The following is a 104,112-nucleotide window of genomic DNA, read 5'->3' as shown; positions in this document are numbered from 1 at the left end:
TGGCACCAGGTGCCTTCAATATCGAACCTTTTCACAATATTCTAATTTTCTGAGATACTGATTTTGGGGTTTTCCTTAGTTGTCAGTTATAATCATCAAAATTAAAATAAATAAACATTTGAAATATATCAGTCTGTGTGTAATGAATGAATATAATATACAAGTTTCACTTTTTGAATGGAATTAGTGAAATAAATCAACTTTTTGATGATATTCTAATTATATGACCAGCACCTGTATATTAATATATATTAATGATTTAGTTTAAATTTACAATTACACAAGTACTTCTCTTTACTTAGTGTATGAGGCTGATGATCCTGGTGGAAGGGAGAGACAGAGAGATATTAGGGAAAATTAAGAAAAGGAAAAGGGAAGTGAGGGTACCCTTCAAGATAAAGCCTTTATTTATTTAGGGCAAAAATAGGGAATCAAATTTCTACATTTTATTTGGGTGCATATATGGCCTGGATGGGTGTAGGATTTCCCGGCCTGAAATTGTGTCCCAGTCCGGCCCGGTATGTCACTCTATATATGAAGTATATTGTCACGATGGAATCTGACTTTAACAGTAAAACATAAATACAGGATAAAAAAACCCCCAGCAAAAAACTAAAGTAATATGCAACATGTTAATTGTAATTAATAAATAAAAAAAAACAATAGAATACGTTTAAAATGCATGTGACAAATTGCTTGATCTGACATTTATGAAATGAGAAAGCATTTCAACGTGTAGGTTAAAATCTGCCATCATTATATAGTTGACCCTTTCTAAAAAATATTCTAATTTGAACTAGTCTTGGGCTAGTGATTGAAACCAGCATACAAAACCACACCAATAGCAAATGCAAAACAGCAGGGGGCACAACACGCATAAACTACCATGTCAATTGTAACTTGCTATGTATTTTTGATAGTAAAAATATTTATTTTTATATGAATTACAGGTGAAAGTTTATGATCTCTGTTCTAAAAATGTTGCCTGGTTATGTCTTTCCTTGGCTGTTTGAACAAATTAATTTCCTCTAGGGAAAAAGTTTTATTCAAATTTGTTAACAGCCCTACAGTGTTAAAATGGAAACAACAAATTCAACAGACAGTGGCTGTGGAGTGTGGAGTAACCTGCAATACTGGTGAAAGACACAAAACTGTTTGCGTGAGGGTCTAAAAATATACAGGAAATGCCGGTGAGACTTTTTTTGAGATGAGAGAAGAGACTCTTTGGTGGAGACAGTGGTTTTCATTCACCCAGGGCTAGGGCCGCTTCCTGTTAGGTAAAAGTTGACAGCAGAAGCAATCAAAACAGAAAGGCTAAAAACTGCTGCACATCACTTACAGGCCAAGCAACAGGAAGGAACGGCATCCACAGAAATATAGTTTCAGGGAATGTTATGGAAATGAGCTGGACAAGCACTCTGTTGTTCTTGGCCACACATTTGTCCTCTGCAGGTAAAATTTCTCTTGCTCTTTACATATTTGTTGCACAGGGTGTCATATATCTAGAACATTCAAGCGCAGAGTTTTGATGGTTTACTATATGGGTCTCAGTGGTTGTGAAATATGTACTGGTCATTGTCTGGAGTAAGTGTTTAGAAATTGAATATTAGATCTTTTTTATAAAGTTTTGTGTGTGTGCGCGCATTTTCTCCTGTAAAGAAAGATTGGGGTCAAACACCTCTTCATGCGGCCATTTTAGTTTCCATGTACAACCACCAAGACTTGTAGCATGACATCTAACAAGTTTTAAGCAACTCTTGTGTTTGCAACATAATGTCTAAAAAGATGAAGGCTTTCCAGTAGTGCTATGATGGTTTGTAACTGTCGTCTTCATGTTTAAATGCTGTTTCCTGACATAAAAAAAACTGGATCCAACAAAAGCAACTCAAAACACTACACTCTCTTTTTGCGAAACTTTTGAAATTGAAATATCAGTTACGGCGGCTTTTCAAAAGTCTACAACATCAACGATCGCTTAGAAACACCAAGTATAGGATGCTTATTATTTCCCATATTTAATTTTAAATAAATAATAATTAGCAATTAACTATAATAATAATTAAAATATTTTCATTCGTTATTTATTGTTGTTATTATTATTATATGTGTAGTTTTTATTTTAAAAGTTATACTAAAACAAATACAGCAACAAAACATGCACAAGCCAATTATGTATAATTAGGCAATTTGAATAATTATTTTTAAATATGGAATGAAAGTTTTATAAAAGGAGTAAAAAAATCAGAAATCTGCTTACAAGTTTGAGGCAACGGAGAGAAAATAGATAACATAGACGCCATAACCCTTCACATAAAAGTTTTGAATGTACATCCGTTTTAGCCCAAATTCATATCCACATCTACTAGATATTTCTGTCATTTGGAAAGAGCTGCAAAACCAATGAATCTGTTGTATATAATAATCCTCTCTTAACAGTCAGTTCAGCCTAATTTATTAAACTATTGCTAATTTTCTTAATTCATCATAAATAGGGTCTTATAATTATAAAGCCTAGAATCTTTTTCACTACCGATTTTAAATTTGAAATCTATCATTGTGTCTGTCATTCTTTAATATGAAAATGAAGCAACTAAAACACAGCTTATGATGAGGAATGCATTAACTGTATAAAGATTTTATTTGATATGTCGAGACCTATTACTTTATATTGATTATTACTAAGTCCTTGTTTCTGCATGCAATGAACTTGCAGAAAAATTATAGTTTGTGCCACTAAGGCATGTGAAATGTGTGTGGTCAGTTTGCTAACCTTCGTCCACCGGCCCCCATAAAAACCTATTTGATCTGCAGTGATGCAACAGGGTCTTCACTGTTTTGTGCTCGTTCTTGCACTTAACTACCCATGCAGAAAAACCACCAAACTAGATTACACACACACATTTACACAGAGATCACAGCGAGACAGGTAGAGGAGCTTGGGCCCCTGTTGCCTCTAACAGGAAGGCATGAGTGCAGGTTTTTTTCATAAAGGACTGTTTTGTGAACCACTCAATGATCTTAATGAAGAAATAAATGACGGAGGAGAGTGAGGAATTAGACTCTTAAATATGCAAGAATTGTCTAAAATATTACTGGACCATATTTCAGTAGGCTACCATACAAGCAGTTTGAGATCACAGTACATGCACATAATACGATGTTGACAATATATAGCCTAATATATAGTGCATGTTTTAGTTACTTTCTTTTAATGCATTTATCTAATCATTATCTACGCATCCGAAACATCATTTATATATTTCAAAAGTATAGTGGCGTGGTGGGTTCACTAGACCAATGTTTATTTGTTATAGGAGAGTCCTGCTTGCATTACACAGTTATTCATTTTTATTTGTCCTAATGATACGATTATTAGTGCAGGTATGTCTTAACATCTTTAAGAATTGATTACAGTTAAAAGTAATTGATTAAAGTTAAACGTCAAGTTTGATATTGAAGTTTATCCATAAAACCTTGCTAAATGAATAGATTGCAATGCAATATACGTAAATGCGTATACGTTTTTTTCCCCGAAGGTTTAAGAGGGATAACAATGAATGCAAGATATATTGCGTGTGTACATTTCAATAATTAAATTGTATCTCCAGCTGTGTCTGTTTAGTTGAATTTTTGCTCTTTGCCCTATTTGTCTTGTGTAGTTAAGGCAAACCGGTGCAGTTAAATTTCCATATACACATTTAAGTTATTTCAAACCACACCATGTTTTATTAGAAAAGGTATTTATACTTGTTTTGTGCCCAGTCAAGACATTTAGACAAACATTTATTTTGGCTTGTTTATAAGAGAATATGGCATATTGAGGCGTATTATCTGATTAAATGTTCCCTAACATGTGTGCGCTGTTAAGACACCATTAGACATTCAGCTTTGATCGATTCCTCTAATAATTTCAAGAAGTTTTAACTGGTCTCAGTCGTTTGTCTGTAAAGTTGTAAAGCCAGTTTGCGTTCTATTCATCCAATCTGATAATCGATGAGTTTAAGTGTTAGACATTTTCTAGCAGATCATTTATCTGCCGCTATTGGGATGCCCCGAATTAAACCCGCATTTAAATATGTTTTGCAAGAATTAACATGAGAGAAAGTCTTTGTATATTAATCAGTGACTCCAGAACCATATGAAAGCCTTGGGATAGGGAAATGATTAATTGCCTCAAAATTAAATTAACCTCTTAATGTAATCTAAATATATACAATTTTCTCTCTGTATCATCTGGCGGTTTAGGCTCTGGTGCTTCTCATAAATTGACTGTTTTTCTCATTTTCCCATTATTTTATTCTTTCTTTTTCTAACATTACAAAACCAACTATGCGGGGAAAGGAGACAAACATTTCAAAACATCGATAAAAAAGAAGAGCCACCAAAGTCTAAGCGCTATGTTTTAGTTGTGTACTTGCTTTGTGAAAGTCTTTTAACATAGTTTGTTCTATTCACAGAGGCCTCTATGAGCGACCCAACAAATTGCTATATTTTAGATGTTTTTCTCCTGCTGTATTCTATCATTTTTACTGCTCTCTACTTCCGAGAGAAGGTAAGTTGAGCTCTAAAATGCACTGTTTGTTCCAAGTGAAGAAATGTACCTCACGGTTAACCACTATCCTGTGTTCTGTCTTGTATGGCTTAGTTTACAAAGGAAGAGCCTGTTCCTCCAGAGTCTGAAACCCCGGCCCGTAACCCCAATGAGCCTGTCTATACAGTGAGTTGTCATTAATACGTATCTCCCAGATAGAAGTTCATGTTCAAACGTCAAATATTTTGTATTGTTTTGTTTGGACGGGTGTTGCTATGTTTGTGATGTGCATTGTTGCTATGAAATTCTGAAAATAAAAATGTATTAACATTAAGTTACCCTTTACCTTTCTATAATCAAAAACGTTTAAACAATAAGTGTTACTTTCGCTATCTGTTGAGTTTCATCTCAAGCAACATAAATGGTCTTTTTGGCACACCTAAATCAGTCAGCTAGCCTATTTTAAAGAACGTATGCATTTTTAATATGTAAAGACACAATTAAGTGATAAATAATAGCAGTGTTAATGTTTTGTCGAGTTATTTTGATCCTAACTGAAAAGAATTGGCCGTTTGCTATGGTAGCAATCAGGAGAATGTGATATCTGTTCGCAAGAGTCTTTTTTCCGCCAACTGAAAACATGAGCCTAACTAACTTATCTAAAATTTGTGGTTAATGAAATGGTTGGGGGGGCGGGGAGTAAACATAAATACTTAAATGTAAAAACAAATATATGCAGTAGGCCTACATTTAGGCCCCCTGCCTTTAAAAAAAAGAAGATCCTTTGAAGAATATGTGTAACCAAACAGCCCCCATTGTGTTTCATCAACGGTTTGGTTGCCCACATTTTTCCAAAATATCTTCTCTCTCTTTTTTTTTGTTCAGCAAAAGAAAGAAATTCATACAGATTTGGGACAACATGAGGATGAGTAAATGATGACAGAATTTTCATTTTTGGGTGAACCTTTAAGGTTTTTCTTTTGCCCGCGCTTTCATTACACGCGCGTGCACACACACACACACGCTAAACATTAACTTTAAGAGTAGGAGATGGCCAGAGTTTCTGAAAGTATGGTTTAACCCTATATTCAAATATCTACTTAAATTACAACATAATCATATTTATTAGGAATGACCCGAATAATGACTTTATACAAAATGTGCGTATTTCTTAGGACTTGGATCTGCCTCAGATGAGTTCCGATTATCAGCAACTGGATAGACCGGTGAGATTATTTTATGTCTTTATATATTTTAAGCATATTTAAATTAGCCGCATGGAAAATATAGCATGTTGTAGCCTACACAAACTTTACTTCGTGTAATGATCTCCAACCCTGTTTGTAATCTATAGTGCATTATATAAACGTGAAATTACCGTTTTTAAAGAAAAAAAAAAGTTGTTTTTAGATGCCTAACTACATCTACCCAATATCAACATATTTCAGATTAGAAGACGAGAGCCAGAGACACATTATCAGGTAAGAACCACTTATTCGTCAGAAAGGATGTGGATCAGATCTGAAAACAGATAAAATTAACCAGATAAAAAATTTCTTACACATGGTTAATGCGACAGCTTTCATCCCCGCTGCCCTCCTGTGGTTGTTTATAGTTTCGCACTTACATTTTTGATCGTCCCTCAATGGTGGTTGATGTATTTTCTAGGAATTGAGAGGACCGAGAAATGATGAATACCAGGAAATAAGACCTAAAGGAAACAAAGTAAGTACAAGCCCCACGAATATCAGAAAAGAGTATGGGTTGTGTATTAAGAGTATTATTGGTGTGAGCCTCATCCAATAATGAGGCATATCATCCTAACTACGCTCAGTTGGCAAATAGGCATAAGTATTAATTTTCCATTTCTACTTTCTGCAGCCTCGCAAAGCCAAGAAAAAATCTGACGAGGTAATGTACCAATTCATTTTAAACACTTGGTTTGATATATACTGCAATGACATATATATATATATATATATATATATATATATATATATATATATATATATATATATATATATATATATATATATATATATATCTGTACCAAATTTATACACACTAGCATATTTTTAGCTAGTTTCTCTTCCCTATTGTACTCTCTCTGTTTACTTAAGTGTCTGTTGTCAGTGTTCTAGGTAATCACAACATTGCATTGCTTGGTAGGTTTTTTAACTGACTGCTGTTTTATGAAACGCTAAAATTCATCAGTTCATGTTCTTGGTTTATTCCTTTAAAGGCTCGACCAGGGAGAAAAAGGGAAGCAGCCGAGGCTGTGGAGATGGAAACTTTTCCCACATCACCCAATTAATAGACACAAACTTTTATATCAGGAGCAACTTTTATATCTTCCAACTGACAGATCAATTCTGTATTGTGGATGCATTTTTGTGTCTTGCTTATCCCGTTCAAAAGTTTGGGGTCAGTAAGATTTTAATTTTTTAAAGAAATTAATACTATAATCAGCATGAATGCATTATGTACTCATGGCGTAATGGTAAGAGAGTCAGACTGATAACCCAAAGGTTGTGGTTTTGATTCTCAATACTGGCAGGAAATGACTGAGGTGCCCTTGAGCAAAGCACCTAACCCCCAAATTAAAAATGACTGCCCACTGCTCCGGGTGTGTGTCCATCCTTTGCAGTGGGTGGATGGGTTAAATAACTAACTTGGATGGGTTAAATGCAGAGGACAAAGTCAGAGTATTGGTTACATACTTGGCCTTCACATGTCACTTTCACTTTCAAATTGATTAAAAAGTGACAGTAAAAGACATTTATAATGTTACAAAGGATAAATTTTTCAACACCACAACTGTTTTCATCATTAAGTTTTCTGTGCACCAAATCAGAATATTAGTATGATTTCTGAAGGATCATGTGACACTGAAGACAAGTACCCAGTACTTCAGCTTTTCCCACACAGGAATAAATTACATTTTAAAAGATTATTAAAATAGAAAAGAGTCATTTTAAAATTAAAGTTTCAGAATATTACTTTTATATTAGATTTAATGCATTTTTAATCAAATAATTAAACAAGCTTTAAGACTTTTCAAAAACTTTTTTTAATAATCGTTACGACCCCAACATTTTGAACATTAGTGTGTGTTTGATGTATGCATGTATGTATGTATGTGTGTATATATATATTAAAGATGCAATTTTTGGTTGCAATAGACAAGAGGCTCTTGTATGTTAAAGGGAAAGTTCACCCAAAAATGAAAATTTCCACATGGCTCTTCCAAGCATTATAAGTGCATACATCCATTTTAAAAGTAATCCACACGGCTCTGGGGGGTTAAAGGGATAGTTCACCCAAAAATTAAAATTCTGTCATAATTTACTCACCCTCATGATGTTCCAAATCTGTATACATTTCTTTGTTCTGCTGAACACAAAGGAAGATATTTGGAAGAATGTTTGTAACAAAGCAGATAGAGCAACCAATAACTACCATAGTAGGGGGAAAAAAATACTGTGGTAGGCAATGGTTGCTCTATCTTCTTGGTTACAAACATTCTTCCAAATATCTTCCTTTGTGTTCAGCAGAAGAAAGAAACTCTTACAAGTTTGGAACATCATGAGGGAGAGTAAATGACAGAATTTTCATTTTTGGGTGAACTATCCCTTTAATAAACGATTTCTGACGCGAATCGATGGGTTTTTGTAAGAAAAATATCCATATTTAACACGTTATAAACCAAGTAAAATATCTAGCTTCCGACAGACCACTTTCTGTATTCAACCTGCAAAAAAAAAAAAAAAAAACTGACGTGACGGTGACATCGGACATAGCGTAAGCATTTTGAACTGCGAGAGGCATTACACTTTTTGCGTTGAATACGAAAGCCGGTCTGCCGGAAGCTAGGCATTTTAATTGATGAAGTTTTAAATATGGATATTTTTCTTACACAAACCCATCCATTAGCTTCAGAAGGCCTTTATTAACCCCCCGGAGCCATATGGATTACTTTTATAATGGATGGATGCACTTTTTTGGGCTTCAAATTTTAGGCTGCCATTATAATGCTTGGATTAGCCAGGACATTTTTTTTTATATACTCCAATTGTATTCATCTGAAAGAAGAATGTCATATACACTTAGGATGGAGGATTATTGAGTAAGGGTTTGAGTAAATTATGGGATCATTTTCATTTTTGGGTGAACTCTCTCATGCAAGGCGGGAACAGATCATTTTAGACAAATTTTACAAAGCAATTTAAGAGCTAGACCTCTGTCTGGAGCGGTAGGAGACAGTGCTGTTCTGCATATTTTGCATGTGTAAAATAGTCCATTTGACTGATTACTGTAAAACTTAAGGCTAAAAATGAAATAAAATTGATATTAACTTTGAAAGTTCATCATGATGATTTAAAATATGCCAAATATTAAAAAGACCCAAGACATGTTAGAATATTAAAACACTTGGAAAATGGTTTAATGATGTTTACAACAAAAGAGACCTGTACAGTTACAGTAAAAGATTATCTTTATATATATATAAAAAACAAACAAAATACAGCAGACAAATGCATCAAATCTACCATGTATCCTGATTCACATACTTATATTCTACACAATCATTCAGTTCTAAGCTACAGTGATGTAGCCATTTAGCGTTCAGTCTTGGGTGTATGTTCGCTTGATAGCAGGCCACGAGTGGCACTAGAGTCTGTAGTGATACTCAGAACCCAACCAATCATCACTATTACAACAGTGAGTTACAGCGTTCTGAAGGGAGGTATAGAAGTACAATCTACAGTATGAGACAGGATGAAAAATGGAACATTCCTTGAGCTTTAGCCGTAGGAAATATGGAAATGAGAGTATAGAGAGATTTCTTTTGAAATCAATGACTAAAGTATTATGTACAGTCTTTTTTTTTTTTACTTAACCTTTTTTCTGTCTTTTTGTTTTAAAAACAATGATAAGTTGGGCAGTGAAACTGATATCACATACACAGACACATCCAAAAACATACAAAAATACTATTTCTTTAACCTACAGTAAGACAGTTTTGCAGTTAAATTCCATGCTGTGACAGAAAAAGAGCAACAGATCCAACGAACAAGAAAATTAAAAACGACAAACTTTTTTTCCCCATAAGCATCTCAGAAAAATACCAAAATATACATCTAAGCTTTGGAATTACTGAGGTTAGGACTACTGTCAGAGCTGGGTTCTGTTTCTTAATACACAAGCTGAAGGGTTTGGGAAGGAAGAGGAAAAATAACAGAGCAATCTTTGGTATCTGCATTTGTAAAACATTTCATATTTGGATATTTTTGCTTTGGGATAGAGCTTATAGTTGCTTTCGACCCTCCACTTGCAATAAAACGATCAAAAATCCATCTGAAAAGGACCGTGTCACACAGACGCCGCCCTTGCAGGATGGAGGACAACGATGCATAGTTGCACAGCTGATCAAACCAATTGAAATCATGGTAGTGGAAACAGCAAAGCTAGATAAAGACATCGACAGAACAGCAAAACCACGGGACAACGGCACCTAAAAGACGACTATGGAGAGACGTTGCATGTTTTCTGTAGACAATCATAGAAACAGTTTTGCCTTGCTGCAGCCACAGAGTGGAACTCCAGAGGACAGTTTATCCTGAGCAGGTTGCAGTGAGCCCAGGACATCCTTCAGCGCATATATTAAAAAAACATCACCCAGCCCATGAGGGGTTACTTTAAGTCCTTCCCAGAAGCCGGCAGAGCTGTTTTTCTTCCTCTTTCTACTAAACCCCGCCCACTCAGCCACATGCATAACCGATGATCTCAAACCCCGAGCTAATGGTTGAGGCAGGGCACTAGGAGAGAGAGAATTTAGTCAATACAATCACTTTGAAAGTCTTTGGTTACCACTGAGAAGGTGAGGAACAAGTAGACCGCAAACCCAGAAAGAACAGCGTACACCCTGCAAAAATGTTCACAATAGTTGTTGGAGGGGTTCATAAGACGACGATTGTCAAATCATAAAAAAAGCTTTGGTATAAAATGAATAAGGAGCTATAAATGAGAACTTACATTTCTATAAAAGTAAAATATAAATAAGTGGGATGGGCTTCCTATATGCATGAGCTTGTGCAGCCTTCTGGGTATCATCCGGTTCCCCACTCCAAACTTTAAACAGACATCTGCAGGCTTCTGTTGTAGGACAGATCTTTTTTTTATTATTATTTATTTCATCTTTTGAAGTAGATTAAAGCAAGTTTTTACTCAGTTTCGAGTTATAAATGAGGTATACAACAGCTCCTTTACTCAAACCAGCTCTCGCTCGGCTCTCTGGTGCATGACCTCTTCTGCAACTATCCTATTTTGTCACTAGACTGAGGGTCTACAGTGGCAAACCCTGCTACAATCAAGAAACTATCCAAATCACAAGTCAGAGCATCCACACACGCCAAAATCAAGTGCCAAAAACAAGATCCGCAACAACTTCAAATTTACAGAGCTGTTGCTAGGTTCAACATCCTTGGATAAATCACATCTGAAACATCTCATGTGCACACAGGTTCAAAAGGATATCATTTACAGCCAAGTGGTCAATTGCATCAAATGATGTGTGATGCTTCCTTATATCCAATGAAGAAAAACAAATCCTATATTTCCAACAAACGGGTCTCACTTTTGAGATGACATCAGACAGAACCTCTCTAAAGTATGATCTTTCAAAGTAATGCACCACTAGCGCCCCCTACTTATCAGCTGGAGTTGAGTTATTAGTAAAGCTTTTAACAGGTATCCAACCACCTTGAATTATACCTACATAATAGGTAGCAACACTTCCAAAATATCACAAAACACAAATAAAACTCACAGCGTTATTTTCATGGTTGATATGCACCATGTGAGTTTTGACATTGGTGCATGCTCTGTTGCATCATCTTTCACACATGCACGCACACACACACACACAAATTCACAACCAAACAAAATCCTCTCACATCAACATATTACAATTTGCTACAATGTGTCAAACTCTGAAAAATAATAGTAAGGCATAAATGATAAACGCAAGTTTGTCAAACTAAGAAAGCCAGTGACGTTGCTCCCTCACGATATACAAAAAAGGCATAAAGTAATTAAATTCAAATGATTGTTAAAGATTGTTAAAAAGCAACATGGCAAATGAAAACCATAAAAAAGCAAAAACAACAACCAAAAAAAAAACTAAAAAAAATTAAGAGTAGCTTGGTGCTATCAAGTCTGTTACATCAACTAAAAGCTGGGGGCTTTCCTTTAGAGCACCATCACAAGCCCCTCCCATTCAAACAAACATGTCAATGTGGGTGGGGCACATATCAGCCACTCCCACATCACAAGGGTGTGGTTGCGATTTTTGGTCTTGACTTTTTTTTTAGAATAGCTATAATATAAATGAAGTAATTTTTTGTTATTTTTTTTTCCTTTTAGTGAATAAGCATGACAAAAACACTACATTCAAACTAGATATTAGTTCAAATATAAAATATGAGCATCTTACATAAGTGAATATATATAGAATTTAGAAAAGAAGTTCTCTAATCTTGAGTCATTCCTCAGATAAATATATCAGTAACTCCCCACAGTCCCGGCGACCACCGGGTAATGACACTAATGCGCAAAACAACACATAAATCTACACATCCAGAGAGGCTACGTTGAAATTTCCGGACAGAACCAGCGGAATGAGCAGCAACAAGACCCAGCCGCAAAGACAAAGGCTTTTTTTTTTACTTTGGCAAGTAGGATAACAAAATATTCATTACAAGTTAACCTGGACAAACCCTTTAAGTAGTAGTACTTGAAATAGCAGTAGTAGACTTGTGACATTATTATTACAGATTTATACTTGTGTAGTTTTGTTTTACACGTTGGTCATTTAAAAATGGACTGTTAGAAACAGCTTTTGTACATTCTGGAGTTGACTACTGGTGTCTTTTGCCTAAAGTGAACCTTTCATGTAAGTGCTGCTGAGGTATTTAAAATCATATTACAATAAAGCAACTAGGGTTGCCAAAAAAAACAAAAACAAAAAAAAGAGTCAAAAAAGAAAATGACAGAAAGGCCTTAACAAATGACGAAATGGACAATAAGGGGAGAGGTAATGAAATACAGAATGAAAAACAGAATGCCTGTATCTATAGGTCATTTAAGAAAACAAATCGAAGTCTAGACAATGTACCAATGCAACACTTCAAAAATCTTGTCCCATGGAGTAATTTCAGGGCCTTTTTTTACACTTCCACAGGTTTTTCTGGATTTTAAATTAAGATCTTGGTGGACTTCTGATATTTCTATTGCTATTCATTCGTTGAAACACAGCATCGGTGTTGAGCCCCAAGAGATCACATCCAAAACAAAGCCTCACCAAGTAGGTAAATGAATGAAACAAAGGACACAGACTCCCAAAATCTCAACAGCACTTAAACACAAGGCCCTTAAGATTCTCTTTGGATCGTTAAATGCTTCAATATCGAGAGCTAAAGCAAGTTAGCGCTGCGCTAGAGAGGCTATATTTCTTCATAAAGCCGAACACGATTTGTTGGTCAAGTTCGAGTTGAAAGAATGGGGTTTAAAAGAAGTGTAATAGATGGATAAGTTTGTCAGTAGTGAAAGTGTGGTCAGCATTGCACTGGCCCACACAGGCACAGCAGCTAGTGAGAAATCGACTTTGGTTCAAGCTTTACATCATGGCTGCATTACATTGGTAGGGAAAAACAAAAAAAAAGACCATCCAGCTAAACCCCCTAATTATGTTCTTGCCCCTTTATAACGGATATTTCAGGCCCGCTACTGTCCTACATGGCTGTGGCTGCCAACCCTGTGCCTGGAATACCCCCAACACCGCACATTTTTGATGTCTCTCTTATTTGACACACCCATCTGAGTCTTTACTAACAAGCTGATGAGTTGAATCAGGCGTGTTCGATTAGGGAGGCTTCTAAAATGTGCAGTGCTTAGTGTACTCCAGAACCAGTGTTGGGAACCACTGCTCTATGGCAAGTGGTTTTCAATCCTGGTCCTGGGGACCCACTGCTCTTCACATCTTGTACGTCTTTCTTGTCTGACACGATCAGTTGAGTTCATCTGAACTAGCTCATTGGGTGAGAGCTTCATGATGAACTCAATTGATTGTGTCAGATAAGAAAGACATACAAAATGTGCAGAGTTGCGGTTCACAGGACCAGGTTTGAAAACCACAGCTCTATGGTATTACCAGCACATTGGGACTGATGGATGAGAAGTCTCTGTGAATTTTAGAGACAGCCCTGAATTCAGATTACAGAGGACTGAATCTGGCACCTTGTAACTACAAAAAAGGGAAATATTCAAAAAGCCTTTCAGGTAAGAATTACCTCCAACACACGCATTACTTCCAACACACGCACGTTTATCATTTTCAATTATCTGAACAGAATGGGAAGACTCCCCCATTTTTCTCACTCAAAGTCCTCATGAATGACTAGCAGAAGGGACAATCCCAAACCTCAAACTGGTACTTTGCTGTAGTATCACGGTCCTACTCTCGCCTCGAATGGGATCTATTTGGTTAGTTGCACTGACACTTACGAAATTGAGGAGGGACAGCCATCTCAAAAAAAAAAGAAAAAAAAAAAAGAACTGTTTTCGTCTTTGGAAAAGATCAAAATATTGCATTATATTTCCTGTGGTCTACCGAGAGCCTTTGCTCATAAATATTTAGGCTTAAACTACGCTACAGTAGCAATATACAGCAACAGGTATAACAAAGATTTTTGGTATATCTTGAAATAGAGGCAATACAAAGACCTCCGAAATAAAGACCTCTTAAAGCGTGACAGAAGTTCTGCTAAAAACAGAGCAGACTGCAGTTCTCAAATCCAGTTTTTTGGTACAGATACTGTGCACAAGTAGAAAATCAAAGACCCTAGAAAAACAAAACAAAAAACTTGAATATCATCCACCTCAACTTTATCTCGCTTGACCTACACCTTCACAATCAGGTGGTGATGCCAAAAGTACATCCCATGTTAGGAAGACCTTGAGGAGGTTTACCTTACGTGGTTACACAGCCCTGACACTAACGCGAGAGTGTGAGCTCTCAGTTACTGAAGCCTCAAAAGTAGACGGTACTGCTCAGTCACTGTTGCCCACGCTGAACAACTCCTCCTTGACGAATCATCTCATAATTCGTTAAAGCTTTTAGTATTAAGTGAGCCCATGACAGGGTCAGGATTCAGATCCCGACTAGTCTTCTGCTACTGAGTAAACTACGAAATTATACGAAAACAATATTTGAAAGCGTTTCACTAGAAAGAAAGGCCAGTCGAACGATTCCTTAAAGCAATGAAACCGCATCACAGCCGCTTATTACTCCATTTAAAGCCTTGTAACCACAAGTTAGTAAGATTTAGGACATAAAGCTAACCCACTGTTTGACAAAAAAATAAATGTGCATCTAAAAGGAGACGTCCCAGGAGGACAGGAACATCTGTAAAGCAGGATCTCCAGAGAGAAAGAGAAGAGATCATAGACTGAAGAATATAAGGTGTCCTTTTTCTACCGTAAAGAAGAGGTGGTTACTGTCAGCAGTAAGAAGGTGTCATTCAACACAGAGTAAACAAAGTTTTTTGGTTAAAAGCATTTCAGAAGTACCTCTGAAGAAGAGGTATAATGTGAAAGTGGGAGAAAGAGTGAGTTCGCTGAAACGAATATGCTTTTGCATCGCACAGAGACTTGGAACAATGTCAAGGGAGGTTTCTGCTCTCCTGATGCAAGCTCTGTGGTGACGCCAACATTCGCTTATAGTTGATTTGGTTGAAGTCAAACCGTCAATGAGGTCCAAACATCGTAGATTAATGTGTAAAAGATGTGTGTAAAGTTAGAACATACAAACTTAAACATTAAAACAACGTTAAAACAATATTAAATCCTTTCTAGTGGGTTTGTTTTTGGTGGTAGCAAGAGATTAAAGAAAGGGGTCTAGAAGAGGAGAGGAGTGGGTTAAGCTTTCACTGGGCCTTAGAGGCCGTGGTGATGGTGGAGGCGGGCATAGTTGCCGTGGTAACAGCGCTCTGGTGGGCATCGGCGGTGATGTGCAGGTTGAGGGCTCCAGCAGCACCCGCAGCCCCTCCTGCAGACACTAGGCTGACCGGGTTACTGGCAAGCAGTGACAAGTTCTGAGGGTTCAGGAAGAGCGGTGCCGTCACGAGGTTAGGGGTACTGCCAGCGTTGGTGTTGGCAAACAGAAAGTTCCCGCTCCCGTCCAGAGATGTAATAGGCAGAGTGCCACTAGATGCCAGAGCTAAAGAGGAAGACAATGAACAACATTATTTAAACTCCAGGTGTTCAAAACATCAAAACAGAGCAATGGCCAATACAAACTAAATAAATTACTAGAACAGATGCAGCGATATAGGAATTTTGACTGATAAGATCAGGGTTTCTGCAGGTTTCACCAAGTCAAATTTAAGACTTTTTAAGACCATTATGAATTAAGTTTAAGACCTATATCACCCAACAAAAAACTTACAAAGGAAATGCAGAATCACAAAATTACTTGCAAAGCAAATTAATTTATTCAAATTGAACAAAGTATTAGTAAACTTGCACTTCCTCATAGCTCCTCATTGCACTTCCTCATAGCTAAATCTCAGGATTTCACTATATATATATATATATATAAATAATATAAATAATATTTTTGTGTTCATTTCCAGTTGTTTTTCATTTAGTTGTTTTTTTCATAGGACGCCACATTTACCATATTAGATGCACAAGTGTCACACATGATAATAAAACAAACAAAATGCATGAATCTTGTTTGGTATTACAAAAAAAAGGCTGGTCCAGTGGTGTGCTATCTAGCTATAATAACATTATCGCTTAGGGTGGGAAATATGACCAAAATCTTACAAGTAAGCAATTGCTTAATATAAGTAAAAAGTTCTCAAGTAAACGGTCATTAATAAAATAACTTATTTACCAATTACAATAGGACAAATAAATACAACCTAAAGATACGGATACAAACAGTGCTTTAAGTTGAAGTACCGTTTTTTCCCTGTTGTTGTTGTTTGTTTAACATTAACACACAGACAGGAGCGGGTATAAGCTGCATTAGTATGCTTTCACTTGAAGAACTACAGTAATGTGCAGATCCAATACTGACACACGTCCTGAACTTTTTTTACTCAAGAGTCAAGACATAACCACCAATAAGAACATAGGGATATTAATGTGTGTATGATCTTTCAAGAGTAAGCCTAGAAATAGACACAATCGGTACAGTCTCGCGAGCTGACAGGCGGCAAACGCGTGCACAGAATCCACAGCCATTCTGACATCGGTCTGTGTGTCTACCGAATTGAGTTTGTGGTTTACATCTCTTTTATTAACTCTTTTTAGTGCTATCGGACGTATCATACTTTTATTTGGCCATAATAAAAGATTGCGTGAACTGGAAGAACTGGAGAACTGTCATCTGAAGAATAAAATCCGTTTGATGCGTATACAATCCGAAAGAGACTCGCGCCAATAACATGAAAGCTGATTGGCTGCAATATAAGATGCATGCTGGTCTCATTTGTAGTTGTAATACAGCGAACTATAGTTGGGCTAGCGAAAGAAAGAACTACAACAGCCTGGAATAAACACACACACACTATAGCGCTGCGTGATCATTTCAATGAGCAATAGAGGTAGCGTTACATGGACGTATGAAAATTAAGACCTGTTTAAAATGATTTAAGACCTAGAACTCAATACTTCAGCGAATTTAAGACTTTTTAAGGCCTAAAATTTAGATTTTGAAATTTAAGACTTTTTAAGACCCCGCGGGAACCCTGTAAGATGGTTCACATCTCTTCACATTTTTTGCATGTTCATTTATTAGATATTTTACCTAATTTGTGTATGTTTAACTACAGACGATGTCATGTCTGGGTTGGGACAGGGTGCATTAAACACTAATAACTTTGACGCATTCTTTTTTCCATAATTAAAAATCACACCAAATGAACGTGTTAAATCAACAGCCCACAAGAAAGTCTTATTTTTCCAACAAAACGTCATACCAAATGCACCTAGGCAGTTTGAATTGTATGCAAATACATTGTTTACAATATTTGCCTTGCAAATAATTATGCAAATAAGTAATTTACAGTGTTTTAATTTTATGCAAATATGTTGCATGCAGAAATCTTTTGAGGGTGTAGAGTGACACCAATGCCACTAAAAACATGCTTGTTTTACAAACAGATAACTTGTGCTGCCATTCAAAAGTTTGGGGTCAGTACATTTTGGTTTTTTTAAAGAAATTAATTCTTCTATTCAGCAAGGATGCATTAAATTGAAAAAAGCAAAAAGTAGTTTAGAATGTTACAAAAGATTTCCATTTTAACAAAATGCTGTTCTTATGAACTTTCTAATAATCAAAGACCTTAAACATTCATCTAAGACATATTCATCTTGTTGTTGATGCCAAGATGAACAAGCGCATGCAAAGCCATAATGTAAATACAAGTGTACTTGCCGCTCCACACACCTTGGATTGTGGCCAAGGTGCTGTTGCTCATCAGTGCTGGACTCAAAGCGCTTCCGAGACCACCTGGTGCCAAACTAAGAAGAGCCCCGCTTCACAGGAAACACCAGAAAAAAGATGGAATTAACATTGAACACAAAGATGTCCCATTTCAAACTTGTCAAAGAAATAAAAATACACTTACCCAGGAGTGAACTGTGAGGATGCCATGAGCCCAGGATTGAGACCAGCGGCTGCAGCCATGGCGGCGATGCTGGCGCTGGTGGGCAGCTGGGCAGCTCCTTGCAGAGCAGCCGAGAGGCTGGGTGACGCCACCATCACCTGCCCAGTGCCTAGAGTGTGCGCCAGGGAGGAAGGGGCCTGACTCACTGCCGTCACCATCTCCTGAGCTGATGCCTGCTCTGCCGAGGACATATGCACTGCTCCGGGGGAAGGGCTGAGCGAAGGAGAGGATGCCGCGGTGGTGATCACAGGTGCAGTGGAGATGACTGATGCAGTGTTAGTGGTGGCCGAGCCAATAGTTGTGCCTACAGGAAGAAAAGGACCTTTTAAAGATTATAAGGTGAACAATTGGAAAGTTTCAGGCATTTTTCAATCATTTCAGTCTTTCTTACCAGTGAAACCGACGTTGGCGACACTAGTGCTGGTGAGAGACATGACTGGGTTTACAGTCATCGTAGTCGGTGTGTTACTGGTCACAAGACTGGCTGTACTCTGTGCATGAAACAGGGGATATAAGGAAGAGGTTTAGCACAATCTTAAGCAGTCAGACTTGAATGAAGGGCCCCAGTTTGCCATGTCACGTACCAGAGGTGTGTGAGGAAAGATTGCTTTGATAGGGGTGCTGGCGATGCTGCCACTGCTGGGTGGGTTGATCCTCTTCTCTTTCTGTCTGCGGTTACAGAACCATACTCGGATCACCTCTTTCTCCATGTTGAGCTGGTCTGCGATCATGGTGATCTCCTCAGAGGTAGGTTTTTGGTTCTGCTTGAAAAGGGCAAATGCACAAGAAACGCCCTTACGGCAAAAACAATTCACAAAACAAGCCAGCAGTCCACAGTTTGAGGAGGTAACAATTCAGCAGGAAAATTTGAGGTTGGCACACTATCTGTTTAAACAACAGTACATACATACATACATAGGGTTGGGTACCGAAACCCCTTTATGACCGGTATGTACCAGACCGAATCAGAACGCAGATTTCGGTGCCTCATTTCGGTGCCACTTAAAATCAAACGTGCTTTCGCGCTTTGGCCGGCGCTGAGCCAGAGACAGACACGCTCAGCGCTCGTCACATATCACAACTATTCAGTGTTTTCATCCACATCATGTTTATTTTAGGTTTCAGACATTTAAATGCTCATAAGTACTAGCAAAAAATACACAATGATGTCTATGGAAGCGGCAAAAACAATCCTTTCAGACAGTTAAGATAACTTGACTAAGTGTTTTATTCACATCAGATACACATTATATAGTGACTATACAGTTTACTCTATTCTTCTCCCAGTTCAGCACGTCACTTACTTTCATGTATTTCGTGAGATGAAGATACATGTATGTGATGTAAATCCGACAGATCCGATTCTCTGAGGCGCAAACTAACGTGGCGCCGCCCATCGCGCAGTATAGATCAACTAACACACATTTACTCACACACATATTTGAAAATCAGAATATCAGATAGTTCATGACATAGTTAGAAAGTTTGTGAATATTTTGATTAAAAAAGAAAAAGCGAAATAAACCCGATACAGCTGAGTGAGCTGTCATACAGCGCTATTGTAGCAGCTGTGTGTCATGTGAGAAGCATGACGCGTCTCCATGGAAACAATAAGGTGATGCGCTCTAAAATATTTAGCCAGATAATATGGTCATATTTCTGCAAAATAAAGCTAAAGCTTGAAGCTGGTTTGTAGCATACCAAGAATACAGACTACTGCTGTTATTACTGTATTTAGAGTTAAATTAGGGTAGTTGTAGTTGGGTTAGGTGGCTTTAGTTTTACTGTGAATTTGTTATGTAAATTGTGTTTTGTATTTATTTATATTTAAGTATACTTTAAACTTGTAATAAATTGTTCAATTTAAATAATAATAAAAAAAAATCAATAAAAAGCCATTCTTTAATCTCATCTACCTCGTTTTGTGGCTCTTTTTTTAAAGTATCGGTTCAGGCACCGTTTAGGCACCGGTACCGTTTTAAAAGTATCGGTTTGGCACCGGTATCGGAAAAAACCCAAACGATACCCAACCCTATACATACATACTACATAAATCATATCTTACAGTTAAAGAAGAGGCTTTTTAATTTACACAGTTATATTACACTGAATTATTACTATTATTATTATTATAAAATGGTAGTAATGATTATTTAAGTTTCTTATTACACTATTATTATTATTATTAAAGGTTAATGTGGTCAAGTTAAACCCTTGAGTCTTTATTGTCAATGAAACTCTAAGGATGATTTTGTGCCATTAAAACAAATCACTGTCTCTGAATAAGCTCTGATGTGAGATGTCGCTCACCTCCAGAAAGCTCTTTTCTAAGGCCACTCTGATGTTGGTCTCGATGCTGGTCCTCTTCTTACGGCGGCGGTTCAGACCCTCCATGCCCAGCCCAGGCGAGCCAAGAGAGCTGGGACTGGACAGGGCCTGGTCAGATGTCTGGTTCTCTGCACAAACAGCGCGCACAAAAGCACAAAGAGACTGATATAAGCACCTGTGGCAAACAGCAATGCAGACGTGTCTCAGAGCATCAGCTGTACTACTTAGCAACCCTATTGAGGTAAAAGATTTGCTTTATATAACAAACCACCGACGCATTCAGAAAAGAGAGCCGAGTACCCTGAGAGGAGCTCTAAAACTAAAGAGCGGCAGGAATCTTCATATCCTTTCTAACATTCTTCATGGTATGTCAAGGTATTTTGAGAAAGGAGGGTAAAGGAGAGAAAGGCCTCAGAGCAGAGAAAACGCATACCTGCATCATTGAGCCATTTTTCAAGCAGAGGCTTCAGTTTGCACATGTTTTTAAAGCTCAGGTTCAAGGCCTCAAAGCGAGAAATGGTGGTTTGGCTGAAGTCATTTCCATAAAGTTTTCCCATGGCAAGGCCAACATCCCCCTGGTACATGCAACACAACAAAATAAAACTATGTTTAAACTGTGAAAATGTCAGGCAGAATTTACTCGAGTCACCTAATGAGTCCCAGTTGAAGGAGGAATATCTTTAAATAATTTAAAGCCAGTCACACATTCTACAATGACCTGAATGATTAAACAGCAGAGACGGTGGGACCAGTGAAACCTGGTTTACCTGCGTGAAGCCCAGTTTGATGCGTCTCTGTTTGAAGGTCTTGGCAAACTGCTCGAGCTCCTCCAGGTCGCTGGGCTCCTCCAGGCTGGGTGTGTCGATGTGCTTTGGTGTCGTCTGGCTGTGAACGAGGGATTGGATGGGGGTCGCTGCTATCGTGCGTGTGGGAGTCGCAGGCTGTGAAGTATAATGATACATTTATAGAGATGGACAAGGATGGTTGGACATTGCCAGCTGAATTATAAGGAAACAATCATGAAAACGGTAATTGTCTAACTGAACTTTTTCTGCCAGGCCCCCTTTTAGTGGAAATAAAATATTTTTTTAAAGCAAGGATGCCTTAAATTATCCAAAAGGGACACTAAAGACATTAATAAAAGATTTCCAATTCAAATAAATGCTGTTCTTTTCTTTAAACTTTCTATTCACCAAGAAATCCTGAAAAATGTTTTTAACACTGATAATAATTTAAAACAAATTCTTAAACACCAAATAAGTACTGAAATCAGAATGAATTCGGAAGGATTTTATTTTCAAAGACCACCATTAAAATAGAATAAATAGGACTGTGAACTCTCTCTGGTTGGACTGAATAAAAGTGGACCCAGTGGGTAAATGGGATATCCCTAACCTGTGTGGCAAGTGTGATGCTTGGCTGGGTCTGCAGGAGGTTGGCTTGGCTTTGAGGTAGTTGAGTTAGAAGGTTCTGGGCTTGCAAGAGACCTGTTTAGAGCAAGAGGAAGGACAAAACAATCAGACAGACTGATCATACTGAGGGACGAAAAGGTCCGAGGATGTTGAGATGACACAGGACTCACTCTGCTGGCCCTGTGGCGTCTGCGAGATGATAAACTGTGTGGGCTGCAGCTGTGTTGCGATGGGGTGGCCCGGCTGGACCAGCACAAACTGCTGCAGGTTGAGGTTCTGCTGCTGTTGCAGCTGCTGTAACTGCTACATTATTTCACACAAACACACACAGTAAGAAGAATGTTAGTATGCGTCACTATTTCCAGAGTGCACCAGTGCAGCCATGACTGCTATGACAACCTCATCATTAACAATTAATTTGATAGTAAAGACGTTTTAAATTTAGTTTGAAAAATAAATTGCTGTTGCCATGACAACCAGCAAAGTAAATCATTTAAGCATATAATGTATTCTTTTATCGCTTGTAAATTCCTCGTCTTTGCACATTTAAAAGTGTTTAAAATTTTGATGTGTTATTTTATTTTGGGTACTTTGAATCTCCAAGAACTTCAGATGAAGCTTTCTTTTGTGTAAATAGCTGAAGAGCTGGAGGACATGGATTTTGTTACTGCAAATTATAAACTCTTATAAAAAGCCAAATCTTTAAAATTTCATTTGTTGTAAATGCCTAAATATTAATGTTAATTAAAAATACACTTCACTTTAAAACTTGAGACATCCCCAGGACAGGTGAAAATACTGCCAGGGCAAATCCTTATTGTTGAGCTCTGTGAATTACAGTTAGTTTGAATTATGTATTAGTAATTAAATGTAATGTAATTAAATTAATTGGTAATTACATTTCAAAAGCGTTTTCAATAATGTCTGCAATCAATTTGTTTTGCCTTTACTCAAATGCCATTTATTTAAATGAAAACATCATATGGTAAGAATGGGCTTCTACATTGAAAAGAACAGCACTAGAAAGCACTAAGCCCTAAGCAAAAACACTTAATAGAACACTGGATAATTTACGTCAAACTTCAAAAATAAGATGTTCATTATATTTTCAAATACAACAAGCCCATTTTAGGAGCGACTAAAAATGGGTCTCTCTTACAGGTGTGATCTGGATGGGTTGAGAGAGGGTGATGGGGGTGGCAGCGGAGGCAGAGATGCTGGCTCCTGTAGTGCTACTCTGCTGGCCGGCTGAATGCTGCACCGCTGCTGCCAGGAGCTGAGCCTGAGCCTGCTGCAGCAATAACTGCTGCTGCGCTGGAGTCAATGTCAACTGGACAAAAAGGACACAGACAAGAAACGAACACAGGAATTAATTTAATCTCTAATGACCACATTTTTCACTAGGCCCACATTCAATTCTGCAGATTTCCATAGTATTCTCAAGGTGGAAATTAATCCATTATTCACAAAGCTTTACCCCAACTTCAGCATATTTATTTTACTAAAAGGCATAAGCAGTCATTTAAGGCAGACATGGCAGTTGCATGTGCTTTCAGTTGCCATTGTTGAAATGCGACATTTACAGTTAACCATAATTAATAAGTAAAATGTTTAATCTAATTACATGATGTGCCGATTAATTCACATCAATTGTGGCTGAGAAACTACCTCCCTAAAAGATCATATAAAGTCATTACTGTGTTGGATGAGAAAAGCACTCAATGGACATTACAAAAACTAGCTTTAGTTATTATTACACATTAGTTTTAAGGCTACAAAAAAATTTTTTTTCAGAAGCTGCATTTGAAGTGCCATTTATATACATTTACACAGACTGTTTAATGAAGCTCAGAGGTGGCAGGAATATGAATGAAAAATTAAATACTCTAAATATGAATCTTCAACCGCCAGTAGTTGGTGGCAAGTCAGTGTCTTTCCTGATTCAGGAACAAAACAAGTGTCCGTCTTTATGAATGTGTCACTGAATCACTGGCTCACTCAATTTGTTAAACACTACAGATTCATTCAGTAATCATCCCAATTAATAATATATTTATTCTTTATATTCAATACACAATTATTAAAGTGTCTGATAATATGGGGGTCACATAGATAAAGTCTTTTATTATTTGGCTGATCATGTGATCTTAACATATCCGATATGTGATATATATTTTACACTATAAACTAGTAAATTTCAACCTAAAGGTGATTGTTCATGATACAAAAATGGCCTTTACCATTTAAAAAAAGAAAAGAAATGTCTGGGACAGCACACCCTGCTGTCTGGAGGTCAAAACAGATTCAGACTAGGGGGACAAAACACTGGGTGGGGCCAGTTTGTGGCCCATAATAAAATATTCTTGACGGTGGTGTTCTATGGCTAGAATCAAAGCGATAGTGTAATAGTCGGGTTCCAGAAGTAAAAATCATTTTCACCACAGAGGAATAGATTTTTAACGATAACTTATGAACCTTTAAAGACAGACCTACTGTGAGCTACGAGGTTAATCGATGGCATATGCTTTTGTTGAAGACGTCAGCCCACATCATTTCAACTTATTTTTTAAATAATTTTTAACAGCAGAATCCTTGGTGACAAACTACATTACCCATGATTTTAACAAAGAATCAGAAATTTAAATACTTTCAAAATGAACAGACATTTTAAAATCCCTATAGAAAAAATGTGTGGGAAAAATACTTTCGGAACCAAGGCCGCTGAAAAAAAGCGGATGGGGCATTGTTGCGCTCCATCGTGCAATGTGGGTCATGCTTTTTTTCTGGTTTAAAATGTTCCAGTTTGGTAGTAGAAGCAAATAAGGGCTAACAAAGAATGTTTTTTTTTCTTTGCTCAATCTATGTGGAAGTAGGGTCAGAGAATGCACATTTAGATGAAGACCATCCCAAAATTCCTTTGCAAAAATTAAATATGTTTTGTTCGATGCTCATGAATGGTGATTTAAATATACCGCAGCCTTCTGAGACTTCAAGCGGAGAGCAGAGCGGGTATGCTAATTAACGAAACGGTTATGCAGTACATGTAAATTCTGCATAGATTTGCATATTCTCAACCATCTGTTTCCGAGCAACTGCAGAGAAACTAATTAGCATATGGGGCCCAATAATTTCCCCTGAAACCAGGAGATAAAACATAGTGCTTTTAATTTTTAATCTTCAGAGTTGTGACAAATCTCACACATTATACTCAAATAGACAAAACAACACGTGACATCAGGTGGAAAGCCTCGGCAGTCACTCAGAGACATGATAATCACACATGCAGGTCAAGACAGTGGCAGTTTAGTGACTCAGACACGGGAGAACTATGTCCCTGGGGACATCTTTAAATTCCTATAGCTCTTTCATCCATGACACAGACCACAAATGTGTGTGTGAGCTCAGAGAAAAAGATACCTGTTGGAGCAAGGCCTGTGCGTGTGCGTTGGTGATTGCGCTTGTTGTTTGCACAGTCTGCCTCTGAAAGTCCAGTCCATTTGTTTGGGCACCTGGAAGAAGAAAAGCAGTCAATGCCACAATAGATCAGAGACGCACAAAAAGGTCTTTTCAGCCAAGTTATTCAGCTCCATGGCCTTTCTTATTTCAAAATTTTGACAGTGATATATATTAAGAGACATTGTCCTGATTGCTCTACCTCGGACAAAGCCGCACAAGCGACCCTTTAGAACTTGAGCCGTGAACTGATAGTCTTTCACTCACTTATGAAAATCTAAAAGAAAGCGGTGTTGGAAGAATCAGGCCAAATGATCGGAGCAATCTACAGGGGAAAATACATAAAAGCCACAACATGCAAGCCAGACATCTCCAAAGAGCCAACGGTTCCTTGGGTAACTCACCAGTGTTTTCGTCCCCGCTCTCCATTGCACATTTACTTGTTTCCGATGGATTACTCATTCTAGAATCTACAACAGACAGAGGAAGACCGGACTTTCAGTTTCTCTTCAAAGACCAATCATTCAGTGACTTTCGAAAGTGAGACAGCATCATTTAAACAATTAATTGATTCCCATTATTTCAAACCATTTGACCCAAAAAATTAAGGTGAACACTTAAAGCCACTTAAAAAAATTCCTAGGGTTGAGTAGTGGACATGTTTGGTTTAGTTTGTTAATTAGACCATTTGGATTTACAAACCAAACACGTCCACTACTCAACCCTAGATCGTAGAGCATCACTACACGAGCGAACAGACCTTAAAAAAAATAAATAAAAATATGTTGCTGACTGCAAACATCACTCACCAGCTGCTGCACTTGCCTTCTCAAGCGTCTCTACAAGCATCACAACAAACTTAGCACCCCTTTCGCAGACAACCCTCAAAAGCAAAGAAGTCTATGTTTAACTAAACGGTTTGGAGTGGTAAAACAACACGCGTGCAGAGCACAGCTAAGCTTCACCGAAACTGTGGCTGCCTTTCTCTCAGTCTCACCGGCTTGCTTGATTTGCTCTCTCTCTCACTCTCCCTGTGCCATGATTGTCATAACAACTAGAGTGTGAAGAAGTTCGTTTTCATTCTGGAACTAAACAGAAGCGGAGCGGCTGCCAACGCCGTAATAACGCATAATCAGTATGCGGCTGATTAAAGCCATATGCAAATCTCCCTCACTTCATTAGGCAAGCAACACTTTGAAGTCCTGCAAGCAATTCATTTTGCACGGCGCTCTGAGAGCTTTCTCCCTAATTTAAATGTTCATAAATATTTATCATCTCATTAGCATATTAATTGGATCGCTTTGGAGGGGAAAAAAAGAGGAATGGAGGGAAAAAAAATCCAGTGTCAATGCACAAGCCCAATTACCTACGGAGTGCTGGTTAAATTAGGTGAAACAGGTGAGCTTTCTGTCAATGCGATCAAAGCGCACAAACCGGCGAGGTCTGTATCTGGACATAAAGACAGCAGGTTGCGTTTAGAAGCGTTTCTTACACATTCTAAGCACCAGAGGTTGAGGATGGAGCTGTTCGGGAAGTAAATTGCTTGCCATTCTCCACCAACCTATTCACACAGCCCCCTGTGGACCAAACACTTCACGGATCAAATTCCGTGACTTCTGTAGCTGTATTGTCTGGAAAAGTACATGAAGTCTGCTTTGCATATCCAGATTAACTATGCACCTCATTAACTGATATTTCCAGAGTTCAGCCTAATTACTACAGAGATTTACATATTAGAACAAAGATCTGACAGAGTAAGCATAAAGAAATCAGCCCATCCAAAAGGAACTTTTGCAGACACTTAAAATACTTTTTCAGAGTGCTAAAATGTACTCAAACAAAAGGAGGACAACCAGACTAGCATAATCCAACAAAACAGATAGTTTCATGTTATATTTGTTAATTTTCCTTTAGAAGACAACTTCTTATCCAAAGGCACACTTGCATGAAAACCATGCAACAATTTAGTTGAAAGGCAAAACTAACCTGGAGAGCAATATTCAAATGAGAAGAAAAATTATGCAAATATTAGACTTTTTAAACAGGCATTTTATGAAAAAGATGACTGAATTCAGCACAGAGGATAAGCTAATTTTCCATATAAACAAGCATGAATAAATAATTAATATTCAAATTATATATTGAAAAACATTGCACTTTAGTGTTTCATCAGTTTCTCTCTAAAAACTCAAGACACTTGATAATATGAAGACTATTCACAGACAACTATTTTCACCATTTAACAGGACAAAAAACCATGAAGTTAATCGAATTCTACGCAAATAAATACAAAGATGACTGTTGCAAAAAAAAAAAAACTCACTTGACATTAGGTCTATAATCATTTTAATTAACAGACTGTTAGCCTGCAGTGTTTCAGGATGTTCACATTATCAGAGCATGAAAAAAAACACAAGAATAAAATAGACAGATGTTCAAAATGAGATGCAAAATGCCATGAAGTTTCACTAGTACGTTTGAAAAGTGTCAGTTACTACTAAAATAAAAGTAAGAATTTATGCGGGTAATTTACACTATAGCCATGAGCTGTGGACACAGGAAACAAACAAGTTACAACATGTCTTTGCTTCTCTAGGCCCTACATATAGAGTGAAACTGTTATCAGTTTAAAAGCAGGATCTGTTACACCTGACTTAATGACATGTCCAAAAACAGACGATTATATGCAAATTTAAATTGCAAGACAAATCTCCATGTATTAGAGAATTCATGTTAAAAGAGAATTAAGGCTGATGTAAAAGATTTCAAAGCAGCGAATTCAACAAAACATGAAACCATGCGGTAAATTACAAAAGCAAATGCATTTGTTTCTCTTAAGTTTCTCTTGTTGTTAGACACCAGGGTGATGTAAGTTTTAAAATTATTCAACAGTTAGCTCTGGTCCAACTTGATTTTTAGCCTTAAATGCAAGATACTCTGCGTTAATTAACGGCCCAACTGTATAAAAGCATTATTACAGGGTGGGTTTATGTCCAAAATCTTAAACTCGGATATGCACCATCCAGTGTTGTTATTTTTAACTAAAACTATTAAAAATAATTGAAATAAAGCCAAAATAAAATATTAAATAAAAAAAAATTGATGAAAAAAAGCAGAAGGAATAACATTCCTAAAACTGAAATAAAACTAAAATGAAGGCTAAATATGAAAACACTAATAAAGATAATTAAAAGTACATAAAATGACTTAAAATATAAAAATAAGTTAATTCAGATATTTAAAAATAATAATAGGATACCAATAATAACATAATGGTGTTATTTTAATCATGGCAGCCAGTAATTAGGTTATCACTACACCAAAATGTTATAAAAGGAAAACAAAATCTTTCTGAGTTCATAATTCTCAATATCACCACAAAACAAATGACCAACTTCGATTGATAACTATTACACATATATCCAATAAGTGATATTTAGTTGACCTTTTATATCATCTGCAAATGTAAACTAGCATCTATTGCCCAGCTTTAAACTGCTAAATTTAGACTATGATATTACAAAGAATTTCTGTAAAGCGGTTCTGTAATGTATTGTAAAAAGTGCTATACAAACAAAACTGACTTGACACTCCCAACTGTGCATTAATTTTGAAAATCAGGTCGACTGCAATTACAATCAAATCTACATCAAATCACAGATATTTAGAACTCATGAATGATTATTGTAAGCAATTTGTCAACTAAAGCACTAAAGACTATTATAAACAGTTTTTTTCTCTTCTGTTCACGGACGATGAAATACAGTAAATAAATACAAATGAGCCTAATAAACTAAATACACAAGCATACAGCTGCAGGAACAATAGTGGAGAAGCTGGGCTCTATATGAGGATTACCTATTAGACTAGCAAATACAGCTGGCATAATGCCTGCATACATCTCTCGGAGCAGCCCGACTGATACATTGTTACAGACACGCTGGCTGTGCTACAAACTATCAATTTGTCACAACTGTACTGGATACACAGTATCAATTGCCGCCAGAGTTCCATTTTGGCACGTTCCACCATCCTTCGACAATGAAATGGATTCATTCTGATAGAATACGCTGAACAGCGCATTCTGATCTCTAGAAGGCCCACATGAATAACATAACAGGGCTACACGCCTGCAATGGGCACAAAAGGCAAGAGAATGGGCATTAAAAAAAAAAAATCACGCCGTGTCCTAACTGTACACCAAGCAAGTAGCCGCTGCTCTGTACTTTCATATTTTCACCGTAAACACGTTGCGCAGACGCCGGCTGATTGCGAGCGAATGAATATTCAAAGCTTTATATGTGGGATTGGCTCACGGCACAATACAGCAACACAAAGCCGCTGGAGTAGCATTAGCCGCCTAGCATGCACACAGTAGCCTTTAGTTAAGATTAACTGTAAAATTCTTACAACGTCTGACCGGGGACAGTGCAAAACCCCGCGAGCTGTCGCCGATTATGACTAACAAAATATGCAAAGCGGCGTTTGCTCGGCGACGGTATGAATATGTAACGCGACTGCTCTAATCACACAAAGGAGGCATTTTTCCTTTAATTTGCCGTCGCACTGCATCGCCAGTTTCACCGTCGCACAGACAGAGAATTATTGCCCGATACGTTTATTTAAAGTGTGCATATGACTGCAACATCGGGCTCGAGTATTTTGTTTACGCTTTCTCTTCCGCGCCTTTCTGGGTTGAGAGAAAGAGTGTTTGAATATGAATATGAATATGTAAAATGCAGTAATGATTACCTGGTCCTGAACTCTCATCTTGACTCGCTGCTCCTCCGTCCGCCATTTTGAATATTTAAGCCCAAATCCTCAAAACACAATACAGCGGCTCACCGATGCACTCACCCACAGCATCAGCATGGCAGATCTGAGAGTTCCCATCAGTGCGTGTTTGAACCCAGAACCACCTCCAAAAAAGAAAGACATCACTGTTATTTGTTCACATCATCACAAATATGTGTTATATGAAAATTGAAGTGAAATGAAAATAATAAATAAATAAATGTTTAAAACATATGTTATATGGAAATTTAGCTACTGAAATTAAAATTAAACAACAAAGAAAGAAATAGATGTGCGTGATGAGTAATAGGCTATGAATATGCTTATATTACGACAGATCGTTGCAAATGCACTTTTCTATAGGGAAAAGATCTTTGCATGACTTGACTTCAACGGTTCAACCAGAAGTTGAATCTGCATTCAACATTGGCAAAATGTATGGAAAACAGGAACGTAACAGAATTGATTATGCAAACTTTATTAATGTGACGAGAACAGTTTTAATTATGCTGTAATGCAGCTGTTGCAAGATAGTAGTGTCATTCAGCTCAGTTCAGTGATAACTGGAAATTAATTTCTGGTTTTAAAATAATTCTCAGATATTATTATTCCCAGATATTATACAAATTGTATTCTTAAACCATTTAAACTAGTTAATATATAATAAAATAATATAATAATTCAGTATTACATAATGAAAGACCTGAAAGACTAGCCTACTTCTTCAATTATAGACCAAATATGACAGTGAACAAACACGTTAACTGTAACGAAACACTTATTTTTATAAAACAGTTACTTTATAAAAGCAATTCTATATTTAAAAACGTTTATTTTTATATTTTTCACAATGTCAGAAACTCTGATTCCAATACCAGAAATAATATTTATGGTACTTTTTTTAAAACTGAAAACAGTCTGACCCAAAAACAACAAAAAGGCTTAAAATTAATATATGGAAAGAGTGAGAACAAGTCTGTTAACTAGCACAGATAAGCAGTATTTGTCAGCATGGTGTCTGGTAAAGATGAATAGTTCTTTACCAAGTGGAAAAATGACCTGTTCTCGAAGTGCCTGTGATTTCAATTATGTTTCATTCACTACCATCTGCTGGTCAGATATGGAAATACACAATCCAGCTGGTTAGACTAGAGGTTAGACTGTTAGACCAACAAAAAGATTTTTTTTTTTTTTTTGAAGACAGAAACATTACAATATTATTAATATTACTTAATCACATAAAGCTAGTTAGTGACACCGTGTATGTAAAACGTATCAAGTGATATTGTAAATAAATCATCCAGAATAAAATGCAGGGAAGTTCAGAACTAACATACAGTGTAAAACATTAAATGTGTCCCTTACTGTCAGCTATTTAACAATCCCTACCCCATGTATGTCAGTTAATTTCCCAGCAACGACTCTCACTATTTACTAATATGACATCACATCTGCCATTTTGTTACAACCTAACTTGTAAAGCTTTGAGAAAGAGAATACGAAACGGTCCAAAGTGCAATAAAGGTGTGGTAGACACGGGTGCAGAGTGAGTGCGGGTTTCAGTGAGCACACAGGAAGCCATGAAATAAGGATATATGGGGGGAAGAAATATATTGGCCTAAATATACAAAAATATCCACAAAACACCATCTATTGCAGTGCGACTAGACAACGACAAAATGACCAACTGGAAGCTGATTTTCAGCAGCCTATATTTAATATCAGGTGAGGTGGTCACTTTCATGACGTTTACATTTGAGTAGAGTAGGCAAGATCAAATCAATGGCATTTTATGTTAACAGTGTGGGTCCAAATTTGATTTGTGTTTCAGTCAGTTGTTATATGTGACACTTAAATTTAATTTAAAATATGTTTTCAAGTAATAATGTTGTTAATGTTTTCACCATTTCAATTAGTAAATTACGGATTTTTTAGCTACTTGTTTCATTCATTCATTCATTCATTCATTTAGCTGCATAATAGACTCTTTAGACACAATGCACAACATCAGCAAACATTTTACAAATAAGGTTGACTTATGCATTCCTACTGTAATGATTTCATATGAAATAATTAAATAATGAAATTGTATTAATAATAAATTCATATTTTAGCAGAATGTATAATGATATAATCACACCAAATGTATTGCTGATGAAGTTTACTAATAAACTTAAGTTGTGATGTAGATTTGTGATACGGTAAATGAGAAATTAATCATTGACTTATGTTCAAATAAATACAAGGAGGAACTGTACCATTGTCAGATCATTCTCTCTTGTCATAAAAGCAGTTTCAAATTCTGTTTCATGTTTTTTTATTTTAAGTTTTGTGAAATATTATTTTTGAATTCTGCATTTTAAACATTATTCTGTGCTTGAATTCTGAGTTTTAAAAACGGCTATTAATAATTTGTGACATTGTGTGATATTCACAAAGTTCTCTCTTTCTGCCTCATAGTGATGTCGACTACTTTTGGACTGGAAGTGACAATGAGTCAAGCTTCCATGGAGGTTGCCAGGGGTGATGATGCCACCCTTACATGTAATTTTAAACCTACAGGTCAAATCTCAGAAAAGGATCTTATAATTATAACATGGTCTGGTGCTGCTGATGAGACATCTGGAGAGAGGGTAAGCCTGAAAAATGGACAGTATTGATAACTTAAACTGTCTACTAAAATACCACTAACCTTTTACTTTAAAGTTTAAAAACAATTACTGTTTAATAATGGATAAACTGTTACCATTGAGCCATTAATTGGTTCTTTGTTTTGGCCTCATAGGTACTTTTTGCTACCTATTACTCCAATCCTTACAAAGTAGACATTGGACCACAGTATAAAGGCAGAGCCGAGATAGACACTGACATTGCAGCAAAAACATCGAAACTGACTCTCAAACAAGTCACTCTTAAAGAAAGCAGAAAAATTAAATGTTATGTTCAAATTCCTGGAGACACTGATGGAAGAACAGCTGACACTACTGTTCTTTTGGTTCAGGGTAAGATCTCTGGCACTTTGTCAAACTTGTAACCTAAACTTAATAAAAATTCCATATAACTTTACACGGCAAGTGGGATCCTTTTAAAAATGTTGAATGAACATCTACATTTGTCTTACAGTTGCACCATCACAACCTGTTTGTAAGGTGGTAGGCACAGCAGAATACGGACACAATATTAGCCTAACCTGTGTTTCTGAGGAGGGCTCACCAACACCCGCGTACAAATGGGAGAGATATGATGTCAAAAATGTCCCAAAACCATTTCCTATTAAAACTACTGAAAGTAAGTTCTGTCTCTCTTTCATTAGATGTATTACTTTTTTCTGGTCATTATATGCTAAAGTTTACATATGACTTTGTGTAACAGAGGATGGAGTTCTGGCTTTGGTCAATGTATCCATGGAGACATCAGGTTACTATATTTGCCTGTCAACCAATAAGATGGGATCAGCCAAATGTAACATGACATTGTCTGTAGTACCACGTGAGTATTGCCACATTTGCCTGCTTTCTTTCTGTAAAAAATTAAAATGAGTGTTTACCTTTCAGATTTATTTTATTCCCATGTTTTGATTTTAAAGATCCTTATATTATATCTTAAAGCTGCAGTCCGTAACCTTTTTTGGTTAAAAATTATCCGAAATAAATTTTTGAGCAAGTCCATAACCAGACAGTGTTCAAAACTATCTCCTTACCTTAGCCCGATTCACAATTGTAAGCTTGAAATAATGTGTTAGAATTTGAGTGGTACTGGTGGATTTCTGTGGGAAATTGAGCATGTCTTCGTGTCATTACATCACGTCTGTATTCATAAAGAAGGAGTCTGGCTAGTAGTTGTATCACATGTAAGGATGCTGCAGGTGGCGGATCATTTATAGCCATTACAGCAGCTGGAGTAATTAAACTTCAAGTAATTCAGAAAGGTCCAAATGACAATCATCACTGACAACGGGAGATTCACCCTTAGTCAGAAGCAAAATATTAAACTGTACCGAAAATTAAATCTACAGGTACCGCTAATACACACTAAACACATAGTGACGCAATGCTGATGTTGTTAACGTTAACAATTTGAGAACAAAATATAACAATAATAATCATTTGCACAGTTTGTTGTGATATGAGCTAAACGATTGTTAGATTTAATCACCGTTGGTAGTGCAATTTATTGTAATGCTTATTTTTTCTCAGTTGGTCAGATCAAAAGTGGCAGACATGTTCCTCGCTGAGGAGCCGTGCCGATGCGCAACCCGCGTAAAGACGATAATTACGCAAATAACTGCAAGTGCAGGTTTCAAACAGAGACGGCTAAAACAAAGAGGCAAAACTTACGGACTGCAGCTTTTATGTCAACATGACAATTGAACAGATCTGATGTATTTACTCCTCAGTGTCATTTTATTCCAACAAACTCTTTGGAAATTCATAACTATATTTTGTAAAAGTTTCGTACAATCTGCTTAAGGCCCAGCTTGATGGTTAGATTTAGGGTTGGGGTTAGAGGCGGACCTTAACGCTTATGTATTTTTCATTTCACATTGTATAAATTCATACGGAATTGCCACATCGTAAAAATAGTTACATTTTCTCATGAGATCGGGTTGTTTATTCTGAGGTCAGAAACATGCAAGTACGCAGATGCTTCTAGCTACTCAAGTTTGACTTTGCAATCCAAAATGTGTTGTGCAAGTACACTAATGTACGAAGTTCTGTGATTACACACGGAAAGTTATTTTGTTGTTGTTGTTTCACTGCTTTGCTATTTAATTGTTTTTCTATGTAACCTATATGTTAGATGGACCTCTTTGTCTGTTGCGCCACGTCTTGCTGTTTTTTCAGTGTCTCGCCCATGAGCGGTGCATTTTTAAAAACGTGTCTGCAGACCCTACTTTCTTTTCCATTCATTGGCACTCTGCAGTTAGTAACCATATATTGTGGCCTCTCACATTTTTAACATCCAAAATGGGATGTGATCGACCTATCAAATTGGACATAGTGAAATAAAGTTGCTGATGAAGAATGATGACAATATTGAAATATTGACCTCAGAGACCTTCTGCTTAACCCTCAAAGGCATGAATGTTTCGCCAATCATTATTACATATCCGGGTCTTTAGCGACCGGGATCTATATCTAACACGGATGGATAGCTATCTGTCGCGATAATATAAAACTCTCCTGATATAATTAGAGTAACAATTACAGAAGAATAAAACAAAGCTACCTCTTGGAGCTTGGAAGGGTTCAGATGTTTTATACCATCATCACTGTCTCGTCTGAGCTCATTTCCCAGTACATTCAGCATCTGGCTCAAACATATTCTCATTTTCAACATCTTCAAAATCAATAATTAGATCGCTGACAGCTTCTTCACCAGATCCACCGTCAAGTGACAGTGACACTAATATTTGATTGCGGTCAGTGCTTGCTCTGCAGTAAATCGCTGAGCCATTTCAAGTTTTGCTGTGTATCAGACATTGCCACCGTCTCGAATAAAGGTGAATTGCACTTATTCAGTCATCAAAGATTAATTTATTGTTGTTCTGAAAAATATACTTGCACTGTTACATACCTCGGGTCGTTAACGACCCTATACAATTTTTTACAAAAATGTAATGGAAAAACAGGCATTCTTTTATCATTTTTGTTTATAATGAATTGATTGAAGAATACTAAGAAGGTTGATGTCTAACTTTAAAAAACGTATGAGGAGGAGGGTAGTGAATGACATCCCGGGTCACTAAAGACCCGAGGTATGCGTTTAAGGGTTAATTTGTTGGATTTTAATCTCCATGTCTTTCTGTTTTTACAGCCTCTATGAATCTTGCCACAATAGGCATTGTTGCTGGTTGTATTGCTGGAGCTATAGTGCTCATAATAATAATCATCTGCTGTTGCCGCAAACGGAAACAGAAATCCAAAAAGTAAGTGGAGTAGGTCTCTATTTATGCTCTGGAAGTAATAAAGGATGCCATAATTTTTAGATTGTAGGTCCTGGTTGTTATGATGTTATTTCATCTGTGTGTTTATTTATTGCCTCAGAACTCCAGTGGTGGAATACCATGACGAACCACAACTAGCATATGTTGAGGTAGGGGATACGTACATCACTGAAGAGAGCCCTGAAAAAGCTCAAAGTGATGACAATGGAAGTGGCCGTGATGACGTCAGAGGCCACTATGATGATCGCAAGGGTAGCCGTGATGACCTCAGAGATCGCGATGATGATCGCAAAGGTAGCCGTGATGACCTCAGAGATTGCGATGACCGCAGAGGTAGCCGTGATGACCTCAGAGATCGCGATGACCGCAGAGGTAGCCGTGATGACCTCAGAGATCGCGATGACCGCAGAGGTAGCCGTGATGACCTCAGAGATCGGTATGATGATCGCAAAGGTAGCCGTGATGACCTCAGAGATCGGTATGATGATCGCAAAGGTAGCCGTGATGACCTCAGAGATCGGTCTGATGATCGCAAAGGTAGCCGTGATGACCTCAGAGATCGGTATGATGATCGCAAAGGTAGCCGTGATGACCTCAGAGATCGGTATGATGATCGCAGGGGTAGCCGTGATGACCTCAGAGATCGGTATGATGATCGCAGGGGTAGCCGTGATGACCTCAGAGATCGGTATGATGATCGCAGGGGTAGCCGTGATGACCTCAGAGATAGGTATGATGATCGCAGAGATCGGTATGATGACCATAGAGATCGCTATAGATAAAACCATTAAGCTCAGTATGATAATCAATATTATCAGTGATGAACCATTGAAATATTATGACAACCATCAAATTTTTGCTACAAGGAGGATGGCAGTGAGCCGAGGCCTCTACATTTTTTTCTGTGTTGATAATCAGATAAAATTGTGCTTTATCCCTGCAGTGCCAAATGATTCTGATTCTTCTAACCTCAACGAATTACCCTTTTTTATTTACTTTTTTGTTTTATTTTACAGGATATAATAGTATTGTATATACTGCATATAGTTTTCTGTTATGTCTATCAGCTAAAGTAATTAGGCTACATCACATTTTTATTCTTCTGAATCATGAATGTTGTCAGTGATTTTTGGTGTTCAGAAGGACATCTCTCCACTTTTTTGTACATTTCTATATTATTATAAGAATGGAAAACGATTTTTAACCTTGTATGTTATGTATATGTTTATGTTTTTATGACCCTACTTAATTATAATCGTATTTAATTTGCAACCCGTATAATTTTAGATGATTTTATGTGCAGTTTAACTGATTAGGACATTTTTTGTAATTTTACAGCACAATGTTGGAATTTATAAAATGACTAGAACTAATTTATGTTGCACACCTGCTTGTCATAGTCTAAGTCTAAATAAATAAGTGATTTTAAAATATTGAATGTAGACTGTTTAATTCCTTTTTTCCCCATTAATATGTCTTTGTAACGTCAAATTATTTCAGCTAACAAAAGAGTTTTTTTCATACAAATCACAATTGAAGTCTCCTTTACAGCTCTATACTTTTTACTTTTTATTTTATTTGTATTATTAACCAGAGAAACTTAGTAGTATATACACCAGTATAGTACACAACTGTAAATACAGAAATGTACATATTAATTTCCACCCATTAATCGAAAAATATATATATATTCATTAAAAATATGACAAGTCTTCCGTACTTTTTTATTGATAATGTTCTCCAAACTGGTGCAATAGTCTTTAGTCTCCTGAAGAAAATGAATACAATTTGGCTTGGACCCTGACCATTTCTTCTTGTGTATATGACATTTTATGAAATAAAAACTTGTACAATAAAAGTAACATTTTTGTAACAATAACTTTCATTGAAATAATACATACATCTAAATTATTTAAATTAAATATAACATCTGTTTTCCCTTCTAATGAAATTTTTCACATCCCAAAAAAATATGTGTATAGGCTACAATTACAAAACAGATGGGTAATAGATTATTTTTCCATTGAATAAAAGTCACAAGAATAATCAATATCTAAATTAAACCTCTCTAACACAATTTTAGCTGGATATATACCATGTAAAATGTAACCGCTCTATACTTTTTACGTTGAATGAATGCAATATATTCCTTAATATATTCCAGTATTTTTCTGAAAGACACATCCACTTTAGAAGATTGGGAGACCGTGGCGGTGCCTGTTATGTAAAGTAGTTTCTGATCGTTCTTTGACAAATATTTCTTTTCAATTATTTATGCATTTTTAATCTAATTACACGTTCAACTCAGCAACAACCATTTAGCCATTTATTTTGGTTTTAGTTGCAATTTTCACAGTTTCTTCCCCCTTTAGTAAAGTGGTACAGTCCGCTCATTCTAACTAGCGCAGAGCAGACGGAGATGAAGCAAGCGAATAACAGTCCGAGAGAAGATGGACTAGATACCTGCAAATTAAACCGCACTAAACTGGATCATGGTTTTGTCACACGGTTTCTGGATTTTATTCATACAATTTTCACGTAAGTTACTCATCTGTTTTACTTTTGATCACGATATAGAGATAGAAAACTGAGACAGACAGCTAAAGCAACAGGTTGAGAGCTTAGAGAACCTGGAGCACGGCTTTATTTTTAGATTGATCACGGGTCCTCGCGACGGTTTTTACTATAATCCATTTACATTAACATCTGATTAAACATTTACAATTTACTAATTTTATGAACATTTTTATATATATATATATATATATTTCAATTACATAGTCTATTTGGCACTTTTTTTAGTGTAAAATGAGTTTGTTATATTCAAAACTACAAGCTAAAAACCAAACTAAATATAATAATAAAATAAATGACTCTTATTTAAATTAAAATGTAGCCTACATCTGTTCAACAATAATATTTATAATTGATTATCGATGATTTTAGAATGGCTTTATATAGGCTACAGACGTAGGCCTATGCTCTTATATAAAAGTACATATAAAAGACTTCACAGCTTAAGATTGTATGAGCCTTCTTTAGTTATACTGCATAGAAAGCATGACGAACATTTGAAACTATTTAACATCCCAAAGTTGTTATTGTGGGAGAGAATTGTGGGAAGTGCTGCTGGAATGTGTGCCAGGGAGTGCAGCTGCATTGTATCACTTCTTGAAGGGTGGATGCAACAGAGACAATACAATATATGATGGTTGTTTTATGAGCAAGTCAGTGGCCAACTTTGTGAACTGATGTGATCTAAAACTACACTTTAAAAAAAATCCCTCTCAGTAGACAGTATATGTGTGAATTTGTATAAATATTGTTGAGAAAAGTTGTTTTGAGCTGTTGAAGAGCGGAATACTATTTGCAATAATATGTAATACACCTCCCTATAATGATTTAGTTAGCATCAGCAGTTCATTAACACATACAATCAAGTAAAGTTTCCTGCTACTAACGGCTTGGTTTAAATCTCTTTAACCTAATTGGGTGTTCATGGATGGCTGAGTCTATGAGTGTATCTTATTGGTGGGACCTCAACACCCCCCTCCTACACTGAGTCTTAGTGTGTGGGGGTTCACCGTAATGCCAAACAATGATTCAAACAGGCAAAAGAGAGGACAAAAGGAGGACCCCATCTACCCTGAACTGAGTATTAATGAATGTAATCAAGAATCGTCGCCTACATTTCCCTCAGCAACATGATCATTCTATACTCAAGTACAGTTGGAAAATGCTCAGGAAGTTGCTCTGTTTCCTCTAAGGCAACAATGAATGAGTGTCTCATCCAGACATCTGTGATGACTGGCAGTTGTATATTTTTATGCTGTGTGCTCCATCCTTTGACGAGAATTAGGGTGTATCTGTGTTTGTGGTAGAGACCTTTGCTCTACTTGCACTAAATTTGATCTTTTTAGAATGTTTAGGTTCCACCCCAAACAGTCAGTGCTACAGACGGTGACGTCTCTACAAAAAAACTACAGCCCCCTCAGCGCCCCCTGCATAGCATGGAATTTAACTTTCTTCACTCACACTTCTCTTTCTGTGTTTCTCACACCAGCAGATCCTCCTCCCGGGTGCTTCTCTGATTTTGTCCAACTTTCTGTTCCATAATCTCCCACACGGCTGGACAAACACACTCTTTCATGCACACACACACACACACGCAAATGCTGACTGACTGGATCCAGATGTTTTTAGGCATTTGTTTTCAGGTCATCTCACCTTGTAATCTCTAACTGATTCCCTTTGGAATGGAGTGACTAAGCATTTCGAAAAGAGGCACTGAGCAAAGAATTTTTTTTTTTTTTTTTTTGATGCACTGGTTAGTTAGGCCTAGTCTGAGAAAGGGCTTTGGGTAATGAACACATGCCTGTCTCTGACACTGTGAAACGTACCATTAGACTCAAACGCCATAATACTAATCATGAACGGGTCAGTAGTCATTACAGTTGCAACTAAAAGCTTACTGTATCTTGGAATTTGCATTACTCTCTTTGCTCGTGGGTGTGTTTGCTGATCCACTAAATTTGACAAAAAGGAAAGGATACAGTTTTGTCTCTAATTTTTACGCATTAAATGCACAAAAACACATTTTGTTGTTGATGAATTAGATATATGACCCTAACAAAATTAACCTACAGCAAAAGTAGCTTCTTTTAAACACCAAATATCAACCAATTAAAGGCACAATATTTTTGGATTTAAATATCCAAAAACCACTCGAACAGTGTTATATATTTTGTTGACTTGTATACTTACATTATCCCAGATGTTTCCAAGAATGTTTAAATACAGAGAAATAAGCAATTTTAACCAGTTTTTAACAGTTTTAACTTGACCAAAAACACTATTTTGTTATAGTGCTACACTACACTGCTTTATTTTTAGTAACAGTAATACAGCATTTTATCCATCATACAATATGTTTTAAAATAACAGGAACACACAGACTTTTTGGGACTTTAGCTTATTCACCATATCCCCCAGAGTTAGATAAGTCCATACATACCATTCTCATCTCTGTGCGTGCCATAATTCTGTCTGACGCACCCGCCCCTAGCCTAGCTTAGCACAAAGACTGGAGGTAAACGGCTCCAGCTAGCCTACTGCTCAATAAGTGACAAAATAGCGGCAACATTTTTTCTATTTACATGTTGTGATGTGTATAGTTACATTGTGTACTAAGGCCGACGGAAAATGAAAAGTTGTGATTTTCTTGGCCGATATGGCTAGGAACTATACTCTCATTCCTGCGTAATGATCAAGGAACTTTGTGCCGTACCATGGGTGCAGCGGCACAGCGATATTATGAAGCACCTGAAAATAGGCTAACTGCCGTCAACATAACCATCATGACAACCTGCTTGCACAGAGAGCGTGCTGGGTACTATTTTCAGGCGCTGCGTAATATCATTGCGCTGCTGCACCCATGTTACGGCAGCAAAGTTCCTCGATTATTACGCAGGACTGAGAGTATAGTTCCTAGTCATATCGGTCTGCGACCTCGTTCAGCTCCCACAGCACTCGGCCCTGCTCTGCTTCATACTACAGTAATGTTAGTAATCTCATCCATGAACTTGATTTCTGCCAGAATCCCATCTTTTCCACCGGCTGTGAGGTGAAGAAGACAACTCAATCTGTGCGTCATCAAGCTATGCCTTTGTTTTAAATAGGCGACGTCTAGAGGCGAAAAACTACATATTGTGCCTCTAATGTGGTGATATGGGGATCAACACAAAAATTGTAGTTGTCCCAACAGTTTTATATGAAAAAAACAAATATGCTGACATTGTAATTGGTTACAGAGATAAACTGGCCATCATGATCAGAGACTTTTAAGTCATTCTGAACACAACAAACTCATACATGCGCCTTGTTATTAGGAGATGCATGACAAACAGAAAGAAAGTGTTCTAAAACAAACAAAAATATGAAACACTTGATACCTCTTAAGCTAAAAAATGTAAAATGGGCACAGACTTACATTTTTTAGCACACGGTTTTCTGTGAAATCTGCAGACTGGCTCTGACTTTCGTTAAAGGGTTAGTTCACCGAAAAATTTATGAGTTTCTTTCTGCTGTTGAACACCAAAGAAGATATTTTTAAGAATATTGGTAACCAGACAGTTGATGGTAGCCATTGACTATCATAGTATTTTTTTTTCTACTATGGAAGTCAATGGCTACCGTCAACCGTCTGGTTACCAACATCCTTCAAAATATCTTATTTTTAGTTCAACAGAAGAAAGAAACTAATACAAGTTTGGAACAACATAAGTGTGAGTAAATGATGACAGAATTAAAAAATAATTAACTAGCGTCGACTACTAGCATCCATACTGCAAAACGGCAAAAATCTAGGCAAAGTGTAATGATGTTGCTGTCATTCGGTAATAATGTTTTTTTTTTTCTCACTATACATTTCTTTCTCTCTTATTTTGGCACAGTTCAGAGTTGCAATGGTGTACAGGTGATTGTGAAAGATGAGAAGAAATTTGCCATGCTGTTCTCCTCCATTGTTCTTCCGTGTCATTACACCACCCACTCCACTCAAACCGCAGTGGTACAGTGGTGGTACAAGTCTTACTGTACAGACCGCACTCGGGATTCCTTCACCTTTCCTGAGTCCATGGGGGTCCGCGTATCTGATCTGGGAGCTACGTCTCATCTGGACTGTTCTGACAAGGGCCGCACGGTCCGCATCGTGGCCTCAGGACAGGGAGCTTCCATGACCTTAGCAGAACACTACAAAGGAAGAGATATCTCCATCATTAACAGTAATGTCTTTGTTGTCTTATAACTGCAATATTTTGCTGGAGGTTGTTTAGCTTCTTTAGATGTGAAGTTAGTATTAGTCAGAATATTGTCATGAATTACCTTATAAACCTTTACAGTTTTTACAGATCAATACGGACACATTGAAATGACAGTATTAGTCAGTTGGAAAAGGAAATTCCAAACTTACCGACTCACAAAGGGGACTTCCATGGTCATTTATTAACTAGATAATTCAACAGGTTAATCTCAAACACAAAATGGTAAAAAAGTCAACAAGTTGGCTAATAGTCAATTAAATAACATCATGATTAGAGGGATTTATGAAGCAACACTGGCATAATAACATATAAGTTACACTTAAAATGTATGAATTTCATTGCATTAGAAAGAAAAAAAAACCCACCAAACTAAGTGGAATTTATTTCAAAGAAAGACATTGATAGTTATGTTTGATAGGTTTAAAACAATGCTGTTCAAAAGTTTCTGGTACTATTTTTTTATGTTTATGAAAGAACTCTTATGCTCACCAAGGCTGCATTTATTGTAATACAAAACAGTAATATTGTGAAATATTATTACAATTTAAAATAACTTTTCTATTTTAATTTTAAAATGCCTTTAGTGTCACATGATCCTTCAGAAATTATTTTAATATGCTATATTAAGTATTATTAGTGTTAAAAACAGTTTGTGGTAGTGTAGTTATTGGGATAAACTACACCTGTGGTTGGGCACCTGTGTGAACTTAAGGGGAACTGACATACATGAGATGAGAAAAGGTCTAGCATAATATGTTTTCAGATGCCACTTTCTTTTTTAATCCAATGACTTCATAAATGACATTTAACGGTGGCTTAATGGCCCAAATACCTCTTGGGGCCACTGTTTAATAAAATCATCTTGTTATATTATTATTAAATTTTGAGCCGTTACACTCAAATCTGCAATTTTGTGTGTAAACCCACTCTCTCCCTAGGAAACCCAGCCGATTGTGCTGTGTTTTCCTGTTCCTTAAATAGGGCTGTTTTTTTCTAGGTCGCACAATGGTCAGGGGGCTGGACCTCATAAAGGTCTCACAAAAGACCCCCACGGCTTTCCTTATCAAACGCAAACACCCTCTCCTCTGACTTTAGCCATCAAAGCTCTCCCTCCTCCAGTCACCTCTCCAACAAAGACTATGAGTGTTCTGACAAAATATTACAGATAGATAATGAGTATGAATGAAGTGTTGTTCTCACTGAATAAAAAACGTTAAGTGCTAAAAGTGACTGATGTTGGCCTAATTCAGATTAAACAAATTACGCAACTGACAGCTAATCAATGTTACAACGTAAACCAAAAACTAAAACTATTAAAACTAAATTAAATTTATTAATTGTTCAGTTTGAGTTAATAATATGGGTATAATATTTCCTGGCCTTTTCAGAAGCAGATCTGCACATTGGACAGCTGCAGTGGGGCGACAGCGGTGTGTATTTCTGTAAGGTGACCATTTCTGATGATCTGGAAGGGAAAAATGAAGACCAGGTGGAGCTACTAGTGCAGGGTGAGTCTCACATCCTTTTCAAAACCTTAATTAACAATACAAAAATGTCAGTTCAGTACCCAGCTAACAGATAACATTCAACTTTAGCTAGGTCTCTCAAAGTTATGAAGAAACATTCTTCAAGTAGGCTAATGTTTTCTTATAGTTTATTTTTATATCTTTCCAGAACTAAGACAAACAGTAACAGTCAACACAGCTTCGTGGGTATTTACATAGATCTTTTTTTCAAAATGTTTCCATAATCGGTTAGTACTAGCACTATATTGAAGCCACAATATGTAATTTTTTGCTGCTAGAGGTTGCTAAAGGTCGACGTGGAAAAAAGGTTCAAAAAAAGGTGTAGCTTGATGACGCCTTGATTTTGGAGAGCTTTTATTATTCCGCAGACAGATGCTTCCGCTTTTTCCAGTCATGTGTAGATCATTATTAGGCATGGTAAAACATGGTACTCACAGTAAATCAAGAAAAGGAGATTTAAACAATTAGACAAACTGTGTTGAGCTATATAACAATGATTTTTTTTCTGTCCAAGAATGTCTCCAAATAGTTGCCTACCTGTCTAATAAAACACATAATAAAAATATATATATATTAAAGCGTCTTTGGTGTTTCCATGGTTTCTACAAAATAAACCTGAAATCGAGGGTAACGGGGGTATGATGTCATTGATAGGTGACGCACAGACACAGTCCGTGTCATGGTTAAAATAGCTTATTTCTCTGGATTTAAACATTCTTGGAAACATTTGGGATAGTGCAAGTACATAAGTCAACAAAATATAATATTGTTCTAGTGGTTTTTGGATATTGTAATCCAAAAATATTTGGTAATACAACAGGTAAACCTACATATACATGCTTATAAACGCACATACATACGTACACATACATACTCTTCCAGTATAAAACATTTGTTCAAAGTTATCTGGTCTTTCATAATGTTCTCAGAGAGTTAGCTCAAAAACATTTAGACAGTCCATGCAACGTTTTTACCTGAAACATTTAGTTGGATGTTCATCTTACATTTTTAAATTGTTACTACTTAAAAAAAAAATGTTACGAGAACATTCAAAGTAACTGTTATATGTTACCTGTCTTGTCAGGACGTTTGTTGTATTTACTGTTTCTTATGCCATGTTTGTAGTTTGTTGTTGTTTTTCATGTTGATTAGTTCTGTAATTCCTTGTCAGTCGATGTTTGCTGTTACATGTAGGCCTAGATGATTTGCGTTCTTCTGTTCCTTGTGTTTCCTAGCTCGTTGTGTTCATTTCTCTCAGTTTATGTTTTATTTGTTCAGATAAACCGTGCACAGATAGATCTGCTTGATGCCTGCCATCTCTTTTGTTCCCCCTAGCATAACAGTAACGTTCCCATTATGTTTGCAATAATGATAATGGAAATGTTCCCTTAACTTTTTTAATGACCAAGAAAGAACGTTCAGAAATAACCTTTTTGGAAACTTAAATGGGAACATATTTTGTTAGATGGGTATAACATGGTTTTCAAAAAGTCTTAACTGTTAAAAATGCTCAAAATAGTGCCAGTAAATGCTGCGCTTTAGGGACTCCCAATAACTGTGATTATTTACATAATTTTCTTTGAAAAAAGTTCCAAAAGTTTTTACTTTTGTGTGTGCATGCTTGGTTGTTGTATCTAAATAATTGTTAATGCCAATCCCTTTCTGAATTCCTGAGTGCACTTACAAGCGCTACCATGGCAACAACTGAACGGCGCATGCTTCTCAACATGGCTCAGATCCTTAATAAGAGAAGCTATTGTTCATTTGTGCCCCGGCAGATCAGGACAACCTCACATATTTTACACGTCCTGGACAGGATCACTGCGGAGAGAAACAATTTGTTTGGTGCTTTGGGACTGACCCCAACAGCATAAGTTATTTCTGTGTCAGCTGGACAAAGCAAAGTCAGACGCCTCATGCCAGACAAAGGGTAAATAACTGGCCGTTATCGACAAGAGCAATATAAGCCACTTCTTAAGCCGTTTCCATGGGAATGAAGGGGGTTTCAGGGGCCAGAGGATGCCAGGGCCTCCAGAACAGTCCTGTGCGGTGAAGAGAAAAATAACATGAGAGGGTTAGAGCTTACAGAGGAGGATCAACGAGAGTGCTAGGAGGAAGTCGCTCCTGCCCTCTGAGTAATCAAGATTTAATTGGTTTATGAAATGGAGAGTGTAATATTTGGTGGTTTAAAAGTTTGACTTTGAACCAGACACTCCCTATTTCATTACACTTGCTGAGTAGTCCAATTTTACTTACAGTTTAGCTCTTCTTGGTTCTTAGTGGTGCATGCTAAAAGCAACCCTATTATTGCTCAGAATTAGGAATTGCACTGTAATTACCAGTAATTTATTACAATACCGTATTCGGAATTTTACTGTGGTATCAATTAGGGTTAGACCGATATATCGGCCGGCCAATGCCGATACATGTAAAAATCGCAAATATCGGCCGGCCGATATATCGGTCTAACCCTAATTGATACCACAGTAAAATTCCGAATACGGTATTGTAATAAATTACTGGTAATTACAGTGCAATTCCTAATTCTGATACAAGGCTTCTGCGTTCGCCGATATTTTTTTTCCTGCATTATTTACAGACAGGCGTCCACAGGCAGCTCTCACCGTCTTCAAACTGTCTTGCTCTCCCTCCCTCGCGCATATTAATCAAAATCAATTGAGAATTGACACAATGGTAAAAGGTCGAAAGACTGAAGTTTCACGTGGAGCACTGGGAGATTTTTTCCTGATTTACCGCTGGTGTTGCTCTACAAGAGATTAAGTTAAATGCACCTATAACCATTAAATGACTAGGTTGTAAATAGTTTTAAAATTAAGTATAGTACAGTCAGTTTGCACTTTATTATGCTGTTTGCTTGTTGATACTGTGTGCAATAGTGTAATAATTTTATTTATGCTTAAATATTTATTTTCAGAATTTATTTAAATTAAGAATTTTATTTTTAATTTATCTCCAAATATCGGCTCAAGAAAATCGGCAGCCCATATCGGTCATCGGCTAAGGCTGATGAAAAAAAATCGGTATCGGCATCGGCACTAAAAAATCCATATCGGTCGATCCCTAGTATCAATACAGTTTTACTGTGAAATCAAAATGTCAAAGAAATCTCAACTGTTTAGAATAATAACCGATTTGTGACACAGTAATTTGTTATTGTACCTAAGCAAATACCCTCATTTTTATAGGTAACACATAGAAATTACTGTGGAAAAAAGTTGGCTATTATTGGGGCGGCAGTGGTTCAGTGGTTCATGTAGGTTGTCTACAAACCGGAAGGTTGGTGGTTCGATCCCCGGTTCCACCTGACCAAGTGTCGAGGTGTCCATGAGCAAGACACCTAACCCCAGCTGCTCCCGATGAGCTGGATGGCGCCTTGCATGGCTGACACCGCCGTCGGTGTGTGAATGGGTGAATGTGAGGCAATGTGTAAAGCGCTTTGGATGGCCATTGGTCTGTTAAAAGCGCTATATAAATGCAGTCCATTTACCATATTATTAAGTTTCGTTTGATGTTTTGGTGACAAGTATTTCCTTTATGTGGGAACCCTATTTTCTCTTAATTCTCTTAATTAATTTTCCCAGTCGACATAAAATTGTTAGAGAACACATTTGGTTGTAGGGTATATTACATGCAAAAGCGGATAGTTCCCCCCCAAAATAGAAATTCTGTCATCATTCCAAATCTGTATTACTGTCTTTCTTCTTTGAATAAAAAAGGTGACATTTTGAAAAATATCACATTGTTAATTTGGGCCCCATGGTCTTTCATTTTATGGGCAAAAACAATATATCCTGTTTTGTGTTCCACAGAACAAAAAAGTCATACAAACTTTGGGTGAACTATCCCTTTAAGTCTGATAATAACTTGCAATCTACACTAGACAGAGCTGTCTCTCTCCTCATGTCTCTACCTCTCTTCATGAGGTTCCCTTTACTCTCAGGTTACGGTTCGTTTAATGACTGTAACGGAGGAGTAGAGGGGATGGAGGTGGATATTATTTTTCCTCTTCCTGTCTGCCAGCTAAGCATTTCCTGTCACTCAGGGATAAATCTGCTCTGACAGTGGGCAGATTTGTTTACAACACCCTCAAATTCAGTTTAAAGACTTGCAGCTTTTTGTTAAGACTCATAGAAGACAGATCTTTTCTTCCGTGTTGTGACGTACAACCGAGTTATTGGTTCTATCCATCAGTTGTTGATTGAATGGAGGCGGATCTAAATGCGAGCTTGTGGTCGATTGTAAGATAGGGGTGGAGTTTAAACAGACTAAATGATTGGAGAAGTCCAGCTCATGTCACAAGAGAGAAAATGGAGTTTTGTTAGTTTGGATATTTTGAGGTTAAAATAAAAAATAACTTAATCATATTCACTGATAAATTGTTCCCAATAAGATCAATAACATACATTTAGAAAATAGATAGGTGAATTTTCATTTCATGCTAACATTAACGATTGAGATTCGGTGTCCTGCACACTTGTTGCGTTATGAATTGTATTCAGACATAGGTCTTAGGCTAAACATTGAGGCCAGTTTGGTGAGAATGCTCTTTATTTTTGGCAGTGTGCCAGCCACAAAGTATACTCAGTGTAAAATAGACTGTACATGTAAGGCCACCCCTTCATTTCTCTTTCAGGGAAGATCTTTGTTGAAGGTAATTGGACAGTGCTCTGGGACACCTTTTAATTCCAAACAATGCCAACACTGTCTCCATGGTGATGACGTACTCTTGCCCCCTTTCAAGATGGTTAATGAGGCTGTGTGATTAATTAGTCTCCCATATTCCTCCGCTGTCTCTCCCACTGAAGCCCCCTCTACCTCATCTCTTTCCCACTCTCCCTGTCCGTGCACATTAGTGAACCTGATCTGTGCTCAGGCCAAATATAAATACTGCACGAATGTACCCATCTACATTAGCATAAACCCTGGGAACCAGAAACATGTCAACATATCATTACTGTCAGTAACCACTACAGAAACACAGCACTGGCCTAAAATTAGTTATTCATCCACAGAGGATTATGACCTTTCACCTTTACTTGGCATGTGTCAGGGACTGCAAACAAACACAGATACACTCATATGCACACCTATGCACTTACACTACCAATCAAATGTTTGGACACACCTATGCATTATTGGTTATTCAGGGTTTTTTATATTATAGAATAATAATACAGTCATCAAAACTATGAAGTAACAAAATTGGAAGTATAGGGATTATGCAGTGACCAAAATTGTTATCCACTCATGCTTACAAAACCAGTTGAGAAACATAAATTCAGTGAATTGTGTCCAGACTTTTGAATGACACTGTATGTAGATGCAGACTTATACGTTTGTATTCTTTAATACAAAATCAGACATAGTACCTACTTGATTTAGTCTGAACTGACAAAAAAGGCCAATCAAAGTCATCAAATCTGCTTTCAACTTGCATTTTTGATTAATCCACAGACACTAACAGTGTAACTTTTTCCATAATAACACACACAAGCCTTTACCCACTGCCCTAAACTTTGAACTTTCACTTGCTGCCCACTGTTGCCGTTTATATCTGATCTTCTCCCTTCTCCAGGTAGGACAGGTGTGCTGGATGACATCCTGCCTGAGTTTGATTTGGAGATTATGCCAGGTACGCCTGCCATACCTCTTTCTCCCCCTTTCCTTTTCAGTGGGTGCTCTCACACAGGCCCTTTCTGTTAATCTGCTTTATCCTCTTCTGCAATCAGCAAACTCTAAAATGCTCCAATCTGATCTCTTCATTCTGAAAATTAAAAAACAACAAATAATAATTAAAAAACTTAGGGTACAATTATCATATATGAATAGAATAGAATAATAGTAGGACAGTCTTCAAAGCTATGAAGTAACACAATTAGAAGTATAGGGATTATGCAGTGACCAAAATAGTTATCCACTCATGTTTACAAATCTAATTTCAAGTATGCAAGTGTCATAAGAAACATAAATTCAGTGAATTGTGTCAGGACTTTTGACTGGGACCGTACTGTATATGCATGAGCTAATGCATTATATATTACTGCATAGCTGTAAGTAACTAATCACATTATTGCTACTTTTTTATGTAACACTATAGTTACTTTTCTCACCCTGTGCCGAGGCTTTCTCTCTTCCAAAATGCTAGCACTATTGCTTGCAGTTTTTTTTATTTTATTCTAAGCCACTTGCGTTAAAGACAGCTTCATTTATAATAATTGGAGCGATAATTTTGCTGCATCGAATCATGCCGCTCACTTGCACGCTGTCACACACACCAAATTATGAGAGGAAAGGTTTTCAACAGTTTTTGATGGTAAAAAAGTGAAGTAAATTTAAAAATAACACTTTTACTCATTTTAAAAGGGCATTATGTTGGGCTGGGTAAAAATACAGATTTTCTGATGAATCGATATTCTTTTGAACAATCTCGAATCATCGATGTGCCATTGTTTCCTGCACTGCTTTTCAGTAACGACACACCCCTGGCCTGCTGTTATGTCTACAGCCCACTGTAAAAGAAGTCATATTTTTATCCGTGTTTTTAGTCCGAATCGATTGTGATAAAAAGGCAGTGTACCGCGAAATAATGGCATGAAAATGCGTCACTTGTATTTGCAGGCTCCAAGCAACACTTGAAGAACAGTGCAGTCCGATTCACTAAAATTACTCTTATGAAGCGGTTCTTTTTAGTGAATCAGTAACATGCAGCGGAACCAGTATCGTCCCATTCACAAACAAATTACTTTTTTAATGAACCCTTCAGAGAGGCTCATGAACTTCGTTTGAATCAGTCTGATGGATACGTCAGAGATCAGAAACATCAAGTTTCACTTTTAGTAATAAATGCGTAAGCAAAATGGACATTATGACTTAAATATCAAATCTGGAATCTAAATGAGAATTTGTATTGATGCCCAGCCCTGGTATTATGGCGTAAATTCATAAACAAACTTGTTACTTTGCTCTTTACTTCCAAAAAGTAATTGAATGTCTTGTTACCTTGTCATGGCTTAAGTGCTCAGAGACATAAATATGAACATTCTTGTGAATGTACAGTATCTGTGTTAAGGAAAAGGTCCGTAATGTATGCCGTTGGAATTTCAACACCACACCCAGAGGAAATTCATCATTAGGTCCTTTGAGATAAGAGGTTCTGCATCATTCACACTCTCCCTTGTGGTTGGTCATGATCAGAGACTTCACATCCTGTGGGCACAAATTATTTGAGGACAGCACTTCCTTCAGGATCTGCTTGTGCCACGGAAACCAAGTTTCCTGATGAGTCTTTCTTGTCTCCCTTTTAGAGTGGGTGTTTGTGGGAGTTGTCGTCCTTGGTAGCGTTCTCTTCCTGTTGTTGGTTGGGATCTGCTGGTGCCAGTGTTGCCCTCACTCCTGCTGTTGTTATGTACGCTGTTGCTGCTGTCCTGATACATGTTGCTGTCCAAAACACTGTGAGTACACAAACACACAGATGCATACTGGCTTGTTCGCATTCACAACCTGAAAAAAAAAAACATTCCCTTTTGCCTTCTCAGTATATGAAGCAGGGAAGATGGCAAAGAGCGGCCAACCTCCACAGATTGCCATGTATCAACCTTACTACGTTCCTGGTGTTCCTGTTGTCCCTCCAGCCGCTCCATCCATCATTGAACCCAAGTTGTCTACAGTGCCTCCTTCAGTAGAAAACAATATAGCTGGAGGTAAGTGAAAATACAAAAGCATGCAAGTCTTTTCTTTTTCTTTAAACACATCTGTCCGATGCCTGTCTAGTGAAAATGCATCTGCATTTGATTGAACAACTTATGTCTGCATCATCTAACTCGAATCAAACTCGACTAACATCATCTTCAGCTGGTAGCCTACTATAAGTTTTGTCTTCTTGGAAAAAAAACTGGCTATGGTATTTCAAATTGGAAGGAAATGTGGTTGGATGAGACGAGAGTGTTTGCTGTATTTGAGTATGTTTGTGAACATGAGCTAACAACATTAGACAAAGACATTTTGAAGATGGTGACAGTGAAACAAAGCTAGCTGGTATTGCGAAGGTAGCAGTTATTTTGTCTATGAGATTGGTGAATGGACCCTGAAGGGGGAATTGGTTCTTTTCATGCATGTATGGCATTTTTAAACTTGGTTGGTAAAGAAATAAAGAAATAGTTTATGGTTTATAAGTTGCGTTTGAAGTTCTTTACTAACATATCAATTTATTATATTTAACTATTGTTTTAACATTTAATTTTATGAAACAGGAAACATTTTAAAAAGTGTTTATTTCTCAATTTAAATTATTTATTTATTTAAATGTAAAAAGAAAATTAATTAATACATTCCTTCATTTTATTTTTAAGTGCTTCTCCCAATCCGCCGTAGTTATACTAGCTGAGTTGGATTGCAGGTGGTACGTGAAGACAGGGTTTTGTGCTACAGCAGGCTAAAATGGAACAGTTTAATAAAATCGAATAATTACATAAATACAGTACGCAATATTCTAAAAATGTTTGCATGCTTCTGTAAAGGTCCACAATAATAACTAAGTACCCAGTGAGTGTTACGTGCGTGTGTTTTAACCTTAAATTAGTGTGTGTGGAAATATGGACACAGTAGCAACACACAGGTCATGTGTGTGCCCGCAGTGCGCAGTGGCTATCGACTCCAGGCCAGTCAGGGTCAGGACGCTATGAAGGTTGTGTACTACGTAGAGAGGGACCTGCCGCAGTTCCACCCTACCAAGGGGGCCAGTCATCCATGTAAGCCTGTATGCAGTCAGCATGTTTCTATACTGTGTATTTGTGTGTGTGAAAAAGGAAGGCTGAATTTTAATCTATGCTGAGTCAGTGAAAAGCTATGCAACAATGGTCAAGTGACACCTGATGTGACACACCACATGTGGTTTATGCAACAATAGCAGCACTAAATTGAAGTGCAAAAATAATGATTGTTTCCAATCTAAACTCACCCATGGACTTGCCTTTTTACATTCATGGGATAGTTCACCCAAAAAATGGAAATCATTTTTCATTTTGTTCCAAAACCCATAAATTTTTTTTAGTCTTCTGTGGAACACAAAATAAGATATCTTGAAGAATGTCACATTTGGTATACGAAAGTCACACGTTTAGAACAGATAATGACAGATGTTCATTTTTAGATGAACTATCCCTTTAAAATCAATCTGTGATTGTGCATGCTTCTTGATCTAAATTCATAATATTCTAACCAAGTACATCATTTCTGCCATTTATAGATTTTCTGCTACAGGCTATGGACAATGGCAATAGATTTGTGTTGTTATCGTAAAAGAAAAGCAGAACATCAAGTCCATAATGATGTCATTGTGTCAGCAGCTGGCAGCCTATCAGAACTGAGCTCTCTGCATGATGGCGACATAGACTTCAGGCAGACCTATCGGCAAGTCCAGAGGAAGGCACTACCACCCATCAGTGACCACATTGAGGTGGCGCATCTTAGAACAGCATCGATTGGCCATGGGCTCCGCCCCTCACATTATCAGAGCAATCACTCTCTGGATGAGCATGACAACAGGTACAATTTGAGTGTGTGTGCATGACCTAATAATTTAGCAAAGGGGTTTTCAAATTGGGTGTTAGGTGGTCTGTGTCTCACATAACATTTTCAAATAAATCTCCATTCATAAAAGATGGAGTAAATGTATTCTGGTTTTCAACAATAATATGAAATGTTTCTTGAGCAGCAAATCAGCATATTAGAATGATTTCTAAAGGATCATGTGACACTGAAGACTAGAGTAATGATGCTGAAAATTCAGCTTTGCCATCACAGGAATACATTCTAACATTAGCATTTTAAATATAATTTTTTTTAAATATATCCAAATAGAAAATATTTTAAATTGTAATAATATTGCTATTTTTACTGTATTTTTAATTGATGAGGTTGATAATTGTGTTGATGAGGGTAAAAGACTTCTTTAAAAACATTTAAATTATTTCAATGGTGTATAAAGACCTTACATACATGCTTTTATTACTTTAGAATGTGGCATTTCTATCTACACCGCGGTTCTCCTTACAGTGAAGTCGCCATTTTGCGCCGCCATGTTTCTATAGTATCCCTAAATGGACAAACTAATCTACAGAGCGCTAGCTACTCTCTGCTGTCTCAGACGATGACATCTGTGTCCTGTGTCGGTCACCGAAAGGGAGGGGTGAGCAGTGGACGGTCGCAATTCGCCACCTCACCACTAGATGCCGCTAAAATTTACACATTGAACCTTTAATATTTATCCATTTCTGGTCATAATTTGGAGACAATGATCATATGAAACGTTTTGCCATGCTGCTTATATTTATTACGCAGTAAAATGCCCCATCCCACGCCCAAAACCAGTCAGCTGTGGATGAGAATCCAGAACAAGGACTGGTGGACGTTGTCCTGCTCCACTTCACAGACGCTGAGTGAAAGGATAATTTTAGCGGGACACTCATTTATATGACACTTTATTCAACAGGAAGAACAGCTTGTTCCGCGCGTCATACGTCATTACGCTATCTCTACGTAATTGCACATGCACAGTCCTTTCTGTTTCGGTTTACATGTTCTCTCGATCGGATTAAGAAAGGAATAAACCACCCCTTCCAATTGGATCAAAATTTAATTCGGATCAAGCTCAATCGTATCGATTAAGGTGTTTACATGAAGGTTTTCAGTCCGATTGAGCCGTCAATCCGACTACTAAGGGATTATTCGTTTGCATATAAACGTAGCCATTGTAGAAAATGAAGTTATAATTCTAATTGGAAAAGACACTGGTGCTTTTTTTTTTCTTTTAATTTTCAATACTGTAAATCTGCTTGCTTTAACGAAATACATAGTATATGGTAGTATATAAACTTGACTTGATTGAAGTGCCAAATTGGAGAGCTTGTGCAAACATATCCTCATTGCTATGATCAGACGCTTGCTTAACTTCTGTTTTCTCACCGTTGTCAATTCTTGTTGTTTATTTTGTTGTTGAAAGTGTGCAGCACATTTTTACATATTCATCTAAATACCACTCTCAGAATTTGAGCATTTGAACTTTGCCGTGAGTATACCGGGTCTTTAGTGTATATGTGTGCACTAATAATACCATGACTGTTTGTGCAGGTGGAACTGTCGCTCTGAGCACCTGCCTCGCAAAGCCTTTGACGGTAGAGGGCGCACGGGGTCACTAGATGAGCTGGAAGAGTTTGCTATTTCGTATGGCCCACACAGTCGACGAAGAGGTGACTTTCGTGGACCTCAGCGAGACTTTGAAATGGGTCCAAGGTTGCGGGACCATCCCACGTCATACCGAGACGGGCCACGTTATACTCGTGATGATGACGATAACCACTGGCGTCGTCGAGGCTCGCCACCTTCCCCACCAAAAAGGCGCGACACAGGCGGCAGTGAGCGTTATGTTGCTCGTCAGAGGTCGTATGACGATACCTACCTGAACACTCTACTGGAGCGCAAGGCTAGAGGCCACGGAGAGCGGGGTGGGAGGGCTGATGATGACAGCGACACACCCTCAAAAGGCAGTTCCAAGAAGAGCAGTGACTGTTATCAAAGCAGATCACCTAGCAACCGCCCCGAGGAGGATGATCCTTTACCTCCGTACACTGAGAGGGAGGTGGAGAGGTTTAGAACTGAAGAGCTTATAGGGAGAGAACGGTACAGGACTGTTGATCCGGCCATGCGCCCTTTTTCATACACACGTCCGGCTCAAGGACTGTCCCATACTCTACAGGAGCATAGGGAGGACAGGGACAAACACAGGAAATTGGTGAGTTACTTATAACGGTCTGCCCTGGTTTTTGTACATTGAAGGGTGAAACAAACAAGCCTAAAAAGAAGGCATGATTGAGATTCCATTAATATGAAATGTAAAACCCCAAATGTTAAAGAACACAAATAAATGTTCTGTTCTTGAAAACAAGCTGTATCTTGTCAACAAAAACCCATCTCAGCTCACCAACCATGTATGATTCATTCATATTTACATAATTGCTAAAAAATGCTAAAGGGCAAAAATAAAATTTACATATTAAACTTGTTCTTACAGCTTCAGAATTTAGGGAGCTACTAGACCGGGTAAAATTATGATGTTATGATTTTGTTATGTTAAACAGAATTCCCCAATTCCTCAGACTTACAGTTTTAGATTACTGTTAATAAGCACTGGAGAAATGGCTGATGAAAATTCAGCTTTGCCATCACAGGAATAAATTACATTTGAAAATATATTAAATTAGAAAACTGTTATTTTTAATTATAATAATATTTTACAATATTGCGTTTAAAAAACAAAACAAATGAATTTAGCCTTGGTGAGATTAAGAGACTTCTTTCAAAAGCATTAAAAAATCTTGCTGACCCAAACTTCTGAATGGTAGTGTATATAACAAGTGAGGTAACATTTTACAATAAGGTTCGTTAGTTAACATTAGTTAACTACATTAGTTAACATGAACTAATAATGAACTGCACTTATAAAGTATTTATTTATCTTACTTATTTATTTCAACATTTACTAATGCTTTGCACTGTGCACTAACATGAACAAACCATGAACAGCTGTATTTTTATTAACTTACTTTAACAAAGATTAACTAATGCTGAACTGTTGTTCATGGTTAGTTGTTAACTAATACATTAACTAATGTTAACTAATTCAACCTTATTGTAGTGTTACCATAAAAGAATATAGAAATAAAGCTTTATTTCTTGCAATTGTGACTTTATATCTCACAATGTGACTATTTCTTATTTTATCTCACAAATAGCGTTTTATATTTTTAAATCCGAAGAAACATGCTTCCATAGATTAGACATACTCTAGAATCTTTTTTATTTTTTGTATTTTTATGTCATTTGTTTTCCAAAGAGTGACTGAATGTGAATATGAAATTATTTTAATTGTACAGTATGTTACTTTGTGTATGCTGAAATGTAAATCATATTCTTTACAAGAATGTATGTTTTTGAATCATCAAAAAGTTTGATTTCTCAGGCAGGTTTTATGTGTTTGTTCCGTTTGCCTGAATGTGTCATAAATGGCATCACTAACTCTAATGGGCTCTAAGTACTGCACTACGCTGGCACACTAACAACGCGTCATACTAATGGTGTCTAATGTGTGGCTCTTGGTGTTTTTTAACAGACCACTCATCTAAGCAGAGACTCTCTAATTGTGTGACGTCTTCAGACTGAGCTGACATCATACTAATAACATCACCATCAAGCTGAAGAGAAATGCCCTGACACTTAAGCATCAATCAGTCAGCAAGACACATTTTATGCAGGATCACACAGACAAGAAGAGCTTGAGAACTTTTGCTGGTCAAGGGCAAGAACATAGTGTGTGTGTGTCTGTTTTTATTGTCTATATTGTTTAATTATGACCTACTTTCTTCATTAGTCCTCGAGACTGCCGCTGCACTAAAGTTATGTCAAAAAGGACTTTAAAATGGTTCAGATGATATTCAAGTGTTATAAACATTCCTTGGTATTTTGTATATCTTCAGTACTGTAAGGAGACACTGTCTCTGATATTTCAATATGGCCTTTGTTTGCACTGTACTACATTTGTGTCAGTGTTAACCAGTTGGCTGACTCTCAAGGGAAGCATGAATGTTTGTGCTTGTTATAATGTGCCATTTATTTGTATTCCATGGTTTTAAAATATTTTTTTATATGAGAGTCAAAGATGAAAAGGGGTTTTCAAGCATCAAAAAATAAAAGTGTAATACAGCTTTAAATGTTGGGGTTTTTTTTCTCCATACATTAGAATGTGTCTAATTCTATATATTTTGATATGGATATCATACATTTTTTACCATAATTTACACACCCACTAAAATGTCATTCTGTGTAACAATAGTTTATATGCCAAAAAATATTATTTTTTTATTTAAACAAGAATCATTTGATGACCAATTGACCAATGACTAATTTTAGGATCACAATGAGGCCCCCAAATACTAACTGTAATTTTTAAATCTTTACACTTTACCAGTATCCTTCAAACGGTAAAACTTTACAATAAGGTTGTATTAGTTAATGCACTAGTTAACATGAACTAACCATGAAACAACACATCTGTTCAGCATTAGTTCATCTTTGTTAACGTTAGTTCATAAAAATCCAGCTGTTCATGGTTTATTCATGTTAGTTCACAGTGCATTAACTAATGTTAACAAGATTTTAATAATGCATTAGTAAATGTCGAAATAACATTAACAAAGATAAATAAATGCTTCATAAGTGCAGTTCATTATCAGTTCATGTTAACTAATGTAGTTAACTAATGTTAGCTAGTGAACCTTATTGTAAAGTGTTACCCTTCAGACCACTACCATTTGTCAGCAAGAAGCTTTTTAAGGAAGTGAAAAATAATTTAAAATATAATCAAATTTATAATGATCGCATATTGTTTCATATATTTAAAAAAGTACAGGTCAGAATAAGTATATTGTTTAATTTTTACATATCGGTTATGTTGAATGAACACGATTTTTTTTACTCTAAATGACATTTTACCAAAAAGGGACATAATATTGTCATTGTTTCCATAATTGCAATGTTTTTAGAATTAGTCTGACTCATTGTATTTGTTTTAATAATATTCATGAGTAAATTATGTCAGAAGCAGATACTAAAAAATAAGCATTTTATGTTCTAATGCTCCTTGCCATGCTTAGCAAAATAATAATAATAAATAATAAAAAATTACTGCTGCAGCTATGTTTATACTATTTTTATAAAATTTATACTTTCTGTTTGCCAACATAAATAACATTATCAGGATGGGTATTTTGGGTGGATAATCCCTTTAAATGCCTCTCTTGAACTATTAGAAATATTAATAATTATGTCCAGAAATAATAATAGTAAGCTATTATTCTGACAATTGCAATCCTTTATACCTTTCTCGTTTTCTTGCTGGCCAAGCTACTAGGTCTGTATTTACTTTTTGGCTTTTTACAACTCTCTGTTTGTGGCCATCTAAAATAAATCAATAACACAAATAAAACAATAATGCTATTAAATATGAATATGAATTAAGTTTAATACATTTTTGTCAGTGCTAAACATTCCTCATTTATTCCTCATTTATGAAGGAAATTATCAAATATTTACGAGCAATAAACTCACATGGTCTTCAGGGCGTCTTTTGATGACCTCACAGACTGTTCAATGACAGTTTTTTATATGATTCCAGAATGGCTTCTTGATCCTGTTACACTGAATGACCTCTATAACAGACAATATATTTGGGACACAAATCCCCTGCTATTTCATAACTTAAAATATATATATTTTTTTTAAACAGTCCTTTTAAAATTATAGCCAACAATTATTTGAAAATGCCAAAATCAAAATGCATTACACTGAATGACAATTTTACACTTTGGAACATTATTTCACCTATATTTTGACATTTTATTTTCACAAAAGTTATTTGAAATATGAAAGGATACACTTTATTTGAATTTAATGTTTTTTAAAATCAGTTTTATAAATTTAATTAGATGTGGACATGAAAATAGTGGTATCTCGTCTTCGAACCATAAACACTTGTTGTCTATTTATTTTTTATTATTATTTTATGTATTTTCAGATAACATTTATCCCTGTTCCTTATCACCTATATCAGGGCATGGACACTTCTTTTGCTCTTGCTTCAAAAAAACATAGGAAAACAAATAAGATTTTTTCCCCCCTCACCAATACAGAATCAAGGCCAAGCAGGAAACTAGACAGGACACAGTAAAGGAAAGGATGCTTCTTTCCAGGATGAGATTACAATACCAGGAAACAATCTGATACGAGCCCTCACAGGTGTTTAGTGGTCAAACTTTATGCTCAGATCTCTGTATCTGTCGCTCTCTTTTCAAACACTCTCACATTGTGCAATAGTTGCAATATAAATAATAAATGTGTGGTCGCGTGTGGCATTTTACAGTAGTTTGAATGAACGCAACTTATTCAGAATTTAGAGCTGTGGCCTTTTGCATAAACTTCTTAGACTAGGCTTATGTTATGCATCTACATTTTTTCTTCAAGACTAGTCCTAACTTTTAAATTAAAAGTCAGTTACACAAAAAGGTAGATCAGTCTAATCTGAATTGTAAAAGTACAACTCTGGTTAACCAGTTAGTCATACTAGTTCTTAAGACACAGTCTTAACGTAGTGGCTAAGTTTTTGCAACTGGTCCCTGTAATTAATTGAACTTTAACCAATCTGAGCTGGTTTGCTGGTCTCCACACCAAGACAGGCTTGTCTTTTGGCTGGTTTTACAGGGGTATGGGTACTTTACAGCTGGTTCGTTACAACAAACATAAAACAATGTGAAGGCAGCCGATTCTTCCATCAAATGACGCCCCCTCGTGGTTAAATGTTAAAAATTATACCAACATATATATTTTTCATTCTACCGAATAAAGCAAACACTGCAACATATATTTCATTTTGATCGATGACACATCTAGAATAATGTGAAAAACAATTTGATTTTGAACAACAGTAACTAATGTGTCACCATTAATAGAATAAAATGACCTAACTTGCTTTTTCTCGGTGTTATGCACCTGTTGATGGGTGGAGTTTGTATCGTCATCCTGCATGGGGGAGGGTAATCGGACTACCAAAGAGCAAAAGTGTTTACTCGACTCTCGAGAGAATATAGGTAAATAAGAACATTTCTGGATGTACTCGTGATGGCAAGCGTATATTGTCTATATTTTTTTGAGCCGCAAATATAAGATTTGTATGTGTTCTAAAAAATACAGTTAAGGAAAAAACACCCGTGTAACCGAGAAACATGAAAGAAACACTAAAGCTCAAGGTGCTTGCGCTCGTCATCTGCGTATTTCCAACAGGTAAGTTTCCATTAAAAAACCTAACAGTCGTTAAACTGGAATATCAGGGTTTTGTTTACTGTCATGGTTATATCGCTTTTTTTTAAATGTTTTTTTCTGAAAAATGTGTACGTTCAGTGGCGAGGTTAATGATCTGCAAGTGCAAACATTCCAGGCCGATAAACCCGGTCACGTGATTTAATGCCAGCCATTATTTTAATATTGCGTTTTATTGAACCTTCATTCTGTGTATGTAAGGATTTTTTAAATAGTGATTTTTTTTCAAGCCTGTGCAAGTCATAGAAATTAATGCAATCTTTCAAAATTGTATAGTATAAAATTATTTTTTTTGTTATGCTCAGCTCTAAAATATTTCATTGGTTAAAAATAATAAAATAATAAAATAATAATAAATGATAACAATGACTGGGAAAATAATGGAAAAATGTTGGCCAAAAGTTGTGGAAACCCTTATGCAAACTGTTGATTGATCCTCTCTCCCTCCCAGAGCTTTTGTCTATCCAGGTTAATGTTCCTCAGACAGAGAGAAACACAATGCTGTTTGCTTCTGTCACTATGCGCTGTGACTATTCCACCTCTGCGAACACGCAAGATGTCCTGGTCACATGGCGATACAAGTCCTTCTGTTTGGATCCAGTGCTGGAATACTACTCAACTGGTGAGTGGTGTAGGCGAACTGTATATAGAAGGCTTGAGTGCTGCAAATCTGTTGTGTGCAAAGCTTTTATTGTCCGATTGGTTGACATGTGGTGATTGATGTGGCCATGTACGGTTCTTTCTTTCTTTAGCATACCAAGCAGCTCTGGGTCTGAAGCAGGACCCAGCAAATGATTGTCCAGACAGTCAGCGCACTGTCCGCATAGTAATTCAGAAAAGAGGCATCGGTGAAGCTACTCTGGGAACAGAGTATCGAGAGCGCAAGATCTTCATACAAAACAGTGAGTCTGGACCTACAGGAGCTTAAATCTGAACAAGGTGTTTTAACCCTGTAAAGCCTGATATATTAAATATAGTAAGGAACAATTATTTTTTTTTAATGGAAAGGTTTATTGAACTTTTAGGGAAGTTAAAAAATAAGTAAATAAGTTTCATATTTGATACATCAGGCTTTTATTGCCCATATAGGATGAAATAGAGAGAATATGAAGCTCCTACTCGAGGAGGATACATTTTATCCAGAGGTCCAAACAGCAAAAATATGCAGTTTTGTGCAGCTGTTATTATATGGCCAAAAAGTAAGATGAAATTCTGATAGCTTGTAATGTAAATACATTTTAAAACATTATAGCAGAATATTCTAAATACAATCTCAAAAATTGTTTTTTGAAAAGCTAATTAATCAGGATCTCACATCACATTAAATTAGTATGTATGTGTGTATGTTTATATAAATATAATGTGTGTGTGTGTGTGTATATATCATGTTTTCTAATCCTTCTTTTTGTATGTGTGTTTAACAGATGCAGACCTGGTTATCAATGAGGTCATGTGGTGGGATAACGGCATGTATTTCTGCTCCATCGACGCAGCGGGTGATGTTGTGGGAGACTCTGACAAGGAAATCAGACTTGTTGTGTATCGTAAGTATTAGCACACCGAAAATTTGCATTTAACCAAAAAAAACCGTTTAGAGATGCTGATGAGGTCACATCCCCTCTTCCTCCCAGATTGGCTGACTGTGTTGCTAATCATCCTCGGGGCATTGCTCCTGATCATGCTGCTTTGTATCTGCTGCTGCCAGTGCTGTCCTCAGAACTGCTGCTGCTATGTCCGTTGTCCCTGCTGTCCTCGTACTTGCTGCTGCCCAGAAGAAGGTATTCACTTGCATTGAAGTTTGTCTGTACATCTATCACAGACAATATATTACATGTATTCACAGTGTTCTACTTCTTCTGGTTATCAGTTCCTTAATATAAATGTCTACTGATGAAAAATTCGGATTCCAAATAATAATTGATTGGTTTGTTGATTTTCATGTATATATAATACATTTGTATGCATATATATTTGTCTTATTTATTTAAATCGTAAGATCTAACAATAATATTTTAAATAATACAATATTTAAACAATAATATTTATGAATTACTTTTAATATTAAACAAGCCTGTCCTATAAAATGTTATTGTATTTAAATGTAGTGGAATATTTCTTAATGTGTTAATTTGTCTTTTTAGCTGTGATGCGCCACAAAATGATGCGTGATGCTCAAAAATCGATGGTACCATGGCTCCATGGCCAGCCCATCTATGCCCCCATTGGCTCAAATGCATCTTCTCAGGGGAACCCTTTACTTTATTCAGGTCAGTATTAATTTCTTACTAATATTTGTTAATAGCACTGTAGCTGCTTCAAAGAAGAGTAATAGAGTGACACTAATAATATGTCCTCTTCAGGGTCTTTTTCTGAACCTTCATCCAAACACAACCTTCCCATGGCCCCGATGGCTTTTCCTGCCCCTCAACTTGCCCCACAATTTGTACCTCAGCATGGATACCATGCCAATGGCAGCATGAATGGAAGTATACGTGGCAATAACCAGGTGATAGATTTTCTGGAGACCCAAGTAAGAGGGATGGATATGGCCGTCCCAATGCTCCAACCTCAACATCACTACACCGGAGTCCAGCACCAAAACCATCAACATCACTATGCAGCCCCACAACCCCAATATGTAATGCCACCACCTCAACCCATACAACAATCTGTGTCTTTTTCAGCCAGGCCGCCCAGCATGCTCTCAGCCCTGGACGAGATGGGTGTCCAGGGTGTAGAGCGCAGGGTCATCCAGCTGCCTCCCATCATGGGCCGAGTGAAACAGAGCTCTCGGCGGGCCAATGATGGTGGAAGACCCCGGCAATCGAGTCAGACCAGCAGTAGCTCTAACCGCAATGGTCATCGTGATAATTCCTTGAGGGAGCCAGCATCTTCACGGAGAGGGATCCCACGCAGCTACAGCGATGAGTCGGACTTGGATGATAGGCGTAGAGGTCGAGGTTCAGCAGGACGCAGGGGAGGTTCTCGTCCTCGTGTTCGCAGTAAAGGGGAGCTGGTGGAGGAGTTGGAGCGTGCGGCAAACCATAGAGACAGGAGCTATTCGCCTTCACCGCGTAGGGGCTCCTGGAGTTCAGACGAGGAGGACAGTTATAGAATGGGAAAGCGATATCAAGGGAAATTGTCTGAGAAACCGCCAGCTTACACTTCCATTGAAATTTTGTCTGGCCACAGCAGGAGGAGCGACCACATCTCGGTAAGAATGTAGATTTATAATTTGTTCATCACCAAGAGGCTATAATTATATACTGTTCTCCCAAAAAAGGTCATACTTAAAGGGATTGTTCACTTAAAAAGGAAAATTCTGTCATCACTTACTCACCCTCATGTTATTCAAAACCTGTATGACTTACTTTCTTCTGCTAACACAAAAGGTCTTTTCAAAAATGTTTGAGTTTGTTTGACCTTCATTGTATGAACAAAAACTTTTCTTCAAAATATTATCTTTTGTGTTCCTCAGAAGAAAGACATACAGGTGAATGAAATGAGGGTGAGTTAATGATGACAGAAGTTTCATTAAAGGATTAGTTCACTTTAAAATGAAAATGACCCCATGATTTACTCACCCTCACGCCATCTTATGTGTATATAACTTTCTTTTTTCTGATGAACACAGTCAGAGTTATATTAATAAATATCCTGACGCTTCCAAGCTTTATAATGGCAGGGACGGGGTCCATTGAGTTTAAAGCTGAAAAAAGTGCATCCATCCATCATAAACATACCCCACAAGGCTCCAGGGGGTTAATAAAGGCCTTCTGAACTATTCCTTGGGTTCTATTCCTTCCTCTAAATAATTGTTATTGTTTGTCTCCCTTACAGGATAAGAGCTCTCGCAGTGGCACGAGCGTTGTGATCTGAGCCCTTCTCCTTCATTTCCAACCTGATCTGTCATTACCCACCATCTACGAATGAATTTCTACTGGACCACTGTCATTGGGACTAATGGTGCACTTTAGCGCAAGAATTTACCAGTGGTCACAGATGGCCTGCAATAGACCCCTGGAAGACAGTAAATGCACTGTACATATTTTTTTTACACTTATTATTTTATGTAGCCTATTTTAAATTGATTGATTAATTGAAACCTTTTTGTTTCTTACTTTTTACAACATTTACTGTTTTCACTGTACATTGTTTAATTATTAACCACAGAAATGTTTTTGGTATTTGATCGGTACAAGATGAGACTCTTAAAGGGGTCATGAACTGGCTTTTTTAATTTTTTCTATACTGTTGTCTGAGGTCAACTTAAGACGTTTGCGTGGTTTTTACATTCAAACACATCTGCCCTGGTTTTGAGCCTCTCTCACAGAACGCTTGGTTTTTATGGGCGTGCTGCACTGAAGACTTGAAGGTAAACGCCCTCTGCTATGATTGGATAAGCTTTGCATATTTAATGAGCTTCAGTTCCCCCATGAGTACACATGAGGCATTGTTTTGAAAGCGTGTGGGAAAACGACACCGGAATGATTCGTCCCACAGCTAGGGCTCGCAAAATGTCTTTATCAAACAAACACAATGATTTATCTCTCATCTACCCGCAATTACTTGGAATGTTATTTTTATATTACTTGGCCCGCCCAATCGGTGGATATAACCGCGAACCGTGCATCACTCACACACACTCTCTCTCACACACACACACACACACAAGCCAAGTACGTTGCAGACAGCATGATCAAACAATCGCGGAAATTATTTTTCCTTCAAATATTAAGTCAAGAGAGTGAACAACTCACATCAAGAAAGGAATGTTATTTCACTATTTAAGATGATACGTATTGGTAGCCCGTCTGGAACCGGGACCTTGGGCTTTGCGAGTCCTGTAACAACGTGGTAAGTTATGTTTAGTTAGACATGTACACATAATCAATAGATATCAAACGATCTGTAACAATGCAATACTATCACAGATAAAAAAAACATTTATACTCACATTATTATTTGGCTTCATTCATTCATGTAATCTCATCCTGTCTACAAATCCAGTTTCTTGTTTACAAACGAATCCGTGGTGAAATGAAGGAACAAACGTGCAATGTCTTGTAAGCTGGAACTTCATTAAAAATAAAGTTCAACCACTCATTCCCAATCCGGAATCCGAAGGAAGCTTATGCAGCGACTGTTCTTCCACAACCAGGCACAGTGCAATATCTTGCTGTTTATTGATCGGTAGCGCAGTTACCGGCTAATCAGTTTGGCTCCACAAGTCGGTGGGCGGGGCTACAGAATCAGGCGTAGTGTTGAGGCGGCGTTTCACCACATGATGATGTCAAGGGTTGGCATATTCTGAGATTGAGCGTTTGCTGGGCCTTTTTTTTTTACTAACAAAGACGTTTTCGGCCAAAACTTAAAGGATATTCTTATATCACAATGAACTTTTATATATCAAAGGCTGAATGAAAAGTAGATTTCTCAATTCATGATTGACCCCTTAAAGATTGATAGCACTTTAGTGAAGGTTCTACAAAAAGAGCCTCTTTGTTTAATTTAGGCTTTCTGTTTACTTTTGTTAGTCTTTGTCTGAAATAGTTTGGTTTAGTTGTCTTTTCATGGTGCTATTATCCAAATTCAATCATTGGGAAGATTTCTGTTTTATATTTGAGTATGTATGAGTACATATGTATTTGTTATTAGTTGCAACTCCTACTCAAAAGAACTGTACCAACAGTTACTAATAAAAAAAAGTCTTTGGATTGTCTCGAGCTGAGATTTGATGTAGATACTGGTTGGAAACTGCAATAAAGTTACTTTTACATGTTTTTAAACTAGAGATTTTTTTTGTATCTTTTAATAATAAAAATATGCTTAATTCTACTTCTACGACGAAGAATAAGCAGTTTATGGAGTATGTTTTGTGTTTGTACAAGATTGACCACACAACTTAATTTTTAAGAACATGTTTGAATAGTTTTAAGAACATGTTTGAATAGATTCAGAGCGACGTACACGATAACGTGTCTGTTTTTATTCTGCTTATTTTAAAGGGTAACTAAATCCCTGCTCAGAGCTTAACTCCACCCACTGGCAATTTTCAAAAAATGCTGGAAAAGTGGGCAGAGCCCGGCGGACACAGAGGGGACGAACCGAGGGCGGGGCTGAGCGGAGGGCGTGCACCTGAGACCCACAGGGACGGGTTGATTGACAGCTGTCAGACTCGCGAGTCGCAAAGATGGAGAATGACTGGAGTGACGCCAGCTTTGCAACAGAGCGGTCATTTCTCCTACCTTCACCTGAAGTGGAGGAGGGTGGATTGTCTGTAGACATAAACCCGGAGCTTTATCAATGCAAGCCGCTGCTCAAACTGCGTTAACTCCCGATGCCGACGATGCTAGTGAAGCAGTCGCGCAAGAGAACTGACCTAATCTATCTGCGTCCGCGGCAACCACTTGCGTGTCAGGGTTTGAAAGCGCGTCTCATGTATGAAAATTATCTGTAGGCTACACATGACAGGCGGCAATAAAATCGCAAGAAAAGCCTGACGTGTACTGACAACTTCATTATTTAACCGTATTTTCTTCAATACAATGTTAAAGCATGTGTCAAGTGAGTTTCATTCATAATGTTTCCACTTCATGTAATATGACAGTTCATACTGGAGTAAAGCCGTTCTCATCATGTGATTGGGGGAAACATTTCTGAGGGCGTGGTGAGCTCGTGCCAGGGGCGCGGATAGTGAGCCGTTGGAGGTACCATCCTACGTCACGATGTAACTGCAGTAGCCACCGTTCAACCTTAAAGGGTTAGTTCACCCAAAAATGAAAATTCTGTCATTAATTACTCACCCTCATGTCGTTCGAGACCCGTAAGACCTCCGTTCATATTCGGAACACAAATGAAGATATTTTTGTTGAAAGCTGATGGCTGAGAAAGGCCTCCATTGGCATTCAGTACACTTATACTCCCAAGACGGATAAAAGGCACTCAAAACATCGTTACAAAGTCCATCTCACCACAGTGACTCTACAATAATCTTACGATGCGACGACAATAGTTTTTGTGCGCAAAAAAAAATCAAAATAACACCTTTTTCCAACTTGTTACTGCCTTCCGTGTGTGCCTCCACGACGCATTCGCGAGAATATGACGCAGACCCGGCGTTCGGACAGATGACCCAGAAGTGATTTGTTTACAATCAGAGGAAGACGCGCGTGTCTAAGCTGTTGGATTCTACATTGATCGTGCTTTAGGTCTCGGCGTAGTGCTCAAAATGGGGTTAGAGTGTGCATTTCATGGAATCCCGAGCCCCGGCGCTACGTCATATTCTCGCGCATGCGTCGTGGAGGCACACGCGGAAGGCAATAACAAGCTGGATAAAGGTGTTATTTTGATTTTTTTTTGCGCACAAAAACTATTGTCGTCGCATCGTAAGATTATTGTAGAGTCACTGTGGTGAGATGGACTTTGTAATGACATTTTAAGTGCCTTTTATCGGTCTTGGGAGTATAAGTGTACTGAATGCCAATGGAGGCCTAACTGAAGCCTTTCTCAGCCATCAGCTTTCAACAAAAATATCTTCATTTGTGTTCCGAATATGAACGGAGGTCTTACGGGTCTCGAACGACATAAGGGTGAGTAATTAATGACAGAATTTTCATTTTTGGGTGAACTAACCCTTTAAGAGGGCAGCACTTTGGCAGTTTTACACCATATTTTATAGAATTAAAACACTTTATACTCAAATGTCAAAACATTTACTCGAATCAATGAACAGCATTAATAAAGCCCCAGTATTACAGATCATTAACTAAAAAAAGTTGGTTTAGGGTTTAGTTACCCTTTAAATGCAAATTGCAAACGTTTGAACAAACAAAACGATGGGGGAGCGGCTACATATCTTCGGTTTATATGGGAACTCCGTCATTCGCATCGCCTCATCCTATTGGCCACTTCTATCCAAATGGGGGCGGGCCCAAGGCGAGAGCTTTTGGGAAGCGAAAGTGGCAAAGTCAAACAAACCTGGATCGTTCATATCAGTCGATTTAAACATCATCTACAGATAACGCGCGTCAGTGGAGAGCAGCAGCAGCAGGAGCAGGTTAGCGTTTGGATTAAACCTAGTGAAGCAGAAGGTGCCGGTGGACTGGCTGTTCTCAGGTACGCGGTTTTGCTTATAAACAAATGTCTTGTAGAACAATGACAATGCTGAACCTCGCTGTAATGTGCATTTAGCCCCAAACATTTATTGTTGTTCAACTGAAGAAGCGTAGAGAATTTCTACAAATCGTAATACAATAAGGCATGTGTGTGGCTATTTGTGTTCTACCTAAAGGCCTTGTTTACAGTCGGAGAGGACGAAGTTGATGAACCTGCAAAATTTGTATTAGTGATTTATTCTTTGCACCGCGGCAGCCCTTTATAATATAACATACCATGGTGGCCACAGTTTATGATCGCTTTGACAGTTATTCTGATTACTAAAAAAATCATTTTGTTTGAAAACCCATCTTAATTTGGTACAGTAGCTGGTCATTAGTTGGATGATCAACTAACATGTTGCAAAAACCAGCTTGAACATCTAATAGCTGGTTTGTTGCTTTTATTTTGGGTTGTGGTTTGTTGGTTGCCTACTAGCTAAAAACCAGCTATTAATACAGCCTGTTACCAGTTGCTAAAACTGCTTAGACTTGCATTACTAGTTGATCATCTTACTTTTAAGTAAGCTACTAAAACAGGTAGATTAGTCTAATTTGATTGTTACCTTGGTCAACTGCTTGTTGGTCAGACTAGTTCTTAAGATAGTCTTAACCTAGTGACTGTTTATGCAACTGACCCCTGTTTTTTTGGTGGAAACTATGATCACCATAATACATTTTCTAAAAGAATAATCTCTGAACCTGAATTCTCTCATTTTGCAGGAATCATGAACTCTCTCTCGGGTAAGAGTGTGCTGGCGCTGTGCAGGGTTTTCTCCAGTCCCCTGTCACTCCCTCCTGCTATCGTAGGGGCAGTGAGGGTCTGTCACACAGGTGTGAGCTCCAAGGGCATGGTCTTCACCAAAAAACGAGGCTATGATATCACCAGGAACCCCCACTTCAACAAAGTAAGCACCTTTAGGGCCCAAACGTGATCTACGTGACAAAGCAGGTATTAGATTATCAGCAGTCGGTGCTTTGATATGATTTTATAACATTTATAAAATGTAATGTATACAAGTAATGCTAAAGTCCCCAGAGATAAGAACATATAAAAGTGGCATTGTGAGATCTTTAATCTGAATGCTGACTTTGGCCCCTGCCAACAAGCATTATGAAACATTAAGAAGAGAGGCTCTGAATATGCTTCTTAAAATTAGTGCAGGATTGTTGCAGGATGTGACTCAGGAGTTTTGCAAAGCACCTTTGACTGGGTCATGGAAATGTGTCTATGTACATGTTTCTTTCACATTCTTTATCCTGTTTGAAAAGACTTTGTGGGTAGGATTAAAAGTGTAGAATTTAAAGGCCTTGTCGAATGGAAACTGTTAGACCTAAACCGTGAGTGGAGAATCTAACAGGGGAGGGTGGCCATGCTTACTTCCCATTGGTCAGAAATAAATAGATCCAACATGTGATGCATCTACCCTAAGCTGGAAGCTTGCCCCCTTGCAGGGTGATAATTTGTATTCCAACCAGACTGTAGAAGGAGTGTGCATTTTTCTTTTACATTCGCAGCTGTCACATGTTTTTAATGACGTTATGGTGCTGTTAACAGGGCATGGCGTTCACCCTGGAGGAGAGGTTACAGCTGGGAATCCACGGCCTTCTTCCTCCCTGTTTCCTCTCTCAGGATGTGCAAGTGCTTCGTGTCATGAAGAGCTACGAGACGCGCATTAACCCTCTCGACAAGTAATCGAACTTCGGTTGAAACATTCAGGAAAAACTCAGCCTGATCCATGCCATGATGCTTTTGTTGGTCCATTCCCCATTCATAATCAAAATACCCGTTCTAACTCTACAGGTACATATTGCTGATGACCCTGCAGGACAGGAATGAGAAGCTTTTCTATCGTGTGTTGACCTCTGACATTGAAGAATTCATGCCAATTGTCTATACTCCTACTGTGGGCCTGGCCTGCCAGCAGTATGGCCTTGCATTCAGAAGACCAAGGTGAGGTATATACATTCTCTGGACCTGGAACGACTTGTTTAGCCAGACCTATTCTGAATCTAAATGCTTTATAAACACTCAGACCAGTCCAACCAGTTTTTCATAGCTGCATGGGAAAAAACAAACACATTTTTTTGTTTTCCTCTAGAGGGCTGTTTATCACCATCCATGACAAGGGGCATATTGCCACCATGCTGAACTCATGGCCGGAGGAGGACATTAAGGTATGTGCAGATTGATAAAGTGTCATTCAGTGCTAGTAGATGGACGTTTCATTGTATGTGCATTTAATAGGCCATAGTTGTGACGGATGGAGAACGAATCCTGGGCTTAGGAGACCTGGGCAGCTATGGAATGGGCATCCCAGTGGGCAAACTGGCTCTGTATACAGCATGTGGAGGAGTGCCACCTCAGCAGTGCCTGCCTGTGCTGCTAGATGTAGGCACTGATAATCAGGTAAAACGAGATTAGCATAATTACTCTACTGTTCAAAGGTTTGGGTCAGCAAGATTTTGTTTTTGAAGTCTCTTATGCTCACCAAGGCAGCATTTATTTGATTAAAAAAATACGGTAAAACAGTAATGCTGTGAAATATTATTACTATTAAAAATAAAACTATTGTAATCTATTTTAAAATGCTATTTATTCCTGTGATGGCAAAGCTGAGGTTTTTAGCAGCCATTAGTGTTCAGTGTCATGTTTTTTCAGAAGTCATTCTAATATTGGTGCTCAAGAAACAATTCTTATTATTATCAATGTTAAAAACAGTTGTGCTGCTTAATATTTTTGTAAAAATATAAATGTCTACTGTCATTTTTGATCAATTTAATGCAATATGCTGAATAAAAGACGTTATTTCTTTCAAAAAACGAAAAATCTTACTAACCCGAAACATGGTAGTGTATACTGTAACTGTACTCTGTTGTTGATAGGTTTTATTGGATTTACAAACATGGTTGTCATGTTGTCTTCTCTTAACCTATTTCTGTTCTGTTTTTGTTCAGACCCTCTTGGATGACCCCTTGTACATCGGCTTAAAACACAAAAGAGTGAGGGGCAAAGAATACGATGACCTCATTGATGAGTTCATGCAAGCTGTCACTGACAAGTATGTTTGATGTTAAAATTCTGAAATGAAAGATCATTTACTCAACATGTTTTTCAAGTAATTGTTTTGAGCTGATATTTTCAGTGAATCAGTTGATCAAGTTAACAAATGATTTGTTCATTGATCTGGTTAATTATTTTTTAATTTTTATAAAGCATAAAGAAACAGAACAGTGAACAAAATTCTAGGTCTAATTCTAGTTGGGAAATAAATAATCCTTTTGGGACTATTTGCATTCATTTGCGTCAAATATATTATTAGTCCCGAGATTCTTCGCATTAGTGAATAAATACATAGATCTGCTGTCAATATTCGAATTCCCTAGTGGTCTGATGGTAGAATTTTTGCAAGGTTCCAGGTTCTAATCCGCTCTCATATCGTTTTTCTTTCCCTTCTTCATTAATATCAAAGATGTTCATCAATGATTGTATATTAAGAGCATGGAGTGGACATGTTTGTGTGCATTATGTTTTGTGATTTCACCGGAAAGAATAGATTCTCTCTCCGAAAAGTGGCATTAAGCGATAGATTGATGCGCTTGTCTGTGTGTGACTGCGCACTGCAAGAGCCAAAAGAGAACGTAAACCCCGCCTACTTTGATTTGATTGGCCATCTCAATCATTTTGGCATTGACGAGCGCTGTTAGACCACTGAGACAAACCAGACTAAAATGTAACTTTTAAACCTTTTTGTCATCCTAACAACAACGTACAGAGCGCTGCATAATGAAGTGCAGCAGAGCAGTGCAAGAATTTCAAATATTGGGGGGGACAATTTGGCCATTTCTAATTATTGGGAGGGGATGTCCCCCTCAATGTCTATGGTGGTTACGGCCCTGACTAGAGGGTAAGATTGTGTGTGTGAAATACTTCCAGACTGTAAAAACAGGCTATATTTTTATTTTGTTTCAGGTATGGGATGAATTGTCTCATTCAGTTTGAGGATTTTGCCAACAGCAATGCCTTTCGTATTCTCAATAAATTCCGCAACCGTTATTGCACCTTTAATGATGATATCCAGGGTAAGTATGCACACTGTAATATCAATTATATTACTGTAATGATTTGTATTCTTTATAATGGAAAATTATAGTCTTACTTTAATCAAGAGCCATTTCTCCACATTTTTCAGGCACCGCTTCTGTTGCTGTTGCTGGGATCCTTGCTGCTCTTAAGATCACAAAGAATAAACTCTCTGACCACAAGTTCGTATTTCAGGGAGCAGGAGAGGTAATGTTCATTCAACTTAAAGATGTTTCACAATTGAATAGGGAGAAGACCCATAAAGCTTAAGGCCCATTCACACCAAGGACAATAACTAATGATAAGGATATTGTTCTAAAAATTATTCTAAATATAAAAGTACAGCAGAGACCACACCACAACTATAACGATATCATTAGAATCACTTTCAGAATGATATTTGTTGCAGCTGATGAACAATTAAAAACAGCCAATCACAATACATTCTGCTCTTAAGAGCTCGAGCATTTAAAGCGATAATGGCAAAACTGCAGCGTGCGATTAGAATAAACAAATAATAATATCGTTATAGTTATCTTTCTTGGTGTAAAGTGTGAACGGGCCTTTACACTAGTTTGTTCAGGATTATCAGATGTGCTTGGTCTATCACATGATTAGGCTGCCTTGGGCATTGCTCACTTACTGATAATGGCCATGGCTAAGGAAGGCATATCTCATGATGAGGCTGCCAAGAGGATTTGGATGGTGGATTCTAAAGGCCTAATTGTCAAGGTAACAATCAAACCTACACTAGCTTGTCTTTTTTTTGTCTTTTCTTTCATTCAAGCTATATTTGTCCTCCTACTCAACATCTGAATATACAAATGTTCGTAGGCTTAATTGAAATGCATAAATTACAGCAATAAACTGCATTTGAACACTTCCAAAATTAAACGTTATACCAAAACTGTTATTTTGTGTCATTTGGCCTTTTAGGGCAGAAGTCACCTGAATCACGAGAAGGAAGAATTTGCACATGATTATCCACACATAAAGACTCTAGAGGAAGTGGTGGAAACTATTAAGCCCACAGCTATAATTGGTAAGGAGTGTTTGATCCCTTTCTATAGCAGTGTTATTTTAGTATCATTTATATACTATGATGGCTTTTATTAATATTTTGAATGGGCTTTTATAATTAAAATAAATCTATAATTGTAATTATATAGTTTTTGATTATATATTTTTTTCATTAATTGTATGTCTTTGTCATTTTTATTAGTTAATAAAAAATATTTCCATTTACCTTTTTATTTTATTTTTATTTCAGTTTTAGTCATTTTAGTACATCACGTTATTTCAGTTAGTTGCCAAGGCAACTTTTTTATTTTATTTAATTTTAGTTAACAATAACAAGTTATTAACAACACTGTTTTAAACACACATAAGTTTGTTTTATTTACAGAATTTGACAATGAGTACTGGGCCAATTTGGTTATTTATGAAACTGAAGGATTGCAGATATATCTCATGTGTTTTATAGTTTGGCGAATGTTAATAGTTTTAATATATACTGTAAGAATTGCAATGGCATATTGAAGCCACTAGGGGGCATACACGTTTAGATTTTTTACAAAAGCCAATGTATTTCTGTTTATAAAGCTAAATGCATAATACTTTTACTGTTTTACCAAATATTTTATTATATTAGTGGTTTATCTACATTTTATTTGTCGTTTTTTGGCAATCCACTGGTACATTTTTATGCAGCAAAGTTTACACTTTACAGAAATGTATTTTTATATCAGATTGCAGAGGCTTTGTTTCATTTTACTGCAGTTATGTTTTCTGTCAGTCTACAGGAAGGAATATTATTTTATAGGACATTGAAGAGGTTTAATTTTATATTAAGTTACTAGTTGTACAGTCTCCATTTTTGCATTTTGAAATAAATATTTCTGTGCTATATTTCTCCTGTGTTCTGTTCAGAAGAGAACTGAGCCTTTAAATCTCCTTTGTAAAAGCTTTACAAGGCATAAATCGTCCTCACTTTAGATGAGCTCACAGAAATAGTTTACTGACAACTAGTAAATGTTTTAGAACTACCTGAATTAATCATGAATTACAGTAGAAATACATGTCAATAAATGCTTTATTAACAAGAATAAAGCATTTATAGATGTATTTATAAACTGCTTAATGTCTATTAATGCTTTATAAATTATGAATTAACTATTTACTAATGCTTAACTAATGATTTATAGCGTGTAGTTATTATAAAGTGTTACCAAATGGTTTTTAATGAAGTTTGTTGTTCATAATCCCATCTACAGGTGTGGCTGCTATAAGTGGTGCTTTTACTGAGAAGATCATCAAGAACATGGCTACTTTCAACGAACGTCCAATTATTTTTGCCCTCAGCAATCCCACAAGCAAAGCTGAGTGCACAGCAGAGCAGTGTTACACGCTTACTGAGGTAATCAGTAAGTCACTGAAATCAAATGAATAAAACTGGTGAAACTGGTCTCTTATAATAGAATCCCATATAGCAGTTTCAGACCAAATGCTTCACATCAGTTAAAAGGGCACGTGTGTGTGTGTGTGTGTGTGTGTGTCACAGGGAAGGGGCATATTTGCCAGCGGAAGCCCCTTTAAAAAGGTCACTTTGGCAGATGGGCGCAGCTTCTACCCTGGCCAGGGAAACAATGCTTATGTGTTTCCTGGAGTAGCATTGGGAGTCATCGCCTGTGGTGTTCGCCACATATCAGATGACATTTTCCTTACTACAGCAGAGGTAAATGCACATGAAGAGTAAAGATGCAACAATAGTAAACGTGAATTTGTGCTTCAGTACACAACATAATGATTACAAATGTATTCAATGTGAAAGCAAAAATAACTGCTTTGATTTCTCTTTTAGGCGATATCTGACATGGTTACTGAGGAGAATCTGGCTGAGGGTAGACTGTACCCTCCTCTGAACACCATCAGAGAAGTGTCCTTCAAAATTGCTGTTAAGGTCAGTAACTGTTCCCAAATGCAGATGATGATGATGATGATGATGATGATGATTACTACTTCAAAAACAGGTCTCATTAGCCAACTCTGCATTTCGGCACTCATAACAAATATGGAATGAGACCATGCTAAATTAAGAGATTTATTAATATAGCAAAGTAGGTTGTAAGAGCTGTCAGGTCAGATTTCAGGAAATCAGTGCTGTAGTTACTTTTTCAGATGTTAGTGCTAGTGCTAGTGAACTAAAATCAAAATGTATTAGCACACATAACAAAGTGGTTGCTGTATTAAATTAAGAGATTAATTCTTAGCCAACTTTCTCTATGTGACCCTGGACCACAAAACCAGGCATAAATCGCAAATATACATTTGTGGCAATAGCCAACAATACATTGTGTTGGTCAAAATTCTCGATTTTTCTTTTATGCCAAAAATCATTAGGATATTAATTAAAGATTATGTTCCATGAAGATATTTTGTAAATTTCCTACCATAAATATATCAAAAATGTTGTATTAGTAGTAATATGTATTGCTAAGGACTTCATTTGGACAACTTTAAAGGCGATGTTCTCAATATTTAGAATATATATATATTTTTTTGGCACCCTCAGATTCCAGATTTTTAAATAGTTGTATCTCAACCAAATATTCTCCTATCCTAACAAACCATACATAAATGGAAAGCTTATTTATTCATCTTCCGGGTAATGTATAAATCTCAATTTAAAAAAATTGACTCTTATGACTGGTTATGTGGTACATATTTTGGCACCCATGAGAATTATGGAATAAGATCATGCTAAATTTAAGAGATTTATTAATATAGCAAAGTACGCTACTGTTTAAAATTTTGGGGTCAGTATGTTTTGTTTTTTTTTCCCAACAAAATTAAAAGATTTTTATTTTGAATTTTTTTATTCACCATAGAATCTTTAAATTTATCCACAAAATATTACGCAGCCCAAATATTTTGAACATTGATAATAATAATGAATGTTTCTTGAGCACCAAATCAGCAGAATTATTTCTAAAGGATCATGTGACACTGAAGACTGGAGTAAAATATACTAAAATATATTAAAGGTCCTGTTCTTCGTGATCCCATTTTTCCAACTTTAGTTAGTGTGTAATGTTGCTGTTAGAGCATAAATAATACCTGTAAAATTATAAAGCTCAAAGTTCAATGCCAAGCGAGATATTTTATTTAACAGAAGTTCCCTTTCAAAGCCTACAGCGAACGGCCGGTTTGGACTACATCCCTGTACATCCTGCTTTAATGACGTCAGTAGAACAGTTTGTTGACTAACCTCCGCCCACAAGAATACGCAAAAAAGGGGGCGTGGTCTTGTTGCTCTCCCACGTGGAGAAGAGGAAGTGTTGCGTTCGGTTGCGTTTGTAGTGAGTTTGTCGCCATGTCATCGAGACAGTTATTTTCATCCCGGAGTCAAATCACCTTTCTTTGGTCAGGGACGCTGTACTTTGAGCACATCTCCCCGTTATGGTAAGAGGCGTGACCTTTTCGGGCAACGTGTGCTAAGCTGCTGTCGAATCACAACACGGGAAACGCTGGTACAATCAGAACTTGTTACGTATTTCTGAAGGAGGGACTTCATAGAACATGGAAATCTTTCAAGCCGTTTTTAGAACAGTGAAAACAGCGGTATAGAGACAGAGCGACACGCGTCATAATCTGAAGACCACGCCCACCGGGGGGGAAAACAATCAAACCGTCTCCATTGACTTTGCATTGCGGGAGGCTGCCTCCTTGTCATTTCGGACTTATTACAAAAAACTGAACAATGTATAAAAGCTGATATGTGACAAAGTGAACTGCAAACAAGCTAAACAAAACCCAGAGGTAAAAACCCAGACGTTTTTGTAAGCTGTTGACCCAAAAAACGAGCGTTTAAGGACAAAAAAAGTGGATTCAGGCCATTGAGACAGAGCGCTACAGGTCATATTACACTGATAACTACGGCGACTAGAGGGGAATGTAATCAACGACAGGAAATATCATATATAAAATGGACATTTGGATATTTGACTTAACAGTGACAAAATGTTTACTGCACACATACACATACTGAGACATACTGAGTGTCAGGATCCCAAAATTTACCCATTCATCCTGCTGAAGCGTCACTTCGTATTGCCTGTATCCACTTTTATCTTCTTAAACGCTCGTTTTTTTGGGTCGACAGCTTATAAAAACTTATTTCTGTGTTTTTTAGCTTGTTTGCTGTACACCTTGTCACATATCAGCTTTTATACATTGTTCTGTTTTTTGTTATAAGTCCGAAATGACAATGAGGCAGCCTCCTGCAATGCAAAGTCAATGGAGAGCGTTGGATTGTTTTCCCCCCCGGTGTGGGCGTGGCCTAAATACGCTCTGTCTCTATACAGATAAGTAAATTGTGTGAAAAATACTGTTTTTTTTACACGCGAAACATGAACACGTTATATTGCACACTGTAAACACAATCAAAGCTTCAAAAAAATGGGACCTTTAAAATAGAAAACAGTATTTCACAATATTACTGTATTTTTTTTCCAAATAAATGCAGCCTTGGTGAGCTTTTTCAAATGTTAGCACTAATGCTAGTCAGCTAAAATCAGCACAAAAATCTAAATGTATTATCACACACAGAATTATATTGTAGTAACCACAATAAAACACTAGCATGTAACAAAGTAAACTTCACCTCAACTAAAATCAGTTTCAAGCAAAACTGCTGAGTGTCTACCAAAGATTTGATGCTATGAAGTTTGTAAACATTGGTTATATATTCCTTAAAAATCCCAATGAAAGTTTTAACAAATGGATGATTTTTGTCTTTGCATAAGTTTTATTAGCAAACATGAGCACATTTGTCACTCTACTCTGCAGTAAAGCTATAATTTTGTTAATTTACTGTTTTACTTTTTCCTCCCAAACTCCCTTTTTTCCCTGTAGATTGTGGACCATGCCTACAAGCAGGGCATTGCTTCCTGTTACCCTGAACCCAAAGATAAAGAGGCCTTTGTTTTGTCCCATGTCTATAACGCTGACTACGACTCCTTCACTCTGGATTCATACAGCTGGCCCGAGGATGCCATGAAGGTTCAGAACGTGTAGATTATTTGACCACCACTCTCTAATGGCAAATACTCATATCAGTCACATGCCTTATTTCTCAGTTCATAATCATCTGATGATATACACTCCATCTCCGGGCCACCCCAATCCTAAAACAGTAGCTTTTCCCACTGATTTGACTCGAGATGAGCTGTATCCACTGCGGGCTAAAAGCGATAAAAGAACGCAGTGTTCATTCAAGCTCAAAATGTCTTTAGATCTGTGGCTCAGTTCAAAGGGGAAAAAATGCAGCTCTGTTTAAAGAAGTTGCAAGCACTTTCCCACTTAATCAGGCCTGTTTCTCAGTGGTCCTCCTCTCCAGTATATTAGTTCTACATTATTGTTCTGCCAGCCCTTTCATTTATTTCTAACCAGTTATCCACTCCAACTATTTAGTGCTCCTGCAAATGAAAATGTCAGTGTAGGGAGAGACTTCTTTTGTACACAACTCCCACTGATACATGACAGACAGAAAGAAGGGATTTTTATTCGGTAGGTTAAGTAAGGTATCCAATTGACTGCTGTGTGAATTGAGTTATTTTGCTATGGATTTTTTTTTTTTTTTTTTTTTTTTTTATACAAGTGTCTCCTGTTGTCTACACCAAAGTTTGTCTAATTTTAAACGCATAATTGTCATGTATGATGAATACATGGAATGGTTAGCTTGAGTATATCTGTTTAAGCGTCCACCTGAGAAGCATGTTATTTTTCTCTGTTCATTGCAGAAAGTGGAATTGTTTTGAACAATTATGCTCATTTAGGAATATGCTTTGCTTATTAGTTCTGCTTGATTATGGAATTATATTTCCAAATATTCGAGGAGATTTTAAAGGGACAGTGACTTTTAAATAAACAATTAAAAAACCAAATGGGTTTTATGTTCATGATATTGATCTGGTGTCTTGGTCCGAGGCTTTGGAATGAGAGATGGAGCTTCTATACAGTGGTTTTCTCTTAAGCGTTTGTTTTTTATTTACTGTCAAACTAATATAAAAGGATATACTCTGATCAAAACAGTATTATTATAAAGTTTTTTTTCTAACCTTACACATTAAAAAATACAAGAACATTGTTTAACTGTATTTAAGATTTCATTACAACTTTAACTTTTCATATTTTTTTGGTTTGTATCCAAATGTCATTATTATTCCTAATTAGGCCTATTTGCGTTTTATGCAAATGTATTGTTGTTTGTGTAATTTTGTAGCTGATCACACCCCACCCCATTTCATATTGGGGTGTACTTTTACCTTTGCAGTATAATATAATTAAGATGTATGTGGGGGATTTAAAGCATTGTGACAAAATTGCATGCGAAACAATCCCCCATCCTGGTCAGGCCCGGTTTTATATTACATATAAATACTCAGTATTACTTTGTTTTAAGTTATGCGACTACCTTGAAACCGATAATGGTGGCTCTTTTAATAATTAGTGGTGATACTATTGTTATTTCTCATACTTATTATTCTTCAGGACAAAACTTTGGTGCGTAACTCGTCCCACACTATCAGACCCATGAATGAGGTATCAAATCAACTGGCTTATTGAGGAAAGGTGTGCAATGACTTTTCTAAGAGATGGGACCTACAAAAAAACAAAAAACAAAACAAAACATACATCGACAAAATGTTCATGAATTTGAAACACACAGACAGAGAGAGGGCCTTCTCTTTCATTCTCTAACCCTCGCTCACATTCATTTGACTTGTCATGAAGCCAATAAGTAATGAAGTAAAATCTTCATAGCCACACTCTAGCAACCACCCCATAGACTTCCATTGAAAAATAGATGAGAGATATGTATGAGTATTTTTTTGCTGTCTATGGTATGAATCAGAACATAATTTAGGGTGCGTCTCAATCAGTTCCCTAGCTCCGTAGTCAGTGCACTGATCAGGGAGTCAGCCCATTGATTTATTCCCTGATCAGTGCCCTGACTACTGAACCAGGGAGCTGACTGAGACGTATGCAGAGACATGTGAGTTCGGCTCTTGATTTCGACAGACATCCGGTCTATCCGGTCCCCTAGCAACCAGAATTATGGTTTTGCTCTCTTGCATACAGCAAGCACCACTCACATTTTCTTCAGAAAATGTACATGTCTAGTTGATAATAGTAAGGCGTTCACCTCATCCAGGTAAGTAGAGGTATCAGTGTCACTTGTAACCCCCTCTGTTGATGAAAATGATCACTACATGATTGCTCTCTTCTCAACCAGCAAACTATGTCGGACTTTTTTGCTCCAGGACATCAAAAACCAGGACTGTCCTCAGAAAACTGGGAAGTTTTTAAGTCCTGGACAATAGTAAACTGTCATGCCTGGATTAAACATGTTTATAATGAACAATACATAATTGTTAACCAAAATAATTGTTTAGGTTATTGAAGTGTTGAAATGAAACTAGTCATCTGAGAATAGACTTCTTATCCACGTGTAAAACTCTCACTTCTCAAAGAGCCAGTTTTTTCTGTTTCTCAAACTTCCTCTATGCTCAGTTTCAGTTAGGGTTAACCCTAACGTTTCCTTGATGGATTAGCATCCATTCCACAGTCCACTATTTTCAAAAGGCACGATGGGAGATTAGCCTCTACATATGAGTAAATATTTTTTACTCAAACTCATTTTACTAGTAAAAAAAAATATATAATTACTAATCTGCAGTACCAAAGATCATTCAACAAATATTTAGACAAAAACACAAAGGAATTTATTTTGTTCAGTCATGAGGAACACTGGATGATGGATGAGGAATGTTAAGAGCTTCAATCTTAAATCAAAATAATTTTCTCTCTCACTTGCAACAACAGCTCTTCTCCGATGGGGAAAATAACCTGTCACTCGCATGAGATCGCAGCAAAAGCAAATAACAATCCAACCAATTCAAGATGGACAAAATGAAGTCTTGCCCTACATTTTCTCTCATTAGTGAAGCTGTTACAGTTATATATCACAATAGAGAAGAAAAGATTATCAGAACTTCTGTTCCATGTCATGTGACATCCTTTAATAGTAGGATCAGAGACCCAATTTTCCAGCTGTAAATAACATAAAAATGGAATAGGAACAATTAACACAAAAACAGGAAGTGTTAAATAAGGCACATTAACTGACTGTAAACAACATGGAATAATCATACTTGCATTGAAAACATAAAACATGTTATAACTATATACATTTTTGGATCATTCAGAGGTAAATGCAGATTGGGAGAAATTATATTAATACTTATAGAAGGCATGAGGGGCAAAATAACCAATTATACTGAACAAATTGGTTAAAATGTGCAATTAGCTATAAAGTAAAATGTAATTTATATCTCTGGATGACATTGGACACCCCTTGCCAGGCATGTATGCTCTTTATACTTTGTGTCAAATTTCAAACGTCAACTGGAAAGGCCGATAATTACCAGCCGATACAATCACTGTTTACCAAGGCACAAAAACAGATGTTCTTGCACTCATAGTTTGCAATACTCTTATATACCTTTTGTAATTTTGTTAACTTATTTCTCTGAATGTCTTGTACAAACTGGTTTATACATGACTTGGTTCTTTTCCTAAAGAGATACTTCTTGTGTCATTTTAAACCTGTATGACTTACTTACTTCTGTGGAACACACAAGAAGAATAAAAATACAATAAAAAAATCAGTTGTTTTGGACTCAATTGTATAAAAAAAAAAGGTTTCTGCAGAGTAAAGAAAGTCATACAGGTTTGAAACGAAGGGCTGAATTATGAATGAACTATCCCTTTAACAGCGACTACTTAAATTTCTGATTGGAGTACAAACAAATTAGTTTGGTTTGCTTTTGCCTGTTGACTACATAAATATACAGAATTGATTTGAGATCATTCTATAAATACAACCCCAAATCAGAAAAAGTTGGGACAGTATGGAAAACGCAAAAAAAAAAAAAAAAAAGTGATTTCTAAATTTACTTTGACCTGGATTTCATTGCAGACAATATGAACACAAAATATTTCCAATGAAGTTGACCAGACAAAACATGAAATATTTTGTGTTCATATTGTCTGCAATGAAATACAAGTCAAAGTAAATTTAGAAATCACAAATCACCAACTTTTTCTGATTTGGGGTTGTAAACAATACGACCTCATCGATTTGTTGCAAATGAAGCTCAAAGGGGAAAAAGGGGTAACCAATGGGCTTAGAAAAAAGCACATTACTGAAATCTGAATTTCATCATGCTAGATTAAGAGGTCTGCCACAGTCCAACATAAATTCAATTACAATAAGAGCTCTATGATTACAACTGTTCAAGGTGCATTAAACAAAACCATCTTTAATCGCTTTTTTTAACTTGTTTTAGCCAAAGCAAAAACCTCAGAATATTGCCATGAAAGTATAAAGGGCTACATTAACTGTTTGGTTTTGCATTTCTAATATGCTCAGCATAATCATTATGAACATTTGCAAGCCAAACAGATAGTAAATAATGGCTGAATAGAGAGCTGATCCCAAAGACAGGTTTGGAAGAGGCCAGTTCCTCAAGATTGCCCACAAATGCCAGAACCGGCATCCTCATGGGGAACGCTCTGATCTGTATCCACCTTTTTTTTTATGCAAGAGCTAATGCGGCCATTTCTAGATCAATTAACATGTTTTTTTAGCTATAAAAAAACGGCTGATTATACAGTTTGAAGATGCAAACTGGTATTTTTTTATATATTATTTTAATGTAAACACTGGTTTGTAGCACAAATGGTTTTACCGTTTACTGCACTTTGTTATTCTTCTTGTTATGTAACTATAATGGCTAATGAATCAGAAGTCTCGCACATTCACAGTAAATAGCTTACTTCCGCTTTGAAAAATAGTGGATGCTGTCCTATCCAATAAAGGAATAAAAAGGCCAAAAATATAACTTAAAAAAACTGCCCTCAAATACTGCTTGAGAAGTTTAGCCTTGCATTAGCCCCGCTTTCTCTTTCTCTTTACAGGGCAGATGTGGGAAAGGAGGAAGTTAACCATGTTTGATATAATGTCAGGTGGAGGGTGTAGCTGATGAGGGTGGTGGTGGGCCAGTGTCATCTCCCAGGCGTCCACCATCTGGACGTTCAGACCTTTAAACATGGCTCGGAGCACTGTGTCAAGCTGTTGGGAGAACCAGTCACTGTTGAACAAGCTGGACTCCGGGTCCAGTTTCTGGAGATTGGCTGTGCGGATCAGGACCAAAGTCGCTGGTTCTCGGTTCAGCAGGCGGATCACCGCCCTGCGAATGTGGCGTAGGCGCCGTATGTACACCTGCACTGGGAAAGTGCTGAAATGTGACCAGATGCTAATCAGGACCACCGTGTCCGAGCCCCCTCGTAAGCTGTCCAGCTCATTCGAGATATAGTGCATCTCAGCCGAAGACACGGACGTGAAGCGGATCGGCGGCCCGTGGCAGCGATATCTCAACAGTATGTTGTGGTTGCTGTCGACTGCCATGTACGGGCCAACATTCTTCGGACTATGAAAGTTGAATTCTTTAAACTCTATAATTTTGAGATAAAACAGGGGGTGAGATGTAGATAAGAAGCAGGAAAAGAAAATAGATTCACACCCACACAGGAGGAAAATGTTTAAAATACTTCTTTAGCATGAGGATATATGGAAAAACTCATCATAGACTACAAAGAAATCTCTCTACTTACTACAGTTGTCTCAGGACACATTCACACTGTTGTGTTTTTATGGAACCTATTCAGTAGGACTATACTATAATGATAAAAATAAAATAAAAAATGTAATGATAATAGTAATTATATAGTATAATAAATATTTTATTCGATTATAAAAATTAAACAAACCGTTAAAGAAATACTATAGTAGTCATTATATTGTACTGTAAATTAAATATATAGTGCATTTAATAATAGTAATCATTTAAAATAATAAAATGCTAATACTAATATTCATGGCTGTCTTCATTTCTTTGCTTGCAAATTTAAATCATAGAGCTTTTATTTAAGCAAAAAACACCAGAAACAGACCTCCCACCCCCAATTTGAAAATTTTACAAGATCTACACAAATGACCCATTTTGTTTTCAAAACGGCAATTTTCGGTTTGTCTGCAAAAGTTTGCATCCCCGACAACCAATCAGAAAAGCTCTCATGTGAATAATATTTGTGTGCTCTGGTTTGTTGATGTTGGTGAAAATGTGATCAAAGCCACTAAAATCCCTTTTAAAAAGAGTTCCAAAAATATTACTGACCTGGAACATGGGCAATGAGATACTCGTACCACTGTCGCACAGTGGAGTCTCCATACATGTACACCATTTTCCCTCTAAGACACTGGGTTATGACTGAAGAGCTATTAAACTGACGCATGACGACACCACTCAACGGCTTCCATGATCCCTGGTAGTAGTACCCAGAAGGAGTGAATTTAAGGTGCATCCCTTTGGTTCGTACTGAAAGGAAACAGAAATATTAATGTTTAAAAAAGGAAAGAAAGAAGTGACAATGAGGAAATGTTGTTGATCGAGTTATTACAAACTGAGCAGAAAGCCATTTTAGAATAAAAAAATGCTGATGAGAACTTAAACTGGTTAATACTGTTGTCACATCCTTGGATGTAACTGTGTTTTTACTCATATGGCCCTGTTGTGTGGGAGGGTATATGTGTGGGCATGTGTGTTTGTGTTCTTCTTGTTCTTCTTGTTCTCCACCCGCAAGTGTGACAGGTGTGGCTGATTATATGGGTGGGTTGGAGTGGCTCCAGGGCTACGCTACAGCGGATATAAGCAGAGTGAGGATGTCCGTTCTTCGAGTTCCCCTCTCTTGCTTCAAACACTATGCTGTCTGTGTTCTCTTAGCATTTGTGCAATGCACCAAGCTCACTTTACCTCGCTCCGTGTGGGGAGTTGAATTTTTAAACGATGTAAACTGATAATTTTTTTATTGAATTAAGTTACTACTTTTAAAGGGGCTAAGTTCTTAGGGAGTGGGGTGGCAATTTATTTTACAATGCATTTTTCTCCTGTTTACGAAATAGCAGGGAGTTAAGAACATGTTGTTCATTTTGCTTTTTGTTTTGATTTAGGAAAGAAGTATAATCCGAGCTAAAGGTTCTCTGTTTGTTATTTTGGCCTGTCTCCTCCCTAAGGGTTTTCATTTCCTTCCCTTTTCTTTTTTTTCTAAAATAAACACCTACACATTTGCTCCATTCAATTGCTTGTTGTGAGTGTTTTAAGTGTGAGCACCAAAACATAGCATATTAGAATGATTTCTGAAAGTGCATGTGAAGTAATGGCTGCTAAAATTCAGCTTTGCCATCACAGGAATAAATTAATCAAATGTATTAAAATAGAATAATAAAAAATGTATTAAAATAGAATAATAAAAAATATGAAATAATGATATATTGAATATAATTATATATATATATATTTATTATTATTATTTTTTTTTTTTTTTTTTGCTGAATGGCGATATACAGAATATTTATTTGTATTTTCTCCTTTTTTCTATTTGTATATAAAAAAAAATGTATAAAAAAAAAAAAGTTAATTCATATCCTGCCCAATGTTGTCCTACAATGTTTATACTAAAGGCTATGAAAACAAATATAGTGAAGGCAGCATGTAGTCTATGCTATAATGTGCAAAAAAAGGCTAAAAATCACATTATATTCTCAAATAAAAAAAATTGTAACAACATTAGAATCTAAAAACAAACAAATAATGCTGTTTAAAGCTATTAAGTTAAAATCACAAAATTAAAAATGAACCTAAATAAAACCAAAAGCACAGATTAAATGTTAACTGGAAAGAGGTTGGAGGAAAACACATTCACTCATCTGAGTTTAGTGATCATACATTCAATGAAGTCTCTGAAGTTTAGCGGAGACTCGCTTGCATAAGGCTCATCCACTTCTGACGGCAAAATGGAAGCATTTGCAGGACTTTGCATTAAACTATATTCATTAACTATATTTTAGGAGTGATTTTGAAGCTCTTAAATCTAAAGCATGTGTCGTGTTTAAGGACCAACTGGATTATGCACTTTTCCCACAGTAGCTCACTCTGTGTCCTCAGCTATTTTGCTTTTATATAAACGGTACTGTCTCATCCATATTGTTTATATATATTAAAGCACATCATACAAACTCAATATACTGTCCAGCCCTAATACATGTGGCACCATTACTTCCTCTTCAGTTTAGCCAAGCTTGCAGTTAACCCACCCAACCCCCCTTCTTTAGACACCAGTATCAGTTATTCCACTTGGATGTGTGTTCGCAGGCTCAGCTATATTTAATTTACTGCTAAGCAGAACCCCCATAATGAACCATATTGCCAAAGACAATTGCTACGAATCAACAACAAAATGTGCATGTTTTAATGCCAGATTGGTCCTGTGGCTAAACTGTTTTTGATTGCAGACTTTTACTCACCAAACTTTTGAACGGTAGTGTATACAGGGGTTAAAGTGGGCCGGAACGGTCCGGAACTGCATTCCGGCTCCTCAGATAAATAAATAGATCCAGCGGTCGCAGCACGAGAGCAGCTGGGCCGTCTAACGCACAGCGCTGACAAACTCTATTGGCGCTTTCGCCGCTCTATTGAAGTGATAACGAGCGCCACTGCGCCAGGCATCCGCTTTATCCATTTGAATTTGATACAAGCGCAACATCATGTGTACAGTAGGCTCTGTGGCGAAACTAGCTGAACCAGACCTCTAGCTCCGACCATGTGAACGGAAGTGTTGAGGTAAACTATAGGCTGCCTACACGACTGTAATCATGGCCATAGTCAGCTATGAGGTCGCCGTGGTCTAGACCTCGGTATTTTTCAGAGGTGTATTTAAAAAACTGTGTAAAATAATTTCATCAGATTAGGCATAAAATAATGAATGTGTGTGTAATTTACATATTGTGAATTAATTTATTAAAGGGGTGGTAAACCACGATTTCACTATTCTAACTTTAGCTAGCGTGTTATGTTGCTGCTTGAGCATAACAACATCTGCAAAGTTACAACGTTCACAAAGTTTAAAGCAAAGGGAGATAGTTGCTTTTAAAGAAATCAATTTCTAAGGACTACAGCAAACGGCCAGTAGGCGACTACACACATTATTCCAGGGTTGGTGACATCACCAGGCTCAATATTTACATAAACCCCTCCTCCGAGAATATTAAATATGGGGGGGGGGGGGCATTTTGTATCGCGGCGGTGTTGTGGTATAGTTAGGCTGGAGTGGTGTTGCTGCAATGCCGACGAAACGCTGTTATTTTCATCCGGATTGCAGGTCTGGGGTACTTGCTTTGTTCAGCCTTCCTTGTGGGACGGGGGTGTTGCAGAGCATTTAACATACAGCATGTTATATGCATGCGTGTTTGAGACGGAGGGGAACAGGCACGCGCGGGGCTCCCGCTGCACATTTCACGGAGGAAAACTTCCACAAACTTTGCGAGTTCAAAACAGGATTCGCAACACTTCAGCTGCGTGAGACAAACACGGCCAGTGTGTGGATGCACGACGCGTGCGGGGCTCCCGCAGCACATTTCACGGAGGAAAACTTCCACAAACTTCGCGAGTTCAATGCAGGATATGCACAACGGCTTGTCCTGAAAGCTGGATTTACAAACAGAAGCTGTTTACGGGCCACAATCTGTAAGTCTGATTTATTTTTCATCGATGTGTTTTCCTGTAATAGGTTGTAGCAAGGAAGTAAACAGATGACAATGCTGTTCTGCAAACCAGTCTGTTAAATGCTCATTCATACTTAACGTTATCTGACGAACACCTAACGTTACAAACACTAACGTTAAAATCTCAACAGCGAACTTGGCATTAGTGTAAATGATTATTTGATTAGAGCTTTTATGTATCGTTTATCTACATGCTTGTTTATCTACAGGCATGCTAAACATGGTTCTGTGTGTGATTTGGCTAACTTACTAGTAAAGCCAATGTTTAGTGTTCGTTTTGGGTTAATAGTTCTTGCGACAGATATTTGGCTATAATCGTTCTAAAAATACAAAAGTAACAGTGCCATTCAGTAGCGATCACTATAGATCCGCAGTCTTTACTCTTGAGGACTGAACATGATGAACAGGTTCTGCTCGATCATCTTCACTAAAATGTTCTGGGTCTGATTCGGGCTCAGATTGGTATGGTTTTATTGACGCCATTGTTTCTAATACTGACCAAAGCACAGCCTCCAGGTAAGGGGCGGGGCGTTTCCGATAAACGTGCACTAGGCGGTTAGCGAATCACAACACACTGGGCCAGCTAACCAATCTGAGCCCATCGCGTATTTTCGAGGGACTGGCTTCATACAGCCCGGAAAGCATCAGACCGTTTCTACAAGGAGGGACAGAGCAGTGTAGAATAAAGGTCAAATATATGAAAAATAATGATTTTTTTAAAAAAAAACGAAGCATGAACACATGTTACAATGCACCCCACAAACACAATCAAGCCTTCAAAAGAATGTGTTTTACCACCCCTTTAAACGTATTTACCTAGCGTTCGTAGCCTTCAGTGAATTAACTTCGAAAATGCTTAATAAAATATAGGCTTAATACCGGTATCAGTTAATCCTATGTTTACTTTTTTCACCGACACAAACGAAAATGAAAAGACTATCAGCCAGAGCTCAGCTTTTGGAGGGCGATACTCAATATGATACGATACTCAATATGTTGCCCCACGGTGAGTCATTTTTCCCTGCTGCACCTACACAAAATGTGAGGGTTCCCCCACTTGCTAAATCCCACTTTAACCACTGAGTGTATATGATATTCCATATGGCACATTACCTTTATTAGCAGGTAGAACAGTCACATTGTCCACCCCTGCAGAATGTATTGGGATTTTAATATTTACTCCACTAGAACAAAACAAAATAAAGTGTCATTCAGCATTCTGAGCACAGTAAATATCGGCATCGGCTAATAAGAAACAAAAAAACAAAAACAGTATTGCTGTAGTTAACTTCTCACTCACCTTTGGAAGAACTGTGACTCATAAACAGTGAGAAGGTGTTTCTTATACCCCCCTTTTGAGTGGTTGATCCGTGTATCACAGTCCAACATCTTGGGCTTATAACAGAACCAGGGTTCTCCGGTCTGTGGGTCTGTGTAGTTGCAAAGTGGCTGCTGTTTGAGTGGCAGACACAAATTACACAAAGTGGTCTCAGAGAGGTACCCTGAGCGGAAGAGGCTCTTGAAGAACACTCGGTCCGATTGCTCCTCTCTCAGTCGCCTGAGGACCATCACGGCCTCGCTGGAGTGAATCATGGTCAGTTCCACCTGCACAACACCTCCCCAAAGCAGTGGAAAAAATACAGAGTAGTTTCCATTGTTGTGGTCGTGTACCCGCCCCGCCACACCTGCCGCCAGCTCTGGCGTGTGAAGTCGCGCTACTAGGAAGTCTCCGCCGTGTTTTTTGGGCTGGCCCAAAAAGTTGTGCATCTGTACTTTCACCACCAGCTGCCCACCAACCTGCAGCTCTCCAGGGTCTTGAATAGTATAATAGCTCTGTGCAGGATCGCTACTTTGACGCAACGGCAGTCCTAGGATCGATGGCTCTGGCCAGGCGATGGATTTGAGAAGATAGCTCTCCTCCCTGGCTTCCTCTGCAGAGGGCTCCTGACCGAGGTGGGCGCAGAATGAGTAGTTGAACTCCACAGGTAGGAAAAATTCAGAGGTCTTTAAGACTGACTGGATGCTGTTTTGAAGCTGATAGAAGGTAGATACTGTCTGACAGTTCCAGCTCTGCAGGAGACAAAAACACAGAAGCTTCATTGTGTAATTTCAATACAGAGAAGTCTTTCAGAGTTTAAAACACAAGATTAAATTGTGTTGGCTTATTGTTGGCCTTCGAAAATAAGTGCATTATCATGAGATATTAGAATAATGCATCAACAAAACCTGCTTTTTACCCTGCCTTTAAAAGTAACAGAGACCTTATTGTAATGTTTTTGCACAAACAAAACTGTAAAATGGCAATAAGTGAATGATCTAATCATACATTACTGCTGTGTGCTAAACTGAATTATCCTATATTTACACTGACAAATGAACATGAATTGTGTTGCCGAAAATCCTGTTATGTGACCACAAACCACTAAATTATAGTATTATCTTCTTCTAGAAAGTTAACAAACCAGAGCAACGAAAAAGGTGAAGTGGAGCTAGTTGGCAGATTAAACTTTCGCCGTATCCGTTCGGCAAAACTCTGAACACATCTTCCTTTTTTAAGAATGACTCCAATGCTGTTCTTTGTTCTTTTCTCAAAGAAAATCTGAACTCCCACTCTTCCAGAGTCGCGGCCAAAGCCGATACGAAAGACCGCTGTTCGCCAGCTTCTTTGTTTACAAGTAGCACGTGGAACCGCCGCAACTCTGCCTTCATTATGTTAAGCCCACCCACCGACTCTATACACGATATGATTGGCCTGACCAGAGTTTGATTTTTCCAGCTCGCAAGCCAACGGAGAGTTGCTAGACTACCCTGGCTGCAAATTAGATTTGCTGCCGCTAGGGTGCGTCTAGATTTCTAGGCTACTTCTCTTATTTTTTAAATCCAGAATCTGATCAAATGTGCTGTAGTGTACTTATAAACCATTATAACAAACTAAAACACAAGATGAGGCTTCTACTCACTTCCAACGAGGTGATATTCCACAGCAGGAATAGGAGTCCTGACAGTGCCAGCAGAGTAAAGAAAGGGACATATTTGGGAAAGTATTTCTCCATGGTTTCCTCTGTCATCCTTCTGTCCAACACTAAAGTGGGTCATGGCTGGCCATTATTGCATGCTAAGCAAATAAGACAGACCACAATGACATGTAAGCAGCAGTATCCAAATGCTTTAGGTCCATTTATATATACACATACATACACACACATATACAGTATGTGTGTATATATATATATATATATATATATATATATAAAATATATAGCAGTAAGCTATATTGATATTAGAATATTAGAAATATTGCTGAATGGCATGCAATTCATTTTAAAATATATTGTATGGTGGAGAAAATGCTGTATTACTGTTACTACAAATAAAGCTGCATCTGATTACGCTATATTAGCCACTTGACAAAATGGTGTCTCTGATGCATTGTACAAACATGTTACTCACAGTAAATCAAGACAACAAGAGATTAAAACAATAAGACTAACCGTGTTGATGTTGATAAGAAGATCTTTTTAACAGCCATGATCTGAGTGTTGTTATAATAATGTGATTTCTAATTTTAGAGCGAGGTAGCATTCGTGCAGCTGTATTCTGATCTATTTGTAAGTGTTTAATAGAACTGTTTGTTTGGTAACTCAGCAAAAATGTTATTGCAGTAGGCAAGTCTAGACGTAACATAAAAAAAAGGTTCTCACCTACTTTGGAGATGTTATGGGGACTTCAACATTGATCTCTTAAATCCAAACAAAAACACACTGATTGACGAATTCATTGAAAGAATGTACTCTATGTCCTTATTTCCAACAATAACAAAACCTAGTAGAATCACATCACAGAGTGCAACCTTAATTGATAATATCTTTACAAATAACTTGACAAATAACATAATTAATGGTTTGCTTATTTGTGATGTTACAGACCATTTACCCGTTTTTGTCGCATATGACTGTAATATTTCTAAAACTAAAGAAATCTGTAATGTAAGCTGCAAAAGATTACAAACTCAAGAAGCTATTAATGCTTTTAATGATGATCTGAGAGTACAAGACTGGAGTTGTGTTCTTGGGGAGACCGACACAGATGGAGCTTATAATATCTTTTTAGAAATATTCACATATTCATATGATAAGTTTTGCCCCATTTCAGTGTATAGTAAACACAATAAATATTTCAAATGTCCCTGGATGACTAAAGGTCTACAAAATGCATGTAAAAAGAAAAATAATCTCTATAAATCTTTCATTAAACTAAAAACAAAAGAAGCGGAGAATAGATATAAATTGTATAAAAATAAGCTAACTGATATAATAAGAATAGCCAAGAAATTGTATTATAAGAAACTATTGATTAATAATAAAAATAATATAAAAGGAACTTGGGCTGTATTAAATAGCATTCTCAAAAAAGACTTTAAAAAAAATACTTACCCTGAATATTTTGTTGACGCAGATGGTGAATATCGTAATAAGAACAGGATAGTTAATAGTTTTAATAATTTTTTCGTAAACATCGGCCGTGACTTGGCAACTAGAATCCCAGATGTTGAGCACAATATTGATAAAATTGAGAACAATTCAAACACCATCTTCCTTTCAGCAGTTAGTGAGGAAGAAGTAATGGATATTGTCCAAAAGTCCAAAAATAACTTCTCTATGGACTGTTATTCCATCAATATGGCAATATTAAAAAAAGTTATAAATAACATCAAAACACCTCTAACGCACATCTGTAACCTGTCACTTCAAAATGGTTGTGTTCCCAAGAAAATGAAAATTGCAAAAGTTATTCCTCTATTCAAAAATGGCAATAAACATACATTTACTAATTATAGACCAATTTCATTGCTTCCTCAATTTTCTAAAATTTTAGAAAAAATATTTAATACTCGATTAGAAAAATGTGTTGATAAATATAATCTGATTAATGACAGTCAATATGGATTTAGAAGCAAAAGATCTACATCTATGGCTATAATTGATGCAACTGAAGAATTATCAAATGCATTGGACAATAAAAAATGTACCATTGGAATATTTATTGACTTGAAAAAAGCCTTCGACACTATCAATCATTCAATATTACTTAAGAAACTTGAAAGGTATGGGATACGAGGGGTGGCTGGAAACTGGGTAAAAAGTTATTTGAGTGACAGATTGCAATATGTGCAGATGGGTGAGGCCTTATCTGATTGTCGTGAAATTCATTGTGGTGTCCCCCAAGGGTCAGTATTGGGCCCTAAATTATTCAATTTGTACATCAATGATATATTTAATGTTTCAAAACTACTTAAGTGTGTTTTATTTGCAGATGATACCAATATTTTCTATTGTGATGACAATTATGATAAGGTTATCAATGTGGTAAATGCGGAACTAAGGAATATAAAAAAATGGATGGATAGTAATAAATTATCTTTAAACTTAGAAAAAACTAAAGCTATATTTTTTGGTAATTACAAGAAAAAAATGGTTAAGACGATTGAGATAGATGGGATACAAATTGAAAATGTTTCTGAAATAAAATTTTTAGGAGTTATAATAGACAACAAACTAACTTGGAAAACTCACATCAGACACATAAAAACCAAAGTCTCCAAAAGCCTTGCAATAATAAATAAAGCCAAACAGGTCCTTGATGAGAATACACTCCGTACCTTGTACTGTTCCCTAATTCTACCGTACTTAACTTACTGCGTGGAAGTATGGGGAAATAATTATACTAACTTAATACAATCACTATTTATCTTACAAAAAAGGGCTATACGTACCATACATAAGGCTGAATACCTTGAACATACAAATCCACTGTTTCTTAAATCAAAATTATTAAAAATACATGACCTAGTTAAATTTAATACAGCACAATTTTTATTCAAAGCATTTTACAACTTATTACCTGATAACATACAAAAGTTATTCACGCAGAGAGAGCAGTTATATAGTTTGAGGGGTTATGGGAACTTTTTACGACCAACAATCAGAACCACCAGGAGAAGTTTTTGTGTGTCTGTATATGGAGTTAAGCTATGGAATAGTCTGGGGCTCGAACATAAACAATGTAAAAGCATTCATCAATTTAAAGCACTGTATAAACAGAAGGTCTTGTCTCATTATAAGGAGTGCGTGGTTTAATTGTGTGGTGTAAAATCATGTATACAGAGTCTGTGTTATCTTACCTTTTAGGTATTCTGATTACCATTGTTGGTATTACTATAATAGTATAGATCTATGAATTCACAGTCTGTGTTATCTTACCTCGTAGGTATTCTGATTATCATTGTTGATATTATCATAATTGTTACATGCGGTAATATATGGTGTGTATCTAAGGAATGTGTTTTTTGTTTTGCTTTTTGGGGGGATTTCCCCTTCTTTTCTTTTTGGAGTTTTTCTCATATGAATATATATCAAATTGTAATGGAATGTTTGGATAATGTCAATAATTAAGGAAGCACTACCTTTGTTTATCTTTGTAATTTTTTTTGTTTGTTTTGTTTTTGTTTTTTTCCTTTTCTTGTTTTGTTGTTTTTCCGGTTTTAAATTGTAACCGGGGTGGGTTTAAATAAGTTAACTTCTACCCACTCCTTTTCGAGCAACAGTTGGAATTGTGATGTTAAAGTATGATGAATTTAACTAGTTGTACAGACTAATCATAATGCTTCTTTATTGCCTTTGTTATGCGTCTTTATATATTGCTCGAAATAAAAATAAATTCATTCATTCATTCATGTTTCTGAGCTGATAATATGCTGTTTGAGTAACAATGCTAATATGTTTTTTAAAACTGAGGTTACTGTCAAACATGATTCCTAAGTTTGTGGCCTGGTTACTGGCTTTTAGTGATAGAGAGTCTAGATATACGCGTGTCATTACCAATAACAAGTACCTCTATCTTATCTTGTTTAGCCAAGTTGGAGTGAAGGGTCAAGGGTCAAGCCAAACATCACTTGTCTCTTCATCAGACACATATCCTTCAAGAATGATTTTATGTTCAATATTAAAATAAGAATGAATGATAATCAAGTTATAACCATTTCCTACATTTGATAAATCAGTTCTCTATATTCACAGAGTGATTTTGGATATTGTAGTGCTTTAGTTGCTCTGTGCTTTTGAATCCAGATTATTCAGGAGCTGCTCTGATGTCTGTGTCAAGACGTGCTGACAGGCAACTGTCCTTGGTGTTGTAATACACTCCAGGGAGTAAAACGAGATCAGCATGTGTTAACTATATGTCTTACTGAGGTGACCCCTGGGGTCATCCATGTAACAGCTATGGGACTCTTTTGGGGAGAAATGTACCTCTCTGATACTTTTCTTTCTTTATAGAATAAAGTCACTTCTGTACTAAATGTAGTATCAGCATGTTTTGGAGAAGTGCTTTGTTGATAGTTAGTTAAGATGTCCCGACCTTGATGGAAACTGTTTTTCTGGGGAACTTTGTGTGTGCGTCTCATGATTCTGTGCAGATCCAGTATTGGAGATGGTCCTTTCGGCAGACGATTCCAGACTTTGAGGCGTCTTTTCTGTGACCTCCGAGGTCATTGAGGATTAATCTGGGCCTGGGCGACACAGAGTCTACCCATTTTGAGAGATATATGTCCCTATCTGTCTACGTGTGGAAAGTTGCTTACGTTGCATGTTGTTAGAACCAATCAGAATCATTCCACATGGCAGTAATGACGTGTCTAGACCTTGAAAACAGTATAACTGTTCAGAAAATTGTATGTACGTTAGACGGAGGCGGGGAGACTGTTAGAGGGAGCCCGGCCTACGAACTCCTCTTGAGCTGGCTTCTGCTGATGAAACTGCAAACTATTCTTCAGTAAAATTTTCTTTAATTAATCTGACTCCTGACTCCTGGTCTTCATTTTTCACTACTGGTCCTGGGTCCTAAGCTGTTACCCCAACAGGAGAATGTTCTGAGACTCCCATAATTTTATGCTAGTTATGCAGTCCAGTAGGGTGGAAATTAAACTGTGGGCATCTGGTGCAAGTGAGAGATAGAGTTGAGTGTCATCTGAATACTGGTGAAATGAAATATTGTACTGCTTAATTACACAAGCTAAAAGGAAAGCATGTACAGTAGAGTTAAATCAGTGGTTCTCAAAGTGTGGTACTCAGGCTCCCTTTAGTGGTACGCAGAGGAATCAACAAATCCTGTACAGTCCCTGTAAAGGCAATTCTTAAATTTGTTTTAAACACATAAATGTTAGAAATGTATTGCTGAAACACGTTACAAAGACTGTGAACTGTGTAGTACTAAAACGGTGGCTCGATGACACACTGGAGCCACTGAGCCTGGCCCCTCCCCTAACACTATAATAACTAGAGCAGGGGTTTTCAAACTTTATGATGCCAAGGACCCCCAAATATGACAAACCTTTTATGAGGGCCCCCCTTCTTAAAATCCATCTATATATTTTTATGTATGAAAAAACATTTAAACTGTTATATAGATAAATAGTAAGTGTGACAAGGCGCAATGAGATTAAGCAGCGCCTGAAAATAGGCTAACTTCCGTTAACATAACCAACGTGACAACCTGCTTGCACAGAGGGTATATTTTTCTGGGGTATATTTTCAGGCGCTGCATAATATCGTTGTACCGCTGCATCCATGGTAAGGCAGCAACGTTCCTTGATTATTACGCAGGAATGAGAGTATAGTTCCTAGCCATATCGGCCTAGAAAATCGCAACTTTTAATTTTCCGTCAGTCTTAGTACACGATGTAACTACAGAAAAGTCAAGTTTTAAATAGGAAAAATATCGAAACTCTTTCATAATTGAGCAAGATGCTAACGGTCTAATCAGATTCAATGATCTATGCTAAGCTATGCCAAAAGTGCTACCGCCAGACCCGGGGCTGAATGGATTCGAAAACAGTAAAACTCAACGGTAACGTTACTGACAGAAGGTTGCGCTGTTGAGGCTTGCGCAGCCTCACGAGGACAAATCAAAACAAATCAGCACAGCAGCACACACAAAGATTTCATCCAACAGTTCAATAAACAGTTTAAATCAAGTCACTTACACGTTAGACGCAATATTAACAGTTTTTTTCTGTTTCAGCAGCGAAAATAGTTCCAAAGATCACAGCAGAACAACAAAGCGTCTCACAGCAACATGTTTTATTACCGAATGGTTCAGCATTTTGAACGAATCGGTTGAGTCAAAGATTCAATGACCCATTCATTAACAACTGCCTCATTCTTGAATGAATCACCCGTTTGAACGAATCGTTTGAATTAATGACTCATGAAGACGGTCACTGCGCCACCTACTGGTGGTTTAGTTTCATGTTTAAAGAATCTTTCCAACATTTCTTATTTGTATATTCAAAATATATTTTAACCAATCTCATAACATTATTCGTAATTTTCCAGTGTAAATTATTTAATTTGATTGGTAACAGCCCTATAGTGTACTATTTTTCTAATTTAATTTATTGATCAAATTTAATCATTTAAAATGAAAGATGAAGCATACATTTAATAAGATCAGGGAAAAATGCCCTTTATAAAAAGGTATATATAAATAAAAGCCCTCAGGGTAAATATGCAGATTTAAATAGGCTATGATAGAACACTGGTAAGAATATTTAATTATATTTATTATAATTATATTTATAACACAAAAATATGTTTTTTTTCCCCCAGACAAGCAACTTTTTTATTCTGACAATTGAATGACCGATTTATTTGCACTTGACACACTTAAACATTATATAATATAATATAAATATTTTAATTGTGGTGCTCCTAAATTTTTGAAGTTGGGAGCACCAGTGCTACCAAGTAAAAAAGTTAATTTCGAGACTTGATACATGTAAATTGAAGTGGCAGGTGATTTCAGACTCCACACCCTTCAGTGGTAGTTCCGTAGCTTTCATTAAAAATATCTTAATTTGTGTTCTGAAGATGAACGGATTTGGAACGACACGAAGGTGAGTAAATTATATATAGTTTGATACATAAAAATGTATTACTTTTACTTCAAAAATGTCTAATAAAGCACAGAAAGTATTACATAAATCATTAATTTAATTTTTATATAATCAAATATTACTTTCAAACTATATTAATGCAAATATAGGTCGCCACAAGAAAAAATTATTGCTTTTTTTATTGTATTACTAAATTTTCATTTAAACTTTTAATGCAATGTTTACTTAACTGAACAATATTTGGAGGCTACATGCTAATGTTTTAATGTATTATTTAGCAAATAGGCTGATATTTTCTTATTATTTATAGCATTAATAATAAACTAATTAAAAAAAATTCAAACAGCGTACAAATACATTTTGCTATGGTGAGATAGCCTACACACACACATACATATATTATAAACACACATACACACATAGGCACTAACTGAACTGTGTTTTTTGTCTAGAAAGGTATATTAAGACAATGAATCTAGGACTAAAGTGATTTTTTTTTGCCACTATGCCACACAACTAGGCTTTTAGAGTCTGAAACGCCAAAGTCAACTTTATTTTGGTGCATGACCGAACCAGGGATGCAGTTTAGATGCAGCGGCTGTTAATGCATGCGCACAATAACGTAAGGATTGCTAATATAACTCATGTAACTGCATATTCTCGAGGCTGTAAACGAATGTAGCATCACTCACTCACCTACTGCACTGATGCTCCTATCCAGACGCACTGCTGCTGCTGCTGCTGACTGCTTTATTTTTATCCATTATGACGCCAACAAAAATGAACGAAATAACCGAGTCACTGAGGCAGACTAGAGCAGAGCAGACCAGATTACAGGACAACCAGCAGTGGCTGCAGTGCACGTCGAGATGGTTTGCTAACACTCAAATCACGCAACGCATCATCAGCGATTCCGCCCCAGTTGTAAACGGGGGGAAAACGGAAACCAGATAACGGTCATTATTTCACGTTGTCACGTATTACGCAGCAAGAGGAAATAATGAGAAATAAGTCGTTTGAATGTTGGTCCCGTTAACATTTTTCTTACGTTGTATAAGGACGTTCATGGTGTTTTACATCCAGAGGTCGCGTTTGTCGGCTGCATACGTCATTGATGCTGCTCTGTGTTAAACATCCAGGTTTGATTGGACGGCATTCCAAACGTGACATTCCAAAATTTGCAATTTAATCCCAAATTCGTCCTTTTGTTTCGCAATTTTGCATGCGCCAATCCACAGAAGCACTTTTGGTGGTGGGATTTATTTGTATTTACTGACAATACCAAAAACAATAAGTGTTGGTCGGTAATATTAAAGAATGTAGTTTCAATGTAAAAACAAAACAAAAAATCTACATAAATAATAATGTCAGCTCTGCAGCTCTTGCCTATAGATGACTCTGATTGGTCGAATGCGTCGACGTCACCATGATGACATTCAATCTGAGACCGGTTAGGTTAGTTAGCACCGCTAACATGAGTTTGGATTGGCGCCAAATCTTGGCGCCAATCCAAACTCATGTTAGCGGTGCTAACCGGTCTTTCATTACATGATGAGCAATGTTGTGAAATTATTTTACTACAGTTCTGTATGGGGCTGCTTATTATTTATAATGACCACATGCATTGTTTTAAAAGCAATGTTATACGTGCAAACAAAATACAAGCGAGGCATTGTTTTACTATGTGGATGTAATCACAAAATCCCCATTTCCATTGACGTCTCATTCTAATTATACTAAACACAATGCAGTTTATTGTAACACCACACGGGGTCAGCAGTGTACTGTCACAAAAATAAACTTCCTGCAATAAACATCGCAAATAGTAGCATGCAAGAATTATATAAAATGTGACTTTACAACATGTTTAATTCAATCATCATATAGGAAATAGTTTCTGATGAAATGAGGTGAAAAATCAGTTGATAACACCTCCAGTTCATGTGTCATTGGAAATGTTCAAGCTGCATGCTTTTTATTTGAGGATTTATGTGCCCAGGTTGTATGCTGCTGCATATTCTGGCAAAATGTAGCATATCGTCACCTTCCTAAAATAATTGCCTAAATCATTAAATGACATGGGCATTAACAACAGCACTAAATAAAATCCGCACCCGACCCGACCCGCTTAAAATAGAACCGACACCCGACCGCACCCGCAGGGTTAAATCAGTTTAACCCGTTAAATCAGTTTAACATATCACATTATAGACAAACTTACAAAAATGTTGATTGCCAGCATACAGAAGTTATTACACCACCATTAAAACAAGAACAACTTGAGCAGGGACATTCTAAAACGCTTAACGTGGCTTAATGTAGGTAAGACACTGTTTTTAAGAGACCAAACTCAGGAAACATAATACTAATAACGTATACTATGTACAACAAATCAGATGAGCCCAGAATATGAACGCAACGCGTTTAATTACACGTTAAGCGTTTCCCTCCCATAGAAAACCATTATAAGAAAACGCTTAACAGGTAGGGATGGCAGACGCGAAACAGACGTTTCGGGGCTTTACCGAGATCCCGAAGCGCAGATGTTTCGAAACACTGCTCCGAACTATGGCTGCGTTCGAAACCGCATACTCATTGAGTAGGTACTCATTTTCAATAAGTACTTACTTAACGAGCTCTAAAAGAGTAGGTACTGATCTCGTTAAGTATGAATGCGATCCGCACTTTATGCGCCATGTTGACGTTATCATGTGACCTACGACGTTATCTCAAGCGCAACAACTTGAAAGACGAGTGACAGGTTTAATTCATCGATCTATAAATATCTTAATATTGATTAAACTTGCTAATTGTGTGGGCTTGTTGAAGAAACAGCTGCCCATTTATTTTGTGATATTAACCCTACTAATCTGACCCAGTTTTATCCTTACCAAAACCCACAATCGTGATCTCTTAAATATGTTGTTAATTTCTTTATTTTATATGCAAAGCATGTCATCCACAAGCAAAATTGGCCTAAATCTCCTTTATATTTTCCTTTTTAAATTTAACTCCTGTTTTATCCCTCAATCCCTTATTCAAAGATATCTAACCTTGTTATTGTTTTTTCTTTGTATATAATGTATGCAAACCCATGATATTTGTTTTATTATTAGGATTGTTAAAGATACAACCATGTAATTATAAAATAAAAGATAGGCCTATGAGTGACAGGTGCAGTAACAGCTCAAAGCATCAATAACTCCACAGCCCGACCTGTGCGGTTTCCCTCAGAGTCTGCAACGAGGACGTCTTTCAGCTGCTCGAAGATCTCACCTTGGGAGAACACTGTTGACTTTATACTCTTAAAATGTAAGTTATTACTATTCAAAATTAAGATTACCCCAGAATGAATTGCATTGCTAGCCCACTAAAACACTTACAATAATAATAATAACAAATGCTGACCAATACTTAATTATATTACTTTTTTTTTTTACTGAAAATTATATTGTTTTAGTAAAACAAGCAAAATGCAACTTGTTGTCATATGACATAGCGATGCATGAAAATACACTAGAACAAATGCAGCCGATGTGAATACCAATTTTCAGTCAAGCAATGAATAAATGCATGAGTTAATAAAATATTTTATTTACTGACAACAATAGGAAACATGAATTAATGAGTAAAAGAATGAATAAAAGTAAACATCACAAATGAATAAGTCACCATGAAACAAAGCTTTATTCAAACGTATTGTTCTAACAAACCTTCACACATTTACAGACGGTGAACCCCACATCTGCTGCCATCTCAACACAGCTTGATGAAGCAGTTGACCACCGTGAACACCTTCGCCTGTCCAGCCGTCCATCATGTCCCTCCATCATGTCCATCATGTCCCTTCTGAACCCCACAACCTTGAAGCAAGAGTGGAGAACATGTGCGGGACAATCTCTGACTGCTGATGTCTACTCCAAACATCCGTGTGCCTGCTGTCCATCAGCATGACTACTTAAAACGTTTTACAATTCATGTTGTCAGCATCCCATTTCTTGCCATATTTGATTTAATATTTTTTACAATTACATTCTACTTGTATTGTAGCTTTATGACTTTTGTGGTGTAGTGGGCTAAAGCACTGAACTGATAAGCAGAAGGTTTCTGCTTGGATCTCCGCAGCCGTCACCACCACCAGTGTGTCCTTGAGCAAGGCTCAACCACAGAAGCTCTGCAGCAAATGCACAGACATCAAGAATCAGAAAAGTGCTGAAATAACTCTGTTTGAAATTAAAATAAAATACAACTTAAGATTTAAATGTATGTTTTATTCATTTCTGTAGTATACTCAAAGCCTTTGATGACAGGCTTCCTTCATCACCCTCTCTCCAGTCTCCACCAGATAAACACACACACACACACACACACACACACACACACACACACACACACACACGTGCTCTTCTGCCCCTGTAACATCAGACAACTTTCATGTTACCTGTATCTTAAACAACACCTTGATAAAAGCATAAAAGTTTATGTGCTCAATAGCCTTAAATGTTGAGGTAGTTGCTGATGTGTTAATGTTCCTCAATTCATCAACAGTACTAATGGACAAATAAAAAAAGATAACTTATGTTTAGTTACTTTATGTAGATCTATTAACATTACTGACGTTCATGTAAAGTAAGCAGTGTTGACAACAGGGAACTCTACATTATAGCACACACACATCAC

At 37.1% G+C, this 104,112-nt stretch overlaps 7 protein-coding genes across 13 annotated transcripts; 5 read left to right on the top strand and 2 right to left on the bottom strand.

Moving 5' to 3' along the window:
- Nucleotides 1-1,097: 1,097 nt before the first annotated feature.
- Nucleotides 1,098-8,890, top strand: cd247l (CD247 antigen like). Its single transcript, XM_079820779.1, has 8 exons — nt 1,098-1,452; nt 4,458-4,552; nt 4,646-4,717; nt 5,707-5,757; nt 5,980-6,012; nt 6,200-6,256; nt 6,413-6,442; nt 6,774-8,890. Exons 1-8 carry the CDS (start codon nt 1,395-1,397, stop codon nt 6,843-6,845), a joined length of 468 nt encoding a protein of 155 aa, XP_079676905.1. The 5' UTR covers nt 1,098-1,394; the 3' UTR covers nt 6,846-8,890.
- Nucleotides 8,891-11,954: 3,064 nt separating this feature from the next.
- pou2f1b (POU class 2 homeobox 1b) lies at nt 11,955-30,261 on the bottom strand (the record flags this gene model as incomplete). Its single annotated transcript, XM_079820780.1, has 14 exons — nt 11,955-15,809; nt 18,051-18,139; nt 18,232-18,574; nt 18,662-18,761; nt 18,855-19,034; nt 20,581-20,735; nt 21,032-21,173; nt 21,366-21,539; nt 21,994-22,085; nt 22,181-22,313; nt 23,170-23,340; nt 25,428-25,519; nt 25,868-25,933; nt 30,216-30,261. The coding sequence occupies 14 exons, from the start codon at nt 30,259-30,261 to the stop codon at nt 15,517-15,519; spliced, it is 2,076 nt and encodes a 691-aa protein (XP_079676906.1). The 3' UTR covers nt 11,955-15,516.
- Nucleotides 30,262-31,800: 1,539 nt separating this feature from the next.
- gpa33b (glycoprotein A33 (transmembrane), paralog b) lies at nt 31,801-37,631 on the top strand. Its single transcript, XM_079821120.1, has 8 exons — nt 31,801-31,982; nt 32,718-32,890; nt 33,043-33,259; nt 33,381-33,545; nt 33,630-33,746; nt 36,075-36,186; nt 36,305-36,934; nt 37,148-37,631. Exons 1-8 carry the CDS (start codon nt 31,937-31,939, stop codon nt 37,155-37,157), a joined length of 1,470 nt encoding a protein of 489 aa, XP_079677246.1. The 5' UTR covers nt 31,801-31,936; the 3' UTR covers nt 37,158-37,631.
- A 974-nt stretch (nt 37,632-38,605) lies between these two features.
- Nucleotides 38,606-58,332, top strand: LOC307129660 (immunoglobulin-like domain containing receptor 2). Of its 6 annotated transcripts, XM_079822271.1 has the most exons (10): nt 38,606-38,742; nt 42,657-42,986; nt 44,414-44,533; nt 50,148-50,204; nt 51,877-52,023; nt 52,108-52,272; nt 53,206-53,319; nt 53,917-54,115; nt 55,700-56,360; nt 57,738-58,332. In XM_079822271.1, exons 1-10 carry the CDS (start codon nt 38,697-38,699, stop codon nt 57,771-57,773), a joined length of 1,875 nt encoding a protein of 624 aa, XP_079678397.1. In that variant the 5' UTR covers nt 38,606-38,696; the 3' UTR covers nt 57,774-58,332. The 6 variants fall into 6 exon arrangements, with proteins under 6 accessions (XP_079678397.1, XP_079678400.1, XP_079678402.1 ...); XM_079822274.1 differs by lacking the exon at nt 53,206-53,319 and having other exon boundaries at nt 38,611-38,742; XM_079822272.1 differs by lacking the exon at nt 50,148-50,204 and having other exon boundaries at nt 38,631-38,742.
- A 2,863-nt stretch (nt 58,333-61,195) lies between these two features.
- Nucleotides 61,196-67,278, top strand: ildr1b (immunoglobulin-like domain containing receptor 1b). 2 transcript variants are annotated; one of them, XM_079821162.1, is made up of 9 exons: nt 61,203-61,266; nt 61,370-61,459; nt 61,947-62,117; nt 62,248-62,397; nt 62,920-63,039; nt 63,127-63,273; nt 63,637-63,762; nt 63,856-64,709; nt 65,336-67,278. In XM_079821162.1, exons 2-9 carry the CDS (start codon nt 61,402-61,404, stop codon nt 65,372-65,374), a joined length of 1,665 nt encoding a protein of 554 aa, XP_079677288.1. In that variant the 5' UTR covers nt 61,203-61,266; nt 61,370-61,401; the 3' UTR covers nt 65,375-67,278. The 2 variants fall into 2 exon arrangements, with proteins under 2 accessions (XP_079677287.1, XP_079677288.1); XM_079821161.1 differs by having other exon boundaries at nt 61,196-61,459.
- A 2,163-nt stretch (nt 67,279-69,441) lies between these two features.
- me3 (malic enzyme 3, NADP(+)-dependent, mitochondrial) lies at nt 69,442-80,884 on the top strand. Its single transcript, XM_079820817.1, has 15 exons — nt 69,442-69,613; nt 70,375-70,559; nt 71,210-71,343; nt 71,456-71,605; nt 71,754-71,829; nt 71,900-72,061; nt 72,610-72,713; nt 73,625-73,734; nt 73,845-73,942; nt 74,354-74,467; nt 74,672-74,777; nt 76,009-76,151; nt 76,296-76,469; nt 76,596-76,694; nt 79,649-80,884. Exons 2-15 carry the CDS (start codon nt 70,380-70,382, stop codon nt 79,808-79,810), a joined length of 1,812 nt encoding a protein of 603 aa, XP_079676943.1. The 5' UTR covers nt 69,442-69,613; nt 70,375-70,379; the 3' UTR covers nt 79,811-80,884.
- Nucleotides 80,885-83,905: 3,021 nt separating this feature from the next.
- nxpe3 (neurexophilin and PC-esterase domain family, member 3) lies at nt 83,906-100,327 on the bottom strand. The gene is made up of 6 exons (XM_079820818.1): nt 100,129-100,327; nt 92,441-92,595; nt 90,781-91,550; nt 90,594-90,664; nt 86,038-86,238; nt 83,906-85,315 (listed from the first exon to the last, which is right to left on the bottom strand). Exons 2-6 carry the CDS (start codon nt 92,546-92,548, stop codon nt 84,750-84,752), a joined length of 1,716 nt encoding a protein of 571 aa, XP_079676944.1. The 5' UTR covers nt 92,549-92,595; nt 100,129-100,327; the 3' UTR covers nt 83,906-84,749.
- Nucleotides 100,328-104,112: the final 3,785 nt, after the last annotated feature.

This window comes from Gobio gobio (assembly GCF_949357685.1).
Source record: "Gobio gobio genome assembly, chromosome: 7".
Lineage (NCBI taxonomy): Eukaryota > Metazoa > Chordata > Actinopteri > Cypriniformes > Gobionidae > Gobio > Gobio gobio.
This window is presented reverse-complemented; position numbering and strand designations above follow the sequence as displayed.

Excerpts from the sequence above, each read along its gene's own strand:
- cd247l (XM_079820779.1), top strand. The coding sequence starts at position 1,395 with ATGGAAATGAGCTGGACAAGCACTCTGTTGTTCTTGGCCACACATTTG. Across the intron at positions 1,453-4,457 it reads CACACATTTGTCCTCTGCAG|AGGCCTCTATGAGCGACCCA; the intron begins GTAAAATTTCTC and ends TTCTATTCACAG. Across the intron at positions 6,013-6,199 it reads AGCCAGAGACACATTATCAG|GAATTGAGAGGACCGAGAAA; the intron begins GTAAGAACCACT and ends TGTATTTTCTAG.
- gpa33b (XM_079821120.1), top strand. The coding sequence starts at position 31,937 with ATGACCAACTGGAAGCTGATTTTCAGCAGCCTATATTTAATATCAG. Across the intron at positions 32,891-33,042 it reads ATGAGACATCTGGAGAGAGG|GTACTTTTTGCTACCTATTA; the intron begins GTAAGCCTGAAA and ends TTGGCCTCATAG. Across the intron at positions 36,187-36,304 it reads CGGAAACAGAAATCCAAAAA|AACTCCAGTGGTGGAATACC; the intron begins GTAAGTGGAGTA and ends TTATTGCCTCAG.
- LOC307129660 (XM_079822271.1), top strand. The coding sequence starts at position 38,697 with ATGGTTTTGTCACACGGTTTCTGGATTTTATTCATACAATTTTCAC. Across the intron at positions 42,987-44,413 it reads AGATATCTCCATCATTAACA|AAGCAGATCTGCACATTGGA; the intron begins GTAATGTCTTTG and ends TGGCCTTTTCAG. Across the intron at positions 56,361-57,737 it reads GGGACAAACACAGGAAATTG|ACCACTCATCTAAGCAGAGA; the intron begins GTGAGTTACTTA and ends GTTTTTTAACAG.
- ildr1b (XM_079821161.1), top strand. The coding sequence starts at position 61,402 with ATGAAAGAAACACTAAAGCTCAAGGTGCTTGCGCTCGTCATCTGCGTA. Across the intron at positions 63,040-63,126 it reads AATCAGACTTGTTGTGTATC|ATTGGCTGACTGTGTTGCTA; the intron begins GTAAGTATTAGC and ends TCTTCCTCCCAG. Across the intron at positions 63,274-63,636 it reads TTGCTGCTGCCCAGAAGAAG|CTGTGATGCGCCACAAAATG; the intron begins GTATTCACTTGC and ends TTGTCTTTTTAG.
- me3 (XM_079820817.1), top strand. The coding sequence starts at position 70,380 with ATGAACTCTCTCTCGGGTAAGAGTGTGCTGGCGCTGTGCAGGGTTTTC. Across the intron at positions 71,606-71,753 it reads CTTGCATTCAGAAGACCAAG|AGGGCTGTTTATCACCATCC; the intron begins GTGAGGTATATA and ends GTTTTCCTCTAG. Across the intron at positions 76,695-79,648 it reads CCTTCAAAATTGCTGTTAAG|ATTGTGGACCATGCCTACAA; the intron begins GTCAGTAACTGT and ends TTTTCCCTGTAG.
- nxpe3 (XM_079820818.1), bottom strand. The coding sequence starts at position 92,548 with ATGACAGAGGAAACCATGGAGAAATACTTTCCCAAATATGTCCCTTTC. Across the intron at positions 86,239-90,593 it reads TGTTCTACCTGCTAATAAAG|TACGAACCAAAGGGATGCAC; the intron begins GTAATGTGCCAT and ends GTTTCCTTTCAG. Across the intron at positions 85,316-86,037 it reads TCTCATTGCCCATGTTCCAG|AGTTTAAAGAATTCAACTTT; the intron begins GTCAGTAATATT and ends TCAAAATTATAG.